The 143,084-nt window shown below is 39.9% G+C and overlaps 8 protein-coding genes across 17 annotated transcripts in view; 5 read left to right on the plus strand and 3 right to left on the minus strand.

Moving 5' to 3' along the window:
* Positions 1-1,512: 1,512 nt before the first annotated feature.
* CENPH (centromere protein H) lies at positions 1,513-18,607 on the plus strand. The gene is made up of 9 exons (XM_081090222.1): positions 1,513-1,701; positions 3,980-4,035; positions 5,256-5,304; positions 5,642-5,716; positions 6,915-6,971; positions 9,959-10,022; positions 10,358-10,409; positions 11,992-12,155; positions 17,702-18,607. The coding sequence occupies exons 1-9, from the start codon at positions 1,625-1,627 to the stop codon at positions 17,792-17,794; spliced, it is 687 nt and encodes a 228-aa protein (XP_080946348.1). The 5' UTR covers positions 1,513-1,624; the 3' UTR covers positions 17,795-18,607.
* A 1,868-nt stretch (positions 18,608-20,475) lies between these two features.
* On the plus strand, positions 20,476-29,517 carry KGD4 (alpha-ketoglutarate dehydrogenase subunit 4). Its single transcript, XM_081090339.1, has 4 exons — positions 20,476-20,570; positions 26,190-26,253; positions 27,852-28,039; positions 28,560-29,517. The coding sequence occupies exons 1-4, from the start codon at positions 20,532-20,534 to the stop codon at positions 28,575-28,577; spliced, it is 309 nt and encodes a 102-aa protein (XP_080946465.1). The 5' UTR covers positions 20,476-20,531; the 3' UTR covers positions 28,578-29,517.
* Positions 29,518-32,496: 2,979 nt separating this feature from the next.
* CDK7 (cyclin dependent kinase 7) lies at positions 32,497-55,227 on the plus strand. 5 transcript variants are annotated; one of them, XM_081090025.1, is made up of 12 exons: positions 32,497-32,675; positions 32,998-33,057; positions 35,941-35,974; positions 37,120-37,187; positions 40,200-40,268; positions 42,257-42,367; positions 43,717-43,835; positions 46,363-46,462; positions 48,304-48,390; positions 51,646-51,795; positions 53,916-54,063; positions 54,858-55,227. In XM_081090025.1, the coding sequence occupies exons 1-12, from the start codon at positions 32,610-32,612 to the stop codon at positions 54,884-54,886; spliced, it is 1,041 nt and encodes a 346-aa protein (XP_080946151.1). In that variant the 5' UTR covers positions 32,497-32,609; the 3' UTR covers positions 54,887-55,227. The 5 variants fall into 5 exon arrangements, with proteins under 5 accessions (XP_080946151.1, XP_080946153.1, XP_080946150.1 ...); XM_081090027.1 differs by lacking the exon at positions 51,646-51,795 and having other exon boundaries at positions 32,504-32,675; XM_081090024.1 differs by lacking the exon at positions 54,858-55,227 and having other exon boundaries at positions 32,504-32,675; positions 53,916-54,242.
* A 1,794-nt stretch (positions 55,228-57,021) lies between these two features.
* Positions 57,022-85,267, minus strand: CCDC125 (coiled-coil domain containing 125). The gene is made up of 12 exons (XM_081090021.1): positions 85,246-85,267; positions 77,123-77,462; positions 73,249-73,307; positions 71,928-72,014; positions 70,818-70,895; positions 69,845-69,930; positions 68,720-68,802; positions 65,144-65,259; positions 64,273-64,380; positions 62,349-62,523; positions 59,216-59,346; positions 57,022-58,113 (listed from the first exon to the last, which is right to left on the minus strand). Exons 2-12 carry the CDS (start codon positions 77,421-77,423, stop codon positions 57,805-57,807), a joined length of 1,533 nt encoding a protein of 510 aa, XP_080946147.1. The 5' UTR covers positions 77,424-77,462; positions 85,246-85,267; the 3' UTR covers positions 57,022-57,804.
* Positions 85,268-90,632: 5,365 nt separating this feature from the next.
* AK6 (adenylate kinase 6) lies at positions 90,633-106,403 on the minus strand. 3 transcript variants are annotated; one of them, XM_081090035.1, is made up of 5 exons: positions 106,141-106,403; positions 103,845-103,937; positions 94,470-94,528; positions 94,216-94,361; positions 90,633-92,284 (listed from the first exon to the last, which is right to left on the minus strand). In XM_081090035.1, exons 1-5 carry the CDS (start codon positions 106,217-106,219, stop codon positions 92,092-92,094), a joined length of 570 nt encoding a protein of 189 aa, XP_080946161.1. In that variant the 5' UTR covers positions 106,220-106,403; the 3' UTR covers positions 90,633-92,091. The 3 variants fall into 3 exon arrangements, with proteins under 3 accessions (XP_080946161.1, XP_080946160.1, XP_080946162.1); XM_081090034.1 differs by having other exon boundaries at positions 106,087-106,305; XM_081090036.1 differs by lacking the exon at positions 106,141-106,403 and adding an exon at positions 105,661-105,753.
* On the minus strand, positions 101,796-106,111 carry TAF9 (TATA-box binding protein associated factor 9). Of its 2 annotated transcripts, none has more exons than XM_081090033.1 (3): positions 106,087-106,111; positions 103,845-103,937; positions 101,796-102,829 (listed from the first exon to the last, which is right to left on the minus strand). In XM_081090033.1, the coding sequence occupies exon 3, from the start codon at positions 102,810-102,812 to the stop codon at positions 102,018-102,020; it is 795 nt and encodes a 264-aa protein (XP_080946159.1). In that variant the 5' UTR covers positions 102,813-102,829; positions 103,845-103,937; positions 106,087-106,111; the 3' UTR covers positions 101,796-102,017. The 2 variants fall into 2 exon arrangements, with proteins under 2 accessions (XP_080946159.1, XP_080946158.1); XM_081090032.1 differs by lacking the exon at positions 106,087-106,111 and adding an exon at positions 105,981-106,013.
* A 55-nt stretch (positions 106,404-106,458) lies between the features above and the next one.
* Positions 106,459-136,010, plus strand: RAD17 (RAD17 checkpoint clamp loader component). Of its 3 annotated transcripts, none has more exons than XM_081090018.1 (17): positions 106,459-106,565; positions 108,477-108,580; positions 110,106-110,360; positions 111,073-111,156; positions 112,630-112,786; positions 117,609-117,745; positions 118,222-118,274; positions 118,359-118,484; positions 118,578-118,647; positions 120,300-120,411; positions 122,889-123,074; positions 125,053-125,138; positions 125,270-125,416; positions 127,220-127,369; positions 129,966-130,086; positions 133,328-133,385; positions 135,223-136,010. In XM_081090018.1, the coding sequence occupies exons 2-17, from the start codon at positions 108,539-108,541 to the stop codon at positions 135,491-135,493; spliced, it is 2,055 nt and encodes a 684-aa protein (XP_080946144.1). In that variant the 5' UTR covers positions 106,459-106,565; positions 108,477-108,538; the 3' UTR covers positions 135,494-136,010. The 3 variants fall into 3 exon arrangements, with proteins under 3 accessions (XP_080946144.1, XP_080946142.1, XP_080946143.1); XM_081090016.1 differs by having other exon boundaries at positions 106,460-106,569; XM_081090017.1 differs by lacking the exon at positions 106,459-106,565 and adding an exon at positions 113,037-113,084 and having other exon boundaries at positions 107,331-108,580.
* Positions 136,011-136,310: 300 nt separating this feature from the next.
* The window catches only part of MARVELD2 (MARVEL domain containing 2), a 15,668-nt gene continuing 8,894 nt past the window's right edge, over positions 136,311-143,084 (plus strand). The window contains exons 1-3 of the mRNA XM_081090019.1: positions 136,311-136,368; positions 139,601-140,764; positions 143,081-143,084. The exon at positions 143,081-143,084 is cut by the window's right edge and continues 32 nt beyond it. Coding sequence (XP_080946145.1) covers positions 139,616-140,764; positions 143,081-143,084 — 1,153 coding nt within the window. The 5' untranslated portion in view covers positions 136,311-136,368; positions 139,601-139,615. The remainder of the gene's footprint in view (positions 136,369-139,600; positions 140,765-143,080) is intronic.

Here is a 143,084-nt window from a genome sequence, read left to right on the forward strand (position 1 = left end):
GATGATAGTTAAATAATTATATTATCCCTTTTAAATATGTTGGATATTCTCTAAAGCAGCGGTCACCAACCTTTCGGACCTCACGGACCACCCTGGAAAGAATAGCTCCCGCCCTAGCCGGTTTGGCTCAGTGGATGGAGCGTTGGCCTGAGGACTGAAGGTCCCAGGTTCGATTCGGATCAAGGGCATATGCCCAGGGTTGCAGGCTCCCTCCCCAGTGGGGGCGAGATGTGCAGGAGGCAGCCCATCAATGATTTTCATCATTGATGTTACTATCTCTCTCACTTCCTCTCTGAAATAAGATAAAAAAAAGAATAGCTGCCCGCCCACACCTTCACTTTTTGTTCTGGATTTCTTTTTTAAGTTACTGTTAAGATCCACTATTGCAGTGGTTCTCAAAGTGTTGTTCCCAACCGGCAATATCAGTATCACCTGGAACTTTTTAGAAATGCAACTCATTAATTTAGACACCTCACAATGCTTAACCAGCCCTTCCATGATTCTGATGAATGCTCAGATTGGAGAACTGTATTGTCTTTGTCCCTAATTTGGCCAGTGGACACCTGATAGGCAACTGCTTAAAAGGATGAGATTGATTTTGGAAGACAACCCCCGGTAAAGTGGAAAAAACGCACAATAGGATCACTTTTGTGTAAAAAGGGGAAGCAAAATGCTAGGAGTTTGGGGGTAGGAGTGGGGAGCTAACATTTATGTCCCACAGTGCCTTTTGAATCTTTTACCAGGACTTGCATTTGATAATGGAGAGGAAGGAAGGGGAGCTATGCGATCAAGTATAACTCGGGAAAGTAGCGACAGAAGGGAGTGCTCCTCCCTCGAGCTGTTGGCCTTGTGCTGCAAGGGTAGTGTCTCTTACGCCACCGTCCATAACGAAAAAACAGCTCCATCGGGCATTTATACGTCCTGCGTTTCCTCCATTTCCCGCTCTCTGCCGAACTAAGAAAGCTCAATTGTAACCCGCCAAGTCAACAAGCTGACACTTGGGGGCCCCCAACTCTGTTAGGAGTGCGAATTGTGCTGACAGCGGAGTTTCACGCGGGAAGTCTGGGCTTCAAGAACTGCACTGCCTCGCAGGGAGCCGTGGGTGGCCATGAACTCGGGCCATCCGTTTCTCAGCCAGACGAGGGGTCTGGACCTTATCCGTTCAGATCAAAGTCTTCGTAACCCCCTAATGTTTCTCTTTCCCAGCGACCAGGCACACCCGCTCTCCAGGGCCAGGGGTAGAAAGGGACCCCACGTCCCAGCGCCGAGGCTGAATGAGCGTTTCTGTCGGGGTCTTACCCTCCGGGCCGCGATTCCCAACGCGCCGGGGTCCCAAATGCTACAGCCCCGCCTCTGGCCCGGCCCTCGGGAGAGCGGACAAGTAAAGTTCCGGAACTTTTTGTACTAGTGGTTGGTGTCGATTTCAAACTAGTGGTAGAGCCTGGATGAAAGGAACAGCGGCAACTGCGGTCGCCAAAGGACGAGCCGGAAGCGGCGGGCCTTAGGGAGGAAGGGGCGGGACGAGACGCGCCGGCGCTGCGTCCCCTTCCGGGCGTCAGTTTGGTGGCGGGAAACGGGGCCTCTTCAGACGGCGTCTGCGGGGAAGGTGTTCGCGCGAGCCGGGATGGAGCCGCAGCCCGAGGAGCCAGGCGCCGCCGAGCCCGCGGGCCCCGCGGAGGACCCCATACCGCTGCTGCTCAGGTTGTTCCCGCTGGCCCGCTGGGCCGGGCCGGGCCGGACCGGTGCCGGCGCACCGAGAGCTCCGCCTTCCGCGCTCAATGGCCAGAATATTTCAAATTCAGGCTTGGTCCCTGGTGGGCTGCGTGACAGCGTCGTTAGATTAAGCCCCGTAAACCCTGCTCTTCGTCTTGGAAAAGGAGCGGAAAGAAATGACACCTCCGATCGCGGTTGCTAAAGGGGTTCAGTGAGAAGTCGGCCCGAGAGCCCTCGAAGCTGTCATTCCCCTCCCTTTCTCATCCCCTCACCCTGGGTGCCCCGGTTTTCAGAGGGCTGTGGGGTGCGCCCAAGCCCTGAGCTGCTGGACGTGGGTTGTCCCGCCCCTTTATAGCTATGAGCCTTTCGATCCACAAGCTTCATTTGTATTTTCTGCCAACAGGGTGACGTTTTTAATATACTTTAACATTGATCGTTTAACGTTTTTTAAAAAAAAATGTTTTTATTGATTTTTAGAGAGGAAGTGAGAAGGAGAGAGAGATAAAAAACATTGATGTGAGAGAGAAAAACATCCGTTGGTTGCCTCCCGCAGGCACCTCTACCCGGTACCCGGGATCCAACCTGCAACCTGGGTCTGTGCCCCGACCGCACCCCAACCAGCGGCCTTCCGCGAAGTTCGGCCAGTTGAGCCGCGCAGGCCACGCCACCAGGGTGATGTGTAAACCTTTCCACTACGCCGTCATTAGGGGAAGATGTGATGAGAAGGGACATCAGTCCTCTAAACTAGTGGGCAGACCACAGCCACGTCCACCTTGCTGCCTGTTTTTGTGTGACAACCCTCAAGCTAAGAATAGTTTTTATGTCTTTAAGGGTTGAGGGAGAAATTACAAGAAGAATATTTAATAACATGAAAATTAAATGGGATTCAAATTTTATTGCCCCAACTTAAGTAAAGTATTTATTGAAATATAGCTTTCCTGCTACAAGGGCTGAGTAGAGTACTTACAACAGAGACCAGATGGCTTACGAAGCCTGAAATACTTGCTCCTTGGTCCTTTACAAAAGAAGGTGGCAGACTCTTCTAAATTATAACAAGCGGGTTTTTAAAAATAAGCACTGTGACTTTTTCAGGTTCACCGCTGCTTTGAAAGGCTTTGGCTAATAAAGCTCACTTTAAAAATTCCTTCCTACTTGCCATGTAAAATGCTAAAACATTAAAGACATAAGAGCTTTCCCATCTCAGCTAAAAAGGAACGATCCTTTCAGTGTGTCTTAGAAACGCCAGCCTGATTAACATCTAATAAACTGCTCTTTTCATTTGGAATTTTGAAACAAGGTACTGTGCATGGAGATTTAGGAAGTTGTCTAATGTTTCTTAGCTTCTTTGTGATTCAAAGACAAAGCAACAGTTTCAGATTTATGAAACTACTATGAAGTGTCAAACGTCTTGTAAGTACAACTTAATAGCTAATTCCCATTTACCCATAGCTTTTCTACTTACTTTATGTATGATTTTGAATTAGGTAGAATCCAGATAAGAAACTTTGAATTACTTACCTGTCCAAAGATTAGTATTCCTGTTATTTTTCTGGATCTCCCGAGCATGTTACAATCTGGTTGTAACTCATTAGTGTTTGTGATTTCCCCGTTTTGATCTAGTTCTTAGTGTAGCAGTACTCATTAACACTCACTTCACTGTGGCCCATTAAGAATAAATTAAGCGCAGCCAGTTTGGCTCAATGGATTAGATTCCCATCAAGGGCACATACCTCGGTTGCAGACTCCATTTCTGCCCTGGTTGGGGATGTGGGGGAGGCAACCAATCGGTGTCTCTTTCACATTGATGTTTCTCTCTCTCTCTCTCTCCCCCTCCCTTCCACTCTCTCTAAAAATCAATGGAAACATATTCTCAGATAAGGATTAACCAAAAATATGAATTAAAAAAAAATAAAGAATACAAATGATGCATTCTAGAATTGTACACCTGAAACCTATATAATTTTATTAACCAATGTCACCCCAATAAATTTAATAAAGTGAAAAAAATTTAAATATCAAATTTTTAACTTTTCCTCAAGGTGCTGTTTTCCACTGTATTCCATTTTGTTGTTTTTCTCTGAGGCCCTAAAGTTCTGTATGCCATTTTAAATAAAATGAGGCCAAACTAGAAGACTTTAATGCTGAGTTTATTTATATTTATTTTGTTGCATTAACTCCCCAAAAATGAGTTGCTTTATCATACAGTAATGAGTAGAACCTCAATAAATATATGATTTTCTCTCTCTTTTTTTTTATCTGTTTTCAGGCTGAGGGCACAGACAAAACAACAACTCTTGGAATATAAATCAATGGTTGATGCAAGTAAGTATTTGCATTTTCAGATAAGGTTTTGTTAGTTTGATGATGAGCACTACTCTAGTGAAAATAAACTTTACAAAAAATTATTTACTTGGGGAATAGGAGTGACATAATAATGCTATACTATACCATGTAAGAAGGCAAAAAGCAGCTTGCCTTGCCCATCGGAATTAGTTAGGGATTCGGGAAATAGATATTAAACAATTAAATAACAATGCACAAGGCAGTTAAGTTCTGTTGATCAGGGAATTGAGAAATCCCGGTGGGCTTAAGGAATCGTAGAATTTGCTATACCATCAACAACCTGAAGATTGAACTAGCAGATCAGATAATTATGAAGCAAGTGCTCTGAGACCTATACTTTGTTTTTTGTTGCTTTTTATTGAGACCTACACTTTGAAAAGCACTGGATAATTGGGATTTTTTTTAAATAAGTGTTTATTGATTTGAGAGCTAGAGAGAAACATCGATTGGTTGCCTGAAACCTGAGCATGTGCCCTGACCAGGAATGGAACAGGTGACCTCTCCATGCATGGGACAGTGCTCAACCAATTGAGCAACACTGGCCAGGGCTAAATTGATAGAATTTTAACTGGGATTTTATTAGTATCTTTAGATCAATATGGGGGAAATTGCTACATTAGCAATATTGATTCTCCCAATACATGTACATGGTATATCTTTCCATTAAAATATTTGGTATTGTTCAGTGTAGAGGTCATACACATATTTTGTTAAATTGATTCTTAAGTATTTCATGTTTTTTAATATAATTGTCCATGATATTTTAAAATTTTAATTTGTACAAACATACAGTTAATTTTTTAATATTGCTCTTGTTCATTTTTTACTCCCTTTTATTTTCTATAATTCTAACGTTGTTCTGTCCAATATGGTAGGCACCTGCTCTGTGACTGCTGAACACTTGTAATGTGTTTAGTCCTCATTGAGAAGGGCTATAAATGTAAAATAAGCACAGAAGAAAAGCTTGTGAGATATTTCATTAGTAATTTTAAAATGACTGCATGTTGAAATGATACTATTTTGCATCTATTCGGTTAAGTAAGGTATATTAAAATTATTTTTATTTGTTTCTTTACTTTTGTAATGTAGAAACTAGAAAATAAAAATTACATACTTGGTTTGTATTTGTGGCTTACATTATATTTCTGGACAGCACTGTTCTAAAATGTTACTAACTTCAAAAAATTATTTATTTGTAGATGAAGAAAAAACTCCAGAAGAAATCATTCCAGAAAAGCAGATTGAAACGTAACTTTATTTGTGGTTTTTACTAATATTTAACAATAATATCTATCTTCTAACTTTGCTCCCCCCCCTCTTTTTCCCCCAAGTAATTTGTCATGCATGTATTGAGAATTTGTTGACACAGGATGTAATCCTATTAGCACTTTGGCATTCCCCCTTAACAAGATATTTATCAGTATTTCAAGAGTTTACCAAATCTGTAAGTGTATTGGTGTGGCGAGTCTATAGAATACTTTTTTTAGATAGAGGCATTTTACTTTTTTCAAAGGTTTTAACATTTATTCCAATAATGACTTTTATTGATATTGCTGAAATTCGTTTGTTTATGCTTCTTTGATAGTAAAATTGAAGACCTGGAAAATGAAATCGAAGAGGTGAAAATTGCTTTTGAAATGAAAAAGCTTGCATTGGACAGGTAATTTTTACATTTAGGGTATAAGCATTGTGAACTGAATGCAAAATGGCTCAAGGTGGAGAAAATAATTTACTTTAAATGAGCAAAATGATGATTAGATAATGGTCACACAAATTTTGATCCTTGAGAGACGTTACATCATTCATTAGTATCTTCATTTGAAGAAGTTACATAATAGAGGGTTAATAAGGAAATATCAATCAAGGCAATAGAAAGGTGAGGTTAAATCCCATTCAGTGTTGAAAGGATTACATGGATTTGATTATTCCAGTAACTGTCCATTGAGTAAAAGAATTGTCATCAAGTTTAAAGAAAGTATATTTTTAATTATAAGTTTTGCATCTATATATAAAATTATTCAACAAATACGTGAGTGCTTGTTATGTCCTAAGCTTTACACTAGGTGTTGGTATACCATTGTTAGTAAAATAAACATAGTTTCTTACAGATTTTGTGATCTGACTAATCTCAATTAAGTGAATGACTTTTAAAATTACTATCTTATATTTCTGGCCTTCTCAGATGAATTTCTTTATATGTTTAATTGAAAAGTAGTTAAAGCACTTTTAATTGTTTCTAACAGTGAGCTTTTCCCCTCCTCTCATATGCTGGCTTGTTATATAGATCATATTTTTTAACTAAGGTGACTTCAGAGGTATTAAGAGATCTCCTTTTAGTGAACTGAATTTTCTTGTGTGTGACAGAAGGGAAGGGCTCTAATATTGCTGAGCTGATTGCCTTTTTATTTTTACTTAATTATTAGCTGTTTGAATTTGAAGGTGATTTATGGAGCTTGTTGGTATGTAGGCATATGTCAAGTTCACAGTTCAGTGTGGCCTTGTATTCCCTAACTCTCCATCTCAGGCCCTGTTGCTCTCTGTAGTGCCTTAATGCTGTGTTGCTTCCTCCTGGCACCAAGGTGGATGGCTTCGGGAACAAAGCTCAGGCTGGATTACTCAGCCCCTCAGCCTGTCAATGCACAACCACATGCAACAGTCCCATCCGTCTCAGTGTTACTTCATATTTCTGTGATTTATTTACCAAGTATTTCCCATACAATACTGTTTTAAATCTACTTATGTTTTATATTATATTTAAACAGAAATCAATCTTTAACTTGTCACATTTTAAAATTTTCTTTTCAGTGTACCATAAATGTTACCTATGTTTTGTAATGCAAGCTTTTCCTCTCTCATAGGATGCAACTTTCAAGGGCACTGAGAAAAAACCTGGAGGAGAGTAACATTCAGACTAGGTACTTATTTTTTTCCCTGCATTTGGTAAGGATGGGAATAAGAAGGGGTATCTGCATATTGACTTTTGTTTCTTGATTATTTAAAATTGATTTTAGAGAGAAAGGAAGGGAGAGGGGGGAGAGAGAGAGAAATACTGATTGGTTGCCTCCCATATGCAACCTGACCTGGAATCAAACACTCGACCTTTCAGTCTGTAGGTCAATGCTCCAACCAACTGAACCACACCAGCCAGGGCTCATGATTTTTTTTAAAATTAACTATCACTGCCAACCACTTTTATCTGGGGAATAGGAAAAGTGATGGAATTTTTGTGGACTTTCCTCACTCAGCATTACAACAGCTTTTATAGTCCTGCTGACATCTTGTTCATAATGCAATGCTAAGAAGCAATTTAGGTTTTAACCAGATTATTTTGAAGGAAGGTTTGAAAGTTAATTTTGTGCACTGTTTACTGAAAATCAGGAACAATGCTATTTCATTTAATCCAACAACACCCCAATGATAGATAGAAAGTATACTCTTTATTTTTCATTGGCAGACATGAGCTTGTATATATAAATTTGCCAAGGAATATAACGTAAATACTCTGGCAGTCGCCGAAACCAGTTTGGCTCAGTGGATAGAGCGTTGGCCTGCGGACTGAAGGGTCCCAGGTTCGATTCCGGTCAAGGGCATGTACCTGGGTTGCGGGCATATCCCCGGTGGGAGATGTGCAGGAGGCAGCTGATCGATGTTTCTCTCTCATCGATGTTTCTAACTCTCTATCTCTCTTCCTTCCTCTCTGTAAAAAATCAATAAAATATATTTAAAAAAAAAAAGACTCTGGCAGTCAAGGTCCTCTATAATCTGGTTCTAAATATCTTGCCTTAGGAGCCTTACCTGTGATCTTATCTCCCAAAGATCTAAAAATTTTTTATGTAAAATCCCCTCCCATGAGAGTAGAAAAATACTGAGATGGATCTGGGTACTTCTCCTATCTTAGTTCAGACTCATACACATTCTCCTCATATTCCATTTAAATCCAGGGTTACATAAATCCTAAAATCTGAATTTGAGCTCATCAACTATTGCTCCCCATAAATGAGCTTAAAACATTCCTTGGGTGTGAAGAGAGCAGAGCACCTGAAGAATGGGTCCTCTGTGTATAACACATCCAAAAGCAACTTGTGCTTACTCCTCACTGGTGGCAGGATGCTATGACCTTCCTGTGACATTACACCCTATATATTGCGGACGGATCACAAGGATTCTCGTGTTTTCATATTACACAGTGTTTTAGAAAGTATCATACTTTAAAAAGACATTAACTTGTAAGAACATGTAATAAATAACTTCAAAATGCAATGGGTATTTTATTTTAAGGCGTGCCTTTAACATTTATGTAAAACATTTTTTGTACTCGTTCAAATAGAAACTTATTTGGCCACTGGGTAAAGTTAGCAATAAAACTACTGGCCCGCAATGTGTTAAAAAAAAATTCTTGAGTTAAAGGAGGCACAGGACAGATTCATCATAAACTTTAAAATCAAGCATAGCTATAACCAGTAGAAAATCTTCCACATCTCTGTAAACATTCCTTTTTCAGCCTCCGCACTGCACTTTCACAGTGATCACACTGCTGGTCCCATCGCAAACCTACTGACTCTGAATCTAAAATCCAAGGTGTGGGGGTGGGTGGGAGTTGGTGGGGAGAGCAGCTGGCAGTCTACATTTAACAAGCCTCTCAAGGGGTTGTGGCACTTTGAAGTAAAACTGTTTTTCACACCTTTGGCTCTAGCCATTCCAAACTACTTGACTTAAATTACTTCTTGTCCTTTAAGATTCATATCCCTTGCTTCACTCTGCGCAATTCTTACAGTGGTTCACATCCATTACTGGTTGTCGTGAAACCGTACTACGGTTGTACATTTATTTTTCTCCCGCACCAGGTTCTTTCCTCTTTGAAAACAGGTATTGTGTTTTATTCTGTTTTACATTCCTGGAGCCTGGCACAGCTCTTGGTATGTTGTAAGCACTCAGAAATATTCATTGAAGAAATGGGGATAAAAAGCAGCTGATTCAGTGAACTATTTTGTATGATACTGTAGTGGTGGAGTCATGTCATTATACATTTGTCAAACCCATAAAATGTACAGCATTCCCTTCCACTCTCTCTGTAAAAATCAATGGAAAAAAATAGTCTTAGGTGGGGATTAACAAAAAGTGAAATAAAGTTGTGTGTGTGTGTTTTTTTTTTTTTTTTAAATATATTTTATTGATTTTTTACAGAGAAGAAGGGAGAGAGATAGAGAGTCAGAAACACTGATGAGAGAGAAACATCGATCAGCTGCCTCCTGCACATCTCCCACTGGGGATGTGCCCGCAACCCAGGTACATGCCCTTGACCGGAATCGAACCTGGGACCTTTCAGTCCGCAGGCCGACGCTCTATCCACTGAGCCAAACCGGTTTCGGCGTTGTGTGTGTTTTTTTTACAAAAAGCAACTTATGAGCAAGTTTTTGGAATTTTTTTCTCCCTAAAAATGACATTTTTAGAAATGTTCTTACGTGCTTCAATTTGATATTTTTTATTGTCTGTGACCAAACTTTTTTCTAGGAAAATGCATCTCTACTTTAAAATTTTTTAAAAAATTTTTTATTGATTTTAGAGAGTAAAGAAAGGGGAAGAGAAATAGAAACATCAATGATGAGAGAGAATCTTTGATCAGCTGCCTCCTGCAAATCCCCCATTGGGGATCAAGCCCGCAACCTGGGCATGTGCCCTTGGCCAGAATCGAACCTGGCACCCTTCAGTCTGTAGGCCGACGCTCTATCCACTGAGCCAGACCAGCTAGGGCTGCATCTCAACTTTTAAACAAAAATTTAATTTACATCAAGTGATGACTTTCTACGAAATGTATTAATAAAAGTAAATATGTACTACTTGATTCCTTCATTAATGAGATTTATTTTAACTAAGGTTAATCTATTTTTTTATTCCTTTTCAGTGAGCTCATGGACAACATGAAACACATATTAAAGCTAAATAAAATAATAATGAAATTACAGCAGGTAACTTTAGGCTGCTAATGCATTCTCATGATTTCAGTAACACTTTCTTGCTGGTAACTGTATTATGTATGATTAAATAGAATTGCTCAAAGGGACTGGTATAGTTGAAATTCACTGTCCTTAAGTTTTCTCTCTCTTTTTATAACTCTATTATTTTTCACTAATATTGCTAAGTGTTTATAATTTAAGTTACTGTCTCGTCTCTTGATGTGTGGAAATGAAGGAATTAATAACTGGAGTTTTAGAAAACATGAACTAAGATAAAATTCAGTGATGTAAGTATTACAGGTTTGTTCTTAGGTAATGTCTCTTAATTTTTTTATTTCTATTAACAGGAATCTTGGGATTTGGAGGAAAAACTGCTCAATGTTAAAAAGAAGAGATTTGGTATGTAGAACAGTTTTGGTGGTTTGTTTGTTTTTTGTATAACACATTTTTACTTACTATGGAGATTGATGAGGCCACATCTCTCAGCTACTTAGACATTTCTTAATAATTTTAAATTTTCCTAAAATTTTAGATGTGGCAATTTTTAAAATATACATATTTTTATTGATTTCAGAGAGAAAGGGAGAGAGAGAGAGAGAGATAGAAACATCAGTGAATGGAACCTGGGACCCTTCGGTCCACAGGCCGACGCTCTATCCACTGAACCAAATCGCCTAGGGCTAGATGTGGCAATTTTAAAAGTATTACATAAAATGTATTTTGCTTGATATATTTTTGTTGTTTAGAACATTAAATCATGAAATTAATAAATTCTCGGGGGGGGGGATCAAATGATACAGAAAAGTATCATGGGAAAGGCATGGCCTCCTTCATGTGTGACCACAGTTAGACATATTTATACGTCATTTTCAAATGGTCGATTAATACATATGGCTCTTTAACTTTTTAACATTAGATGGCTTTTTGCATTAAAATTACTGAAATATTTCAAAAGTAGTACACATTCTCTGTAGAAAATTTGGAAACAGAAAGTATACATAGGAAAAGTTAACTTTATTTTACCATCAAGAAATAATCAGTCTTCAGTGCTTATTTTTTTAGAAAAATTGGTATCACTTTATTCTGTGTTGTACAATGCTTTTTTTCATTTAACAGTGTAGGCATGATTCATTATTTTTAAATATACATATTTGCCTGATTATAAGTAATGCCAGGGTCAGAAATAGTCTTGGTCATCAGTTCTAATTATCCTTTGGATGCCTAATATTTTCCATTGCATTCCAGCCTACTTTTGATACATTAATGTCAAGTTTCCGCGGCATGCCATTTATGTTTTCAAATAGTTTAATTCTTAGAACATACCAGGAACTACAAAAATGGTTGGTGAAGGGAACCTTACTTTTCATTGAAAATTTTTCTTGGTGATATGTCATTTTGAAAATGAAGGAGGAAAACTATTTGCTTACATATATATATATCTCCTGCCTATTTGGGTACCCAGAGTAGCTCCTCTTTGACACAATGTCACTTCAAACACTTGTCAACAGCTATTATCATACATACAAACCTCGAACATTTGCATTGCTAAATATAAAATTAAAATATTGGTATTTTATACCAGGGAAGTCATATTCAGATCAAAATAGACTGCAACCTAAAATGCTCCTTATGCCGAAACCGGTTTGGCTCAGTGGATAGAGCGTCGGCCTACGGACTGAAGGGTCCCAGGTTCGATTCCGGTCAAGGGCATGTACCTTGGTTGCAGGCACATCCCCCGTAGGGGGTGTGCAGGAGGCAGCATATCGATATTTCTCTCTCATCGATGTTTCTAACTCTCTATCCCTCTCCTTTCTTCTCTGTAAAAAATCAATAAAATATATTTTAAAAAAATAAAAATAAAAATAAAATAAAATGCTCCTTATTAAAAAAATTTTCTTTATTGAAATAACCATAATTTTTAAAGATTCTCGTTTGTAGGAGTTGTCATATATAGTATATTGTTTTATTTTTAACCTCACAGAATTAAAACGAGCTTCAGAAAGTAAATTTTTAGAAATACAGACTGAAAAGAACAAAGAGAAAGATGCTTTGGCCAGTATGGAAAATTCAGACAAGATAAAGACCTTACAACAAAAGCTACAGAAGGAGATACAAATTACTACAGTTATTCAACATGTCGTCCAGGTAAAGTGTATATAAACTAGGAAGGGAGGTAAAGAACTTTAAAAAAAAAAAAATGATTGATTCTGTTACTTTCAGACTTACTTGCAGTTAGTCTTTGATCTTGACAAAATAATTCCGTACTGCCCTGGCTGGTGTTGCTCAATGGATAGACATCTGCCCGTGCACCGAAGGATCTCAGGCTGATTCCTGGTCAAGGGCTCATACCTGGGTTGCATGCACATCTTTGTCTGTCTCTCTCTCTCTCTCTCTCTCTCTCTCTCCCTCTCTCTCTTTTCCCCACCCTCCCTCCTTTCCAAACTCTCTCTAAACAATAAAGTAAAATCAATGGAAAAAATATCCTCACAGTAGAATTAACAAAACAAAAAAATTCTGTACTGAAAATTAGTCTGTTTACATATATCTGGAATCCATGTATATTTAATGTTTAAGGCTTTGCTTTTTCATTATGGCAATTTAAATGGAATGACTTTTAGCAGCTCTGTGGAGGCAGAATGATATAATGATGGCGAGCACTAGACTGCAAGTTGGGGATTGGGGGAAAATATGGATGGGCTGATGGGAATCTAGAGTTAAGATCCTGACTGCTACTGAATAGTTGCTGACCTTGAACAAATGACTAACTTCTAAGCATCAGTTCCTTGTTTAGAAAGAGTGGTTGTGAAAACTAAACACATTCATGTTAATAAATGTAGGTACTTGTTATCATGTCAAGTTTTAAATCGTAAGTGTCCTATTTCTTTATTCTGGAGGGGTTTTTTAAACTACTTTTTGAATTATAAAATGTCTCTGGAACTGCTGAAATACGTAAATTACCAGTTTTGAATTATGAAGATGCATAGTTTAAACTATTATATGTGAAACAAGTGCATATTATGTGTAAAGCATGTCCTTGTAGAAAATGAGGTTTTAATGTCTCACCATAAGAAATTCTTCCCCAGTTTTTTTTGTTTGTTTGTTTGTTTTTTTTGGTTAACCCTCACCAGAGGCTATTTTTCCATTGATTTTTAGAGAGAATGGAAGGGATGGGGAGAGACAGAGAGACACACCGATTGGTTGCCTCCCACGCACACCTTGATCAGGGCCAGGGATTGAGCCTGCAACCAAGGTACATGCCCTTGACCGGAATTGAACTCGGGGCCCTTCAGTCCACAGGCTAACATTCTACCCACTGAACCAAACCTGCTAGGGTTCTTCCCCAGGTCTTACACCTACTTTTTAGTTGCAGTGGATGATTCTATTAGAAATAATCAAATCCCTTAGGCCAGTGGTCGGCAAACCGCGGCTCGCGAGCCACATGCGGCTCTTTGGCCCCTTGAGTGTGGCTCTTCCACAAAATACTGACTTCTGCGCATGGGCCACGAAGTTTCGATCACACTGTACATGCACGCCCGGACGTGGTATTTTGTAGAAAAGCCACACTCAAGGGGCCAAAGAGCCGCATGTGGCTCGAGAGCCGCAGTTTGCCGACCACTGCCTTAGGCTAACCTCAAGTAGAAGATTGCACAAGTAAAGAATCATTTTCATTTTCTTTGGCACATATTCCTTCCTACTGCTTTGCTACTTCCGTTATTCTGCATTTCTTAATTTTTATATTCTCAAAATTGTTGTTAATCTTGGTTTAATGAATTCATTGCAATGTTTAATACAACATAGATTTGACTAACTTGGGAGCTCTCTTTGTTCCAAAAGGAAGATCAGCCTTTGGGGGTTGTCATATTTGAAAGCTTACTTCCATCTGCCTTAGTAAATTTGACTGAATTTATATACACAAGCTCTTTTATTCATTTGTAGCAAGAATTTGCCTTATATAGTCCAAAGTTTTATATATTTTTTATATGTAATAATATACCACTTATTCTTTATTTTTTTAATATATTTTATTGATTTTTTACAGAGAGGAAGGGAGAGGGATAGAGAGTCAGAAACATCTATGAGAGAGAAACACTGATCAGCTGCCTCCTGCACACTCCCCACTGGGGATGTGCCCACAACCAAGGTACATGCCCTTGACCGGAATCGAACCCGGAACCCTTGAGTCCGCAGGCCAACGCTCTATCCACTGAGCCAAACCGGTTAGGGCTACCACTTATTCTTTAAAATTGATTTTAACAATATTTCAATTAGTAACTCAGTATCATTGAGCTATGGGTTTTCAAAGAATAATGACCAGAATTTTCATTAATTATGACCTTAATCATTCCTCCATTGTCTACCACAAGAAAATGTTCTTCACCTTTTTCAGGGTCTTGAAACTTTGCAAGAACTAAGAACTAAGCTCTTCTTGTACCTCTTTTTAAAAATACGACATATTACTTAGGCTTAAATTGTTGTTTGTCCTAGAACAGTGGTTCTCAACCTTGGCTGCACATTAGAATCACCTGGGAATCTTGTTAAAATCCTGATTTCTGGGCCTCATCCTCTGGAAATCTGTTTCTTTGTTATGGGGTGGGGCCACAACATTAGTAACAAAGAAACAGAATTTCTGGAGGATGAGGCCCAGAAAGATAACAGCTGTTACCTTTTCCCCATAATGTAGGCTGCCATTGCAAGTATCTTTTTTTTTTTTAATTAACTCTTTATTGTTCAGATTATTACATTTGTTCCTCTTTTTTCCCCCCATAACTCCCCTCCTCCCAGTTCCCGCCCCACTATCCGCCCTCACTCCCCACCCACTGTCCTCATCCATAGGTGCACGATTTTTGTCCAGTCTCTTCCCGCATCTCCCACACCCTTCCCCCGCAAGAATAGTCAGTCCATTCCCTTTCTATGTCCCTGATTCTATTATAATCACCAGTTCATTCTGTTCATCAGATTATTTATTCACTTGATTCTTAGATTCACTTGTTGATAGATGCATATTTGTTGTTCATAATTTGTATCTTTACCTTTTTCTTCCTCTTCCTCTTCTTAAAGGATACCTTTCAGCATTTCATATAATCCTGGTTTGGTGGTGATGAACTCCTTCAGCTTTTCCTTATCTGTGAAGCTCTTTATCTGACCTTCAATTCTGAATGATAGCTTTGCTGGATAAAGTAATCTTGGTTGTAGGTTCTTGGTATTCATCACTTTGAATATTTCTTGCCACTCCCTTCTGGCCTGCAAAGTTTCTGTTGAGAAATCAGCTGACAGTCGTATGGGTATTCCCTTGTAGGTAACTGAGTTTCTTTCTCTTGCTGTTTTTAAGATTCTCTCTTTATCTTTTGCTCTTGGCATTTTAATTATGATGTGTCTTGGTGTGGTCCTCTTTGGATTCCTTTTGTTTGGGGTTCTCCGAGCTTCTTGGACCTGTAAGTCCATTTCTTTCACCAGGTGGGGGAAGTTTTCTGTCATTATTTCTTCAAATAGGTTTTCAATATCTTGCTCTCTCTCATCTTCTGGCACCCCTATAATTCTGATGTTGGTACGCCTGAAGCTGTCCCAGAGGCTCCTTACACTATCCTCGCATTTTTGGATTCTTTTTTCATTTTGCTTTTCCGGTTGGGTGTTTTTTGCTTCCTTGCATTTCAAATCATTGACTTGATTCTTGCGCTCCTCTGGTCTGCTGTCGGGAGTCTGTATAATATTCTTTATTTCAGTCAGTGTATACTTAATTTCTAGTTGGTTCCCCAATATAACATCGAGGGTCTCATTAGTTTTCTTGTAGATCTCATTAAGTTTATCGGCGGCTTCTAAACAGTTCTTGAAAGACCTTAAAAGTGTGGTTGTGAACTCTATATCTTCCATTGACAATTTTGTCCTGTTTCTTTGTCTCCGCATTTTATTATGCTTCCTTGATGCACCCCCTAGTGGTCTTTGTTTGCAGTCTTATAGTTAAATCTTGATTGTTGTAGCTAATACCAGGGAGGGTTTGACCTCCAGGCCAAGTGGCTATGAGAATCAGCTGTGTCAGCAGTGAGAGAACTTCTGTCCTCTAGGGAGGTGCTAATCTGGCGTTTGCCTGAGGCTATCCGGCAAATGCCTCTGTGCAGGGCTTGGGCGGGGTGGGTAGCACAGGATCAATAGGGTGGGCCGGAGAGAGCAGTGATGGCGGCTCTCAGTCCTGTCCCCAGGGGCTCTGCCTCTCTGAGTCCCAGCACCCGCTGCAAAGCTCGGAGAGAAAGCTGCACTCGCTCTGACCGAAGCCAGGCAGTCCCGCTTCTCCCGTTTGAGTCTGGGTCCCTAAAGACTCGCCTGTATCTGGAGCTCAGAGTCTGCGACTCCCTCCCGATTGAAAACGCCAACCACGCCCTCCACCGCCAGCCCGCTCCGCGCACTCCGCACCTCAGAATTTGACTTCAGCACTGCGCCTCCTCTGAGTGTCCGTATGCGTTTCTCTTTCCTCCTAGTTGTAGGACTTCCACTCAGCCAGCGTTTCAGTGGTTTTGGGTGATGTCCGTTCCGTCTTTTAGTTTCACTTTTGAAGTAGTTGTTCAAAGCAGCAAACTCCGGCGTTAACCTATGCCGCCATCTTGGTTCTCCTCTGCAAGTATCTTTAATATGTAAAACTACCCACAAAAATGGATAAAGCATAAAAATTGTTAGCATTGTAAATTCTCCTGGCATTATGGGAATCAAGGTTGAACCCTGCTGAAAGTGGAAATGAGGATACAAGAATGTATTACTTGCCCTGGGGGTGGCTCAGTTGGTTGGGCATGGTCCCATGCATGAAAAAGGTTGCTGGTTCGATTCCCAGGTAGGACACGTGCCTAGGTTTTGGCTTGACCCCTGGTAGGAGTCCTGCAGGAGGCAGCTGATCAATGTTCCACTCACACATCAGTGTTTCTCGCTTCCCACCTCTTGCTCTGAAGTAAAAAAAAAAATAAAAAAATCACAAAATTTATTACTAGTTTTTCTCATGATCAGAGAGTAAATTTTCATACCCAGTTTGGTAATTATGTAATAAGGTCAGTGAAAGAGGATTTTTTTAAAAGCTTGTTAAATTTTTAAAAATATTTTTTTATTGATTTCAGAAAGAGGAAGGGAGAGGAGAGTTAGAAACATCAATGATGAGAGAGAATCACTGATTGGCTCCCTCCTACACACCTCCACAGGGTTGGAGCCCGAAATCCAGGCATGTGCCATAATCGGGAATCGAACCCTGACTTCCTGGTTCATAGGTCATTCATGGGTCAGTGCTCAACCACTTAGCCATACCAGCTGGGCAAAGCTTGTTAAAATTTTAAAAGTACAAAGACTATCCTATATAATAAAGATGTAATATGCAAATGGTCATTACGCCATGAAGCATAACAGCCGACTGCATAAAGACTGCATCACAGATCAGCAGGAAGGTGGGGTGGTGGAGAGCTACAGGAGGGCAGCAGCGAGGGCGGGGCAGCAGGCGGAGAGCTACTGGCACATGGATTCGTGCGCAGGGCTACTAGTATATACATAGCCATAGACATAGACAGCAGTGTAGTGATGGCCAGAGGGAATGAGGAGGGCATGGGATGGGTGGAGGTGGGTAAACTGGGGAGAAATAGGGACATCTGTAACTGTCAACAATAAAAATAAAGTTAAAAAATGCTTAAAACTTTAATTAAAAAAAAAATTTTTTTGTATTACAGAACCTCATTTTGGGGAGTAAAGTCAATTGGGCAGAGGATTCTGCCTTAAAGGAAACTGTTCTGCAGCTTGAGAAGAATCTCACCATGATCTAATAAGAATTCTGTTTTGGCATTACTTGTTTCTGTCTTTGATGTCATTTAAATAGTAAATTTCAGGTGAAATGTGTTTTTTTCGGTGTTTTTATAACTATTATACACAGCTTTTTTTTTAAAGCTTAACACTATGATATGGAATCTATTGCTTTAAATATGATCATTAAAGTGACTGGCATCCTCGAAAAAAATCTGAAGATCTTAGCTTTGCAAAGGTCTGGAAAGACATCATCTAATCCAGCTTTCCGCTCAGTGTGGACATTTTTTCTACATCCCTAGAAGTCCCAACTCTCATTTGGAATACCTTCATGCATTTCTTTGTCAACCAAAATACTAGAAAAATTAGAAAAGTATATCCACATCTTTATTTTTATGACTGCCAGTTGTATTTTATTCAAATAATTCTTATTTTAGATTTATCTGGCTACAAACTTTTTTTTTATTGTGATATAATTGATACATAATGTTGTATAAGTTTAAGGTGTACAGAATGTTGAATTGACCATGGCTTTAGCTAACATCTCCATCGTGTCACATAATTATTTTTGGTGAAAACATTTAGGATCTAGTATCTTAGCAACCTTGAAATATATAATACAGTAGTGTTAACTATAATCACAGTGCTATGCATTATATATCCAAAACTTACTCAAATTCTACCTATAAATTTGTACCCTTTGACCAACATCTCAATTCCCCACTCCATCTACATCTTTAAAGAGACTTAAATGCACCTCAGCCTTGAAGAAAAACATATTTAGAAGAATTGTGACTTTTTTCTTTTGTATTTATCATGCATAACTTTTATAAATTAAAAAAACAAATTAAAAAAACACAAATTTTGCTTTTCAATTAAAAAACAAAACTGCCACTTTTTTTTTTTTTAAATATATTTTATTGATTTTTTACAGAGAGGAAGGGAGAGGGATAGAGAGTCAGAAACATTGATGAGAGAGATACATCAATCAGCTGCCTCCTGCACATCCCCCAGTGGGGATGTGCCCGCAACCCAGGTACATGCCCTTGACCGGAATCGAACCTGGGACCTTTCAGTCCGCAGGCCGACGCTCTATCCACTGAGCCAAACCGGTTTCGGCAAAACTGCCACTTTTTATTCATCCCATTCCATCTTTTGTAAATTCTAATTTGAGCTTTTATTAATTTGGAGCTGTTGATCATTTTTGTAGACAATGTAGTGTTTTCAGCATTCTTTAAAGGACTAAACAACTTGAGAAGATGCGCTGCAGGTGTAATAGCATTTGAAATCTGTTCTTTAGATCAATAAAAATGCAGAGATTTGCCTACATTTGTATACTAAACATTTCTTTGGAATATTTATAGTGTTACTTCATTTCTTTTGATAAATCATTTATTTGTAATTTTGTTCTTTTTGCCACAGCATATTCTTGGAAATTGTCAACATAAATTGTAAAACTATTTTTCTTCTAGAAAAACATTCTGGCTCAGCTGGTGTTGCTCAGGAGTTGAGCATGGGCCTATGAGTCAGGGCAGATGCCTGGGTTTCCACTGGATCCCTAGTAGGGGACGTGCAGGAGGCAGCTGATCAGTGATTCTCATCATTGATGTTTCTGTCTCCTTCTTTCTCTCTGAAATCAATAAACAAATTAAAAAAAAAAAAAAAAAAGACGACTCTGTCCCTATCCGGTTTGGCTCCTTGGATAAAGCGAAGGCCTGCGGACTGCATGGTCCCAGGTTCGATTTTGGTTATAGGCCGGATGGGAGGGAACTAAAAAAAAATAAACATTAACTGTAATACATATTTTAGTGTTGGTTTCCCAAAGCTCTTTTTTCCTCTTGAGTTTAGATGGCAGCTAGAGGAACCACACATTAAACCATATGCCCAGGTTACTGGCTCCATCCCCAGTAGGGGGTATGCAGGAGGCCATTCAATCAATGATTCTATCTCACCATTGATGTTTCTATCTCCCTCTTCCTCTCTGAAATCAATAAAAACACTTTTTAAAAAAACTTGTTTCTATCATTAAGAAAAAAAGCATTCTGTAAAACAGTGGTTCTCAACCTTGGCTGCACATTAGAATCACCTGGGAATCTTGTTAAAATCCTGATTTCTGGGCCTCATCCTCCAGAAATTCTGTTTCTTTGTTATGGGGTGGGGCCACAACGTTAGTAACATTTTTCAACTCTGAAGGTGTATTACTGTATTATTAACTTTGATATGAGAAGTGCTTTTCTCTTTGCATAAGTGTATTTCTTAAAATTGTGTCAGCCTGCCCTAGCTGGTGTGACTTAGTTGCTGTAAAATGTCTTCCTGACCCCAAAATACAGCATTAAATGAATCAGATGCACACTATATTAGTGATTCCCAAATGAGCAGATTATCAGTATCATCTGAAAAACTGCATTTTTCCTGGGATTCGATTATCCTGTGTGTTCCCTCTTAAACGCCAACTCAGAGAAATAATTGGATGAATAACTGGATTAAACTCTGTACTGAAATTAGAAACTGGCTTTCGGGGGCGGAAAGGGTCCTAGATCACTCACGGCTAACGATCAAAATAACCCCAACATGACAAACCCTCGTCTGCAAAACGAGGCGATGGGAAACACATGTGTTCCCGGAGGGACGAGGGAGGAGGGTCCCGCCCGCTCGCCCCGCCTCCGTGACGCCACATAAAGGGCCCGCCCCCGGCTGCCCGGGACTCCGGTTGTCGCCGCGGCTCGAGCGCCCCGGAAGCTGCCCCTTCTCGGGGTCGTGATGGGCAGCAAGATGGCGTCCGCTAGCAGGGTCGTGCAGGTAAAGCGGTTCGGGCGCCTTTCCGCACCGAGGGCGGTAGGGAGGGTGCTGACTACATCTAGGTAAGGCGCTGGCGAGGAAAGGCGGTGGCGGGGACTGGACGGGGCCGCGGCCGTGAGCGGGGCCAGCGGCGGCGCCCGGGGGGAAGGGGGGGTGAGGATTAGACCCGGAGCCCGTTGGATCGGGTGGCAAACCGGGGACCGGAGTTGAGGGTTCGAGCCAGACCGCGGGAACGTCGCAGCGCAGCACGTAGGCTCGCGGCTGCTTGGCGGCCGCTGCCCTGTCCTCCGCGAGGACCTCGTTGGCCCTCCCGGGAGCCTGGGGCTCGGCGGCCGCTGTCGCCCGGCCAATCGGCGTCTGGCATAGTCGGCGACGTCCCGGCTCAGCCAATCGCAGGGAGGCGGTAGCGGCGAGGGCAAGGAAGCCAGCCCTGCCCTGACCCGGTGTCCCTTCAAGGTCTTGGGAATGGGCCAGAGCTGGCGGCGCCCTTGACCCGGACTGGGTCCCCCCACCGACTCGAATGTCTGGTTATCGGCCGGATGGAGGGGATGAAGAAAAGAAACAAGATGAACCGTAATACGTGTTTTAGTGTTGGGTTCCCAAGCTGCTTTTTCTCTTGAGGTTAGATGGCAGCTGGAGGAACCACACATTAACGCACACGTTGGCTACTAACGCCTGGTAGCTTTTCTTCCAGCTGCGGTCTCAGCTTAAATAGGAGGGGTGACATTGGCCATAAAGGGACATAACCTCCACTGGTGGTTGGTGTACACGATCTTTTTCAGCTCTGAAAGTGTATTATTGTATTATTAACTTTGATATGAGAAGTGCTTTTCTCTTTGCATAAGTGTATTTCTTAAAATTGTGTCAGTCTGCCCTAGCTGGTGTGACTTAGTTGCACCAGAAGGTTGTGGGTTGGATTGTTCCATTCCTGGTCAGGTCACAGACTGGGTTGCTGCTGGTTTGATCCCCAGTGGGGAACCCTCAGGAGGTGTAACCCATCTCAATGGTTCTCTCAAATCTATGTTTCTCTCTCTCTCTCTCTCCCCTCCCCCTTTCTAAAATCAATAAGCGTGTCCTCAGGTGAAGATTTTTTTTTAAAGTGTCAGTCTGAAAGATAATCCCAGGTCCCAGTCTTTTAGTCCCATTGCAATGAATGAGCCTGTGGCAAGCTGGCCCGGCCATGGCATAATCAGCCCCAGGGCGCCTTATGTGCCATGCCAGCTCAGCCAGGTTCAGTGACCCTGAGAGGGGGCGGTAAAGGATGGAGAAAAGACAGACAAGGGAATAAAAGCTGGGTCTGGGTGGGACGCTGCTCCCAGATGGAGAGACAGCGCCACGGACTACAAGCCGTGTCTTTATTTTATAGCCAGATTCCATGAGGCAATGTAAGGGCGTGGTCAAGATGTTTACAACATTCTCATGGGTTTCAACCCTACTCAACTACATGCACCTGAACTCTATCAAGCCCACATCACTCAGGCACGTGGGGCCACGTGTTCGGACCATAGGTTCAAGCTTACAACTATAGCTGTTGGCTATAATTGTGCTGGGAGGGCTCTGCCCTCCACTCTGGGACTTGCACGTGGCAATGAGAGGACTGTGCCCTCTCATTAGTACGAGGCTTGAGCCTGTCCAAACACTGTAGCCATTCTCCACAGAGCCTCATTTATTCATTTATTGGGTATTGAGCATTAACTAATTAAAGATTCTATTGGGATATGACAAACATCTGTCAAAGAACTCGTATCATAATATATATATCCCAGTTTTAAAATGGGGTAAAAAAATGATTCTGCACAAAAGAAGTTATCCAAATGAGCAATAAGCCTATGAAAAGATGCTCAATATCACTACTTGCCAGGAGAATACAAATGAAAACCAGGAAGTACTACTACACCCATCTAATGATTAAAATAGAAAAGACTGACAATACCAAGTGATGATGAGAATGTGAAGTACCAAAACCTTCATACATTGCTGTTAGGAATATAAAATGGTACAGCCACTTTGGGAAACTTGTCAATCTCTAATAGTTAAACACACCTACCCTTTGACCCAGCAATTCTATTCCTAGGTTTATACCCAAGAGAAATGATTGCATATACCCAAAAAGTGACTCATATAAAAATGTCTAGCCCTAACCAGTTTGGCTCAGTGGATAGAGCCTCAGCCTGTGGACTGAAAGGTCCCAGATTCGATTCCGGTCAAGGGCATGTACCTTGGTTGTGGGCACATCCCCAGTAGGGAGTGCGCAGGAGGCAGCTGGTCGATGTTTCTCTCTCATCAATGTTTCTAACTCTCTATCCCTCTCCCTTCCTCTCTGTAAAAAATCCATAAAATATGTTTAAAAAAATAAAAATGTCCATAGCTACGTTATCCATAACAACCCCCAAACCAGAAACAATCAAACGTCCATTAGCAGGATAAACAAATTGTGGTAGGTGTGTTAAAATGCAACAATATACAGTAATAGTAAAGAACTAAATACTGATACATGAAAAAAAAGATACTTTGAGGTATACAATAAGGAATGGTTTGTCTCCTAACAGAGTTGCAAAGACTTTGACTCAGATATTCATAATACAAAGCAGTACATGCTAGTATTATTCACAGTCCAGGGGGCCCCCCCAGGGGTGTTCACCTGCCGGCTTAGGCCCACTCCCCTTCTGGCAGCTCCTGCATTGAGCATCTGCCCCCTGGTGGTCAGTGCGTGTCATAGCGACCAGTTCCACTGTTCGGTTGATTTGCATATTAGGGTTTTATTATATAGGATGCATTCCTATAGCAGTGAATGAACATCTGCTTCCTTACAACCTTCCCAACAGTCTTGTGTTATCCAACTTGTATATTAAAATCTAATTGATGGCTCTAGCTAGTTTGGCTCAATGGATAGAGTGTCAGCCTGCAGAAAGGGCATGTACCTTGGTTGCAGGCTCCTCCCAATTGATGTGTTTCACATCAATGTTTCTTCTGACTTTCCCTCTCTCTTCCGCTTTCCCTAAAAATCAATGGAAAAATATCCTCGGGTGAGGATTAAAAAACAAAAAATCTAATTGATGAAAAATATTACCATGTACTTTTAACTTTGTCTTATTATACATGAGGCTAACCATCTTTTCATATGGTTAAGAGCTATTTTCATTTCTTTACTTGTGAAGACTTCTTACCCATTTTGCTATGCTTACAAGTTCTTTATATAATGGCTATTAACCTTTGGTCTGTTATGAAATTTTTTAACTAGTTGGTATTTTTAAATTTGGATTTTTTTCTTGATGTGTTAAAGATCTTTTATTTTCTTTTTAGTGCAGTCCAAATTATCAAATTTTTTCCCTTGTAGCGGGAGGGGTGATAACATAAGACTGACTGTATTACTGTTGAAGTTGTGTAATGTGTTTATCAGGGCTTATTACCCTACTCTCTCTACTTTTATGTATTTTTAGTTATTTTTTTAAATATGTTTTTATTGATTTCATAGAGAGGAAGGGAGCGGGAGACAGAGTTAGAAACATCAATGGTGAGAATTACCAATTGACTGCCTCCTGCACAGCTCCCACTAGGGATTGAGCCCACAACCCAGGCATGTGCCCTGACCAGGACTTGAACCGTGACCTCCTGGTTCATAGGTCCATGCTCAATCACTGAGCTACATCAGCCTGGCTATGTATTTTTTTTAGAAAGGGGGAACCCAAATAGTGTGGGAATTTAGCCTATAAGGGCATATTACGTTATCGTTTTAAGTATTCAAAAGCAATGTTGAAATGAATTCTTTCTCTCTGATGTACCTCAGAGGTGGGTAAAAATAGGTTTACAGTCGTGAGTATGGAAAATACAATTTAGCCCTGACCGGTTTGGCTCAGTGGATAGAGCATCGGCCTGCGGACTGAAGGGTCTCAGGTTCGATTCCAGTCAAGGGCATGTACCTTCTTTGCGGGCACATCCCCAGTGGGGGGTGTGCAGGAGGCAGCTGGTCGATGTTTCTCTCTCATTGATGTTTCTAGCTCTCTATCCCTCTCCCTTCCTCTCTGTAAAAAATCAATAAAATATTTTAAATAAAAAAAAAAAAAAAAGAAAATACAATTTATTCTTGTATGTATTTATCAGGTATTTGTATTATAACTGTAAACCTACTTTTGCTCACCCCTGTATTGTTGAGTGTGTGTCTATATCAGGGGTGGGCAAACTTTTTGACTCGAGGGCCACAATGGGTTCTTAAACTGGACCGGAGGGCCGGAACAAAAGCATGGATGGAGTGTTTGTGTGAACTAATATAAATTCAAAGTAAACATCATTACATAAAAGGGAACGGTCTTTTATTTTTTTAGTTTTATTCATTTCAAACGGGCCGGATCCGGCCCGCGGGCCGTAGTTTGCCCACGGCTGGTCTATATACTTACATGCCTATATACTTAGGCCTACCATACAGATAGTCTATTCACTCACTTGGCATATGTTTCTGGAGCACTTATTATGTTCTGTATCAGGCACCGCTGCAGAAGTGCTTAATTCTCTGACTCTGCCTTTCCAGGAGCTCAGCTCTCCTGTACATCATTGGCTCATTTATCTGTCTGCTGCACAGTATTTTTTTTTAATATATTTTATTGATTTTTTACAGAGAGGAAGGGAGATAGTTAGAAACATCGATGAGAGAGAAACATCAATCAGCTGCCTCCTGCACATCTCCCACTGGGGATGTGCCGCAACCCAGGTATATGCCCTTGACCAGAATCGAACCCGGGACCCTTCAGTCAGCAGGCTGACGCTCTATCCACTGAGCCAAACCGGTTTCGGCTGCTGCACAGTATTCTTAAGATGTTCAGGATACCATGGAAACACAAAGTAGAAATATCAGATTTTGGAATCAGGGGAAGTTTCTTAGAGCAGAGTGATATTTGAGCTGTTTTAAAAGATAAGCAGTCAGATGAAAGGGGAGGTATGGAAATGGGTGGGATTGGGCAGAGATTGAATGGGGATGGAAATGGCATGATGAATTAGGGCAATGAAAAGTATGTATTTCTATAGGTATAGGAAAAAGACTAAAAGGATTATCAAATGTTTAAACCTGTTTTATGTGGCTTTGGGGATTATAGTTTTCCTCTTAGCGCTTTTCTGCATTTTTTCCAAATTTTTTACACAAAACACGTTACTTTTTTACTCAGAAAAAGTATCTTTTTAATTACCTAATTTTCAATATGCTTTTTGTCCTATTCTAAACTGCTAGATAGTAACAGAGTAGGGGAACAACACTCAATACAAGTCAGGAAACTTCCAATTCTTACCAATCAACAGGGTGATATATAAGTCACACAACATAAAATCAATGTCATCTTTTTCATAGGGTTGTCTTTGAGGTCAGTTGGGAGTACAGTAAAATGTCTTGTGATGTATAAAGTACAAAGTTATTATGAATAGCAGATAAGATAAACAAGTTAATAATTCATAGACCAGCTTTCCTGGTTGGGGAATAGTAAAATAGTAAAATTTAAAATTGCTGTCAAATACTAAGGTATTTTATTTTAATGAAGGTATCTATGTGGTTCAGTAGATTTTCTTATATATATATATATATTTAATGAGTTTATTTTAGTGTTTCATCTTTTTTATGCATTTTTTTTCCTTTAGGTAGTCAAGCCACATACTCCATTAATAAGGTTCCCTAACAGAAGAGACAATCCTAAACTAGATGGTAAGTTGTACTTTAGATTTTTAAAATTTTCATTTATTGACTTCAAAGGGAGGATGGGGGAGGGGGAGAGAGGAGGAGGAAAAAAAACATTGATTCTGTTGTTCCACTTATTTATGTATTCATTGGTTGATTCTTGTATGGGCCCTGACTGGGATCGACCTTTAGCACTCTAACCAACTGAGCTACCTGACCAAGGCATTTATTTTTGCAAAGGTGTACATGTATACTTATACATGAATATCCTATTATAGGCAATATTTTTCATTTTAAAATTAGGTAGATTCGGTAACTTAGATGAAAATGGTACATAACCCCCTGGCTGGTTTTGCTCAGTGGATATAGCATCAGCCTGCAGACTGAAGGGTCCCAGGTTTGATTCTGGTTAAGGGCATATGCCCAGGTTGTGGGCTCCCAAGTAGGGGGCATGCAGGAGACAGCTAATCAATGATTCTCTCATCATTGATATTTCTCTCTCTCCCTCTCCTTTCCTCTCTGAAATCAGTAAAAATATATTTAAAAAAAAAAGTGGTATGTACCTTAGGTTGCATGCAAGTAGAAATTAACTTATTCCATTTAAAAAGGTAATGACTCAATAGAAGTCTCTGAATTTTTAATGATATTGAGTTTATACAGGGGAATTTTTGTTCTACCTTTTTTTTCCTTCTATCCTTTAATCTCCCACACTTACACTTGCATATATTGTGAGGAATAATAACCATTTCCATATTTCTCTCCCAGCTAACCTTTTCTTTCATTGACTCATTTATCCATTCAATCAGTAAATGTTTCTTTGATTGCTATAAACCTTAGTAATCATAACATAACTAAAGATTCTGAACAAGTCCTGTTTTTTTCTGACCCCTCCTTTTTACCCGATCCTCTGTCTCTGTCTTTATTATAAGCTATTTGATCCTTAATTCAGGGAGGATTTTAACAAATTTTACACAGGTGTTTTTAACTTACTGTAACTCTTTTTTAAAAAAAATATATTTTATTGATTTTTCACAGAGAGGAAGGGAGAGGGATAGAGAGTTAGAAACATCAGTGAGAGAGAAACATCGATCAGCTGCCTCCTGCACACCCCCAACTGGTGATGTGACCGCAACCAAGGCACATGCCCTTGACCAGAATCGAACCTGGGACCTTTCAGTCTGCAGGCTGACGCTCTATCCACTGAGCCAAACCAGTTAGGGCTATTGTAACTCTTGAATTAAGATATAGGTAATGAAAAGTATTGAGAAAACTAATCTCATCTATAGTTACCAAAATTCTTTTTCCCCATTGTAAGATATTACCTGTAAATTCCACCATATGACAAAACTTAAGTAATGTAGGTTATCTATATGGTTTGAATTCCACTACCTAGAAATTTCATTATTTTATAAATTTGTTCAATTTAGTAACTCACTCATTTAATATTACCTCCTTTTTTAAGAACTTTATGAAATTATATATAGCTACCCAACTAAGTTACTCTAATACCTCTCAGAATTATAATACTTATTTCAAGAATGACTAGATTATTCAATAATGGAGAACACAACATAGTATTTTAAGACACCTGAACAATTTCTCTAATTACATTTTTTAAATTTCAGTATCAGAAGCTGTGAGATCAACAGGAGTACCATCTCACTCTTCTTCAATTTCACAGCATTCTAAGGGAAGTAAATCGTCAGATTGGCTGATGCATCAGGGTCCACCAGACACTGCAGAAATAATAAAAACATTACCTCAGAAATACAGAAGGAAACCTGTGTCTCAAGAAGAAGTCGAATATATCCAAGTATGTTGTTGGTCTTTATCACAATATTATGCAAAACACCTTAACGTTTTTGGCTTTTGGAATTTCATATGCTGATTTACATGCCTTTCCCATTGTCTTGTCATGGTGTGTCCATAATTAAGATACAGATGGTCTGATAGGCCAGGACTAAGAAATAAACCATGTCCAAACCCTCAGTTTACATGCATGAAGAAATATATGTGCAGAAGTATGATGTGTAGAAGCAGTCAACATAAGCACATTAGAAAAAAGCTCATTAGGGTTCTCAATTTTTTAGATTGTAAAGAGCTTCTGAGACCCCGAAATTTGAGGACCACTGATCTGGATCAACCTGAATCCCTTCCAGATCTGAAATTATTTATAACATTTCTATGAGTGCCATAAAGCAATGAGAAAACCTGAAATTGTTTTAAAAAACTAAAGATCATTTACTTAAAATAGTGTAAATTTGTATAGTGGCCATGAAAACATTTTTTCTGTAAATTTGACACCTAATCTTGTTTTATTTTTTCTTTTTCAGCGTGGAGGTCCTGAATAATCACTGACACTATGGCTGCTGTTTGTTATCAAACAAAAGAATAATCTTTACAATAAAGGACTTCCAAAATTACTAATGAGAAATTATACATTAAACAACTTTAACAAATATTCTGTAAAAAAAGAAAGAAAGAAATATAGAAAACTTAGATAGACACTGTATTTCTTAATTTATGTATCTTGGCAGCTTTTCCACAAGCTTACCTAATTGTTTATTTACTTTATACTTATTAAAGTACACATTTAAAAATGTTAGTCTATTAATTTACTCTTATTATCAAGTATTACCAGTGTTTAACTATTAAAAGCACACAATGTCTAATAAACCATCATAGATTTCCCATAATTTCACTTTTCTTTTGGTTTCTGTTTAGACATTAGTTTATCAGGCAGAATTGCTTTTTGGAAGTGATTTTCCTGAAATTGGATGAGGATAGGTGAAATAATGACTCCATTATTTGTTAATTCTCTTAGCATTTTTTTTATTCACAAAGTTACTGGAGTATAACCGGCTTAGTAAGCACATCCTACACTAAATAAAAATAGAGCCAAGGTATATCCAGTGACCTTTGGGTATTAAGACTAGGGAGTTAGCACAAAAGATTAATAGTAAGCTATTTTCAGAAAGAAAGAAAAAGCCAGTATAAAATCAGAGATCAAAATATAGCAGAGGTATAATGTTTGAGTAAAAATTGCTAATTCTTATTTTTTATGGGGTGTTAAGAAAATCTTGTTCTTTGGTTCACTGTTTGGATTGTGATAATGTATGCAATTGTGCTAATCATTAACTTTCTCAAACTTAATGTCTGAAAGCTTCATTAAGTCAACGTAAATATTTACTTTGTTAAGCAATTTATGAGACTTTAAAGGGTCTTCCTGTGCCAAGGATATATTATTGTGAAAGTAAAGCCTCACAAAGCTAAATAAATTCTCTTCCGTACCGTTAATGATTTCTAGAATATGCTTTCAAGAAGTCATCTCTAATAGAAAAGGTAGCTTGTAAGCAATAGATGAGTAGAATTGTTGAGTATTGCCCAGTTGCCTATGGGTTCATCTGCTTTTGTTGTTGTTGTTGTTGTTGTACTTACTATTCTAGAGTTGATCTGCTTCTCTTGCAAATTCTGTGTTGTGGTCTAGTGAAAATGTTGCCCAACTCAAATTTGAGGCTGGGGTTTGGTGCTAACAATACACTACTTTGGTGACTCAAAAAATACAAAATTCATGGTTTTTTGGTGTGTTATTTACATTTATTTGGAAGATTTTTCTTTAAAACTACCACTGTTTTTCCACACCCCCCCCCAACCTTTTTTTTAATATATTTTATTGACTTTTTTTTTTTACAGAGAGGAAGGGAGAGGGATAGAGAGTTAGAAACATCGATGAGAGAGAAACATCGATCACCTGCCTCCTGCACACCTCCCACTGGGGATGTGCTCGTAACCAAGGTACATGCCCTTGACCAGAATTGAACCTGGGACCCCTGAGTCCGCAGGCTGACACTTTATCCACTGAGCCAAACCGGTTAGGGCCTTAACTTTTTTTTTTTTCCCAGTGAAAGGAAGCCCAGGGCAAATTTTTTTACTTTCAGAAACAGTGGGTTCAGGTAATAGAGTGGCTTGAGTAATACTGTGGGCCTAATACTGGATCTGTCTGAGGGCCACCTTTAGGTTTTCCTTTCCAGTACTATCTATTACTTTGTAACAAGTCACCCCAAAACTTAGTGGCTAAAAGCAACAATAATCACTTAATAGCTTATGTTCTCTCTGGGTCAGGAATTCCTGAGCAGGTTGGCTGGGCAGTTCTGCCCAGTCAGTGTCACTCATGAGGGTGCAAGCTGAATGAAGCTGGCTGTTGACAGGACTCAGTTCCTCTCTACAAGGCTGCCTGAGCAAACTCATGGCATGTTGGCTGACTTCCCACACAGTAAATCATCCAAGCATACAGACAGAAGTATTAATGCCTTTTATGACCTAAATTCAGAAGTTACATTTTCTGCCATATTCTGCTGGTCACACATAACAGCCTGTTTCATTGTGGGAGGAATCTACTCAGTTCATTAATATTAGAAGGCAAGAATCATTGGGGCCATCTTGGAAGACGGCTACTACCAATGTGTGAAAGTGCATTTATGCCGTAGCACACTCAAGCCTCACGGGGCTACCATCAAATTTAGCTCACTACTTAGCTTATTTTTACTAAAAGTGAGGTTAGTTGTTACAGTGATGTCTTTAAAAAGGAACTTTGGCCTAAGTCATGTCACACCATTAGGTATGACTTGCCACAAGTAAAAAATTAAGAATTAAGTGATAAGGATGGTGTGTTTTCTGCAATGTATGAGAAGTTTGCCTATGAACATACCAGAGCTCAATAAAGACCCAAGTAGTGAAAAGAGCTGGGAGGTGACCAACAATAGTTACGTAATGGTTAACATAAATAGAGCACTATCAGACACTTTTCTAAGGGTTTTTAGAGTGAAATTACTTAAGCCTTGCTGCAACCCAATGATGAGGTCCGATTATGGAGGAGGAAACTAGGGACAGAAAGGTTAAATCATCTGCCCAAGTTATTTATCTATTGATTGAATATTTGGCCTAGGAGTCAATGTGGGCAGTTTAGACCCACAGCAAGGACTCAATCTTTACACTATATTATATTTACGAAATTATGAGCCTTGGTATTCTGCTGCCTTTGGCAACGTAACTGAAAAACCAGGATTCTCAAGTCTTACAAACATCAAATGCCCCAGTTCAAAACCTTAGAATTATGCTTTCCTTACTCCCTCACCCAACACATCCAGTTTGTCAGCAAATCCTTCTGGCTAGAAAAACTGGTACCATCTAATAAGCCATCTGCATTACCACAGTAATTCCTTACCTGGCCTTGCTTTTCCTTGCCACCTCCCCCACACCAAGTTTGGTCTCTCACAACAGCCAGAGTGGACCTTTGGAAACATGGTCGGATCATATCATTTGTCTGCTCAAAACTGATGTTTGTCTTGTCCCACCATATTTAAAACTGAAAAGCCTAATACCTCTCTCTCTTTTCCCTGCTCTATTATCTCTATATCACTTACAACTATATATCATAGTATTTTAAAAATCGTAACATATTTTACTTGGTTGGTAACTACTCCCATTTGAAGGCAAGAATCTTTGTCTTTTTTCTGGCTCATTTCTCAGTCTACAACAGAGCCTAGCATATTCAATAAATATTCATTGAATAAATGAATTAATATGTATAATTTGTTAATTTGTGAAAACTCATGAGGAAATTGGGTATTGATCACAGCTAACACTTAATTGAGCATTTACTATGTCTAACTCTAACCTTTCTGCATGTCTCATTTAATCCTCACAACCACCTGTGATGTAGTCTATTATTTCCACTTCACGGAGTAGAACACTGATGACCATAAGTCTGTTCCACAGCACAAAATCCTTCAGTTGACTTGGATTTTGTTTCCCTGCGTGTGCTTCTTCATAAAAGCACTGGACTAATAAGAACGCCTCTTGACCTGCCCTGAAGAAGTGGGCAGGGGTCTAAGTAACCCGAGACTGCGGGGCCAGGCGTCCATAGCAACCATAGCGCCAGAACACCCGCGACCTAGAACGAGAAAGGGAGATGAGGGAGAAGGCCGAGCCTGCCGCACGCACACACACCTATTAAATTCCGGACTCAGAACCGTGGCAGAACGCTGACCCGCCGCGGTAGTTAAGAAAATAATACAAGTTAAAACGATAACAAGGTGACACGCGTGGGCACCACCCTGAAACACCCGGCTTCCGGCACCCACAGGCCAGCACGTGAGAGGGCGGGGAGCTGCGCAGAACAGCCCAGGAGCCCAGCTTCGCGCAGCTTCATTGGGGCCGAACTTACTTGGCAGGGCCACGCCCATCCCGGAAGTGGGGGCGGGGCTAACATCGCGTCGGAGCCTGGTGAGCGGAAGTGGCTGTTGGAGGCTTTAAAGTAGCTTTAAATTCCCTCTGTCCGGGAAGCTCTCCCTTTACGGCTGGCGCCGGGCTTCGCGTGACGGATGGCTGTGGACGTGAAGTCGCGAGCAAAGCGCTATGAGAAGCTGGACTTCCTCGGGGAGGGACAGGTGAGGCTCTCGGCGTTCGGGGCATCCCGCGGGCAGAGCGCCGGGTCGCCCCACGTCTTCCCCGGTGTTCGCGTGCCCTCCGAGGCCGGCCTGGCCGCTGGCCTGGCTGCCGGCCGCCGCTGCCCCCCTGCCCACCCGGAGCGGCCCTCTCCCTTCTCGGCCACAGACAGGAACGCGGCGTGGGCTGCCCCCCACGCTTCCAGCCGCCGGGAGTCCGCTCCTGGGACCCTTGATTCTTGGCTTCCCAAAACCTAAAGTAAAAAGGCAGACACAAACAAACAACCTTCCCACGCGCTTGGGTTATTTTTGCTTTTCTCTCTAGTTTGCCACGGTTTACAAGGCCAGAGACAAGAACACCAACCAAATTGTCGCCATCAAGAAGGTGAGTTGCCGTTTGTTTCCCTTGGGTCTCTGGGGAGACGGGGTATGTGTGAGTTGGGGGCTGGCCGTTTTGCTAGTCTAGGCCTTGCTCCGCGGATGAGGAGTTAAGGCATTGTCAGAAGAAGCAGAATTTGTTCGTGTCTTGTGTTCCAAGAGGGAACTCGGGTTGAACTGGTTTCTAGTGATTTCTAGAGAGAAGAAGGGGGAGGGAGGGAGAGAACCATCAGAGAGAGACACCTGGGTGGGCTGCCTCCTGCACGCCCCCTACCGGGGACGGCGCCCGCCACCCGCTCCTGTCCCACGGGTGACCGTCCGTGCACCGGGGGAAGCCCCATCCAAGAGCCACACCGGCCAGGGCTGAACTAGGTTTTTGTGCCGTTAATTGACATGGACATGAAAGGGAAGCTGGATGCTGGCTTTTTAAACTCACAAGTTGGCAAAGGGGATAATAACTGCCAATCTGCTAGGTCTCCGAACTAACCATTTAATGTCATTGTCTCCCTGGATCGCTATTTCCGCCTCACCTGCCTCCACACTGTGTATCGTATCTATTTTCTGTGGACAGATTTACCCTAAAAGACTTTCACCGACATTAACAACATGGACGTGCATGTGTTTTTAAAACTGGTTTTATTTTTTTATTTATTTATTTTTAATATATTTTATTGATTTTTTACAGAGAGGAAGGGAGAGAGAGAGTTAGAAACATCGATGAGAGAGAAACATCGATCAGCTGCCTCCTGCACATCTCCCACTGGGGATATGCCCGCAACCCAGGTACATGCCCTTGACCGGAATCGAACCTGGGACCTTTCAGTCCTCAGGCCGACGCTCTATCCACTGAGCCAAACCGGTTTCGGCTAAAACTGGTTTTAGTATCTCTCTTATTTGCATCCACTCAATAAATTTAGGTTCTATTCAGCTAGCTTTCTATACACCAGGCGCTTTCACCAACGTTTTTCATTAAACCCTCAGAATAGCCTTGTGAAGTACGTAAAGTAAGCGTCTTTATTTCACACTTGAGGTTCTTGAGGCTGAGAGCCATGAGGTGGCTTGCCAGGATGGTGTGGGTAGTAATGGCTAAAGCGAGGCGTTAGGTCCAGGTGCCCTGCTGCGGGTGGATTCTCTTTCCCATGCCCCTGAAATCGGCACCCCTCTCAAGGAGAGGCTGTTTTTCTCGCTGCTCAAGACCTGCCGATGCGGTAAGTGCCCTCCACCTTACCTTTTCTGACGTCTCTCATCTTGTTTTCCAGCTAATGTTCTATAATCCAGCACCAGCGACTCCTCTGTAAAACCCTCCACTGTCCTGATCCTTTCTAAAGTTATCTTTTCTATTCTCCTGTTTTTCTATACTCAAGCCACGCTGCCTTTCTATTCCTTGAACACATGAAATTTATTCCAGCCCCAGGATTGTTGCATTTGCTCTGCCTTCTGGCTAATATATTTTTCTTCTGAAACTTGGCATGGCTGATTACTTATCACTTAGATCACACTCAAATGTTTCTTCGCCTAGAGGCCTTTGCTGGTCACTGTAGCTAAAACAGGCGTGCCTCCCTCCTCCCCGGGTCTTCTTTACCATATTTCTCTGTTATCTTCATAGCATTTATCAAAACCTGAAATGCTTTTATCTCTGAGTTTATTGTCTATTTACTTTCATTCAAATCACACTTAGACACTATGGTTGGTACATTTGTAGACACTCATTAAAAATGTATTCACTTCTTTCAACAACAAAGATAAATTTTAAAATATGTATTCACTTAACTGACTGATACAATCTCTTCAAACTATTGGCATATTGAGTTCTATAGTTGTCTGAAAGTCCAAGTGGGGTTTTTTGTTTGCTACTGTTAACATAAATTAGGGTAAAATCCATCCTGTTTCTCTGGGATAGACTTTTACCCCTTCAAGGTGACTCAGTGAAACCAAGGGTCCTAATATGTATGCCAGCACTCGATTCAATTTCTTTACAGAATGCCCTATAAGCTTAGCCCTTTTCCTTACTAGTCATTCTGAAGCAGCCAGAAACGATGGTCATACCTTGATTAAGGGTTACAAGGTATGTGTTTCTGTTACCGTAAGCTGAAGATCATATCTTGACCTAAATTGTTTTAGCTCCTGAGACCTAAGGTGGAATAACCCCCTGGCTACCTTTCCGTGAAACTAGATAGAGGGATGCCAGAGCAGACCTCAGAGCTCTCCTCAAGACCTGAAGAAATTATGTATTAACCCTTACCTCCCCTCCAACCAGTCAGCTCCCAACACCAGCCTTAACTCCTAACCCATGGTGTCCTATCATGCCCTATATAATCTGTAACCTACATGCCATCAGGGAGTTTGGGCTTTTAAGTATTAGCTTCCCTTTCTCTTGGGTGGTGCCATTCATAATAGAATAGTCTTTCTCCACTGCTGTTCTTTAAAAAAAAAAAATGTTTTTATTGATTTAAGGGAGAGGGAGAGAGTGAGAAACATCAATGTGAGATAGAAACTTCAATTGGCTGCCTCCCAGGCATGTGCCCTGACTGTAAATTGAACCAGTGATCTTTCAGTGCATGGGACAAAGCTCAACCAACTGAGTGAGCCACACGGGCCAGGGCTTGAGTGGCTTTGAATATGTACTTCAAAAACTTAAAGGACAAAAAAAAAACAAAAAACTTAAAGGACAAGGAATAGTAGGTACTTGATTCTTATATTACTTTTGCCTTTCTGATTAATGATTATACACTTCTTTCTTGATTACTAATACTAAATACATATGAGTTAAATGTTTTTGCTGTAGCTGAGTTTTTTAAGTATGCATGTGTGTGTATTACTTACACACACACATTCATTAAGTCTAAATAACTTAACATATTTTTAATGTGTTCTTTTTTTCCTCTACCAGATCAAACTTGGACATAGATCAGAAGCTAAAGATGGTAAGTTATTTCATTTAATTTGACAGAACAGAAAAGGTTTTTATTCCCACTGAGGAATGAGCAAAGTATTAATTAGAGTTAACAATGGTCTGGGTAGAGTCATTGCAGGGTCCCAGGAGAGTAAAGGTAGAATCAGGATAGAGACAGGATATTTGTGACTTCCACCATTTGAGTGTAGAGAAGCACATTCAAGTCACTTCAGAAAATGGAAGGCAGCAAGGTTATTAGTGGCTTATCTGGTGGTTGTCTTCATTACTGTTTCAGGTATTGTTACAAGCCATTGTTTCTTCATTTTTCTGAGCTTCTAATTACTTTGAAAATTCAGGGTATACCTTCATGGAAGTACACAAAGCTCACTATGGAACTCTTCATCCCCCTTCCAAAGCCTTGTTTTCTAGAATGCTAATTTTGAGGTCTAGCCTTTGCATTGGGAAAGACACTATCTTATCACTAGTTTGCTATTAGCATAAAAAATCTGCTGCTAATATTCATAGGGCAAGAGAAGGGAGCTGTAATTTAGCGTCTATATGCTACACCCTTAGGTGTGTTGTTATTCCAGCACTGATATGCCACAGGTAAAATGAATATTTTTTTCACCATTTATCATGGTCTATGTAAGCTATTTTAAAAATAAAGCAATATCGCCCGGTTGGTGTTGCTCAGTGGATTGAGCATGGACCATGGACCAAAAGGTCCCAGGTTCGATTACTGGTCAGGGAACATGCCTGAATTGCTGGCTCCATTCCCAGCAGGGGCTGTGCAGGACACAGCCATTCAGTGTGTTTCTCTCATGGATGTTTCTATTTCTCCCTCTTCCTCTCTATCTAAACATCAATAAAAACATATTTAAAAATAAATAAAGCAATATAAGCCCCGGCCGGTTTAGCTCAGTTGGTTGAGCATCATCATCTCGTGCACCAAAACGTTGCTGGTTTGATTCCTGGTCTGGACACATGCCCAGGTTATAGGCTTGGTCCCTGGTAGGGGTTGTATAGGAGGCAGCCAGTCCGTGTTCTCTCTCACATTGATGTGTCTCTTTTCTCTCCCTTCCTCTCTCTAAAAATCATTTAAAATATTTTAAAAAATAAAAGCAATATAAAGTTTTGAGAATTATTTTTCACTTTTTATTTTGTGTTTTTATATAGGTATAAATAGAACAGCCTTAAGAGAAATAAAATTACTACAGGAGCTAAGTCATCCAAATATAATTGGTGTAAGTATGATCTAAATTGTTTCTGGTATGTTGACAAAATGAATTGTTCTAAGCAAGCTTTGCAGAGAAGCTTAAAAGTTTATCAGGCTAGTATTTCCTATCCTAATTGTTCCTCTAGGCCCCGTCTTTTAAAACTATGCAACAGATGAAATAAATTAAATTTAGGCATACAGGCTAATTTTGTCAAATCATTTTGAAGCCTAGAGAGCTCTAGTGTGTCTAAGACCCTGAGCACAACTCTGTGCCATACTTTAGAGCAGTGGTTCTCAACCTTGGCTGCACATTAGAATCACCTGGGAATCTTTTTTTAAATCCTGATTTCTGGGACTCATCCTCCAGAAATTCTGTTTCTTTGTTACTAATGTTGTGGCCCCACCCCATAACAAAGAAACAGAATTTCTCGAGGATGAGGTCCAGAAATCAGAATTTTAAAAAGATTCCCAGGTGATTCTAATGTGCAGCCAAGGTTGAGAACCACTGTGATTGATGCTACTGTGGTTTATAGGATTTTTTTAGGTAGGAATTTTTCTGAATTGGAGACTGAGGTGAGTTTTTCATCACTTCATTTCTTAATTATAACTCCCAAATTTTGGGGGGAGAGATTAAGTATTTAGTAACTTTTAAAAAAAATAATAGAGTTGGAGAAACTAAGATGGCGGCATAGATAAACACCGGGAAATAGTCGCCTCCCACAACAATTGAGAAATATCCCAAAGGACGGAGCAAACATCGTCCAGAACAACAGGAAGGCTGGCTGAGTGTAATTTCTACAACTAGAAGAAAAGAAAAGCACGCTGAGAGCCAGAGGAGCTGCGGAGGCTGAGTGCAGAGGTACGGCGGCGGCTCGCGCGCGCGGGAAGGGGGTGGCACCTGAGGACGCGGCTGTCTTTTTGAATCACAAGCTCCCGACTGCTCTGAACTCCGGTTCTGGGAAGTCTCTGGGGACCCAGGACTCATACGGGGAGAGGCTGCTCTGTCAGGCGGCAGCGGGCGAACTTGAGGGCGGATTTCCCTCAGAGGTGCTTGCAGCCGTTACCGGGACACTGAGACACTCGACTCCGGGAGCGGAGAATCAGCCATTGCTTCTTTCTCCGCCCTTTTGACTCCCTGAGACCCCGCCCCACCCAGGCTGCAGCAGAGGCTTTTGCATGTGAATGTACCTAACCACAGCCCAGCCAAGCAGACCCGGAACTTCCAAGAGAAGGCCCAAGGCCCCGCAGCGGCTTGCATTGCTTCACAGCTGAGCCTCTTCGTGGCGGCTCCGGCTGTGTGGCCTCAGGCAGGGGCTGAATTAGCACCTCCTTAGATCCAGGAGCCACTGTACCCAGTGGTCAGAGGGGGACCATTCTCCCACTTCAGACACAGCTGCTTCCCACAGCCAATTGGCCTGGAGGTCAATTCCTCCCAGTGATCCTACAACAACCAAGGCACCAAGAGTGCACCAAGAGTGTCCACCACAGGTAACTGGGGAGGCTGAGCCACTGGGCCCTACAGGACACCTGGCGCGCAGGGCCACTCTATCAACACAGGGAAGCAGCCAAAATGCGGAGACAAAGAAACAGGTCACAATTGGCAGAAACGGAGGAGGGCAGACGACTGGATATAGAGTTCAAGGCCACGTTTATAAGGTTTGTCAAGAATTTTATGGAAACCGCCGATAAATTTAATGAATCCCTCAAGGAGTATAGTGAGACCATGGAGGACATGAAAAAGGACCAACTAGAAATTAAGCATACACTGACTGAAATAAAGAATAATTTACAGAGATCCAACAGCAGACAAGAGGATCCCAAGAATCAAGTCAAAGATTTGAAATACAAAGAAACAAAAAATACCCAACCGAAAAAGAAAAAAGAAAAGAGATTCAAAAAATATGAAGCTAGTGTAAGGAACCTCTGGGACAACTTCAAGCGTACCAACATCAGAATTATAGGGGTACCAGAAGGAGAGAGAGGGCAAGATATTGAAAACCTTTTTGAAGAAATAATGACAGAAAACTTCCCCCACCTGGTGAAAGAAATGGACTTACAAGTCCAGGAAGCGCAGAGAACCCCAAACAAAAGGAATCCAAAGAGGACCACACCAAGACACATCATAATTAAAATGCCAAGAGCAAAAGATAAAGAGAGAATCTTAAAAGCAGCAAGAGAAAGACAGTCAGTTACCTACAAGGGAGTACCCATCCGACTGTCAGCTGATTTCTCAACAGAAACCATGCAGGCCAGAAGAGAGTGGCAAGAAATATTCAAAGAGATGAATAGCAAGAACCTGCAACCAAGATTACTTTATCCAGCAAAGCTATCATTCAGAATGGAAGGTCAGATAAAGAAAAGATAAGAAAAAGCTAAAGGAGTTCACGGATAAGAAAAAGCTAAAGGAGTTCATCTCCACCAAACCAGCATTATATGAAATGCTGAAAGGTATTCTTTAAGAAGAGGAAGAAGAAAAAGGAACTCTTACCATTTGCCACAGCATGGATGGAACTGGAGAGCGGATAAATACCACAAGATCTCACTTATTTGTGGAATATAATGAACAACATAAACTGATGAACAAGGACTGATCCAGAGACGGAGAGGCTTTGATTGGACTGTCGGGCCTTGGAGGGAAGGTAGGGGAGGGTGGGGGCAAGGGGGAAGGATCAACCAAAGGACTTATATGCAAGCATATAGGCCTAACCAATGGACACGGACAACGGGGGGGGTGAGGGGATGAGCGGGGGGACGGGGGGGGGAGGAGGGGGGTAGAGGGTACACATATGTAATATCTTAATCAATAAAAAAATATTAAAAAAAAATAATAGAGTTAAATATTTTTGTGCCTCAAAGTACAAATTCCTAGCAAACAAAAACAAAATAAATGTCAAATTTATTAAAATTACTTAAACTTTACAGGGAATTATCAACTGTCCAAATGCTTCTTTAAATTTTTAAAAATTACTTAGTTGGTGTAATACTGTCAAGTATTTCGTAGAGAATCACATTTTTATGTTTTTGAAATTTTGCTTTGCAGCTCCTTGATGCGTTTGGACATAAATCTAATATTAGCCTTGTCTTTGATTTTATGGAAACTGATCTAGAGGTAAGGTGAAGATTCCTAGAGGAATTTCTTTTCTCTGTTTATCAAGAAAGAACCTAAATGTTTATTCCACTTATGAAGACATTGATAATCAAAAGAATGCTTAACTTTGAAATCTGAATATACTCTCAAATCTAGGATCTTCTGATCCATTTAGCCATATTCCCAGTATTTAGTACAGAGATTTGGATTTCATTAGCATTGGTCTACCAAGTTACCCTTTACCTTATTGACATTATTTTTAGAGAAATTAATGTTAGACCTTTGAAAACTCAGAGCTTCTTTTTTATATTTTTGTAGAATATCAATCAAGTTTCTTTTTGAGAAAAATAAGATTGTATGCTTTTCATTAATATTAATTGAATCTCAAAAACTGACAATCCAAGGATATGGAACACCTGGAATTCTTGTGCTGGAGAGAATGCAAAATGGTATAGCTACTTTGAAAAATAGTTTTGCAGTTTCTTATACAGTAAAATAGTTCATTTAAGCAATACTACTGCTAGGTATTTACCCAAGAGAAATAAAGAAACCAACTGGTACATAGATATTTAGCTTTTCATAATTGCCCAAAGTGGAAACAACCCACATATCTTCCATTCAGTGAATATATAAACCAGGTTGGCAAACTGCGGCTTGCGAGCCACATGTGGCTCTTTGGCCCCTTGAGTGTGGCCATGAAGTTCCAATCGCACTGTACGTGCACGCCCACATGTGGTATTTTGTGGAAGAGCCACACTCAAGGGGCCGCAGTTTGCCTACCACTGATATAAACTATGGTATATCCATACAATGGAATACTATTTGGGAATAAAAAGAAATGAACTAATATATGCAACAGGTTAGACATCTCAAATACATTATATAAATGAAAGAAGCCAGGTTCAAAAGGCTATATGTTATATTATTCCATTTATCTGATGTTCTGAGAAAGGGAAAACTAAAGGAACAAATCAGATCAGTGGTTGCTGGGATTGGAAGTACAATGAAAGACTGAGTACAGAGGGGACTGAGGGACTTTTGGGGGATTATAGAACTGTATCTTGATTATGCTGTGGTTACACAACTGGGTGTGTTCATTAAAACTCATGAAACTATGCTCTAGAAAGAGTACATTTTACCTGAATTTGATTTTTTTTAAAAGAAAATGGGCATTTTTTTAGCTTATGTAACTGGTAAGTCTAGGAATAAACTAGTTTTAGGCACAGTTCACAAATAATGCCATCAGAAGTCAGTCTTGCACTTTAACTCTTTTCTTCTCTGTTGTCTTCATTCATGGGCATAATTTCTCAGTATAGTGGCTCAGATACTTCCAGGCTTATCTTTATTGTTGAAAGTATTAAACCTCTTTGATTATTTTTTTTCCCCCCATTGGCCCCCTCCACTCTGCACCCACCTCTCCCAGGCCTTCACACTATGGTCTGTATCTATGGGTTATGCATATAAATTCCCCAGTTAATCTCTCCCCACCCCCCCCCCCCCCACCCTCCATTGCCTCTTTGTTCTTTTTAATTCTAGCACAAGTACTTGGTCTGGTTGATTGGCTTGACTTGAATCACATGTCCATCCCTGAACAATCTCTGGACAGCAGTGGTGATTAACTATGCTTGGGTCATGAGCCTACTTCTAGAGGCCACGGATGGTGGTCAGTGCATTTTTAACCATGTAGACTGAGGTGGGAACAGGTGGCTTCCCAAAAGAATTCTAAATGCTATTACCCGAAGGGGCTATACATCCTGGGGTAAGTGGGGGGGGGGGGGGGGGAGGGGGGGGAGCAATAGGAGACAAAGCACTGCTTTCTTTCCAAACCAAAGCTACTTCCCCTAACCACGTGACTGGAAATTCTGACCATCCTTCCTAAGGAGAGTTAGGCAGCCTTTCTTGAGATTCTCCTGTATAAATAAATTCATTTTATGTCTGTAAATGATTTTATATGATGGCATTTATTTGTGAGAATAAAGTTACCTGTATATTGTATACCTGTTTTACAGGTTATAATAAAGGATAATAGTCTTGTCCTAACACCATCGCACATCAAAGCCTACATGTTGATGACTCTTCAAGGGTTAGAATATTTACATCAACATTGGATTCTACATAGGGTAAGGTTTTTAACCAAGTGTAATAACTTCTTTATGTTAAGTTTTATTTAACTAGTTTGTTACATAAATGATCTGAACATGTAAATTGTTAAAGAGGTAGCTGGACTATTTTATCCTTCTCTCTTAGTGTGTTCCCTCCAGTTGTTCCACCAGGTGGTGCTGTGAGGACTGTAAATTACTATGTGAAATTTAGAAATGGAAGAGTCCTTAATATTTTTTAAAAATTAAGAATTAAAAAAAAATATTAAATTGCTGAGTGACCTGACTATGGTTATATATTATTTTTCAAGATCAGTAGCTGATAACTGACAGTGTTAGAACCTAGATCTTTTGGCCTTAAGTCCAATGTTCAGTGTTCTTTGTGCTATGCTATTGTTAGTGTGTATATGCCCGGGGGTGGGTGGGGGTGGGTGGGGGCGGGGGCACAGTGAGAATCTGGATTAATTATACAATGCTAATATGCCTTTAGGAAAATAATATTTCTAGTAGTCTAAAGTTCTATGAAGTAATGAAATAAAATTTCTGAAATGGTCGAGTCATTGTTCCAAAAGAACAAGACTGATAATTTAGGTAGGGAAGTGTTCTTAGGCACACTATTTAGGTGAATAGTTAAGAATATATAGTTTATGCCCTAACCGGTTTGGCTCAGTGGACAGAGCGTAGGCCTGGGGACTGAAAGGTCCCATGTTCGATTCCGGTCAAGGGCATGTACCTTGGTTGCGGGCACATCCCCAGTAGGAGGTGTGCGGGAGGCAGCTGATCAATGTTTCTCTCTAATCGATGTTTCTAACTCTCTCTCCCTCTCCCTTCCTCTCTGTAAAAAATCAATAAAATATATATTTTTAAAAAGAATATATAGTTTATGGTTGGTAACTCTCATATCTTAAAACTTGGAATCCCTAATAGGTTATTGCTAGTGTCTTTTTAATACAGATCTTGAGACTGTTTCTCATCCTTTCTAAATGTATAATGTTTTTATTTATTAAAATTCATATATATTACTGTTATTGAATTAATGGCAGCAACCATTTATTGAGTGCTTACTATTAGCCAGTCATTACGCTAGGCTCTTTACAGAAAATATTAAATATAATCCTCACAGCAACCCTGTAAAGTGGGCAAATTGAAGTTCAGTGAAATTAGGTTCCTTGATCCATGGTCTCAGTAGGTAATATGACTAATCTTGTTTTGCTTTGATAGGATTTTACATCAATGAAAAATATTGATTGTTGTTTAATTTGGGGTGTTACCCTATTTTTGCTAAGTTTTAAGTTGAGCCAACTAAATGCGTTGTTATGGTAGTCTCCCCCATCCTGCTTACATGTTTGTTTAAAACTTCCATAATATAGGATCTGAAACCAAACAACTTGTTGCTAGATGAAAATGGAGTTCTAAAGCTGGCAGATTTTGGCCTGGCCAAATCATTTGGGAGCCCTAATAGAGCTTATACACATCAGGTTGTAACCAGGTAAGGATCCCTTAAATAATTGAAATTTATATTGTGCAGGATATTAACCACAAGTGAGCATCATTTGGCTTCTCTTGGCATCATTGTTGGTGTTTTGTTGAAAATACAGCTGTTTTTATGTTATGTATATCTTACCACAGTGAAAAAAATGCAGCCCTTCATTCAAATAAGAGTTGAATTAAGTCAGTCCTCAAACATTTATCTAGTAATTTTTCAATATATATAATTGTTTTTTAATTTATTGATTTTTAGAGGGGGGAGAGAAACATTGATTTGTTGTTCCACTTAGTTATCCATTCATTGGTTGCTTCATGTATGTGCCCTGACCAGAACTTGCAACCTTGGTGTATGGGGACAACACTAACCAACTGAGCTACCTGACTAGGGCTAGTAACATTTTTCTTTTGTTTTGCTTTGTTAATCCTCACTGGAGGATAATTTTTTACATTGCTTTTCAGAGAGTGGAAGGGGGTGGGGGGTAAAGAGAGAAACAAAAATCAATGTGAGAAACATACACACTGGTTGCCTCCTGCATGCACTCCGCTGGGGGTAAGGGGGTAAGCGAACCCACAACCCAGGTACAGGCTCTTGATGGAATCAAACCCAACACTCCAACCTCTGAGATACACCTGCCAGGACAGGCTAGTAACTTTTGAAATTAATTTATACTTCTTTTACATTTCAGTTAGGTAGTTTTGGAACTTTAGTGGCTATTTTACATAATCACCTGATTTGGAGGGAGGGCCTATGTTTACTTTATTGGTTAGTCCTGATTACATATTTTATATCATTCAGTGTGAGTGAAAAGTCTCTAAACAAAACAGTGCATTGATATTTGGATTTTTCATGTTATTATACTTGTATTTTATGTTTTTACTTTTTGTGAATAAAAATTAAAAATCACATTAAGTAGATGAAGACAGTAGATTTTATAATTCTTATCTGGGTGGCATTTGTTAATTTCCAAGACTTTTTTAAAAAATATATTTTTACTGATTTCAGAGAGGGAGAGGGAGTGAGAGAGAAAAGCATCAATGATGAGAGAGAAGCATCATTGATCTGCTGCCTCCTACATGCCCCCTATTGGGGATCTAACCGTACCCAGGGGATGTGCCCTGACCGGGAATTGAACCATGACCTCCTAGTTCATAGGTTGATGCTCAATCACTGAACCACCCTGGCCATGCCCAAGATTGATTTTTTTAAGGATCTGAGAAGATCTTCATTTTCTTTATCTGTTTCTTTAAATTACTTTGTCACCTTCTTCCAAATCTCATTGTCAATCACCTAAACCCTGAGTAAGATGTAAAGAGATATAAATAGTTATTCATGTAATTGCTGTAAAGATTAAGACCATCGCCCTAACCGGTTTGGCTGAGTGGATAGAGTGTCGGCCTGCGGACTCAAGGGTCCCAGGTTCGATTCCGGTCAAGGGCATGTACCTTGGTTGCGGGCACATCCCCAGTGGGGAGTGTGCAGGAGGCAGCTGATCGATGTTTCTCTCTCTGTCATCGATGTTTCTAACTATCCCTCTCCCTTCCTCTCTGTGAAAAACCAATAAAATATATATATTTAAAAAAAAAAAAAGATTAAGACCGTCATTCAGGAACTTAGGCAAATAGGGACCCACATACAAGAGCACTGTACACAGTGTTTTTCATTTACTAATTTATCATATTTTCTCTTCATGCAAATCAAATGCTACTAATGGGTGAGGTAAAATGAGGACTGAGAATTGACAGATCAGTGATGTGGCTATCATTGTTAACCTTGACAAGAGCCATTTTAGTGGAGTGATAGGATGAAAGCCTGATTGAAATGAATTTGAGAGAGTAAGAGAAGAGGAATTGCAGACAGTAAGAGCAGACAACTCTTCAGACTACCAGAGAATGAAGGAGTAGCTGTTAGGGGAAATAGGATCTAAAGAAGTTTTTGTTATTGATTTCAGGGAGAGGAAGGGAGAGGGAGAGAGAGAAACATTAGAGATGGGAGAGAATCATTGATCGGCTGCCTCCTGCACACCCCACACTGGAACCAGAAACTCAGGCATGTACCCTGACCAGGAATCGAACCGTGATTCATGGGTTGACCCTCAACCACTGATCCACACTGGCCAGGCTGTTTCTTTGGTTTTTAGTTTATCTTTTAAAGCCAAAGAAACAATGGTATGTTTGTACATTGATGGTAATAGTTTAGTAAAGAACAAAAAGTTGATGTAGGAGAAAGAACAGAGAGAGTTACAGAAGCAGTACCCTTGAAAATAGGCAAGAAAGCATGGTACCTAGTGCCCAGGTTGCCAGATTGGCTTTGAAAACAGTCAAGGATAGCCCTGGCTAATGTGGTTCTCTCTCATTCATACCTCCCCCTTCGCCTCCCCCTCTCCTCAAGGATAGTTACAGATGGGAAGGCAGATTGAGTAATACAAATGACTGTAGGTGAGTCTGTAGAAAAAAAAGTGAATTTCATTAGTAGGATAATGTTTTGCTGAGTTTTCTCTAAAATGACAATGTTTCTTTTTGTTTTTCAGGTGGTATCGGGCCCCTGAGTTACTATTTGGTGCTAGAATGTATGGTGTAGGTGTGGACATGTGGGCTGTTGGCTGTATATTAGCAGAGTTGCTTCTAAGGGTAAGTCTTGAGTTGCTGTACACACTTCAACATTTTATAAGTATTTGTTTTTATTATTTTATTATTAGAGATAATTTCCAGAGAGTAGCACCATCCTTACAACAAAAAGCCAATAAACCAGTTAAAACACCTAATACAACCTTTTTATTAATGCTAATGTGTGATGAGAGCCCTTCCCATTTAGGATAATAAAGGTTTTATTATTGATCATTCCTATGTTCTGAAATAGAACTGTAATAAAACCCTCATTGGATTGTAACATGGTAATGTCTCTGTAGTAACTAAATGTGTCAGGATGAACTTTTGTATTCCTGGGACTTTGGGGTTGTTTAAATGTATGCTTTAAAGGCTATGTAATACCAACCACTGCAGCTACAACTCTGTGTTACTAACTTAAACCTTGTGTGAAAGGATCATTTTAGTTCTCTTCAAGCAAAGCAGACATGGTGATCCTATACCATTTCTCTGAGTGAGACCACTCTGGGGATGGAGCCCACAACCTGGGCATTTGCCCAGACCAGGAATCAAACCATGACCTCCTGGTTCATAGGTTGATGCTCAACCACTGAACCACACTGGTTGGGCAGTGTTTCATTTTTTTTTTTTAATATATTTTATTGATTTTTTACAGAGAGGAAGGGAGAGGGAGAGAGAGTTAGAAACATCGATGAGAGAGAAACATTGATCAGCTGCCTCCTGCACACGTCCCACTGGGGATGTGCCCACAACCCAGGTACATGCCCCTGACCGGAATCGAACCCGGGACCTTTCAGTCCGCAGGCCGACGCTCTATCCACTGAGCCAAACCGGTTTCGGCAATGTTTCATATTTTAAGCTGTCCCTTTGCTCGTTGAAAATATCATCAATGGAAATGCTTTCCATACTGTTCTAGATCTGTGGTGAGATCTGTAGTTCAAACAGATAATAATTGAAAACAGAATAGTTACATAATATTGTTATATTGTATACTAGAGGCCCCGTGCATGAAATTTGTGCATGGGTAGGGTCCCTAGGCCTGGCCAGTGATCAGGGCCTGCCTTCCCCAGCTGCCAGCTACCGGCCGGAGCCTTCCTTCATTCCGCGCCACCCCCTGGTGGTCAGCGCACATCATAGCTAGTGATCAAACTCACGATCAACCTCCCAAAGGGACACTTTGCATATTAGCCTTTTATATAGAGAGAAGATAATTATAAATGACATATTTTTAATTACATAATTACATATAATGTTACACTGTTTTGTATAATATTGATAATTATATAATATTGAAAGCAGAATAGTTAATTCAAAGATTTTCTATTATAAGCATTCAACCCTTTTTAAAGTTTTGTTTTTCTTTTATTTAAATTTTATAAAAGTAGGTTTAAAAAGCTACTTAAACTAGAAAAAAGAGGAGCAATAAGTGTTCTGAACTTCCTCTGTTATTGTTAAATGAGAAGAAATAATAGACATATTTATACCAGTGATAACCATTTATTTGTGGAGTGATACTTACCTGGCAGGGCAAGGCTTATCCATTTCACCCCTGTGGTTTCCCCAAATGTGGAATAATTTGCATAATTTAACTTAAATTATTTAATTTAAGTTAAATTATTAACTGCATAATTTGTGGTATGGGGCACTGCATTTATGGGAAAAAATAAAAGATTTGTGGAATGAATAAAATGGGAAATATGGTGCTGTTTACTGTGTTAACAATGGCAGGACCTTATGCCACATCCAGTATACTTCAGAGTACATTTTAATTTTTGTTACAATTTCATTTTATTAAATGTATAATTTTATTTGCATAATGACTATTATAAAACACCTTGGAATATCTGCCTCTCACTTTCTTTCAGGTTCCATTTTTGCCCGGAGATTCAGACCTTGACCAACTAACAAGAATATTTGAAACATTGGGCACACCAACTGAGGAACAGTGGCCTGTAAGCATTCATACATTTTCTTTAAAATTTGGTTAGGATTATGTATAGTGCTGTCATGTAAATATTCCTTAAAGAAACATATTCATTGTCTTTTACTCTACTGGTGATTAATTTAGTAATTTAAATTGCTAAATTTTATATGTACAGTTCAGTAAAATATCCTCACTTGTTTATTCGTAAATTAAAATTATAGACTTTTTTATTTTCCTTATTATAGCCCCATCTCCTGGGAAATAAGTACTAGAAAAGAGTAATTTTAATTAGACTGCTACCTTTTGCAATGAAATTAACTGAAGCTGGATTTAGGTCTAAGGAGTTTCTTTTCTGCTATTATTTCCTCAACTCTCTAATTAAAAGTTTGCTATGTGTTCAAATTATAAGACATGCCCTAATAGTTATCATTTATTGATATAATTTATTTATAGCTGTGATCCTTTTTGAGTTAGCTTTTTAAAATTTATCTTTATTGGTGAAAGTAATACTTTCAATACTTTGAGGTAGTTTTTGTATGAGGTGTGAGACTTAGGTCAGGGTCAGTTTTTAACTCTTAAAATCAGATAGCATGATTCCTCTCAATTTTAGTTCCTTTGGCTCCTATATAAATTTTAGAATAATCTATATATGTAAAAGGCTAAGTGTCCATCTGTCCAACCGGTCGCTATGATGCGCACTGACTACCAGGGGGCAGAAGCTCAGTGCAGGAGCTGCCCCCTGGTGGACAGTGCGCTCCCACAGGGGGAGCGCCACTCAGCCAGAAGCCAGGCTCACAACTGGTGAGCACAGCGGCAGTGTCGGGAACTTCTCCTGCCTCCACAGCAGTGCTAAGGAGCAGCGAGCAGGCAGGCGGTAAGGAGCGAGGGTCTCCCGGACTGCGAAAGGGATATCCGCCGAGGCGTCCCGGACTGTGAGAGGCCGGGCTGTGGGACCCTTCTCCCCTTCCCCCTCCTCCCCCCGCCCCGCCACAGTGCACAGATTTTGTGCACCAGGCCTCTAGTCTATAAATATAAAAGCCTAAGCAACTGAACAACTGGTCACTGTGACGCATACTGACCACCAGAGGGCAGACACTCAATGCAGCAGCTGCTCCCTGGCGGTCAGTGTGCTACAACAGCCAACCTCACACAGCCCCGATCAGCCCCAATTGCTGACCAGGCCATGGGACCCCACCCGTGCACAAATTCATGCACTGGGCCTCTAGTTTAGAAATAAATGGCACCACAGACCTGGCGCTGACAAACCAACACTTGGCTTTCTCCAAGTGGGACACAGGCCCAGCCACCACCCTGGAGTGACACCCCACCAAATCGCAACCAACGCTGCCAAGACCCCATGGTGCAAAATGTGGCCCACAGCCCAGCGCAGCCCAGTCTGAAAACGATGGCTGTTGGCGCCGGATTATGACATTACATAGCAATGCCCGGCTTCCTCTCCCTAGTGACTAGCATCCTTGGAGTTTCTTCAGCCCAGGGACCAAACTTGCTTTATAGCCAGGTGCAAACATTTTACAGTTTAACCAATTGTTTATGAAGCGTTTTCCTGTGCCTCATCTCATTTGATCGTCACATAAGTCCTGGAGTAGGTAGATAGGAGACTTAATAGATTCCTATTTTCTTTTCATTAGCAAGATGCAAATAGCAATATTAAAATATTTCTTCTAATTAATTTCCTTTCAATGTGCATGAATCCATGCACCAGGACACTAGTCTTATATACTAACTAGAGGCCCGGTGCACAAAAATTTGTGCACTCGGGGGGGGGTGGGGGCTGGGGGTTCCCTCAGCCCAGCTTGTGCCTTCTCGCAGTCTGGGACCCCTCAGGGGATTACCACCTGATGGCTTAAGCCTGCTCCCCGGGGGGATTGGGCCTAAGATGGCAATCAGACATCCCTCTGGCAGCCCGGGAGCCCTCGGGGGATGTCCAGTTGCCAGCGGGGAGCAGGCCTAAACTGCAGTCGGACATCCTTAGCGTTGCTGAGGAGGCGGGAGAGGCTCCCACCACCACCGCTGTACTGGCAGCCATCAGCCTGGCTTGTGGCTGAGCAGAGCTCCTCCCATGTGAGAGCACCCTGACCACCAGAGGGCAGCTCCTGCATTGAGAGTCTGCCCCCTGGTGGTCAGTGTGTGTGTCATAGTGACCAGTAATTCCCAGTCTTTCTGCTATTAGGGTCAGTTTGCATATTACCCTTTTACTATATAGGATAGAGGCCTGGTGCACGGGTTGGGGCCGGCTGGTTTGCCCTGAAGGGTGTCCCGGATCAGGGTGGGGGTCCCCACTGGGGTGCCTGGCCAGTCTGGGTGAGGGGCTGAGGGCTGTTTTCAGGCTGGCGGGTGACTGAAGCTCCCAACCTCTTTTTTTTTTTCTTTTTTTTTTAATTCTGGGATTTATTTACCTTCTATGGCTGTCACTGGAGCTGAGAGCCGGCTTTAGCTCTGAGGCTCGGCTCCAGCTCTGAGACCTCGGCTGCTGAAAGCAGTTATCTGGGTTTGTTTTGGTTCTATAATTGTAACACTGTTGCGGTCCTGCTCGCTCCAGCTCTGAGGGCTGAAAGCAGGTCTCTGGAGCTTGTTTAACTTCTATAATTGCAACATAGTTGCTTAGTGTGCAAGCTCAGAGGCCGGCAGTGGCAGGCGGGGAACGTTGGCTTCCTCCATCACTTGAGCAAGCAAGCTTCCTGTTCGCTTCAGCTGCCTGGCTGCCGGCCGCCATCTTGGTTGGCAGTTAATTTGCATATCTCGCTGATTAGCCAATGGGAAAGGTAGCGAAGTTATGGTTAATTACCATGTTTCTCTATTATTAGATAGGATTTTGCCAGAATGTTGGTAAGAATTGCATTAAACGTATATATAAATTAGAGGAGGATTAACATCTTTATGATGATGAATCTTCCATTCCATGAACATGATAGGTCTCACCATTTATTTAGAGCTTTGATCTACTTCATCAGTGTTGTGTAGCTTTCTATATAGTTCTTCATGTGCTTTGTTAGATTTTTACCTAAGTATTTCAGTGTTCTTTTTGAGTGATTCTAAATGGCATTTTTTAAATCTCATTGCTTGTATATAGAAATACAGTTGATTTCTGTATATTTATTTTATATTGTGCAACTTTGCTCTACTCAGTTATTCTAGGAGTTTTTAAATGTATTTCTTGGGATTTTCTACATAGATTATATCATGCATGACAGTTTTATTTCTTCATTTGAGGTCTATATGCCTTTTAATCCTTTAAATTTGAATTATAAAAATATTTTTACAGGACATGTGTAGTCTTCCAGATTTTGTGACATTTAAGAGTTTCCCTGGAATCCCATTACAGCACATCTTCATTGCAGCAGGAGACGACTTGCTAGCTCTCATACAAGGCTTATTCTTATTTAATCCGTGTACTCGAATTACAGCCACACAGGTATTTTAGCATATCTTTCTTGTATTAGGAAATCTGAGGATCATCTTAACTGTAGCATTGATGAGATAAAAATAGAATTTCATAAGATTGTCTAACATTCTTTATTATACTGGAAAGATGTGTTTTTGTTTTAAGGAATAACACTTTATCTTCAAGCTACAAGCACTATTCAGATTGGTATTAAATTATGTATGTACAACTACAGGAGAGTTTATTTGGAACATAAATACATACCAATTTCATAATTAGTTGGCTTTCAAGTAGTCTTCCTAGAGAAGAAGAAATAACAAGGTTTGTATTTGTTAAGACACTGGTATATTTCTTTTTTAAAATGTATTTTTATTGATTTCAGCAAGAAAAGGGAGAGTGAGAGAAACATAGAAACATTAATGATGAGAGAGAATTACTGACCAGCTGCCTCTTGCAGGCCTCCTACCAAGTGATCAAGCCCGCAACCGGGGTATGTGCCCTGACCGGGAATTGGAACTGTGACTGCTGGTTCATAGGTTATGATCAACCAGTGAGCCACAACCAGCTGAGCAAGACACTAGTATATTTCAATTAGATGTTATGTATAATTTAAATGTTGTGCCAAGCCTAATGCCTAAAGCGTTTTCTTGTTTCCCTTAAAATACAGTCCAGATATGCACACTGGCCATTATTCAGTCAGAAAGTGATAATGGGGAGAAAATGGTATAGTTCAGTAAAACTGTACTTACAAGAGATTGGAAAATAGTCCAAATAGAACAAACACTGAAACTGACAGTTGTTTAAAGGAAATGAGAATCAAACTCACCCTAGCTATTTTGGCTCAGTGGATAAGAGTGTCGGCGTTACTGAAGGGTCCCAGGTTCAATTTCAGTCAAGAGCACATGCCTGGATTGTGGGCTTGATCCCATTGCAGTGGTTCTCAACCTTCTGGCCCTTTAAATACAGTTCCTCATGTTGTGACCCAACCATAAAATTATTTTCGTTGCTACTTCATAACTGTAATGTTGCTACTGTTACGAATTGTAATGTAAATATCTGATATGCAGGATGGTCTTAGGCGACCCCTGTGAAAGGGTCGTTCCACCACCAAAGGGGTCGTGACCCACAGGGTTGAGAACCGCTGCATTAGGGGGTGTGCAGGAGACAGCCAGTTGATGATTCTCTCACATCATTGATGTTTCTATCCCTCCCTCTCCCTTCCTCTCTGAAATCAATAAAAACATTTTTTTTTAAAAAAAGGAATGAGGCATTGATACATGCCACCACCCGAATGAACCTTGAAAACATTAAAAATAAATAAAAGAATCAAACTCAACAAAAATTTGAAAGACCAAGTATATCTGCTCTCTAGAAATGTTATCCAACACAAAAATATAAGAACTATAGATTTGAGAAAAGAAACAAAACACATTTTCCTTGTAAAAACAAGCACACAAACAGAAAGGGTAGAATCACAAATACTTAAAATCGGGGCAAGGATATGTAAAAGTGTAACAGTACAATGATTTGGCTTCATAAAGGAAGAGACTAATTAAAATGAAATGTCAAGTCTTCCGATCTAATGAAACTTGTTAATATACACTGTATCAAGGATACAAAGTGGACTTTTTTTTCACTTGTTTATTACAGATGACCACATCACTCTTTAGTGCATTTACTTCTATAAGCCCTCTCTTTTTATGTAAATGCTACATGAATACATACAAGTAACTCACTACTTTTTCACCCATACATATATGCATATTAACTCCATCATATGAAAATCCAGATCAGATCAAACTATCTAGAAAGTTGTTTTCATTAATAGTAAAACTGCATAGAGAGCTGAATTACATAATATCTTATTAAGGATATTTCATATTTAGTATAGACTGTGTAATTGTGGAAAATTAAAAGGTAGTGTCTTTCTTACAGTAATAGAATTATCAGTCTGTCTTGGGCTCCTAGATGTTTGTTTGTTTATAATAATTTGCTTTTCTAAATACTTGACATTAATTTCATTTTTTGAAAGCAGGGGGCTTCACATAGCACTTTTAATATTCCCAACAATTTTAAGGTTAGGTTTCTTTAAACACAATCCAGATAGTAACTTAAAAGTTTACTTTCTTTGCTATCTGTTCTTTTAAAAGGCATTGAAAACTAAGTATTTCAGTAATCGGCCAGGGCCAACACCTGGATGTCAACTGCCTAGACCAAACTGTCCAGTGGAAACTTTAAAGGAGCAGGCTAATCCATCTCTGGCAACGAAACGGAAGAGAACAGAAGCCTTGGAACAAGGTAAAACTATCAATTTTATAAGAAATGCAGTGAATACGGATAGAATGTGGTGTTTTTAGCTGCATTTGCAAAAATTCTTTTGAGAATATTTACAACATGCTCTTTAAAAGGGCAAGAACACTTTTTAAAAAAATATATTGATTTTTTTACAGAGGAAGGGAGAGGGATAGAGAGTTAGAAACATCGATGAGAGAGAAACATCAATCAGTTGCTTCCTGCACACTCCCTACTGGGTAGTTGCCTGCAACCAAGGTACATGCTCTTGACCGTAATTAAACTTGGGACCCTTGAGTCCTCAGGCCAACGCTCTATCCCAGGGGTGGGCAAACTTTTTGACTCGAGGGCCACAATGCGTTCTTAAACTGGACCGGAGGGCTGGAACAAAAGCATGGATGGAGTGTTTGTGTGAACTAATATAAATTCAAAGTAAACATCATTACATAAAAGGGTACGGTCTTTTTTTTTTTTTTTTTTTTTTTTTTTTTAGTTTTATTCATTTCAAACGGGCCAGATCCGGCCCGCGGGCCGTAGTTTGCCCACGGCTGCTCTATCCCCTGAACCAAACCGGCTAGGGCGACAAGAATACTTTTGAGTGTACCTCAGAGTAACCAGAACTATCAATGTGTACCTTCTCTTCATGAATTCCTACTGGTACACTGTATGCTTAATGTTTAACAAATGCTATTGGAAAAATTAAAGCAAATAAAATAAATGTAATGGGAATGCAATGACTGCTTAAAATTGCCATTAACTTAAATGTGAACAACCTCTTTTTTTTTTTTTTTTTCACCTAGGAGGATTACCCAAGAAGCTAATTTTTTAGTTACAGATAACACTGGACAGTATTTCACTACTGAAAGAAATAGTCAAAACGGCAAATAATTTAAAAATAGTAAACATTAAGTAAATGCTATAGAATTGTAAATATTCTACACATGTAAAATATGTAAAACAATTATTTTTATTAAATGTATTTTAAAACAAACTTAATTTTGATTTTTCTGATTAGAGTGCAAAAATACGTTCAGTTCTCTGAAATGCATTAAGGAAATCTTAATAAAAATAATTTCCAGTTATTTTGATGATCTGGCTCCTATAACATCACAAAGTTGTAGTAATAGGAACAATATAGTAGTAAGTAGCAAATACTTTCATTAATATACTAAATAGGAAAAAAGAAAAATTATTACAGATAAAATTGAAGTCCCTTTAATAAGTCATTCTGTTCAGTTTCTTCCTTTTCACCTTACCTGAAGGAGAATGGCTAAGGAGATGAGTGTGTCCTCCCCTGATTTTATACTGCTATTTTATAAAATTGCATGTAGTAATAATACACAGCATTGTTTTGGGTCTCAACATTTTATGTGAGTGATACACCTCATCCTGCAAATTTTTTTACTCAAAACTTCTGAATTTATTCTATGTTAATATATATAAATCTAGTTTGGTTTAGCTGTCATATATCATACTAGAGGCTTGGTGCACAACATTCATGCACTGGGGGCGGGGGGGGTGTCCCTCAGCCCAGCCTGCACCCTCTCACAGTCCGGGAACCCTCGGGGGATCCTTAGCACTGCTGCAGAGGTGGAAGAGGATCCTGCCACTACCTCTGCACTCACTAGCCATGAGCCCAGCTTCTGGCTGAGCAGTGTTCCCCCTTTGGGAGCACACTGACCACCATTGGGGCAGCTCCTGTGTGAGTGTCTGCCCCTGGTGGTCAATGCGCATCATAGCAACCGGCCATTTTGCCATTCAGTCGATTTGCATATTACTCTTTTATTATATAGGAGGATTATATCTGATATGTGTACAATACTACTTACATATGCTCTACTTATGGACTGTTTTTATTTTGCTGCATAAAAATTGCCATAAATATAGCAGCTTAAATTAACAAAAATTTATTAGCTCACAGTTGTGAGCTAATACAGGTATCAGTGGGACTGGGTGCTTATCTGAAGCTCTAGGGAAGAATCTGTTTCCAAGTTCATTTAGTTCATGCTGCTTTAATGCACATGCCATCTTTCCTTCCCAGCTGTCAGCCAGGGGCCTCTCTCAGTTTCTCAAGGCAGTGCACATGCCTTGTCATATGGTACTTTCCATCTACAAGCCAGCAACAGTGCTTCAGGTTATCTGTCTTCCTCATCAGCTGCTAAGAAATCTCTGCTCCTTAAAAAAAAGGGGGGGGGGGTTGGGGGAGCCGCTCACCTAATCAGGTTATTCATATATTAAGGTCAACTCACTTGGATTTTAAATACATATTAAAAATCTCTTCATGGCAGTTTTCTACACTGTCCCTAGATGGGAATCATGAGAAGGGTCGTCTTTAGAATTCTACCACATGGATATTTAGGTTATTTTCAGTTTTTCACAATTATTTTAAAAGTAGAACATTTATATGCATATGTATTTTTATATTTTTATTTTGAAATTTCATAGAGGAAGGGAGAGGTAGAGAGAGAGAGAGAAACATCAGTGATGAGAGAGAATCATTGGCTGCCTCCTGCACACCTCTTACTGGGGATCAAGCCTGCAACTGGTGCATGTGCCCTTGATCAGAATCAAACCCGGGACCCTTCAATCCCCAGGCTGATGCTCTATCCACTAAGCCAAACCAGCTAGGGCTCCTTAACCTTTCATTTTATATGAAACTCTTACATATATTAGGTCTGTGTATGGTCTTTATCCTATTCCATTGACCTGCTGATTTAAGTAATGTAGCTTTATATTATTATCAGGATACTATATCTTAATATCTGATAACAATAATTCTTCATCATTCTTTTTTTCAAAGTTTACTTGCCAGGTTTTCAGCTTTTATTATTATTTACTAATGCCAATTAAATACTCTCCTTTTAACACAACTATAAATGATTTATATTGTTACCTTATACTCTATTGTTACCTATTTAAGTAGTATTCAGTGAAGCCATGTATCTTTTCACTAGAGATCATAATGAGATAAATTTTATTATAATTGCTGGTAATGTAATACATTTCCTTTGACATAATTGTGATGCTACTAATATAGCAACATTCCCAAAAGTTATTAAAGATTATTACTATATAATATGTATAGAAATAGAAAATTAAGTGGCCTAAAATTTAGCATCAAAACCAAGAAGTTAATTCAGACTGGTCTGAATACCAGAATTCTGGTAGATTTGGCTATAGAATGTCATTACATCAACAAAAAAAACTAGGAAGGTTACTAGCTGTGACTTTGAATATACTTCTGCCAAAGTTCCACCATAAAAACTTTTAATTGAGATTAAGGAAATTTTATAAAAATGTTATGTGGCAAATGAAAAATCCTGAAAACACACACAAATAAAACATGATAAATGTATTTCAAAAATTAACATTCCATCACTCCTAGGCATTGTTATTATTTCTTAGAGCATTAATTTACATTATATTCTTGCTTGAGCCGGTCAAAGATCCCCATAGTCATTCTAAATAGTTAAATAATTTTTTGCTTTTCTCAAAATAATATTTGTTTTTAAGAAGTTGGCAAATAATGAAGATTTTATAAAATATAGTAATATAATTTATAAATATGTCATCACAGAATACTAATAAATTTCTTATAGAAAACATTTGAGTATTTAAGCTGCCTCCTAAAATTTAGAAATACCCGGAAAACATACAATTTCTGAAGATGTGGCAATGTTTACACAATCCTTTTTCAAAGTCTCTTGACATAAACAGTTCTCGGTTCTAATTTCAACTGGTTTATCTTCAAAAGATGATATTTCGTGGCAAAGAATGAGATCTTTTCAGAGTTCTTCTATAGTTTTGACCTGTATGAAGGTGCTGGATTGAACAAACACAGCCCACAGAATTAAAAATGTGAACACTTGAATGTATAGGATCATGCAAAACAGAGAATTCTGAAGTTTTCTGCTTGGGGTGTTTTAACAGAAAATTGTCATTCATGGGATTTTTTTCTTTATTCTCTCTTGAGCCTATGTCTTTGTCTTCCAGTGCCCGAGCAAGCATGTAGCTAACTTTTCTCTGATGAGCCAAAGCTTCTTCTTTATCATTCAGCTGCATGCACAGGAATTAAACATGTGCCAGTTAGTCAACAAGTAACAGTATAGAACTATAGTCAGAAACATTTTTCAAAATGTTCAAGCTGGCCCTAGCCAGTTTGGCTCAGTGGATAGAGTGTCGGCCTACGGACTGAAGAGTCCCGCATTCGATTCTGGTCAAGGGCACATGCCTGGGTTTCAGGCTCAATTCCCAGTAAGGAGGTGTGCAGGAGGCAGCCAATCAATGATTCTCCCTCTCCCTCTCTGAAATCAATAAAAATATATTTTTAAAAAAAATTGCCAAACTGTTTTAAACAATGTTCAATCTGTGAAGTCAGTCAATATGAATAAATTAATTAGGTGTCCACTCATTCCCAAGCTTCATGCTACAAGTTATGGAGGATATTTTTTCAAGGAAGAAGAGAAAACTATTCTTTTTTTTAAAATATATTTTATTGATCTTTTACAGAGAGGAAGGGAGAGGGATAGAGTTTGAAACATCGATCAGCTGCCTCTTGCACACTACCTACTGAGGACGTGCCCGCAACCAAGATTCATGCCCTTGACCAGAATCGAACCTGGGACCCTTCAGTCCACAGGCCAAGTCTCTATCCACTGAGCCAAACCAGCCAGGGCGAGAAACTATTCTTTCTGCTGAAAATTTTAAGTCATCTGAAGGGAGGAGGAAATACATATACAAGTGTATATATACATGTAAAATCAACAGGTACTTATCTCTGTAAAAGAAGGGGAAGTTAAATATAAAATTGTTTTTATATTTATATGCAAATAACACTCCTATAGGTAAGCATGTTCGTATAATGTGGGTCTCTTAATTTGGTCATCTGTGAGATGGGGATAACAGGACTGGTTTCAAGCATGTGGCAGTGATTAGAGGATCTCTGAGGAAGTGGATGGATAAGTACAAGGTCTTGTCATAAACTATTTCAGTGCAGATGACAGATGCCTGGAGTTAATTATGGGGAGCCCTCTTTTTTCAGAGGTGGAGCTTAAGTGGGAAGAGCATGCAGAGAGTTTAAGGAGATGAAGGGGCATAAAAGTTAAGTGTAGAGTGGAAGAGTTGAATTAATAAGCAAAAAGAAAGCAACGATACTAACCAAATCTATTAGCATCTTAAAGACTTCTTGAGGGTTATCCTGGTCTTCAGTCTTCTTAGAACTGTTTTCTGCAGGGAGCATACCCAACAGTTTCTGCCCTAGGGTCTTCTTAGTCCTTTGTGATAGTGATCCTAAAATTGAACATGAAAATTCAGCTGAGACATAAAAAGACACTTACGGATGTAGTGCTTCCAGGAAAAGAGGTACGTTGACCCAAGGCTAATTCACTCCTCGGTCAGGAGGTTGTTCTCCTCAGGAGACCGCTAACACAGGTGAGTCAGGTAGCACAGTGGAGGGGGAAACGCACAGGCTTTAGTGCCAAGATAGTAAATGCAAGGAGAGGGCCACAGTGAGAATCCAGAGCAACACACTGCCATTCGTTGCATCACCGCTCCTCAGCTGGCTACAATGGCTGCCCCCGGGAGAGAGTGCAGCCCATGCTACCAGATCATCTAAGTTCTCCAGAGGAGCCAGCAATCCAGATTTGTATGTGATATCTACCAATTTTAAATGTCAGGCACTTACCCACATTATTTGAGAACACCATGCAGACCCCACAAAACATCTATAGGCCAGTGGCCTCTGAACCGTATGAACTCTGCTTTAGAACCAGAAAGACCTGGACTTGAATCTTCACTTAGCCACTTACTGACTGCATGACCGTGGACAAGTTCTGAGCTTCATTTCCTCACCTCTAGAATAGGAATAGTGCCTGTGCCTCAAGGTTGCTGTGGTATTAAATAATAGAGCATCCGCTGCTGGAGGAGAGCGGACAGTGAGCATTTAATTGGTACAGAGTTTCTGTTTGGGAAGATGAAAAAGTTCTGGAGATGGATGGTGGTGATGGTTACACAACAATGTGAATATGCGTAATGTTGCTTAAAAATGGCTAAGGTGGTAATTGTTTTACCACCAAAACAAAAAAACTCATAGTTGTGAAAGCATCTAGCCCAGGTACTGACAATGTTGAAAAATCCACAACCTGAAATATGTGCACTAATGTTCTTCATCCATAGAAAGAATGCAATTTATAGTACAAGGTACAAAATTAATAGATTCATACAGAGAAAATGTCAAGATTGCTTTTGGAATGCTTTGCAAATGGTCTCCTGGGAAACCGAGAGCAGATAAACCACAGTGACTGGAGCTCACACCTGATCTCTTCTGTGAGCAACTGTGGCAAAGTGGAAACACCAGACCAGCTGCCCCTCTCACAGCTTCAATGAGAGGATGAACCTGTCTCTACATTCAGCCTAAAAAGGACCTGTGCTTGTAAACTCTCTCAGGACTTGTCTCAGGAAGAAAAGTTGATGCCTTCAGTGTTAACCACACAAAAGAAAATGACCTATAATAATCATCCTATACCTGCTCAGATTATTGGAATATATACTAGTAAAATTAGAATCTTGTCACTAAGAAACACAGAATTACTGAAACTTGTAAGGACTTGTAACATCTTTTCAGAGATGAATCAATTATTTAAATTCTGCTTCTAAATCTCTCAGTGCCTTAAGGGAAAGCAAAGACTCGGAGCTACACCTATCAAACAATCTATGGAAAAGTTCCTAAGGTTTATTACTAGCTAAGAAAGGCAGGAATTCTGGAATATAAAATGAGTCCAGCCCTAGCCGGTTTGGCTCAGTGGATAGAGTGTGAGCCTGTGGAGAGAAGAGTCCCGGTTTCGATTACTGTCAAGAACACGTATCTCAGTTGCAGGTTCCTCCCTAGCCGTGGCTCTGGTCAGGCAGGGCATGTGCAGGAGGCAACCAATTGATGTGTTTCTCTCACATCGGTATTTTCCATCTCTTCCACTCTCTAAAAATCAATGGAAAAAAATATCCTTGGGTGAGGATTAAAAAATAAATAAATAAATAAAATGAGTCCAGCCCAGTCGGTGTGGCTCAGTGGTTGAGTATCAACCTATGAACCAGGAGGTCACAGTTCAATTCCTGGTGGTGGGCTTGATCCTCAGTAGGGGGCGTGCAGGAGACAGCCAATCAATGATTCATCATTCATGTTTCTCTCCATCTCTTCTCTGAAATCAATAAAAATATGTTTTAATATAATAATAAATAAAATGAGTCCAGCCCTAGCCGGCGTGGCTCAGTGGATAGAGCGTCAGCCTGTGGACTGAAGGGTCCCAGGTCCGATCCCAGCCAAGGGCACATGCCTGGGTTGCAAGCTGGATCCCCAGTAGGGGGTGTGCAGGAGGCAGCCAATCAATGATTCTCATCATTGATGTTTCTATCTCTCCTTCTCCCTTCCTCTCTTCATGAAATCAATAAAGAAATATATTAAAAATAATAATAATAAAATGAGTCCATACTCAAGTGCTGAAATGAGTACAAATCTACCTCTTAAAAACCCAGCTTGGTCTACATAGCACTACCCTTATGGCCAATATCCATACATAGTAGCGGGCCTTGTATGCAAGTGACAGAATGTGACAAGCTTTCATAAGATTACTTTTTAATCATGTCTGCCCCTCCTTTTCCTATTTCGCCCATCACTCTTCTCCCTACAGTGCTGCCCTCAAAGAGTATTCCTTTGAAATGTTGCAGGGTGGCTCCTATCAAGGGCATCGCAGAGAGAAGAGATGCCTGAGGATGATCGCCCACACAGCTGTTGTCCATGGTAGAAATATTCTTAATGTTTCCCACTGATTCCTAAAAGGCTAAACACATGGACTATGTCTTATTTCCCTGGCAAAATCACCCACCTTGAGTTGGACATGGAAATTTTTGTCAAGGAATTACAGAAAACAACCATATAAATATTGATTTTGTACTTCCTATAAAGTACTGTTGAGGACTTCACCATTATATTTGCTTAATGGCCTCTATAAGTCTCATGTCACAAAAACTTTTAGGAGTTAATTTCAGGACAATGTGGAATGCCATTAGAAGAGTACCAACAATTATCCTGTTATTTTATGGCTTTGTTAATCCCAATAGCTCTACATATGTAACATCCAGTGATCCCTTTCTTCCCATAGATACTAAAATTTTAAATCACAACTGTATGCAAAATTTTAATTATATTATCAATTGTATTAAATATGCTTAATCAACTTTGATTATAACCAAAAACTTCCGAAATTATGCCTAATTTTGTCATTATAGTTCATATTTACCATCCTCTTTAAGGTGCTTCGAATTTATCCACTTTGTTTCTTTTTTACACATTTTATCCATTTGTGTCAATCTTAGTGCCTGGTCATTTTTCCTCATTAATTGTTGCTCAAATGCAATTCTGAATGCATCTGCCATTATGTAAGCTTCTTCTTTTCTCTTCTGCAAAAGTTCCAGCTGGTTTTGAAAGAAAGTTTGAAAGGTGTCAGAGGCAAAACCAGAATAATTCTTGCCTGAATGCTGAGTCAGATTAGCTAATGCAATCTCCCTGCCTAGCATGGGACTACTCTGTCCTTGGTCTATTTCATCTGCTTTAATTAGTATGTGCCCATTCTCATTGGCAGGAGCTGCCCACTCTGAACTGGATTACCAGAGATTCCCCTTGTGGTGCCTGTCAGTTCTCTTGGACTTCATTATCGTTGACAGGCCCTGTGTGTGTTTTGCCCCAGTAGGGAGAAGGGAGACTGCCAAAGCCTGCATTTCAGTACTCCGGTGGGCCATTCCAGACAATACCACTGAAAATGACTTTGAATATCATCTTTCAGACACCTATAGTTGACCCTTACTCTGATCTATGTAATCATATGCTTCTCCTAATGAATTTTTAATATTTAGCTGTTAGCTTTTCCATATAGTCTGAAGACTTTAAATTTCATACCTTCAGTAAAGGTAAAATATTTTTAAAATTATGGCCCATGCTAAAATGACAGCTACCATTTGATTAAATGCTGAGCACGTGCTAAATATATGTCTACTTCCTCTATTTCTTACAACAACCCTCCAAACTAGTTATTACCTTTGTCTAACATATGTGTCCAGAGCCAGAGCTAGACAGTGATGGACCTAAGATCAAAGCTAGGTTTGGTAGCACAAAGGCTGAACCTCACTGCTCTTCTAATAAGCTTCATGTTGATCTCATTAATCAGTGATGCAGATCCTAGCAATTTTAAGTAGAAGTGCACCTTTCCCTCCAATCCTATATAATAAAAGGGTAATATGCAAATTGACCCTAACAGCAGAATGACCAGGAACGACCGGTCGCTATGATGCGCACTGACCACCAGGGGGCAGATGCTCAACACGCTCAACACAGGAGCTGCTCCCTGGTGGTCAGTGCACTTCCACAGAGGCAGAAGAGGCTCCTGCCACTGCTGCTGCGCTGGACAGCCTCTCTTGCCTCTGTGGCAGTGCTAAGGACAGGGGTCCTCAAACTACGGCCCGCAGGCCACATGCAAATACAAATATTATATTTGTTCCCATTTTGTTTTTTTACTTCAAAATAAGATATGTGCAGTGTGCATAGGAATTTGTTCATAGTTTTTTTTTAAACTATAGTCCGGCCCTCCAACAGTCTAAGGGACAGTGAACTGGCCCCCTGTTTAAAAAGTTTGAGGACCCCTGGCTAGGGATATCCAACTAACAGCTTAGGACCACTCCCCACGGGGAACGGGCCTAAGTCATTAGTCGGACATCCCCCGAGGGCTCCCGGGCTGCCAGAGGGATGTCTGACTGCCAGCTTAGGCCCAATCCCTGGGGAGCAGGCCTAAGCCAGCAGGTGGACATCCCCCAAGGGGTCCCATACTGGGAGAGGGTGCAGGCCAGGCTGAGGGACCCCCCCCCATCCGAGTGCACAAATTTTCATGCACCAGGCCTCTAGTATACAGTATAAACAAAAGAAATAGAATTTAGGAAGTATTAACTACAGTCTTAGGCAAACAACTTTATGTGGCTACAGTATCATGCCAAATACTATTTGTATTCTGGAACCATATCCAGTTTATAAGTTAATGCTATTTTATAAAACTAAGCATAGGATCCATCACCAATGACTAGTAAAATGAAGCTAATAATTGAAAATACTTCCATTTATTCTACTATTAATAGAGAAACAAAACCAAGGCTTTTACTGTTCTAATAATACGATACCTCTTGTTTGAGCTGAAGAATCCTTTTCTGAGCAGATGCCGCCATTTTGGCACAGGAACAGGGGCTCCCTCCAGGGCCATGACAAAGACAGGCTCCAAGGACCGCAAGCTTTAAATCCAAAAGCACTACCCTGTTTCTAAGTGTCACACTGCTTAGCTGGACACAAATGCAGGGGCACACCCACACATACCCACACACATTTCTAGTCAAGCATTTTATTCAAAGAAATTGGGGGGAAAAACAGAAGAAAAATGAGACCAGCATTTCAGCATCCAAGAGAAGGTTAATTACATGCAAACGAGGAAAGAATGTTGGTACTTGGGACAAAAACATAATGGAATTCTACCTTCCTTCTTTTCACTCCCCACCGTCACCTTTAACCTAGCACCAGTTTCCTATAATTCTGAATCTTTGGCAGGAACTTGACCTAGTGAAGTCAATATTAACATCCACAATGTGGACTTCCTGTGACTGGACTTGGCCCTGCTGCCCAGCATTCATTACTGCCTGCTCCTGTCAGGGAGAGTCGCATACTCAAAAATGAATGCATTTTAATGTCAATGAGAAAAGCAATCATCTGTCCACGCCTTAAAAAAAAAAATCTATGATTATATAACGTGAGGCCCTACTAACATAGCTTCTGCTAAAACTGTAAAACTAAGGAATAAAAGGAAGTAAATGGCTAACATATTCCTTAATCTCCAAGAATGACATGCATGAAGGGTGTGGGACCAGCAAGACAAGAGCTGAACGAGACAAACCCATGGGCCTCAAATTGTAAGTATGGTGCTGTCCTGGAATGTGTAACAGATGGTGACGATGGGAAGTAGAAAATTTCCATCCTCCTAAGCTTTCATACCTGCTTACCTACCTCAAGACCTGAAAACGCTGTAAAGTCACTTTTAGCATCGCACATGTTTTCCTGAACCATCTTCTGCTGTTTGATTTCAAGCATAGCAAGGGCTTCCAAATACTGTTGATTCAAGCCTAGGAAGGGCCATACAAGAAAGTGTTAGTTATGAGGGCGAACTCTGGTCTCACCTAATCTTGTTACATCAACGTCTATACTCATTCCTTACAAGCAATGCATATACAACAGGCATTGCCCACAAAATTTGGCCCCATCCAGAAAATCTGATAGAATAGTGGGTATGGATGGAGTGAGAGAATACATGTGTAACACTAGGTAAAATGTTATTACTTCTAAGTGGAAGTATCTTAACTTTGCAACCTAAGTCTAGTCTTCATTTACTCAGAAAATTTGTAGCATTTTCAAAGAGAAAATATACAAAGGCAAGTTAGAGACGTTGTAGATAGTGAGATAACCAGATAGTGAGATAACCAGAGATAATCATATTTGTTTTTTGTCAAATGTACCAGCAATCCGCCCTAGCTGGTTTGGCTCAGTGAATAGAGCATCAGCCTGCAGACTGAAGGGTCCCGGGTTCAATTCTGGTCAAGGGCACATGCCCAAGTTGTGGGCTCGATCCCCAGTAGGGGGTGGACAGGAGGTCCACTTCGGCCTGTGGACCAAAGTTGATCAGATCAACTTTGATAAAATAAAATGATGTGGAACAATGCATACAATCAGCCCTCCATATCCATGGATTCCCAACTATGGATTGAAAACAGTATTTCCATCTGAGGTTGGTTAAATAACCAGATGCAAAATCCAGGGAAAAGGAGGGTCAACTGTATGTTTATTGAAAAAATTGGTGTATAAGTGGACCCACGCAGTTCAAACCCGTGTTGTTCAAGAGTCGGTGTATATGTGTGCACTTCCCCCCACCACACATCCCTTATATAATGAGCTACCTTACGACAAAAATTAATGAAAGAATATTAAAGTATGTGTTTTTTAAAAAATATATATTTTATTGATTTTTTACAGAGAGGAAGAGAGAGGGAGAGGAATAGATTTAGAAACATCGATGAAAGAGAAACATCGATTCAGCTGCCTCCTGCACACCCCCCACTGGGGATGTGCCCGCAACCCAGGTACATGCCCTTGACCGGAATCGAACCTGGGATCCTTCAGTCCGCAGGCCGATGCTCTATCAACTGAGCCAAACCGGTTAGGGCAATATTAAAGTGTTTTAAGAATATTAAGGTGGTACCAACTTTTTATAAAATTCTAAGAGAAGATATTGATTCTCCCTTCTGAACAGAAACTATTTTAATGTGGTGGCTTGAAGGGGACAAAAATAAGTTCTGAATCGGGTCATGGCCTGAGAGAGGCACTTTTCCTAGTATAGTTGCGTGAGTTGTGGCGATGCCCTGGATGAGAACACACACATGGTGCTTCTCTGTACCAGTGATTTGAGCAGAGATTTCTCCTGTGTTAAGTTAGTACTCCAGACAGAAGCTGCTCATGACAACCCCTCCCCATCCTCCCTCCCACTCCACCCTGCAACAAGAGGGGGGAAGTTACCGTTTTCTGCTCTCCAGTAACTAGCAGAAATGTTCTAAATGATTTGAAATCCTCTTGTGAAAATTCTTAATAAAAAAATCTGATGGAGTTTGGATCACTGGTATGTTTTCTTTTAAATATATTTTATTGATTTCAGAGAGGAAAGGAGAGGGAGAGAGAGATAGGAACATCAATGATGAGAGAATCATTGATTGGTTGCCTCCTGCATGCCTCCTACTGGGGATCGAACCCGCAATGCAACCCAGGCATGTGCCCCCGACTGGAATCGAACCTGGGACCATTCAGTCCACAAGCCGACACTCTATCCACTGAGACAAACCAGCATGGGCTCCATACCATTTTATATGGGGGATTTGAGCATACAAGTATTTGGTCTCCCTTATAGTGGGTTCTGGAACCAATCCCCCACAAATATAGATGGATGACTTAATTTTCAGGGAGTCAAAAGTTATATGTGAATTTTTGACTGCACGGAGGTTGATGCCCCAACCTCCCCCCGTGTTGTTTAAAGATTTTTAAAAATATATATTTTTCTTGATATCAGAGAGGAAGGGAGAGGGAGAGAGACAGAAACATCAATAATGAGAGAGAATCCTTGATTGTCTGCCTCCTGCACACCCCCCACTGGGGATCGAGCCCACAACCCAGGCATGTGCCCTTGACCAGAATCGAACCTGGGACCCTTGAGTCCACAGGCCAATGCTCTATCCACTGAGCCAAAGTGGCTAGGGCCACCCTTCTGTGTTGTTAAGGGTCAACTGCAAATGTAAAAAATTTCTAATTCTTAGTGAGTCAAATATCATCTTGAAAAATTAAGGATGACCGTATTAGTGATAAAGTCACAGAAGACACTTATGAAAGAAACTAATGTTAAATAACTATTTACAAACTTTCCCTACTAGTGTCCCAAGAGAACCTACACCTACTCAGGTTCCTCAAACATCAGGTGCTCTACCATTTATTTTACAGGGAGTATAAAAGCTAAATGATAAAGGAGAAATAGGAGAAATTTGTAATAGGTTTGAGGTTTTATTTTAGAATGATGGAAATGTTATGGAGCTAGATGGTTCCACTTTTTAAAATTATTTATTATGCCCTGACCAGTTTTGCTCAGTGGATAGCATGTCGGCCTGTGGACTGAAGGGTCCCAGGTTCGATTCCAGTCAAGGGCATGTACCTGGGTTGCGGGCAGGGCAAGAAATCAATGTTTCTCTCTCATCGATGTTTCTAGCTCTCTATCCCTCTCCCTTCCTCTCTGTAAAAAATCAATAAAATATATTTTTAAAAAAATTATTTATTATTATGTATTGGTTTGGGGTGTATGCTTAGTGGTTAGACAATCATATACTGTACAGAGTGTCCCCTGATAATTCTAGTTCCCCAACTGGCACCATTCATAGTTATCACAATATTATTGACTTTCCTATGACTTACTTACCTGTGAGTATTTTGTAATTAGCAATTGAATTGTTCACTTTTATTTATTTTATTTTTTTTATCACCATTTATCCCCCATACACCCTCTCCCACCTCCACCCATCCCCTCCCTCTGAGAATTGTTCACTTTTTTTTTTTTTTTTTTTTGGTAATGTGTTTTTATTGATTTCAGAGAAGAAGGGAGAGGGAGAGAGAGATAGAAACATCAATGATGACAGGGAATCATTGATTGGCTGCCTCCTACTCGCCCCCTGTAGGGGATGAGCCCACAACCTGGGCATGTGCCCTTGGCCATGAATTTTTTACATTTGCAGTTGACCCTTAACAACACAGAGGGTTGGCCCTAGGGCAAGAATTGTTCACTTTTAAATGGTAATTTTGTTACATGACTTTTACCTAAAACATTTTTAAAATTAAAAACACCTAAATGATGCATTTCTTCTATTATTCTTAGAATATATTACTTCTAAATAGTAGCACTTCATCTCTATTGATATGTATGTTATTAACATAGGACACTATATAAAATGAATCTTTTAACATAATATTTTAAAAGAATCATCAAAATACCACTCTTACTTGCATTTTCAGACTTCAGCATTTTAATTTCTTCTGTTTTTAGTTTCAAAGTCTCTTTGAGGACTGCATTTTCACAGTTTAGCCTGGGAAAAAAGTAACCACCAAATAACTAAAATGTTAACACTTTGTACTTATATCAGAATGTTTTCATCCCTTAGAGCACAAAAAATAAATATAATTTTTCCTACTTCAAAAGTCTTGAATTTAGATGTTACAAAATAAAGACAGTTTAAAGGAGTGTGGAAATGTTTTGTACATACTCTAAACCCTTCAGTACAGCTCAGAAAAAATCAGAACCAGAAATAGCTCTAAGGCAACCATTTTGAATATTCATTCTCTTTACTGAAGTTTTAATTCAGTTTAATAAACATATCCTTGGGTGAGGATTAAAAAATTAAAATTAAATTCACACTAATGAAAGAGTTGATCAAAAGATTTTGTTTGAAAAAATAGTGTCAATGCTAAAATAACTTGGGAAACAATGACTCTTACATTGTTTTTAAAAATACAGTTTAGCCCTAGCTAGTTTGGCTCAGTGGATAGAGCGTCGGCCTGTGGACCAAAGTATCCTGGGTTCAATTCCGGTCAAGGGCACGTACCTAACTTGCAGGCTCCTCCCCAGCCTGGGCCCTGGTTAGGGCTCATGCAGGAGGCAACCAATCGATGTGTTTCTCTCACACTGGTGTTTCTCTCTGTCTTCCCTCTCTCTCCCACTTTCCCTAAAAATGAATAGAAAAATATCTTCAAGTGAAGAATAACAAAAAAAAAAGTAAAAAAATTAAAATACAGTTTAGCCTGGCCAGTATGGCTCTGTTGAGATTAGTCCCATGTACCAAGAGGTCACTGGTCCGATTCCTAGTCAGGGCACACACCCAAGTTTCAGGCGGGATCCCCAGTAGGGGCTGTGCAGAAGGCAGCCAATTGAGGTTTCTTCCTCTCTCTCTAAAATCAATAAAAACATAACAAATAATAAAAATACAGTTTATACTATTTTTTAAACAAGAAAATTAAAACTAACAGAAAGACATGGAGTTAGCTCAAGGAAGAAGAAGGCCTAAGCTACATTTGAATTACAAACATTTTAAAGATTCACAAAGAAAAACTATAGATTAGTAATATACAAACCTGTCATATTTTTGGGTCCAAGTTTCCTCTATATTTTTTATTCTATTCTGATCAAATTCTATTTTCCACTGCAAGGAATTTATTTCCTATAGAAAGAAAATAGCATTTCAGGACATTGTGACTAGCTGAACTAAATAATATAATCATTTCACAGAAATAGGTTCAAGAGGAAAAAAACTAAGTATTGCTCAAAAAGAGTAAGACATTTGTAAACACACATAACATACCTCTTTAGCACTCAAAAGAGCTTTGCCAAAGCTTACTTACTATAGGAGAAATTTAAAATTGTTTAGGTTAACAATTTGCTGGTCCAAACCTAGATTTCTCATCATTCCCCCCGAACCCCCTAACCCCATGGTCGGCAAACTGCGGCTCTTTGGCCCCTTGAGTGTGGCTCTTCCTAAGCCTTAGGAGTACCCTAATTAAGTTAATAACAATGTACCTACCTATATAGTTTAAGTTTAAAAAATTTGGCTCTCAAAAAAAATTTCAATCGTTGTACTGTTGATATTTGGCTCTGTTGACTAATGAGTTTGCCGACCACTGCCCTAACCCATGCAGACTCCACAAGCAAAATACACTCCTGGAAGTCTGCACCCAGGGCCGTTTCATCAAGGGAGAGTACTACCAGCACAGGAACAGGACCTTCGAGGGTGATTCCTAACTACTGTTTTAGTGAAGATCAGGTGGCCAGACAAAGACAGGCTCCGGAAGCAGATAAAGAAAAGAAGAAAAATAGGAAGTGTCAACTTGGCAGGCCTCCTAATACCTTAAAATGAGGAAATAAAAGAAACGGTCTTTGCCCATTTGACAATCTGGATTATAAGCTCCAAAGGGGAAGGAACCGTATGAAGTGAAGCACACCTAGCAGAGGGTGTGCACAAACAACATATCCATTGATCAGGTGACCTTTAAGGAAATTCTGTTTGAGCGCTTGTTGGATTAACTACATCTTTGCTAAAAATGCAAATACCTTCTCCAAGGATCTCTTTTCGTCCACAGTTTTTTGAAATATTGCCTGGGTATGACTTGTGGCTTTGCCAAATATTGCCTAAGAACAATAAAAATCATATCAGTACAAAAAAATTTCTAATCACTCCTATAGGCATGATGAAGTTAACATTTTTATTTTATTTTTTTAATATATTTTATTGGTTTTTTACAGAGAGGAAGGGAGAAGGATAGAGAGTCAGAAACATCGATGAGAGAAAAACATCGATCAGCTGCCTCCTCCACACCCCCTACTGGGGATGTGCCCGCAACCAAGGTACATGCCTTTGACTGGAATCGAACCTGGGACCCTTCAGTCCACAGGCTGACGTTCTATCCACTGAGCCTAACCGGTTAGGGCTAACATTTTTATTTTAAGACAACAGAAAAGTAATTTGAGATGATAATTTCCACAGAGACCACCTTTTGTGGAGTGTTTGATAGTTCAGAAGTCAGAAGATCTTGGTTTGGGTCTTCCCCAATGAATGTGAGCATGCACGAAAGGATTTGCACACAGACTTGTACACAGACATTCAAAACGTCCAAAGAATGGAAACTCAAATGTCCATCAACTGGTGAACGGATAAAAAAAATAAACAAAATGTGCCAAACCTGTATAATGGAATATTATTTGGCAATAAAAAGGAAGAAAGTGCTGACACAGGCTATACGATGCTTGAACTTTGAAAACATGCTACCTAAAGGAGTCAGGTGCAAAAGAATCCAGGCACATATTATATGATTCTATTGATAGGAAATAGAAAAGACAAATCTATAAGACTGAAGGTAGATTATGGATGGGAATGGGAAGTGACTCCTAATGTGTATGTAGTTCCTTTTTGGGGTGTTGAAAATGTTCTAAAATTAGATTGTGGTGATGGTTGTACAACTTCAGTTTAGTAAAAATGAACTGTGTGCTTACGAGTGAATTTTATAGCATGTAAATTATACCTCAATAAAACTGTTAAAAAAATCTAGTCCTCAAAAAGAAACTCAATTATCTTAAGCACTGCTACTTTTGTTTTAAAAGCTAAAACCATACAACTTAGTACTGAAATGTGAAAGTGATGGAAGTTTAAAAAAAACTTCTTACCATGCTTTGAAGAATTTTCAGTGCTGCCTCTTTACCTTCCAGTTGTCTTTGAGAGGCCTCCAGTTCCGTTTTTAAATTTTCTACCTCCTGAGGAGAGAAATAAAATGAGTCTTCTTATCGGCAATCCCAAATGATCAATTTGATAGTCTACATTTAAGTTCCATATTCAGTTTGACTGAATGCACTCTGACCTTATAAATGAGGTTGGAAATTCCTATGGGCTCTACAAGTGGACCAGACAGACAAAAATTGAGAGCCTCACTATCAGGTGCCATTTGTAACTCAAAACCCAAATCTTTTGCTTTTACGCATCTAGGCCACACAGCTAAGAATTTGAAAGAAAAAAGAATTCCTTAGACCACATAAAAGAAACACGAGTATTCACAAAGCAACAGTAGTTATTATGGGTTGAATTGTGTCCCCCCAAAAGAAATGTTCAAGTTCTAACTCCTGATAGTGTGACTGTGACCTTATTTGGAAATAGTCTTTGCAGATGTAATCAAGTTAAAATGAGGTCAGGTTGGATTAGGGTAAACCCCAATGACTGGTGTCCTTATAAAACAAGAAAAATCTGGACACTGACACACAGGGGACAAGCCAAATGACGACAGAGGCGGAAACTAGAGTGATGCTGCCGCGAGCCAAGGAATGCCAGGAGCAAGCATTGTCGGGAAGCTAGGAAGAGGGACAGGATTCCCCTCCAGACCTCTCAGAGGGAATATGCACCCACACACACACCTTGATTTTGGATTTCTGGCCTCCGGAGCTGAGAGAATAAATCTGTTGTTTTAGGCCCAGAGCGTGTGGCACGTTGTTTCAGCAGCCGCAGGAAACAGTACAGCGGCTTTCACAGGAGTCACAAACACATGAAGACAGGCTTCCTGCTTCCCACAGGAAAGGCACCCTACCCCCCAGGAACCCCTACTCCCAGCAGGAGGAGCCACCTCCTCGGCCACCTGGCAAACTTTCTGGTCTTTTGACTTCAAAGAGGTTAAAGTAAGTCAGGTTATTTCAAGCCAGAAAAGACAGATGGAAAGAAGTGGTAACTATTTTCTCCAGAAGATTCGAGAAGTAGTCGTGGCGGAGGGATGGGGGGGGTGGGGGTGGGGGGGAGAACTGGAGGGCATATTTACATAAAGAGCCTTTTTGAGAGATGAGGAGGATAAGAAACTGAGGAGCCAGCTCGTAGTTTCACCACATGGCTCCTTCACAATATCTGGAAAGCCAACATTTGCCTTCCACACAATTTTAGGATTCCTTAAACAAAATATCTACCAGTGGGCCTTTATTCCCATGAGAATTTTTATGTTAGAGTACCCACCTCTAATGTTTCATCAAGACGTTGCTTTAACTCTACATTTGGCAATTCCGAATTAGAATCTATTAGAAAAAAAACCACATTTGCTTTAACTAGTAATATAAGGACATTTGTTTACAAATTATCAAATATAGATTTCCCCTAAATTGCAAAGAGAATTGTAATAAACCAAAAAATGATAAAAATAGGTAGCTTAAAATATTTCACAAATGAAGAGATACATAAAGGGTGTCCCAAAATTCACACAAGAAGTAATTTTGATAGAAAACACAGGTTTATAATTAAAAATTGTAAATTTTTTGATTCATAAAGTATACAGTATAGGGTTATGTATGGAATGGCATATCGGATAAATGGCCTCCATGGCTTTGCTGGCACATACGCACTCTTTTGTTGAAATTTTCCATGATTGTTTTGCATAAATGTGGCTGAATTTCGATGAGGCTCATTTTCATCTTTTTTTTTTTTTAATATATTTTATTGATTTTTTTACAGAGAGAAAGGGAGAGAGATAGAGAGTTAGAAACATCGATGAGAGAGAAACATCGATCAGCTGCCTCCTGCACACCCCCCACCGGGGATGTGCCTGCAACCCAGGTACATGCCCTTGACCGGAATCGAACCTGGGACCTTTCAGTCCGCAGGCCGACGCTCTATCCACTGAGCCAAACCGGTTTCAGCTCATTTTCATCTTGATGGCTTGGTTAACCAACAAAATTGTCACATCAGAAAATCCACGAGTGATTGTTGAGAAACAAATGCATCCACAACATGTCACTGTTTGGTGCGGATTTTGGGCTGGAAGCATCATTGGACCATTCTTCTTCGAGAATGCGGCTGCTCAGGCAATAACAAAAGAGTGCATATGTGCCACATAACCCTATACTGTATACTTTATGAATCAATAAAAAATTTACAATTTTTAATTATAATCCTGTGTTTTCTATCAAAATTACTTCTTGCGTGAATTTTGGGACACCCTTTACTTTGAATAAAAAGACTTTTAAGAAGGACTCTAAAATAAAACTGTTGTTGCCTTAGCTGGTTTGGCTCAGTGGATAGAGCATCGGCCTGCACACTGAAGAGTCCTGGGTTCGATTCCAGTCAAGGGAACATGCCTGTGTTACAAGCCCAACCCCCAGTAGGAGGCGTGCAGGAGGCAGCCAATCAATGATTCTATCTCATCATCGATGTTTCTATCTCTCTCTCCCTCTCCCTTCTTCTCTGAAATCAATAAAAATATATTTTTAAAAAACTGCTGTTAATAATTGGGTCAGTTACTACATATCACTACTATACAAACACAGTACAAAAACACATGAATGTTGGTGAGTGAACGAAATAAGTTTTGGTGTTGGCTTAAATTTGATCAATGTAGTGATATGAATACCTAAGAAATAACCTGAATTTAATTTCTTTCCAACAAGAATGACTAGCAGTCTCCTGTAACTTCAATTATTCTCTCCTTATGTGATCAACTGAGACATAACACTGAGCTTTCCAGGAGCTTCATTTTCATTGCGGTCTCACTGGCAACAGGAAAACGTTAAAGTGGCAAGTTACAAGTGGGAGGAAAAGAAGAAAAAGGAGCCAAAACCGGTTTGGCTCAGTGGATAGAGCGTCGGCCTGCGGACTGAAGGGTCCCAGGTTCGATTCCGGTCAGGGGCATGTACCTGGGTTGCGGGCGCATCCCCAGTGGGAGATGTGCTGGAGGCAACTGATTGATGTTTCTCTCTCATCGATGTTTCTGACTCTCTATCTCTCTCCCTTCCTCTCTGTAAAAAATCAATAAAAAAAATATATTTTAAAAAAAAAAAAAGAAGAAAAAGGAGAAGAAAATTAGAAAGAATATTTAGAGGAATATTAAAATTTTCTCAAAACAATTTTTTCCTTTGCTATTCTGAATTTTCATCAATATGACAGTATCCAAGATAAAACCTACTTCATGTTTTTACTCTGATGATACAAAGTTTTAAAGGAGGGACAAAAGTAACATTGGATGGACAATGACAAGTTCTGTTTTATTAATACTTGTGGTAGGCAGAACAATGGCCCCCAACAATGCCCACATCCTAATCCCCATAACCTGTGAACACATAGCAAAAAGGACTTTGCAGATGGGATGTACTTGGAGATGGAAGAGTACCATGGGTTACCCAGGTGGGTCCAATGTCCTCACAGGGTCCTTATCAATGAAAGAGGAAGGCAGGAGAGTCAGTGTCAGACTCTCACCAGCCGCTGCTGGCTTTGAAGATGGAGCAAGGGGACCATGGCCAAGAAATGCAGGCGGCCTAGAAGCTGGGAAAGGCCAGGGAACGGCTTCTCCCCTAGAGCTTCCAGAAGGAAGGCAGCCCTGCCGATGGCTTGATTTTAGCCCACTGAGACCTGCTTGGGACTTCTGACCTACAGAACTGTAAGATAATAAATGTCTTTTGTTTTAAACCATTAAATTTCTGGTAATTTGGAAACAACCTATTAGGAAACTCACACAACATTCTTACCTAAGATCAGATCAACTTTGATAAAAGATAAAAGCCCATAACCCAACAAAACAAGAGCTCATACTATTGCTATTGCATCTCGTTTCTATCCCAGTGGTTTCCCCATGTTTTTACAAAGCATCATATTCAGTTTTCAACATCTTGCTTGCAAAACAGTATGCATTCCTATGCATGATAAGAAATTGGGAGAAAAATATATAAATAATCCCATCCTAATTTCAAGAAGGATTTTGCGGGATAGGGATAGATCCCCAGCTACAACATGTTGTTTGTAAATCTAAAATCATTTTCTTGTTACTTTTGTGTTGTTCTAACGTGTGTGTGTTCCACTTTGGTGGGGAAGTTTTACGATGTGGATTACAAAAGATACAGTCACAAAAGCTGTGCCCCGGCGCAGGCACAGGCCTCATGCTTGGGTTCCCAAACGCTGTGCAGTTGTACCATTCTATCACAGTATGATCTGCATTTTATTCTTTCCTTAATGTACAGCATAATTTATTTTTAGTTATAATAAGTGAAGATTAATTTTTTGTGTTTTAAAAATATGTTTTTATTTATTTCAGGGAGAGGGAGAGAGAGATAGAAACATCAATGATGAGAGAGGATCACTGATCAGCTGACTCCTGCACACCCCCTACTGGGGCCTGGGACCACAACCCAGGCATGTGCCCTGACAGGGAATGGAACCATGATCTCCTGGTTCATGGGTCAACAATGCTCAACCACTGAGCCACATCAGCTGGGCAAGATTAATTTTGTTTTTCTAATTTTTGAGAATTTCATGACATCCCTAAAATACGCAGAAACTTGTGTGTTCTGCTGGTAATACTCCTCCCCAGATAAGCACTGGGCTTGCCTGCTCAAATGTCACCTCCTTAGCAGGCCTCCCCTGACCTTTGCCTAAAATAGCAGTGTCCCAGCCCCTCCAATCACTCACTATCCCTTCACTTACCACTGCCTGATGTTATACAGCTGCTGATTTGTAGGTTTATTCTGTCTCCTAGACTACAATTAGGGCCCTGGACAATTTTGTTCAATGATGTTATTCCCAGAGCTTAGAACTGTCCCAGGCACCTCATAGGTACCCAATAAATATTTGTTGAATAAGAAAAAAATAAAAGGGAATACATGAAGTCTACCACTATATCACACACAAAAAAAGCAAGGTAGGTAATTATTCACTGATATAACTAACATGTGTGTATTAATGCAGAATAACTAGTGTACTTCGCAATTTGAACAATTCTTGGAAATAGAAACATCAATTACTTTTGAACCATCACCAATCTCAAGAGGTGAATAGAGAAACATCTCTAAAACGCACTCTGGTGACCACTGTCCTGTGTGGGGAGGGAGGCGGGGACACGCATTCTTACCAGTGCTACTGTGTCGTCTGTGATGGGGGGTCCTGGGCCCTTCACGGTATGTGTCTTGAGGCCTGGGACGCCGACAAACAGCACCACTTCTTTCTTCCCCCTTCCTGGGAGACAGGGGAGGGCTACAGTTCGTCTCATCTGATCTTCTTCTAGATGTGACCAAGTGTGAAGCCGGCACTTCATAAATACCGCCCGGCCTTCTCCCGAGGCCGTACCCTAAGTCGCCTTCTGCCATGTCATCGTCCTCCGCCTCCCAGGTCTGCGCCCCGGCCTCAGTCGGTGGCCTCAACGCCCTGCTCATCAGCCAGGCGCCGCGGTTACCATAGGAAAACCGGCTTACCTGCAGGTAGGAAGAACAGTAGTTAAAACACCGTCAGGGTAAGAGAGTTGGGTTTTCAGGGAGCACCAGCACACAAACGCAATCCAGTTCAACATGTAAGGACTTACTGGTGAGGAAAATTCCCACTTCTTATTTCAAAGAAGCAGCGAATGGGGAGGAAGCAGGAAAGGCAGTTACTGAATAACCTGCTGATCAGGATAAAGCAGATGGGTCTTTGCCAAGGAAACAGAGATACAAGCTTAAAAGGAAAGGTTCTGTTTTCACCAGCCTAAGAGCTACATAAAATTCAGACAAGTCTCTGAAAAAAAAACACGAGCCTTGCAATGAACGACCAAGAGCGTCCTGCCTCTGTCCCCTCGCCGCCCTTTATTCAGTTCAGGTGCCCAGGGCTCTTCGGTTCCTCCGACAGCCCCTGTGCAGACACTATTAGCAAAGGTTTTGTATGTGGGACAGTCCTAGGTGGGAGGGGGGAAGGTGCCCCACCTCCCTCTCAAATCAGATTGCCTCCGTTCAAAACCTATGTCGCAATGCAACCAGCGCAAACCGCAAAGCCTTTCCAGTGGCGCAGGGCCTGATGCCCATCTCTGCCCGCCCTCAGCCGAGGCTGACTGCCCTGGCCTGCGGTGCTGTGGACCATGCCAAGTACTCCTGCCCCAGAGCTTTGAGCTCACCTTGCCTCAGGGAATGAATGCTCTTCCCCCAGAGAGTTGACAGCGGATTCCGCACCTCCTGTGGGTCCTTCCTTCAGTCTTCCCCTCTCAGTGGGGCCTTTCCTGGCACCCCGTCTAAAACTGCAGCCTTCTCCCTGTCCCACTTAGCTGCTTTATCTTTCTCCTTGGCACTATGACCTTCTAACATACCATATTATATTCATTTTCCACTCACGCCTCTGAAAAAGGAAAGGTAGCCCAGCAGAGGGAACCAGGTGAAGCGGAGGGTGGCTCCAGCTGCCTAGGATGCCTGTCAAGAGCTAGGGCACCCTTCAGATTTCCCCTACCAGAGCCCAGACCTGCTGTGGGTGGCCCTGAGAGAAATGTGAGCCCGGCTGGCGTGGCTCAGTGGTTGAGCGTCGACCTATGAACCTGGAGGTCACAGGTTCGATTCCTAGTCAGGGCATATGTCCGGGTTTGGGGCTCGATTCCCAGTATGAAGCGTGCAGGAGGCAGCCGATCAGTGATTCTCTCTCATCATTGATGTTTCTATCTCTCTCTCCCTTCTTGTCTGAAAAAAACCTCAATAAAAACATTCAAAAAAAAAAAAAAAAGAAGAAGGAAATGTGAGCTCCACAAGGGCAGAAGTGTTCCTTTGTTTGGATCACCACTAATTCATTCCCAGTGCCTAAAACTGAGACATAACCAGTGCTGAAGAAATCCTGTTTAATAAAAGAATAGCCCAGCTGGAGTGGCTCAGTTGGTTGAGCATTAACCTGTGCACTGAAAGGTTGCCAGTTCGATTCCCGGTCAGGGCACATACCTGGGTTTTAGGTTCGATCACTGGTGGGGCACATACAGAAGGCAACCGATCGATGTTTCTCTCACATCAATGTTTCTCTCTCTCCCTCCCTCCTCTTCCCCTCTTTAAGCATGTCCTTAGGTGAGGATTAACACACACACACACACACACACACACACACACAATAACAGCAAAAAGAATAAAGCAAAGAAAGACTATGCAAACAAATCAACTTGCCTCTAGGGTAGAAAAACAAAACAATCACCTCAGCAAGGCTGCACACTGGATAGCATGGGGCTAACTGCCTGCCCTTCTTCCTAGAAGAAAACGTCTGCAGGTAAAAATGCCCTACATGGAAATCATCCCTGAGCCTTCAGGTCTGAAGACCATCGTAGGCACCTACCTGGTGACAGTGGCCTACCTGGTGGCTGGAGAGCACCTGAAATGCTCAGCCCAGTACAGAATACAGTTAAGAGGGGCTTTCATCACCAGATGTTACAAAACAGCTGCTCTGCTGTAGTTATTTAGAAATATTTCATCCTTTTCACAAGACTCATTAAAAAAACAACCACCCACATCTGACATATTTTTCTAAATATCCTGCTGTTTAAGTAATTGCTTACCAGGACTTTCAAAAATAAATCTCATACGTGCAGTCTTTCAAAAATGGTTACATCTTATTTTTTACTGATCTCTCTCTCTTATTCTTCCACTATTAAAACCGTACATGGATGCCAACTAGATCTGATCACCTATGAAGGGTTTTCTGTTGTTTTTAGGGTCAAAGTACCATATATTTTCAATGTGTAAAAGCAAAGGCCCTTAAGCCCTAGCCAGTGTGGCTCAGTTGGTTGGAGCATCATCCCCTACACAAAAAGGTGGTGGGTTTGATTCCTAGTCAGGGCACAGACCTAGGTTGTGGGCTTGATCCCTGGTCAGGAGGCAACTGATCAATGTTTCTCTCTCTCTAAGAAAAAAAAAAGGTCCTTAGAAGATTTGAGGTAATCTACACTAATAAAAGAGAAAGATGCAAATTGACCATACCTTTGCAACACCCAACCGGCCAATCAGGAGTGAGTATGCAAATTAACCCAACAAAGCTGGTGGGTTAATTTGCATATGCAGGCGCCGAGCGGCCGGGGACATTTCCCACCACCCCAGCCGCTCTGGGCCTCTGGGCAGCGTGGGAAGGCGGAAAGGCGGCTCCAGCCAGAGTGAAGGCGGTGCCAGCAGCCAGGGGAAGGAAGACCCATTCTTGCATGAATCTTCATGCATCAGGCCTCTAGTAAATCATAAAAGAAGATACAAAGACGGAAAGACACTCAACATCATTAGTCATTCAGGGAATTGTCGAATTAGACTACAGTGACATTCAATCACCTATTACTGCCAATTGCAAGTGTTGCCAAGATGTGGACATCCACATACACTATTGGTGGGAACATAAAATGGTACAGACACTGTGAAAAGTTTGGCAGTTTCTTTTCAACAGTGACCCAGCAATTGCATTCTTGTTATTTATCCAAGAGAAACAAAAACATTTGTTCATACAGAGATGTGTGTAAGAATGTTCAAAGCATTATTCAAATTAGTCCCAACCTGGAAACAACCCAAATGTCCATCAACAGGAAAACAGACAAGTTACAGTACATCCGTACAATACAATATATTCAGCAATAAATAATAAATTTCTGGTATATGTAACAACATGGTGAATGTTACAGACATTTATACTAACTGAAGAACCACATACTGTATGAAATCCTAGCAAAACTAACGTTCATAACAGACCATAGGTCAACAGTTGCCTAGGGTGGGAAGGTGAACTTCAAAGGGCATGAGAGAACTTTTTTGGATGATGGAAAAGTCTTATATCTTGACTAGAACGATGGTTGTCAAAATGAATCCAACTATATACTTTTTTAAAAAATATATTTTATTGATTTTTTTACAGAGAGGAAGGGAGAGGGATAGAAAGTTAGAAACATCAATCAGCTGCCTCCTGCACACTCCCTACTGGGGATGTGCCCGCAACCAAGGTACATGCCCTTGACCGGAATTGAACCTGGGACCCTTGAGTCCGCAGGCTGATGCTCTATCCACTGAGCCAAACCGGTTAGGGCAGAATCCAACTATATACTTAACGATGGTGCATTTTCATATATGCAAATTTTACCTCAATAATATGATAGTCACAGAAAAAAAATAAGGGAATTTAACTGGATTAGAGGACAAGATGAGAAGTATGTTAATCAATTGTGCCCTCCTATATAAGAAAATAATTAAAATGGATGCCTTAAATCAGCAACAATTTTTAATAACATAATAATAGCGAGCTAGTACGTATTGCTTGCTTTCTGTGTTCTAGACACTATGTTAAGTGCTTTACTTAGATTATTCTATTTATTCTTTACAAACACTGTAAGACAACACTGTTATTAATAAGTACAGTTAAATTGAAGCGCACACAGGTAAAGTAACACAGCTAACAAGAGCCGGAGCCAGATTCTGAATCCAGATCCCTGATGTCAGAGACACTGTTACACTCTTAGCCACTGCTTTGTATCATTTGTAGAATTTCAATGAGATTAACATCAGAGTAAATCAAGTTTCTATTACTACATCTAACAGAACTGAAAGTAAAAGCTTAAATAGCTAGTTTTAGCAACACTCAACAGTCTATTAGGTCCATTTTTATTTTTATTTTTTAAAATATATTTTTATTGATTTCAGAGAGGAAGGGAGAGGGAGAGAGAGATAGAAACATCAATGATGAGAAAGAATCATTTACTGGCTGCCTCCTGCATGCCCCCTACCTGGAATCAAGCCCAAAACCCTGGGCATGTGCCCTAACGTGACCTCTTGGTTCATAGGTCGATGCTCCACCGCTAAGCCACACTGGCCAGGCAGACCCATTTTCCCCAAAAAACTTTAATAAAATCATCTTGGTTCCTTTACAAATTTACTTCCTAAATAAGTAAGTTCTATTTTTATTTGTCAGGGTAGATGGGAAGTTATTTGTTACCTAAGAGGCTGTGTTTTACCTCTAGTGCAGCAGATTCCTGTTTATAACCTCACATCTCTCTGTTAAGGAAGGTGTGGTCAGGGTTAGGCAGCCAGCAGTGAAGAAAACGGAATTGGTCAACACAAAGGAAAAATGCAATAAGGGGAAAGAATATGCAACCACAGGATTAGCTAAGAATATTTTTTAATGCACCCCCTATATTCAGGCATCATGAAAACATCTTCCTGCTATTAAGAATTTAACATAATAGTAAGCTTTCACATGGTCCAATACCCTACTGTTTTTTAAAATGTAATTCAGGAACTGTTGGCTGTGGACCCTCCCACTTTTTATATACTAATAGTAAAATTAATGTGGAATGCAATCAAATTAAACTTGACTTTTGGAACATATTACTAACATTCCATTTGACTAGTTTTAAATGCACTCAATGTTGACAACCAGGGAGGCAGTAGATGGGCAACAGAGAAGGCCTGGCCTCAGGAGTTCTGGGTTCAAATTTCACTCCACTAATGCTATTCTGTGATCCTGGGCAAATCATTTAACTTCTTGGAGCCTGTCTTCAAATTTCCAAAATGGGTTTAAGCATAATTACTTTTTAGAGAGTTATGCTTAGTTCCATAAACCCTATATCTGGGCACCACTGACATATTTGAAATCAATGTTTAATGAATTAGAATTTGAGTATTAGCTTTTCATTTGTCAAATGAAGGAATTGGACACGATTTTTTTTGTTTTTTAAAGCCCTAAAATCCCAGTTCTGTATCAGCATTTTCCACAGTGCCCCATGGAACCCTAGTTCTATGAACTGTGAGGTGTTGCTAAGAATGAAAGAGCCCTTCTGGTTTTATTACGAGCTGTATTTTTTAAAAATATATTTTATTGATTTTTTTACAGAGAGGAAGGGAGAGGGATAGAGAGTTAGAAACATCGATCAGCTGCCTCCTGCACACCCCCTACTGGGGATGTGCCCACAACCAAGGTACATGCCCTTGACCGGAATCGAACCTGGAACCTTTCAGTCCGCAGGCCGACACTCTATCCACTGAGCCAAACCAGTTAGGGCGTACGAGCTGTATTTTACTATGCCAGCCTAGGCACAGGTGCCCAGCCTCAAATTATACAGGCAGTGGCAGCCAGAACTTAGGAACATCTCTCTGGCTCCTTGTTCTGTGGTCTGGTCACTTGGGAAAGGCCACAGAATGAACAGATTGCAGACTGAGCAATCGTCCTACTTCTGCACTAAAACAACTCTCTGAGAAGAGACCAGTGACTTCTTAATCACTAAATCCAAGACCTAGTCTCGCTCCTCAGCCACCTCCACTTCTGCAGAAGCTGTGTCTACTGACTTAACGCCCAGGCCCCTGCTCCCACAGGAATCCTGGGAGGAGGAAGAGGGGAGGATGGGGGGAGGGGGGAGCCAAGAAACCCCCACGCCCCCACGCCCCCACCCCCACTCTCTCTTATCTGCCCCCTCAGGCTCCTTTCCTCTTCCTTTCCCTTCTGTATATGTTTGGCTTCCATTCTTAAGGACACATCTCCAGCAGGATATCCTGGCAGCAATTCAAACGCAGCTGGTTTAAAAACAAATTCATTCCCCTCCCCAGTTCCCGCAGTGTCTCCTCCTGCATCCTCTATTTCTGCAAATGCGGCGACCATGCTCTAAAACACCCAGGTCCAAAACTCTGTTTTGTTTTGTTTTTCTCTTCTCTTTGGTACCTTCAGTTGTCAGGTTCTCTAGATCCACAATCTCCCAATGCCTTGTCCTTCTCTGCACCTGAACTTCACAGGCCTGGATGAATTTCTTATGACTTCTCCTGGACTAAACCAATAATTCCCTAACTGAGCTACTCCACACACTGTGACGAAGCACAGATCGAGTGATGCCTGTCCATTCATGGCTCCCATGGCCTAAATTATAAAAGTGTCGCTCTATTGCCCGGCCAGTGTGGCTCAGTGGTTGAGTGTCACGATTGATTCCCTGTCAGAGCACATACCTGGGTTGCGGGCTCGATCCCTAATGTGGAACGTGCAGGAGGCAGCTGATCAGTGATTCTCTCTCACCACTGATGTTTCTATCTCCTTCTCCCTTCCTCTCTGAAATCAATAAAAATATATACATTTTTTAAAGTATTGCCCTGTTTGCTACAAGAGTCCTGTTTTCACTTCCTGTTTCCACTGTGCGTACTCCCTGGGCATGCTCTGTGCTCCCATATGAGAGGGCCTACATCTGCTCCAAGGTAGCCTCAGCCTGGTACCTTCAGTTCTCTGCTGGGGCCAGTTTCCACCCCAGGGATGCTTTCCCCGCCTCCCTTCAGCCAGGCCCTCTAGACTACCCTGGGCCAGATGTGATTTCTCCTACCTCTAAGCCCTTCTAGCTCTGTACTAAACCTTTTAATAGTCCTTTCTTCTTTCTTCTTCTTTTTTTTTTTTACAGTCCTTACTTCTTCCCTAATGTTTTTACTAAACACACCCCTAGTGCAGGGAGTACTGTATATGTGTCTCATTTGCTTGTGCAGAACAAGCGTTCCAAAGATATCTGACAGATTTAAAACAGAAAACAGATTCCTCCTGGAAAACTGGACTAGGAGCACCCACGCCCAGCAGCCTAACAACTCTGGCCTCAGCAAACAAGCTGGTCAAACACACAATTCCTGTCAGGCCTGGCAGAGAGCAATGAACCGGATCCCCGCCCCAACAATGGCCTGTCGCACAGCACCGTCCGACTTTGTTCTGTAACTTTTCCTGTTAAAACAATTTTAGATTTACAGTAAATTGCAAATATAATACAGAGAACTCCTGTGTATCCTTTGCCTAGATTCCTCTAATGTTAACATTAGGGTACATTTATCAAAATTAAGAAGTGAACATGAACTAAAACCACAGACTTTATTAGAATCTCCCCAGTTTTTCTTCTGATGTCTTTTTTCTGTTCCGGGATGCGATCCGGGATACTTACTGCACTTAGTGCGCTGTCAGTGTTAAGGCTCAAAATTAATAGAAAAAATAAAGAGAGAAGGGAGAGAGGCAGAAGCAGTCTTTCAAACCTATTCTTTATATTTTCGATGTCGGACAGGCCATTAAAACAGCATTAGCGGGAAAGCAGCCAACCAGCCAGCTCGCCCACAACCCGCCGAGTTTCCACCGATGTGCGCCGACCCGGGTCCTCCCCACGCGCGGTTCCCACCTGCGGGCTCTGCCCCGCCCCGGGCCCCGCCTTCCGCGAGGGAGGGTTTGGGACCCCGGACCCAGCCCGGCGACTGGGACCCCCCGCCCCCAGGACCGCGCCCCGCGCCCCGCGCTCACCCGGCGCTGAGCCTCCACGTCGCGCGCCGCCCCTCCGGCCACGTGACGGCGGGAGGCGCCGCCTGGGCATCACCTGCGGGGCTCCGAGCGCGCGGGGCCAGCTGGCTCCAGCTCCAAAGCCGCACTTTCCCCGCTCGGGCAACCGAGGTCTAAATAATAGCCCGGGACCTGGACAAACAGGACAGGGCCGAGCGTGCGCGTCAATGAAGGTCACGTTAGACCATTCAGAACCCTGTGTCTGGGGGTCCCCTCCTGGAAGGACGGAGCGGAGCGGAGCTGAGCTGCACTTCTGCGGTGGAGACGGCCTTGAAACGCAAGCTTTCGGTCCTGGGAAGTGGTGAGGGCATCGCAGGGCCAAGGCCTGGCGGAGGGAAGGAGCTAGACTCGCAGGGGTGGGCAAACTTTTTGACTCGAGGGCCACAATGGGTTCTTAAACTGGACGGGAGGGCCGGGACAAAAGCATGGATGGAGTGTTTGTGTGAACTAATATAAATTCAAAGTAAACATCATTACATAAAAGGGTACGGTCTTTTTTTTTTTAGTTTTATTCATTTCAAACGGGCCGGATCCGGCCCACGGACCGCAGTTTGCCCACAGCTGATAGAGGGAGTGGCCTTGAGGGTCCGGAGAGCGGCTACTCTGGACGACCTATTCCTGTGGGTTTCCTGAAACGGACCCCGCCTCCGCCCAATCTCACCAAAACGTGTTGGGTCATTGCCTTGGTGAAATTATTTTGGTATTATTTCCTAATACCCACTGTTGATGTAAAATGTGACCAAACCTATAAAGAATTTTTATGAGTTTATTTGAGCCAAACTGACAATTGTCCAGAAGCAAAATCTCAACTGGATTGAGAAAATGCTCCAGAGAATGGGGGCTTTTGCAGCTTAGTTTAGACATTCGAATACAAGGAGGACACCTGAGGAGGGTTACATGAAATCCATTGGTGATAGATTAAGGGGGCAGGAGAAAGCAGATTGGGGAAATCCCTGGGATTGGATAAAAAGGCAAAATGGAGAAACATCTGGTTGATTTACATTGGTGGGTACAGGAGAGTTAATAGTTAACATTTACAGCACATACAGATGGAACGTGGGAGAACAAGCGGGGAGGGGTTCTGTGCTCTCTTCTCTGGTGCAGCTGTTGTGCCCTGAGGGGTCTGGAGGAAGCGATTAGGCTGACCTTCCAAGGTATGTTTTCTTAGATGCAAAAAGATAATACTCAGACTCACAGAGGTAAAGATTGATCTTTGTCAAGGAAGCTACGGACCTAGGACGTGACTGTCCCCCATGACTTGCTTTTAGTTAGGAATTTTTGTGTTCAGAACATCCTATATGGTTACTTTCAGTCTCTGAGTTTTTAAGGCCCACCATGCAAACTTCCCCTGAGATTGTCAGGTTTAGGAGGTAGCCCCTTTTTTGCCCACACCAACATCCATGAAATATCTGAAGGGGCTTTGTAGTCGCTGGATTTAAAGATTACTTTGGTTTGGAAATAAACTAATAAACCCTTTCCTCTCAGTAGCCAACTTCTTTTTAGTAGTGTTTCTCTTCTCTAGATCCAGTCCACATTTTCCTTACCCAGCTGCTTTTCGAAAGCAAACATACCTAGATATATGGAAAACTTGACAGAACCGAGGCTCTAAAATTTCTCCTGATAATAGGACAAGATCAATGCTATGTGCTTATTAGATGCTTAGGGATTTAAAATTATCATAGAAGAGTAATATATTTATAACTGTAAAGTCAGTTGCATACTATCTCATTTAGGATGATAAACATATTCAATTGCTTTGCAAACCAAAAATAATTTTTCTTCAATTAAAACTTTTTTAAAAACACATTTTGAAATTTCAACCTATTTTATTGATTAAAATAAATTTTTTTTAGAGCATGAGGAAAGGAAAGGGAGAGAGAGAAAAAAAAATCAATGTGAGAGAGAAACATTGATTGGTTGCCTCCTGCAGGCACCCCCACTGGGGATCAAACCCAAAACCTGGGCATGTGCCTTGACAAGGAATCAAATCAGCAACCTTTTGGTGCATAGGATGAAACTAAACCAACTGAGACACACTGGCCAGGGCTCAATTAATACTTTATTATAGCAAATCTTGAAGTGAGGTACTATAAATCTTTTAACTTTTTAAACATTTATTCTTTTTCAGCATTGCTTATCTATTCTCATTCCTATAGATTTCCATATAAATTTTCAAATCAGCTTATCAACTTTTATTTTATGCTGGGATTTTTATTGGGATTGAATGTATAGAACTAGAGGCCTGGTGCATGAAATTTGTGCACCAAGGGGGGGGGGATGCCCCTCAGCCCAGCCTGTACCCTCTCCAGTCTGGGACCCCTTGGACATCCCTCTCACAATCCGGGACTGCTGGCTCCTAATCGCTCGCCTGCCTGTCTGCCTGATTGCCCCCAACTGCTTCTGTCTGACAGCCTGATCACCTCCTAACCACTCCCCTGCCAGCCTGATTAACACCTAACTGCTCCCCTGCTGGCCCAATTGCCCTCCCCTGCAAGCCTGGTCCCCCCCAACTGCCCTCCCCTGCCAGCCTGATGGCCCCCAACTGCCCTCCCCTGCCAGCCTGGTTGCCCCCAACTGCCCCCCCCCCCCCGCTGGCCTGATCTCGCCCCCAACTGCCCTCCCCTGCCAGCCTAATCTCACCCCCAATTGCCCTCCCCTGCCAGTCTGATCTGGCCCACCAATTGCCCTCCCCTGCAAGCCTGGTCCACCCCAACTACCTTCCTCTGCCGGCCAATTTGGTTCTAATTGGTCAGTTTCTATGCCAGTCAGTGTCAAAAGCTCCGCCTCCTAGGCAGCCATTGGCTCCTCACAGTTGACCAGATTTGGTTCTGATTGGTCGGTTTCTATGCCAGTCAGCATCTCTGGGCCTATCAACGGGCCTGATCATAAAGGCGGGGCTGATCAGTAGCCCTGGTGGAGGCCTGGAAAGAAATGGAGGCAAGGCTGCTGACCAGGCCCGCAGCTAAAGAGAGAGGCAAGTGCTGATCAACAGCTGCCACAGAGGCTATGGATCAGACCTTGCTTCTCTCTTCAAGCCTCTCTCTGGGCCTGATTTGTAGCCCCCTCAGCAGTCAGTGTTGGGTCACCATGCCTGTAGTCATAGCAGTGAGTGCTGGGTTCGTCACCACGGCAACCCAGCGCTGACTACAGGACTGACTTCCAGTTGGTCGAGCCTCCTGGTCCTTGTGGATGTGACAGACCCAGGGTATTTATATATTAGGATTTGGGGAAAACTGACATGTTAATATTGAATCTTGTAATTCATGAACCTGGTATATCCATCTAATTGAATCTTTCATTTGAATTTTCAGCATGCAGATATTGCACATATTTTATTAGACATATACCTCAGTACATCATGATTTTTGGTACTGTAAATAGTTTTAATTTTCAATTTTCACTACTGTATGGAAATGCAGTTGACTTTTGTGTATTGATCTAGTATTCTGTGACCTTGCCAACAGTAAATTATTAGTTCAAGTAGCTTTTGTGTGGATTCTGTTTGGAATTTCTACATAGGTAATCATGTTGACTGAGAATAGTTTATTTCTTTCAGCTCTGCGTGTCTTTTTCTTGTTTAATCCACTGGCTAGGACCTCCAGGATGACCAATATGCTTTTCTATTCACTAGTCTTGTTTCACAAATTATTTTTTAATCCCCTTCCATAAAAATTAACCCCTTAAACAATGAACCTCTGGATGGGTTTCAGGAGTCTGTAAATCTTTGAAAAATAAAAGCAACATTTTGTAGTAATATGTATATCTTTTTGGAGGAAGTGTGTTTATAGCTTACATCAGACTGTCACTAGATTTATGTCATTAAAAGGGTTAGGGAACTAAATTTCAAGTAAAAGCCTTGGTATATATAAAGAATTTTCATATTGTTTCTCACATATACAGCTATTAAAATTATTAAAAAGTGATTTTTTTTTTTACCTTGCCCTCTTCCCACTCCATAGGAAAGAATAAACAGTTCTCAGCAGTTTTGACCCCTATCACTTTTGTGTTAAAAACAAATTTAAATGTTAGTAAGGATTGGTGATAGGACATGCTTAGAATGCCGAAGAAATATAGCTGAAGTAAGGCCAAACCCCTATCTCAAAGCACACAAAAATATACCAAGAAGGGTATAAGGGAAAGAAATAATTGGTTATGCATATCCCAAAGCTTATTATCTGAAAGCACTCTTGGGAAACTGAATAAATTATATTAAGAAGTCTGATTAACAGAATTATAAAATGATTAAAAATTTGGCAAACTTATCTTTTTTATTTCATTATTTTATTTATTGATTTGAGAGAGAGAAACATTGATTTGTTGTTCTACTTATTTATGCATTTATTGGTTGGCTCTTGTACGTGCCCTGACTGGAGACTGAACCTGAAACCTTCGTGTATTGGGACCATGCTCTAACCAACTGAGCCACCCGGCCAGGCCCACACACTTATTTCTTAAATTTGATTTAAATCATCCCTTTTAAACAAAAAGTTTACAAATAGGTTTGACTAAAACTAGAGACAAACAGTAAATGACGTTATTTTTAAGACAATTATAAGGTGTTAAAGCATTGTCACTAGTTTCACATGAAATCTAGGCTGAGTTGGTGAGCATATTAATATTTATAAAATTCATAAAATATGTGTAGCTCTGTATTAGACTCCAGTATCTCCCATCTGTTTAAGGGAAATCTCATTTATTATTATGAGTCAATACTAGTTAATGAGCAATCACTTGATTAGCAAGAGAATTTAATGAATCCTATTAGTGAAAAGATAATAGACTTCTCAAAACAGCATAGTCTTCTCAAAACAGCCGTTCATGCCCACCAACTGGTGTGGCTCAGTGGTTGAGCACATGAAAAGAGGCTCAACATCATTAGTCTTTAGGGAAATGTAAATCAAAACAAAACAAAATATGATAATATATCCACAGGATGGCTATTATGAGCAGTAGCAACTGTTGGCAAGGATGTGGAGAAATTAGATACCTAATACATGGATAGTGGGAATGTAAAATAATGCAACCACTTCTGAAAAATTTGGTATTTGCTCAAAAAATTAAACTCAGTTGCAATTTAGCCCAGCAATTTCCTTCCTAGAAATATATCCAAGAGAATTAAAAACATATATCCACATAAAACTTGTACACAAATATTCATAGCATAATTCACAATACCCAAAGTAGATACAACCCAAAGTAACTGATGGAATGGATAAACAAAATGTGGTATAGCCACACAGTGGAATATTATTCCACATAACAAGAAATAGAGTACTGATACAGGCTACACTACAGATGACCTTGAATACATTATGCTAAGAAGCCAGATGCAAATGCCACATATTGAATTGATTACATTTATATGAAATGTCCAGAATATGCAAATCCATGTAGACAAAGATTAGTGATAGCAAGGAGCTGGGAGAAGGGAAGAACGGGAAGTGAGTGCTAACAGGTATGGTACTTATTTTTGATGGGGTAATGAAAATGTTACAGAATTAGATAGTTGTACAGTCTTGTCAATATGACAAAAACTAGTGGATTATACTCTTTAAAATGGTCAATTTTCTGGTATGTGAATCATACCTTAATTTATTTTTTAAATATATTTTTTATTGGTTTCAGAAAGGGAGAGGGAAACATCAATGATGAGAGAGGATCATTGACTGGCTGCCTCCTGCACACTCTCCACTAGGGATTGAGCCCAAAGAAACCAGGGCATGTGCCCTGACCAGGAATCAAGCCATGACCTTCTGGTACATAGGTTGCCACTCAACCACTGAGCCACACCAGCCGGGCAATATTTTAAAAAAGGATACGGAGGTATGTAGATTCTAAGATTGTATAATCTCCAAAATATATTAAATGAAAAAAATAGGGAACATGGTATGCTACCACATGTTTAAAATAATGTGTACACACACTGTGCAGGCATTAAATATCTGAAGAGAAACATACGTAACATTATGTCCCAAAGGGAGGTGATGTGGGATGGGTGAAGAACAGGGATGGCCTAGAAGAGAAACTACCTTTTCAGTATTCTTTGTACCTTTTGCATTTTATAGAGTACTAGAGGCCCAGTGCACAAATTCATGCATATTGAAAGGAAATTAATTAGAAGAAATATTTTAGAGGCCAGGGAGGGACTGCAGGAGGTTGGCTCCAGGGCATGTCTGGCCCATCTTGCCCACTCCCGATCAGCCAGACCCCAGCAGCAAGCTAACCTACCAGTCGGAGCATCTGCCCCCTGGTGGTCAGTGCATGTCATAGTGACTGGTTGAGCGGTTGACCGATGGGTTGGACACTTAGCATATTAGGCTTTTATATATATAGATAAGTATGTCCACCCCTCCTTTCCTTAAAAGGGAATACATAAAAAATGGAAACTCTGGTGCTTTATATTTAGATTTTATTTTACAAGATCATGTTCATTTTCTTTTTTAATAAACTTAAAAGATATCCTCCCACACATTTGGTCAGGTTTATTTATACTTTAGCAATTGAAGCATTAAACAATGACAGTTTTTATTCTCAATCTTTAATGCGTTAAGTGCCCAGTCAGTCACCAGTGACTGACACTATACTTTCCATATGGAAAGCAAAACAGGCTGGGCACTTAACATGTTAATAAAGTTATATTCATTATACTTTTTTATGGAAAAAAACACACCCAAATATAAACCTTTATACTATCCACCTACTAGTCCTGCAGCACAATTTTAATAAAAAAGGTTTGCTAATAAATGCATAATTTATATGATGTGGGCAGAGAAATATTAAGAGTGATTATAAAGTGGCCAGTCTTGTAAGTCAAGAGCTATGATCTTTGACCCATTGCTCAATCCACTTCAATATCTCATTGATATTATTCTCTAGATCTTCTGGTTTATTGCTGGGCAGCTGATGCACTATGTCTTCGCTGTAGGATGCTAATGCTTCTTCATAAAGAATTTGAAAAATTTCACACTGAACATTATCTTTTAGTTTCTTCTCATTATAACCCCTAGAAAGCAGAGAGAAGATAAGCAAACAAATGGCATTAATTGGAGTTTTAGGAACATACCAGAAACTGGACACTTTGGAATACATGAAACATCATGCAAAAATACTTCTTGTAGTCTCCTTACCTATAGAAAATAGCCTGGCACCTATAATGAGGGACTTCTTTGACAGGAGTATTAAACTAAAGACCAATGTTTAGGTTTGTCTGAAATTTATTTCCCCCTGACTTTATGTCAATCACTTAGCAAAAATATCTATCTCAAGCCAGATTCTGAGCTATGAGATAAATAAGAAGTCTATAGATATGGTCCTAGATTTTAAACAGAATTAGAGGAGTTAAGATGTAGACAGATGAAACAAATAGATGGCATATAATAAAATGAAATGCATATGATTGAAATACTATATACTAATTTGGGTACTTGATCACACAGATGTATTTCTACTTTACAAATTCCAAAGACATGGAAAAAATAAACAAGTAATCTTTAGGCAGTATATAACTTAGCGAATCAATTAGCTAGTGAAAATTATAAAGAAAATTCAAACTTGAATTAGTTAAATCTTGTAACAATAAAAATTAAATGAAACTACTTAAAAGATGATTAATTTTATGAAAAGATGCCTTTTTTGTGTGTAGGGGGTGACGAGCATTTTTGAAAATTGGTTGTAGTGCCCTAGTCAGTTTGGCTCAGTGGATAGAGCATCGCCCTGCGGACTGAAGGATCCCAGGTTCGATTCAGGTCAAGGGCACATGCCCAGGTTGCAGGCTCGATCCCCAGTAGGGGGCGTGCAGGAGGCAGCCAATTAATGATTCTCTCTCATCATTGATGTCTCTCTCTCTACCTCTCCCCTGTCTGAAATCTATAAAATATATTTTTAAAAAAATAAGAAAATTGGTTGTAGTAATGGATGCACATCTCTGTAATGTATTAAAACCCATTGAATTGTACACTTCAAATGGGTAAAGTGTATGGTATGTGAATTTATCTCAATAGAGCTGTCTTTTTTAAAAACAGTAATTTAACTTTTTCAAAGGCTAAAAACAAAAAGACTAGCTCTCATAGTTTTTTCATGCCTTAATCTTTGGCTGTTTATAAAAAACAGTAAATTATTTTATTGATGGGGGAGAGAGAAAGAGAGAAAGGGAAACATTGATTTGTTGTTCCACTTATTTATGCATTCATTGGTTAATTCTTTTATGTGCTCTGATCAAACCTGCAACCTTGGTGTATTGGGAAGATGCTCTAATCAACTGAGCTACATTTGAAATTTAAAAAAAGAAGACAGTGGGAAAATGTTTTCCTCAAAAATGGTTCTGTTTTTTGTTTTGTTTTTTTGTTATTCTGGATTGTAACTCTCTCTTGGAGGACTAAGTCAAATATGTATATTTTTAAAATATATTTTTATTGATTTCAGAGAGGAAGGGAGAGGGATAGACAGACAGAAACGTCAATGATGAGAATCATTGATTGGCTGCCTCCTACACCCCTCCAACGGGACGGAGCCTGCAACCTGGGCATGTGCCCTGACCAGGAATCAGACCATGACCTCCTGGTTCATAGATTGCCACTCAAACAATGAGCCACATCAGCCAGGCCTCAAATATAATAATTTGGGTAATGTTCATTTAATAGCAAAGAATACGTTATTGGCTTGGCTGTTTTCCTAGCAAGGTTTTGCATTATGGAAAAAGCATATTAAAAAAGGTTGCTACATAGTACATTTCACTTATATCAAACTATTAGTTGAGGTATTCACTCAGTTACACAAATGCCTGTATTATACATGCATTTGTATGTATTTTTGTAAGCATCTTTTTCTCTTACATTAAGAATGTTGGTAGAGACCAAATAATTACATTGGCCAATTTCTGAATCTGAATAGAAGTTTATATTATACTTTAAGAATTCAATGTATCCCCTTTCTTACCTTGTTTCAAGTCTTTCGTACAATATGCTGTTATCTGTTTTCAGCACAAAAACTATATGAAACCAGCGTTCAGGGAAGAAATCACAACCATGGTAATCAATAATAACTCCACCTTCACTCATTTGGTTTTCTAATTCATCAACTACCTATAAGAGAGGTGGGGGGGGGGGGAAGGGTGAGTGCTTAAAAAAACTGATGTCAACTTTCCAATTAAAATTTGTTAATGTGTATTTTATTTTAAAATTCATACTTACTCTATCTTCATCTAAAATAGGACAGTCATACTCTTCATCATAGCCATCATATAACTGTTCTGAAAGAGATTTGCATTGGCTTGTTAAAGTAGTATTTTCTAAGTAACTTTCAGTAATATTCAATTAATTCTAGACTTTAGGAAGGGAAATATATCATCACTCTTTTAGAGACAATGAAGGACACTAAGACAATAGATGTCACATGGATACTGTGAAAATACTAATAAATTAGAATTTTGTGCAGTGGTTCTCAACCTTCTGGCCCTTTAAATACAATTCCTCATGTTGTGACCCAACCATAAAATTATTTTCGTTGCTACTTCATAACTGTAATGTTGCTACTGTTATGAATTGTAATATAAATATCTGATATGCAGGATGGTCTTAGGCGACCCCTGTGAAAGGGTCGTTCGACCGCCAAAGGGGTCTCAACCCACAGGTTGAGAACCGCTGGTCTAGAGGGAAACTTGGATGGCCACAAATCTGAAACTGTTTGTTATCAAAATTGACACCAACTAAAGAATTAATAATAGCTATTTCTAAATTTGTAGGGCTATCAGAAGAGAACAGTATTCATTTTGGTGACCTACATATTGGTAGGAAGAGAGGACACAGGTATACAATCTCACACACATTAACACAAAATTAAGTTCCAAACTTATTTGGCCAAGAATATGAAACTTTTTTAAAAACAGGTTCTCAAATTCAGAAATGAATCGTGTTGTCACTGAGGTCACACCTTCATAGTTTGGGGAAAGAGAGCCAGTATCCAGATGCTCCTGAACAATATCTTTACTTCTAGATTTCCAATATCCCCAAAAGTCAAGGGTTAAATGTCTTATTTCAGAAGGCTAAACAAGAATGATGGGCAGTCTAAATAAGGCTGATTTAAATCTGACGTAAGAACATTCCAGGGAGCACTTGAGATCTTGCTTTCCAGCATGTCATCAGCTTGGTTCAAATAAACTCATTAAAAAAAAAGATTCCAACAAATCAAAGCTGGCTTTCAAAGTGAGTCTTACTTCAGCAGGTGAGACATACCAATTGCACCTTCATTTGAATCTCTAGGAGGTATGTAATAAAGCAGGCTAAGAACATCCTTTTAGCCAGCTATGTCTAAGGGCATGCTACAGTCTTCCCACTTCTTCCCCTTTAATATTTTGGCATGGGTTGAAATAGGTTAAAATGAGCTTAAGTTCTGAAGCGAGTCAGTGGAAGGCCAGAGGCAGTGGTAACTCTGTCTTGCCTGGAGGGTATGTGGACTGAGGAGACAGGAGCGGCCCACCTTTCCAGCACCCTAATGTGGCCTCTGCCTCCTTGGGCAGAAACTCTGTAAGCCTAAAAAATTAAACTGTCTTGGTGTAGGTAACAGTGGTTAATAATTTAGCAAACAACCTATATCTCTATTCCATTAAAATAGGTGGATTGAAGAGCTAAAATGACTAATTAAAACATGTTAGCCCTGGCTGGTTTGCTCAATAGACAGAGCATTGGCCTGCGGACTGCAGGGTCCCAGATTTGATTCCAGGTCAAGGCACATGCCTGGGTTGCGGGCCCGATCCCCATAAGGGGGTGTGCAGGAGGCAGCCTATTGATGCCTCTCTCATCATTGATGTTTCTATCTCTCTCCCTTCCTCTCTGAAATCAATAAAGATAAATTTTTTAAAAAAGTTAAATCTCTGTTAATGAAAAATAGTATAACAGAAAAAATGAGTGATAGAAATATTTTGTAGGATCAAGTACTGAAATATGAGTTATACAAAGACTTTAAAAATCCAGATAAAAATAAGTAGCTTAACAAAGAATAAGAAGAATAAGAATTCACACAGGATGGAGAATAAAAATACATGAAAAAAATGTTGGACTTTCCCAGCTATTAAAGGGGTATAAATTAAAATGACCCTTCATATGCCTGTTGTTCTATACGTACATTTATAGTAAATCAACTCTAGAAATGTATTTTTAAAATAACTTTTTTAAAAAATATATTTTATTGATTTTTTACAGAGAGGGAGGGAGAGGGATAGAGAGTTAGAAACACTGATTAGCTGCCTCCTGCACACCCCCCACTGAGGACGCGTCCGCAACCAAGGTACATGCCCTTGACCGGAATCGAACCTGAGACCTGTCAGTCCGCAGGCCGATGCTCTATCTACTGAGCCAAACCGGTCATGGCTAAAATAACTTTAAAAAGAAAAACATACCCATTTGGATTTCCTCGACCATTTAATTTCTAATCAGAAAAAGATTGTAGGTGATAAAGTGATTTAAAATGTTCAACAACAAAAAAGTTCCAATAGTTAAATCTTGATACACTAACTTGATGAAATGCTATGCAATTAAATAAAGTTCAAGAAATAAGTATAAGGTAGTTAAAAGTACTATGTAGTAAGACTAAGTAGCAATATGATAAATGCCTATAAGTGGTAAAACATAAAAAGCAGAATTCATTGTTATCTGAAACAGGGACAAAGATTGAAAGAAAAACAAAAGATGGAAATAAATTAGTAGAACTGGGAGTTTTTCTGCGTATTATTTTTATAATACTGTATTTTTTTACATGTCACAAAATATAAGAATAGCTATAGCTGACCTGTACTGTGTGGGAGTCTGGAGTAGGCTGAGGTTCCTTCATATTTTAAATCCTTGACTCTTTTAAAATTATTTTTATTTTTAATCCTCACCAAAGGAAATGTTTGTGTGTGTGTGTGTGTTTATATTTTAATGATTTTTTTACAGAGAGGAAGGGAGAGGGATAGTTAGAAACATTGATGAGAGAGAAACATTAATCAGCTGCCTCCTGCACACCCCAGGTACATGCCCTTGACCGGAATCAAACCTGGGACCTTTCAGTCCGCAGGCCGACGCTCTATCCACTGAGCCAAACCCTATGTTTTTTTTTTTATTACTGATTTTAGAGAGAGGAAAAGAGAGAAACATCATTGTGAGAAACATTGATCCGTTGCCTCCTATATGTGCCCCAATGGGGAATCAAACTCAAAACCAGGGTGCCCTGACTGGGAGTTGGCTGAACCCATCACCTTTTGGTGTACAGTACAATGCTCCAACAAAGCCCACTGGCCAGGATTAAATCCTTGACTATTAAAAGACTAGTGAAATATTTTAAACTATATGCTGTCTCAAATAAAGACAACTATTGCAACATTAACTTTTAGAATTAATGTCTATACAGCAATACTGAAATGCAGGATTTGCTAAATCATGTAATATACTGTACTTGAATAAAATAGTGTAATACAAGCTTTCAAGAATTCATTTCAAAACCCATTTATCAAACACAATATGCCAGTGACTTAGGGGTAATGAGAATAGTGAAAAGAACCAGAAAAACAAACAGTCCTTCCCTCATAGAGTTTATAATAAAATGAAAAGTAACCTGAAAATTATAATACATAATACACATATATTTAAATTTTTATTGTTTAAAGGATTATGTATGTCCCCTTTTTCCCTCCATTGACCTCTTCTAGCCTGCCCCCCACCCCCTGCCCCAGGTCTTCACCACCCTATTGTCTGTGTCCATGGGTTATGCATATATGCATACAAGTTCTTTGGTTGTTCTCTTCCCAGCCTCCCACCCATACCCGCTATATATATATTTTTAATATTTTTTATTTTTAATATTTTTTATTGATTTCAGAGAGGAATGGAGAGGAAATCATTGATCCTCTGCCTCCTGCACTCACACTCCTCCCCCATCACTGGGGATATAGCCCACTGGGCATGTGCCCTGACAGGGAATTGAACCATGACCTCCTAGTTCTTAGGTCTACTCTCAACCACTGAGCCACACATACCCGGGATTTTTCACATAATCAAGATTTAAAGGTCAAATGGACCTGTGTAGTGTGTGCATGTGTTTGTATGTGTGTGGGATAGGAATCAGGAGTGAGCAAGTGGAGTCAGGGATAACTCCTGCATGTGCTTTTTAAACACTAAGTCAGAGATGTCTGGGAACTATCCAGATGGTACATTTCAGTGTTAATTATAAACTTAAGAGTCATCATTAAAAGGGCATGACTATTCCTGAGTGAGATTACTAGAAGGAGGGGCAGAACTACAAGATGGCTGCAGTGAAATCACCAGGGAAAGAGGTATATGGTGGCAGGGAGAGGATCAGGTGCCAAGATTGACAGAGAACAGTGCTGGAGAGGCCAATGAAGTTAGTTTCAAAGGCTTCCAGTGGAAGGAAAACGTGGGATACGTAAGAGGTCAGAGGGAGGATGACAAACTTCTGGAAAGGGCAAGACAGCAAATACCGCAGGCTTTGTGAGCGAATCTTTAGCTAGTGGTTCCTATAAACACAAGTTTGCCACCACTAGATTCTAAGTGTTGAGGGCCCAGCTATGTTTTACAATCTCTAATTGGTGAACCCAACGTCAATATAATATTACTTTGTCTGGACCTACGAACATCCTGGAGTTAGTAACAGAGGCTTCAGACTGATAAACTGGTGGCAGGAAAATGAAGGATGCTGGTAAATGTAATTAAGTGATTGCACATGAGAAATCAAGGAGAAATCTGAGCGACTGGAAGAACAGGGATAAGAAAACCATTCTTAGTCACACAATAGTTTTATTTACCTTAATTTCCCAACTAATTTTTCCTGCCAGGATTCTAAATGGCATAAAGATGGTCTCTTACAGTTAACCCTTGAACAATGCCGAGATTAGGAGGACCAACCTTCCACAAAGTACAAAATCCATGTATAACTAGCCAGGCCTCCACATAAACGGAATCCCAGAGTTGAATTGCACACGTCAATTGAAAAATCTTCATATAAGGGGACCCGTGCAATTCAAACCCATGTCGTTGAAGGTCAACTATAATAGAGCAATTCAACATGATGGTTAGGAAGGTAATAAACACCAATTTAGACAGTTGTTTAAAACAAGTTTTTTTTCTTTAGTCTTATTTATAGCAGAGCTTCTCAACCTCAAATACTATTGACATTTTGAACTTGGCAATTCTTTGTAGGGGTGGAAGATGTGAACTGTGGGATGTTCAGCAGAATCACTGTCCTCTACTCATTAGATGTCAATTAGCAACTCCCTCAACCCCAGTTCCCTGAAGGGCAAAATCACCCCTAGCTGAGAACCACGGCTTTATAGATGATTGCGTTGTTTTCCTTAAAATATATTATCATTTGAGAAATATGAGGAGGCTAGGTATCTCAGAATATTTTCTAGTAAGATACAGCCCCACTGATGTGAATCAGTGGATTGAGCGTCATCCCATGTACCAAGAGGTTCAATTCCTGGTCAGGGCACATGCCTGGGGTTGTGGGCTCGATTCCCAGTAGGGGCGTGTAGGAGGCAGCTGATTAATGTTTCTCTTCATCAATACTTCTATCTCTCCTTCTCTAAAAATCAATAAAAACATTAAAAAAAAGATTCTTAGATATATTTAAATGGCATGAGGAAAAAAATCTGGTACATTATGAGAACTTTACAAAGTGCCTCATTCAACACCATATCAAGTCAGACAAGAAATCCTTTACCTTGGCATTATGAGGGTGAACACACTTTTCCTTTAAGCTCAAATTCCATCTCATCAATAAAAATACTAAGAGAATGGTTGAGACTATATGGGGTGGGGAACACATAAGGCCTACGAAATTATTTGATCTGGCCCTGCCAAGGCATTAAGGGTAAGTTAATGAAATGTTATTTTTAAAAATATATTTTTATTGATTTCAGAGAGGAAGGGAAAGGGAGAAATAGAAACATCAGTGATGAGAATCATTGATTGGCTAGCAGGCTTATATTTAAGTTGATAATTTTGTACAGCCTGCGAATGATGTTATAAATATCCAAATGGCCCTTGGCAGAAGAAAGGTTCCCCACCCTTGCTATACACCATTAGGTGGATACACAACTGGCTAAAATGATGTGAATACAAGTAGGAGATGATACAATGGTCCACTGTTACTATTCCTTGCAATGCCATTCATGATCGATTATACAGTAACTTCATTAAGTTTAGAAATGTTAAACTGAGGTGAGATCAAACTGGGTGACTGAAAATGACTACAGTATATGACTCTGAAATCACTTGTCAAAAACTGTAAAGTTAAACAGGCAAAGAAACAAAACTAGATTTCATATAGGTGTAAAATGGAAACTTAAAGCTAGATACAATAGCAAAATAATGACCTAAGTTTTACTAACTTAAATGCCAGACCTGGATTAAAAATATGAGCATGGCCCTATCCGGTTTGGCTCAGTGGATACAGTGTCAGCCTGCGGACTGAAGGGTCCTGGGTTCAATTTTGGTTGTCTATGCCCAGGTGTGGGTTTGATCCCTGGTAGGGGGCATGAATGAAGCAGCCAATCAATGATTCTCTCTCATCATTGATGTTTCTATCTCTTTCACACTTCCTTCCTCTCTGAAATAAAAAAATATATTTTTAAAAATATCCTATATAATAAAAGCATAGTATGCAAATTGTCCCCTCAACCGGGAGTTCTTCTGGGAGTTCGACCAGGGGGCAGGACTGGCAGGGAGAAGGGAGGAAGGTCCTGATGGCGACAGGTGGCCAGGGGAAGGGAGGGAGTACCTGGCCATCAGCCGCCAGCCACTAGGGACCCTACCCGTGCATGAATTTCGTGCACTGGGCCTCTAGTATATATGAGCATGGTAGCCCTGGCCAGTGTGGCTCAGTTGGTTGAAGCATTGGTCTGTATGCTGAAGGGCTGTGGATTCAATTCCCAGTCAAGGCACATACCCAGGTTGCAGGTTTGATCCCGGGTCCGGAGACATGTGAGAGGAAGCTGATCAATGTTTCCTTCTCATATCGCTGTTTCTCTCTCCCTTTAAAATCAATAAAAGCATGTCCTTGGATGAGGATTAAAATAAATATATATATGCGCATGATAGTGACTTATATCAAACTATGGTAAGCAAGAATGAACTGACCTGCAAAAGGGATAATGGAAAAAAAAATTAAACTGGAGAGATACTGGGAGATACACCAGGGTCCTTAAATATAACCAAAGGGATAGAAAAATAGGACCTACGAAGAATTTGGGCAATTGAGGAAGATAAATCCAAACAGATGAGGATTCACTATGAATAAAAATCCTGACCAAGTGTTCTCTCCAAAAAGGAAACATGGCCATACTTCTGTAATTTGAGAGAATGGCCCATAAAAGTGACTTATACACAAGAGATCATACAATGACTTAAACATCTGAAGCCACTAGAGATCACACACTATTGGTAATAGACTGCAACAATTGAAGTTGTTACAACTATTATTCCTGTTTGTGATAATGAAAAATGTAATTGCCAAAGTACCAACAATCAAATTAATGAATGACAACTTTATTTCTTAAAGGCTGATGAAAAACCATTGTGATTTCTAATAAAGAAAATACAACATCTCAATTAAAAACTATGATAACTATATTTACTCATTAAATACTAAGTTTTCTCAAACACAACTTGAAAACATCTGGCATGCATGTTTAATCTCAGTACAGTGGATTCAAGATCAAGTATACATTTACATGCATCAAGGCTAAATTACAAATTATCATAGTCGTCATCATCATCATCGTCATCATCATCATCTTCACGTTTTCTTTTCAATGCATTTGTTGATTCATTGGCAGCATTTTGTGATGACACCATGTTAGTGGTAATAAGAATGTTTTTGGACCCAATTAATGATGGATTAATCAGAACATTCTGAACTGATGATGTTGCAGGAATTGATGCTTTTACAGCTGGGGACTGTGAAGTGGGCATCTGTACTGTAAATCTTTGCCCTGTGAGGGACATTGAAGTCCCTACTTTAGTTGAAACTGACATGGTTTGTGGGGTTGGTGTACCAAGTGTGGGAGTACTTGGTCTACTAGTAACTGAACCAACACTTAACCGTGGAACTGTTATTCTTCCCGCAGAAGTAGAAGCCTTTTTTTGTAAAGATTTAAGTCTATAGTTTGGAGCAGTCAAGCAATATCTATCAGGTGGCAATCTAGGACCTGAATATGGCTTGATCAGTGGCAATGGGGTTTGATTTCTTTGCCTTGCAATATCTAATAAAAAATCTCTCGGGGGAGGAGAGGTAAAAGACTGGTCAGCACGACACTGGATTGCCAATCGCACATCATCTGCATCAACAGTAGCTTTCTTAGCATGGCTTGAATAAATTTTTGCATCATCTAGAATTGTGGTCACATATCGGAAGGCAAACTCCAACATCTGATTTATAACTCTTGGCTCATATTCTGTAATCCCCATATCCTTCAGGATTTGTGCCATCATCTGTGCATCTTTCGGCATGCTCTTGGGAGAAGCCATCTTGCCAGAGTCCATGATATCCGGTGATCAGACTTTAGATCATTTGAAAAAAATATGTACATTAGATCAAACCTGAAATAGTTACTTTAAGTAGCAACTGTCAGGAACTTAAAAAATTTAAAATGTCATATGTTTAAAAATATATATTTTAAAGATATATGTTAAATCTTTTTAATTTTAATGAGGCATACTTAAAGTTCCCTTTACTTGAATTTGAGTTTCTACCTGTACTAATCATTACAGAATATAAAAAGTTAAAGACAGAATAACAAAGTGACAAATATTGAAGGGAAACTGGGTAAAATAAGTAAAAACATGTATCATTTTAGCGTATGTACAGTTTCATGCAGACAAGCAACTATCAAATTACTCTAAGCAAATACCATAGGACAGTCATGTCCTACTGCCTGAGTTCGGAATAATCTTTTCTTCCAGTGAGATCAATATAATCACTGTCTCCACAGATATGCTTAGCACCACCCCAACCTTTATGTGTTCACCCATCTCAAAACATTCTCCCTCGGCCCTGGACAGTGGCTCAGTTGTTGAGCATCAACCTAGAAACCAGGAGATCACGGTTCCATTCCCAGTCAGGCACATGGGGCCGGGTTGTGGGCTTGATCCCCAGCTGGGGATGTGCACGAGGCAGCTGATCAATGATTCTCTCATCATTGACATTTCTCTCTCTCTCTCCCTCTCACTTCCTCTCTGAAATCAATTTTAAAAATATATTAAAAACAAACCAAAAACATTCTTCCTCTTCCTTACATTCAGATTCTACCTATCCTAAGTCCAATCAATCTCTTCATGACCTTCCCAATTATTATTATCTATAAGAACTGCCAGGAAATTGTGGGGGAGGCAATGTAACAGTCAAAGTAACCGAGACACAGCTTTAGACACTTAATAATCATTTCAATTTTAAAAAGAATATCAATTCCTTAATAGCTATCTTTCTCTGCTTTTTGTCTGTTCTCACAGAACAGTACTAATACTCTATTATTTCTCTCTTTTTAAAAACAAATTTAACACCAAAATGTCCCTTACCTTCTCGAGCTAAATCACCCACATTAACGTATTTCAGTCCCGATCTTGCGGCAAGTTCTTTGCCTAGTGTGGTTTTCCCAACCCCTGGTGTACCTGTAAGACAGCCACAGAAAACATTGCTCATGAAACTCTTGCTAGACTTTCCCACCTATCTGCCCTCTTAACATTCTGAACAACTGAGGCCCTGGCCAGGCAGCTCAGTTGGTTCGAGTGTTATGCCCAGAGTTCGGGGTCCCCAATAATCCATCACCAGGGAGCCTCCTCCGATGCAAAAGCAACGAGTCTTCATTGATCAATTCTAGAATTGGCTCCCAGCCTCTATCCGGCGCAGCGGTGAGGCGAGAGCGCGTGTCCCAGGAGAACAAAGGTTATATAGGGCTAGCTATTTGGGGTGGGCTTTAGGGGTGGCGTGAGTTACAGAGATTGGTCAGGGTTTTACAGCATAAGGGTCAGGAAGTGACCATCACATTCTGAAGGTTGGAGCCGTCCTCCACTATAGCCTTATTAGGACCTTAGCTACATTTCTGGAGCTTCATTGGTCCACTCAGGTGGGTGGTTGGGAGAGTTAGGACAATACCAGCATTCTTGTGGTCACTCTCGGGGGTGGGGGGGGGCGGCTTGGGCTGAGGGCCCAGCCTTGCAAGACAAGATAGAGGAGAGGGAGAAGAGCATGTCTCTGCCTCGTCCTTGAAGAGGGAGGAGGGTGCATTTCTGCTTAGTTCTGCTTAGTTCTTTCAAGTTCCGTTCTGTCCCTTCACGAGCACCGTCCCACATGCCAAGGTTTGGGGTCCATCTCCGGTCAGGGTGCATACAAGAATCAACCAATGAATGCCTAAGCAAGCGGAACAATGAATCGATATTTTTCTCTCTCAATTAAAAAAAAAAAATTCTTACAATGGACATGAAAAGTTTCGTAATTAGCCATCCTATGTGAGTCACACACACAAGGCCTGCTGGAGGGCAGAACCTCACCCGGTTTATCTGATTTTATCAGAAATGGGGGCTTGGTCCACTCTTGACACCAATTCACAGAAGGCCCGCCACCACCATGGGAATTTCCAGACTAAAACCCAACTAAGTTAATATCTATTGTGTTTCAAGGTAAATAATCAAAGGCATAATTTTCAGCTGTTCAGGTTTAATGCCACTGAAACAACAACACAATCATGATAATCCGAGACAGCACGGATAAACCAAGTCTCTCTACACAAGACAACATTTACCTCAAGTCCACCAGAAGACACCAAGCTCGAACCCTGCACTCGCCATGTTTGCAATAAAACGCGCACATTCAGGTTTCTGACAATATGGCTTACTATTAAAAGGACCAGAACCAAACAATTCGGATGTACAATTTTCTCCTTACAGAATCTTACAGGCTAAACATTAATTTGTTTAGTCTCAGAAACAGACCAGAATTGTGGGTGGCCAACAAGGTTGTTTTGTTAAACGATAAGAACTTGATGGCTTTCTCACGGCAAAGAGCGCCTCGATTTTGCCATCTACACCGTTCGATTTTCCCGTGAATGCCCTGCCATGCTAGTAACCGCTACAATTTCATAAACGGGTCCCGAGCTGAAGCCGTCCCGCGGCGGTTTGGAGCCCCCACAGACAACAGGGGGCGCCCCCTGAGGGCGTGGACCCCAAGGCCCGGAAGGGACCCTACGGGGACCGGACCGCATCCCCCTACGAGGAACGACCAGGTCTATTCGGTAGATATCTGTTCTTAAAAGAAAAAAAAGGGGGAATTAAGATGTTAACTCCGCAGACATATACAGCAAATTAATCACCTACGCCACAAACACCGGGCTCTCACCGGAAGCTGCCTCTCCGATACAAAGGGAACATGAAAGACCGCCCAGGAAGGCCCAAGGACTAGGCATCCACCGCCAACAGAGCCACCAACACGACCTCGCTACAAGCCAAAGGCAATCCAGGAAAATAAGAATATCAGCATCCATTTCACACACGAACACCAGATCCAGAAAAACAGGCAGCTTGCCAGGAAGGGGAGCTGGTGGGTTTACCTCGCCCCACCTCACCGAGCAGCCTGGGGCCACCAGAAGTGAGGCTCCCCGCCCCCCGCCCCGCAAGGTCGCGAGGGCCCGACCACTGCCACCCCAGACGGCCCTCGACCTGCGTGGAAACGGCACACTGAGCGCTCCCCCGTCGGCCGCCCCGAGCCCCAGGCGCCCGGCGTCGCCGGCCCCGCCGGCCAGCCCCTCCCCGCGCGCGGCCTGACCCGTGAGCAGAATGTTCGGAAGCAACATGGTCCTCAACGCGAAGGCTCTCGAACCTCGGCACGAGGGCCCTAAGCACAACAGGGAGGAGCCGGAAGGGGCGGCGGCGGCCAGCGCCCGTGGCCCCGGAGTCATTGCGACCCTGCGCGGCGCTGGTGACCCATCTCCGCCGTCCAGTCACCGACCATGGGTTACTTGGCCCTTTATGACACGCTGTCATCGCAGGGTTCGCGGCAGGGAAATAGGGGGAGAACCGTGATTTGAGTCAGGCAGTGCTCTGGCCGCCTAAGGCTCTCCCTCCTCTGGGCCCCCGCCCTTCGGGCTGTGTCGCGGAAGCGCCGACCGGTCCGGAAGGCCCCGGGAGGCGGGGCCTCAGAGGGACTCGGCGCTGAGCCCTGGTAGGGCCGGGAGGCTGCCCTTCCACCTGGAGTAGAGCCTGCGCTCCTCGCTTCTCTCCGCCCACGAGGGCATGCAGCTCCCGGCAAGTAAGGCCGCCGCGGCTGCGGCTGCGGTGTGTGTATGTCCTAGGGACGCGCGTCCATCTCTGCCTTCACGCCTTCCCGGGTTCTCATCGCTTCCCCTCCGGACCTGCCCATCCCACTGGGAGATCAGAGGGGTGGGGGTGCGGACCGCTGGCCCGGAGCCGGGGCGCGCGAGCCCGTGTCGGCGCTCCGCCGGGAGCAGCCGGACGTTGCGCGGCCGTCCGAGCTGCTTACCCCCGTGCAGTAGGTAGGGTGGCGGTGGGGCTGCTAGAAACATTCTCCAAGGTCTCCGCTCGCTCTGACGTCTCATTTCAGGAGCGTGGCATCATCAGGGACAGTTACCTGCTTTGGAAAGGGGGTGATTGTCAGTCTTGTTTTCAAAGAACAACTAGCGCCCTGACCGCGGCTACAGTCTGCGCCTTTTATCGCGACCTGCCAACTATACCAGTCTTTGCTCAAATAGGTGTTTTCCCCCCACCTATGCACCTCTTTCAAACTCCAAAGCAAAAACCTCTGTAATCGTGAATGATCTGTATGTGTATGTGTGCGGTTTGTTTTCTTGTGTGTGGAAGTATTCACACATAATGTGTGCCTTCAGCTATAAAAGAGTCCAATATACCTTCCAATTTATAAGTTTATAGACCTTAAAAAAAACTTTCCTTCTGGCTAACTAAAAATTGGTGGGTTTACTAGTTTGTATAAGTAGTGAAGAATTCTGAAAGGCCGAAAACAGTGCTGCCAAAAAATTTCCTAATGTGTTCAAATAAGTAATACAATTACAGGAAAAATTTACAGTTACATTTAAAGTCTGTCTAAAGCAGTGGTTCTCAACCTTCCTAATGCCGCGACCCTTTTAATACAGTTCCTCATGTTGTGGTGACCCCCAACCATAAAATTATTTTCGTTGCTACTTCATAATTGTAATTTTGCTACTGTTATGAATCTTAATGTAAATATCTGATATGCAGGATGTATTTTCATTGTTACAAATTGAACATAATTAAAGCATAGTGATTAATCACAAAAACAATATGTAATTATATATGTGTTTTCCGATGGTCTTAGGCGACCCCTCCAAAGGGGTCGCGACCCACAGGTTGGCGACCCACAGGTTGAGAACCACTGGTCTAAAGTGAAAAATTTGAATTCGTTGTATTTTTTTTTAAATTTTGGTAGTAAAAAGCTGCAACTGTAATTTAAAATGAGGGAAATTTTCATTTTTTGTATAAAAACTGCACAAATAAAATTGCCTAGTTTTTCTTAATGACAAAAGGTCTGTACACACATACATGATTTTTCTGTTTACTTTAATTATTGAGTTCATATGAAATACTTTTTTTGGTGTTTTTTTTTAGAAAGAGAAAGGGAGAAAAACATCGACTTGTTTCACTTATTTATGCATTGATTCTTTTAAAAAAATGTTTTTATTGATTTCAGAGAGGAAGGGAGAGGGAGCTACAGAAACATCAATGATGCGAAAGAATCATAGATTGCTGCCTTCTGCACACTCCCTACTGGGGCTCCATCTCCAAACCAGGGCATGTGCCTGGTAGGGAATCCAGGTTCTTAGGTCAAGGTTCAACCAGTGAGCCACACCGGTAGGGCCATTGATTGATTCCTGTATGTGCCCTGAAGGGGATGGAACCCACAACCGTGGCATATGGTGACAACTGAGCTACCTGGCCAGGATGAAATATTTTCCACGTATAACACCATAAATAGATTATTTGGCACAGGTTATAGTCATTAAAATTAAATTTTATTTGAGCATTTTGATACTTGCTTCACCTGTGTTTATACTGTGTTCTCTTTCACTGGTCTTGAGCTTTAACTTTAATATCCTGTTGATTATATCTTATATATTACCTTTCTTACAGTTTGTCTTAATTGATAAATTTTCCCCCCCCCAGGTGAATTATACTTCAGTGTACTACCGGTTGTACACTACGGATGGGAACTATCAAAGTTTATAATGTCAAAAACTTTTCTTAGACAAAAAGTATCTTCCACAAAGGTATGCTACACTGAAATGGTCATGTAATAATTGCCCAAATATAATTACATTTTTTGTACATGTTCTCAGTGATTTATTACTGTATCAATGTGATGGTGCTCAGTATCTGTTGTAATTAGTGATCTAAAAAGTCTAATAAGTTGTGAAACAACTGGACACTGAAAGTACAACCTTAATTTTGAAGAAAAAAAATAATCCCAGTCACAAAGAAAAGGCTAACCATTCTAGAATGAGAGAACAGTAGAAGAAAATAAACATATGAGTTGTAGTTGATGTTACAGTTTAACAACAGGCCCTGCCTCTTAGAAATCATATGGTTCGGTGAGCTAGTTCTCAGCAGAGTTAGAAGGTAGAGTAGATGAAGGTCAGACAATATGATACTCATATGCAGAATAGCTATTTTCCTAGTGTTTGGTCTGATTTATCTTTTTAAAAAAATATATTTTTATTCATTTCAGAAAGGGGGAGAGAGAGAGAAACATCAATGGTGAGAATCATTGATCAGCTGCCTCCTGCATGCCCCCTCCTGGGGATCGAGCCGCAACCAGGGCATGTGCCCTGACCAGGAATTCAGCCATGACCTCCTGGCTCATAGGTCACTGCTCAACCACTGAGCCACACAGGCCACGCCTGATTTATCTTTGATCTTAAATAAATTATGTTACTTGGTCTTTTCTCCTTCTCTTTTCTTGAGTAAATGGGAGTCCACATTTATGTAAGAAATAAAACTATAAAATGTATAACTAACATGTAGATCAGAATTGCTATCAAAAGAATTACTATACTAATAAGAGATATTTTTTTAATGTACTCTGGACTATAAAAAGAAAGTGGCCAAAATTGAAGTAATAGTGACAGTCTTTTGAAGATGAGGAAAGGAATCAAGTAGTTATGACTGAAAATTTTCTCAGAGGTTTTCATTTCTTTATCCATTATTGATCATATTCCTAAAACTCTCCCTTTAAAGAGTAAATATATTCATGTCATAATTATAAATTATTTATAGTATCAGGACTCTTAGATTATTATCTTCACCATGTCTTGAAGATAATAGGGATTATTTTGATGTATGAAATGTTATGTGTTAACCTGGTTAAGGAAGAAGTATTATTCTTCTCACTTTGTACATGGTTAAAGTAATATTTCATTTCTCTGTTTTGTTTTGCTTCTTTTTGATAGGTAATTTAAATATTTAGGTTTCAGCCCTACAAATGAGTTTTAAAAGAATCAGCCTACTCTTTATCCTGGGAAGATTACATTAATAAAAAATTATGTTTGTATTCTGTATTCCTTTATATAGTATTCATCATTACCATGGTCAAGTAGACAAGTTATGCATTTGCACTTATTGTAAAGTACAAAAATAACAAATATATATGGAATCAGTTTTATTTAAAGAGCTAACTTGTGAGCTTTTTAAAAAAATGTTACAAATACACAATTTTATTTTTTTACAGAGCAGTTCAATTATAGGGAATAGATGCTAAAAATGTAATAGTATTTACATGATTTCTTTTCTCTTCAGGTAACAGATTGGGTAGATCCATCATTTGATGATTTTTCAGAGAATAGAAGCATCTCTAATACTGCCACATCATTAAGTGTGAATAACTCAAGTCATAGAAGAAAAAACGTGCCTTCCACATTAGAAAGCAGCAGATTTCCAACTAGAAAAAGAGGAACATTGTCTTCCTCAGAACAGATATATGGCCTAGAAAATTCAAAAGAAAGTCTGTCTGAAAATGAACCATGGGTGGATAAATACAAACCAGAAACTCAGGTACTAAATAGCATGCAAACATAATTTTATTTCAGGAAGGAAAGGGATGTGCATTTTCAGATTATTACTCATAAAGTCTAAATGAATTAGAAAAAAATAATGATTTCCAGGTTTTTTAGATATCCCAAGGCTCAGTATTTTGTCAAATTATTCTTTTTTTTTTTTTAAGATATTTTATTGGTTTTTTACAGAGAGGAAGGGAGAGAGATAGAGAGTTAGAAACATCAATGAGAGAGAAACATCGATCAGCTGCCTCCTGCACATCTCCCACTGGGGATGTGCCCGCAACCCAGGTATATGTCCTTGACCGGAATCGAACCTGGGACCCTTCAGTCCGCAGGCCGACGCTCTATCCACTGAGCCAAACCAGTTTCGGCTCAAATTATTCTGAAGTTGTACCATTGGTAATTTGTCTTAGATTAGATTTAACCCCAACATAGAATTTATCGGATTTTTGTTGTTATTTATTCCCTTCCCAAAATGTATTATAGAATTTTTAAAAATTGTATAACTCCAACCTTCCCCAAATTTTTATATAATGGTATCAGTTAAGATCAGAATTTTTTATAATGATAGAAAAATTAAGTGTAGTCAACCTTTTTTGCTATATCATGTTAGTTGTGTGCTACTTTTAAAATGTTTAGATTAATCTGTGCTAATGTACCAAAAGTCCTTGAGTTAAAATGTTTTATTTGAAACTTGACATTTTTAGCATGAACTTGCTGTACACAAAAAGAAAATTGAAGAAGTTGAAACATGGTTAAAAGCTGAAGTCTTAGAAAGGCAATCAAAACAGGTAATTAAATAAAAAATATATTTTAAGTATTTAACACTAAATGTTTCTCTGTCTTATAGGTGGCTTTAAGAAGTTAAACTTTTATGATTTATTCAAATAAATCCAGATCACTAGCTATAGAAAGCTTTCTGACCTTACTACTTCTGGCCTCACTAAAAGATTCTGAGATTGACTTTTCCCCTGTACTTATACCTCTTTTCCCCTCTTATGTCCTGGCATCAACATAAAGCACAGTAAACCAATTCAGGTGCTAGTATATTTAGCACATAAGATATTCTCACACTGAAGCAAGCAGGCAAATTACATATTAGTTTTGGTACTAAATATAGCCTAAAACAGTCATTATTCATTTATACTGATGTTTTTTGTTTCACTTCCTAATACCACAAATACTCTCAGCCCCCAAGCTAGAATATTCTTTCTCTCTTTGTAAGCTTTTCTAATCTGGAAATTCCTCAAACATAAAAATAGAATGGTACATTAATACATGGATTCGAAGTTTTGTAAGAATACTTTATAAGTTGTGTTATTTTATATTGCATCATATCAGAAAATATGTCTGGTTCTGTGGTGTGTTTTTTTGTCTATTGATTTTATTTTATTTTAATATTTTATTGACTTTTAGAGAGAGGAAGAAGGATAGAAAGAGAGAAACATCAATGAGAGAGAAACATCATGATCAGCTGCCTCTTGCATGCCCCCCACTGGGTATTAAACCTGCAACCCGAGCATGTGCCCTGACCAAGGTTGATGCTCAACCACTGAGCCACTCTGGCCGGGCTGTTTGTGTAATTTTAACACTATACCACAGATTTAGATACGAAAGCCAAATAGAAAAGACCATGATTTAAAAGAGGACCTGTTTCCATTGGAGGCAACTTGAAACATTAACTGCTTCATCTCAAAGTTGAAATTAAAGGAAATGATTTTTTAAATCAGATTTACCGTATGAGGGAATATTCCTGGGACCTATTATCTCTAGTCTTTCTTTAGAGTCCTATCTTCTAAATATGTTTCTTAGTATACATTTCTTTAAAAATCTGATGTACAAACTGAGGTCTTCTCATTAGAATATTTAGTATTTGTGTAATATTAAAGTATATAATCCAAGGAGTTCTGTATTAAGATTGAATTTTATAAGTTTATGTAACCTCTAAAAATGTTTGTTTCAGATGTTACCTCCTTAATTTAGTTGAAGTTTAGTTGTTTTAATTTGGCTACTAAAGTAGTCCTTGGGAGGGGCATAAATGCAAAAAGTGAAGCATTACCAGAAGCTACACTTAAAGTCCAGGAAATAAATTTATCTTATTTTATCTAAAGCTGGTTTATTGCAGCTAGCATTATTGTGAAATATAGTCTGCTTATACTAGATAGTCAGTAAATACTTACAGAATTAATTAATATTTAGAAAGAAAATTCAAACATTCTAGCATTTCAGTGAATCTGATTCTTTATGTTTGTGTTTGGTTTTAGGGTGGATCTATTTTATTAATAACAGGGCCTCCTGGGTGTGGAAAAACAACAACTATAAAAATACTTTCAAAGGAGCTTGGTATTCAAGTACAAGAGTGGATTAATCCAGTTTTATCAGACTTCTTAAAAGATGACTTCAAGGAGATATTTAATTATGGTAAGGTTTGCTGTGAAGGTAATGGAAGTACTGGGAAAAGTCTGTGCTAAACAGACATTTGAAACAAACTTCCTAACAGTATATATCCTTAAGATTCCTAAGATCCTTTTCGGTACATGTTTTTGAGAACAAGGTGTATATTGCCTCTCCTAGATTGGCATCTAACCACTACCAACTGCTTTACAAAGTCAGAATAGCAATCAAATGAAACTATATGAGTGCATTTTCTCCCATACTTCCCCATTTACAGAGAGAAGTATTCTCAAGAGAAGGAAAGGAATGGCGTCTCCACTAGAGGGTAGGATTCCTTTTTACGTATTTCCTTTTATATATTGTTAAGAGGAAGGAGGAGGGAGAGAGAGACGAACATTAGTGATGAGAGAGAATCATTGATCGGCTGGCTCCTGCACACCCCACACTCAGGGGATTGTGCCCAAAACCCCAGCATGTGCCCTGGCTTGGAATCCAACTGTGACCTCTTTCTTGGTTGAGGGCTCAGTACCCAGTAGGGGGCATGCAGGAGGCAGCTGATCAATGATTCTCTCTCAACATTGATGTTTTTATCTCCCTCTCCCTTCCTCTCTGAAATCAATAAAAATATACATATTTTTAAAAAGATGTATTAAAAGAACTTGTCTCCAAACAAGAGGAGAGAACTTAAATCATACCTGTGAGAATCAAATCAAAGCATAAGTCAAAGATTATCTTTGGAATTGGGAAGGAGGCCTTAAGACAAACATCCAAAAATAATGATACCAATTTAAAGATGTGCTACATAATAAATTTACATGTATGTTTAGATACTCCAGCACAATCATTTTTAACGTTCATAGTTTTTCTTATTGTTACTATAACTAAACTAGGAGTAGCGAAATCTCCTAGGCCAGTGGTCGGCAAACTGTGGCTTGCGAGCCACATGTGGCTCTTTGGCCCCTTGAGTGTGGCTCTTCCACAAAATACCAACTTCTGCGCATGGGCCACGAAGTTTCAATTGCACCGTATGTGCACGCCCGCACGTGGTATCATGATGACTCTTGTCTTTTTTCTTTCTCTTTTTAATACATATATTTTATTGGTTTTTTACAGAGAGGAAGGGAGAGAGATAGTCAGAAACATCGATGAGAGAGAAACATCGATCAGCTGCCTCCTGCACATCTCCCACTGGGGATGTGCCCGCAACCCAGGTACATGCCCTTGACCAGAATCGAACCCGGGACCTCCCAGTCCGCAGGCCGACGCTCTATCCACTGAGCCAAACCGGCTTCAGCAACTCTTGTCTTTTGAAATGAGTATTACATCTTAAATTTGAACAGTTTTGCCTAATTAGAAAACAGTCTACAGCCATAACCAGTTTGGCTCAGTGGATAGAGCGTTGGCCCGCGGACTGAAAGGTCCCAGGTTTGATTCCGGTCAAGGGCATGTACCTTGGTTGCAGGCACATCCCCAGTGGGAGGTGTGCAGGAGGCAGCTGATCAATGTTTCTCTCTCATCGTTTCTAACTCTCTATCTCTCTCTCCCTTCCTCTCCGTAAAAAAATCAATAAAATATATTGGAAAAAAAAAAAAGAAAGAAAGAAAACAGTCTACAGACAGTCCTTGGGTTACGTCAGACCTGACATACATCGTTTCATGGTTACATCGCCGTCTCCCATTATTTATTAAAAAAATGTTCCAGCCGAACCGGTTTGGCTCAGTGGATAGAGCGTCGGTCTGCGGACTCAAGGGTCCTGTGTTCGATTCTGGTCAAGGGCATGTACCTTGGTTGCAGGCACGTCCCCACTGCGGGGGGCGTGCAGGAGGCAGCTGATCGATCTCTCTCATCGATGTTTCTGACTTTCTATCCCTCTCCCTTCTTCTCTGTAAAAAATCAATAAAATATATTAAAAAAAAATGTTCCATCATTTCGACGTATATACATATGTGCGTTATGTTTTTCATTATTTACCACAAGTAAAAGTCAGGAATTGTTAACTTTCTTTTAAATTTTTTTTACTGTTTCACTTCATTACTGTTGTGTATGTGCTTCATGTGAGTGATGTAAGTGCTTATGTAGGTGGGTTCCAACTTAGGGCGAAAATTGTGTTAAGTCGCACCGTAGGAATGGATCTCCAACGGTAACCCGAGGACCCACTGTATAGTATTGTGAGCTGTTCTTGCATATGTAAAGTACTCATTAACGTCTCTATACTAATAAAAGGGAAAGATGCAAATTGATCGTCTCTCCACGATGCCCACAAGCCATGCCCACCACCTAATCGGGAGTGAGTATGCAAAATAACCTGACAAAGATGGTGGGTTAATTTGCATACGCAGGTGTCAGGCGCCCTCCTAGCCACGCCTGCGGGCTCCCGGGACCTTCGCCAGCAGAGAGCAGAGCAGGAGAGTGGGAGGTTTGGAGGACTTGGCAGAGCAGGAGGCCACTGGACATAGAGCACAGCGAGAGAGAGGGCGGCTTGGAAGGTGTGGCTCCCTCTGTCACCCCAGCTTCCTCATCACAACTGTGGAAACTGACAGCAGGGAGGAGGAAGTCCCACCCCCACAGAATCAGCCAGAATCATTCGTTGGTCAGACAGTTTTCAGTGGCCTGACAGCCAGGACTCTCATTCACCTGCATCTCAGACCGTGACAATAGAGAAGTGGGACTATGTCTAAAGAACAACTGTTGATACAACATAGCTCTGCGGCCAAAAGATGCTGGCGTTATCGACAGAAAATGTCTGAAGAGCAGCGTGCGTCTGATCTTGAAAGAAGGTGGTGCCTGCGAGGAATGTATCTGAAGACCAGCTATTGGAAAAACATCACTCTGATGCCAAAAAACACCAGCGTCATCAACAGAAAATGTCTAAAGACCAACGTACCTTTGAAGTTGAAAGAAGGCAGTGGCTTGGACAAAATATATCTAGAGAGCAGTCATCAACAAGTTCTACCAGTACTGGTAGGAATTGCCTTCTCAGCAAAAATGGAGTACATGAGGATGCAATTCTTGAACACAGTTGTGGTGGAATGACTGTTGGATGTGAATTTTGCCTATCACTAAATTTCTCTGATGAAAAACCATCCAATGGGAAATTTACTCAGTGTTGTAGCAAAGGGAAAGTCTGTCAAAATGATATACATTTTCCAAATTACCCAGCATATTTAAAAAGATTAATGACAAATGAAGATTCTGACAGTAAAGATTTCATGGAAAATATTCGTTCCATAAATAATTCTTTTGCTTTTGCTTCCATGGGTGCAAATATTGCGTCGCCATCAGGATATGGGCCATACTGTTTTAGAATACACGGGCAAGTTTATCACCATACTGGAATTTTACATCCTTCGGATGGTGTTTCTCAGAAGTTTGCTCAACTCTATACTTTGGATACAGCTGAAGCTACAAGTAAAAGATTAACAATGCCAGAAAACCAGGGTGCTCAGAAAGATTCATGATCAACATCAACAACCTCATGCATGAAGTAAATGAATTAACAAAATCGTACAAGATGCTACATGAGGTAGAAAAGGAAGCCCAATCTGAAGCAGCAGCAAAATGTATTGCTCCCACAGAAGTAACAGTGGCAATTAAATATGATCATAACAGTGACCCAGGTGGATATAATTCTCCCCGTGTAACCGAGGTTGCTGTCATACTCAGAGACGAAGATGGAGAACCTCCTTTTGAAAGGGACTTGCTCATTCATTGTAAACCAGAGCCCAGTAATCTAAATGCCACTAAAACGAAACAAATCAATGTCCTGTTTCCTATATTAGATGCAATGACATATCCTATTCTTTTTCCACATGGTAAACAAGGCTGGGGAACAGATATTGCATTAAAACTCAGAGACAACAGTGTAATTGACAATAATACTAGACAAAATGTAAGGGCACGAGTTAGTATTATGGATTTCATCTCTCTGTGCGGGACATTCAATCCTATTTTAAATACAGAAAAATTAACTCAACAGTTTATCGTGGATTCATATTCAAAAATGGAGGCCAATTGGATAAATTTCATCAAAGCAAACCAATCTAAGTTGAGAGTTGAAAAATATAGTGGCTTGATGGATTATCTCAAATCTAGATCTGAAAATGACAATGTGCCGATTGGTAAAATGATAATACTTCCATCATCTTTTTTTTTTTAAATATGTTTTATTAAACTTTCTTATAGAGAGGAAGGAAGAGGGATAGTGAGTTAGAAACATCGATGAGAGAGAAACATCAATCAGCTGCCTCCTGCACACTCCCTAACAGGTATGTGCCTGCAACCAAGGTACATGCCCTTGACCGGAATTGAACCTGGGACCCTTGAGTCCACAGGCCGACGCTCTATCCACTGAGCCAAACCGGTTAGGGCCTTCCATCATCTTTTGAGGGTAGTCCCAGAAATATGCAGCAGTGATATCAGGATGCTATGGCAATTGTAACGAATTATGGCAAGCCTGATTTATTCATAACCATGACATGCAACCCCAAATGGGCAGATATTGCAAACAATTTACAAAGCTGGCAAAAAGTTGAAAACAGACCTGACTTGGTAGCCAGAGTTTTTAATATTAAACTGAATGCTCTTTTAAATGATATCTGTAAATTCCATTTATTTGGCAAAGTAATAGCTAAAATTCATGTCATTGAATTTCAGAAACACGGACTGCCTCACGCTCACATATTATTGATATTAGATAGTCCAAATTACGTTCCTCTAATTAATTCCCTTTCAATGTGCATGAATTTCGTGCACCTGGCCACTAGTATGTATATATTATGTACATATGTGTAATATTGATGTATATATATAAATTGTTGAAAATAAAAGGGTTAAATATGTTTCCTTTCAGAATCAAGCTTCCATATATTTCCCTACCAGTCTCAGATAACAGTTTTTAAGGAGTTTCTACTAAGAGCAACAAAATATAACAAACTACAAATGCTTGGAGATGATCTAAGAACTGATAAGAAGATAATTCTGGTTGAAGTAAGTACAACTTTTGAAATCTGCAGTACCTGTAGAGTAAACAGTTGCAAGCAAATCTTCTGTGATAATGACATTTACTCTTCATAGTATTAATAGTGGTAAAATATAACATAAGGGCTTGATAATAGAAACTTAAAAACCTACTTAGTGAACTTGAATAGAGTAGCTATAGGTGAATGGACTTTAAAAATTTAATGGCTTAAGTGTAGAAAAGCAAAATTAATATTTGGAAATGATGTCTTTGTGAAAATACTATAACTAGTAGTGACCCTAAGAAATTTAATGTGAAAATTGGGTTTCCCATTGGCAGACATTACTGTTGAGGATATCAGCTATTTCATATTCTCTTTCTATAAAAGTTCTGGCTACAATATGTTGAATAGACAGCATTGTTTCCTGTCTTGGTAAATATAAATCTGAACATAAATTTACATGGGAATAAAACTGAACAAGTATTTATTGTGTAATTTCAATAGGATTTACCTAACCAGTTTTATCGAGATTCTCATACTTTACATGAAGTTCTAAGGTGAGTTTCAGTGAAGTTTTCTAAAATTCCAAATTAAATGGTAAGTGGCTTAAATTTCAACATTGCTATATTTTGTTATTTTAGGAAATATGTACAGATTGGTCGATGTCCTCTAATATTTATAATCTCTGACAGTCTCAGTGGAGATAATAATCAAAGGTTACTGTTTCCCAAAGAAATTCAAGAAGAGTGTGCTATCTCAAACATTAGGTAAGAATTAAAGTTCTGTTTAAAATGTTCACATACACATTGTATTTTAAATTAATCATTTAACCATTTTCTTGTTGTATAAAACTTTGACAGTTTCAACCCTGTGGCACCAACAATTATGATGAAATTTCTTAATCGGATAGTGTCAATAGAAGCTAAGAAGGTAAGTTTAAGAAATGATTAATTTGATTCTAACATTCTAATTATACAAAACCAAACTTAAGTTATATAATGTAAACTTGAGTAGTTGGAGACACATATTTTTATAATTAACAATTTTATTACATTTATAAGGCATGTCATTTTGGAAAATATAGGAAATATTGATTTAAAAGCTCCTTAACGTTTTTATTTTGAAACTTAGCTTTCTCTTTCACATTAGGTCAGTTTTCCTTTGTTTTAGTGTTCTAAATTGTGTCTTTAATCAAGAAACTGTTAACTGGCATCTAGGTACATTAGTCATCAACAGTACAACTGTACTTTTAGCTGTTGTCACTTTTTATTATTGTGGTAAAAAACATAATAAAATTTACCATCACAAATATTTTTTTCCAGCTTTATTGAGATATAATTGATATAACATCACATAAGTTTAAGAAGTAGAATGTGTTGATTTGATACATTTATGTATTGCAGAATGTTTACCACCATAGCATTACCTAACACCTCCATCACATCATGTAATTACCATTTCTTTTTTGTGGTGAGAACATTTAAAATCTACTCTCAGCAATTTTCAAATATATAATATAGTATTATAACTATGCCACTGTAACCATTTTTAAGAATATAGTTGAATAGTGTTAGGCATATTAACATGGTTGTAAAGCATCTGTCACTTTTAATGCATCATTTTTTTCTATCTTTCAAATCATGGTGATGTTAAATTGATGGAACTTCTAGCAGCATGGTTCTAGATCTTACATGAAACATAATTTATTTATTTATTTTTGCACTGCTGGGATCACAGGAATTGAAGGAAATCTCCAAGGAAGGGGTTGTTTTGAATATTAAAATAATGTATGTGTGTAGAGCACTTAACTGAATAAATAACTTTTCATAATGAAATATTAGAAACAAACTGAGTCCAACAATAATGAAGCAGTTACACAGTTGAGCTATTATGTCATTAATTAGTGTTTTGAGAATATTTAGTGACATGGGACAATACAATTAAATGCCAAGTTAAAAATAACAAGATATAAACTTATATGATAATGCTAACAGTAGAAATACCTTCAGCCCTTTATATGTGTCAGTCACTATGCAAAGTGTTTACATACGTATCTTATTAAACCTCGTCATAACCATATAAAATTGGTACATTATTTCTATTTTACAGGTAAGGAAACTGAGCTTTGGGGCAAATAATTTGCATAATATCCCACAACTGTTAAGTATCAGACAGGTTTGAAATTTGTTCTGACTCCAACTTACTGTGCTAAAACAAAACAAGCAATTGTCAGTCACAACAAAATGTACACATATATATAAACGTACACATACCAGAAAATAGTACATACAAATGTTAAATGTGATTAGTTCTGTATGGTTGGATTACTTATGATTTTTTTAAATTTTTTTTTTTTAAAAAAATCTACATTCTTTACTATGAGCATACTACAAATTATAGTTTTAAGTATTTTATCAAACATTAAGAAATAATAAAAATAATCAATATACTACTTTATCACCTTAATTCAAATTTGAAAGATTCTAATGTACTTCCATTAATTTATAAAAAGAGGGAGTTTTTGGTTGTGTGTTTTATTTTATTTAGGAAACCATTTAAGATTTTTAATTTTCTCATTTCAGAATGGCGGAAATATTACCGTCCCTGATAAAACTTCTCTAGAGTTGCTCTGTCAAGGATGCTCTGGTGATATCAGAAGTGCAATCAACAGCCTCCAGTTTTCTTCTTCAAAAGGTAACTATGGAAAATATATTCTTACAGCATTATATAGGTGACTGCTCTCTCGTAGTTGTTCATAAAGTGAAATTAGACTAAACATATTTTAACTTGTAATTGATGTATACCTATTTCCACTTACTATTTTTTTATTGAGACGATGTCATAATATGTGTATACATGCATGCACAGACCCCTATGAATATGTCATCATATGTATCTGTACATCTGAGACAAAACCTAATTTATTTATGTGGTTTGTGACTTTACCTTTGAAAATTAATTTGACTTCCTGGGTGAAAACCTTGGCTCTGCCACTTAGCAGTGACAATCTTACAGGTGACTAAATCTTTCTGTGCCTCTTATTTTCTCACCTTTTATATCAAAAACTCTGGAGTTCTGTGAAGAGTAAGCAAAGTAATACTTGTATTTATTCCAGTGCTTGATACATAATAAGGGCTCAATAAATGGCCAGCTGTTAATGAATTTAATAATATTGTGCTCATGTAGGTTTAGTTTTGAACTTCTTTCATAATAATATATATATGATGTGTTTAACAAATTAGTTTCCCTTTACTGATATGTAAAAGGGGTGCACAGCCTTATGGTATTATAGAGATAGCCCCACTAATGGCAATGAGTTACATTTTTACTCCAGTAGTCATATTTCACTGAGCACAGTCTTTATCAGAAAACACTGAACAAATGTTGATGCTTAACATTCAGAAATGACCTTAAAAAATTAAAAGCCATCTTTGGAGCTCTCAAAATCCACCTGAAGTACTAATTTCTACCCATAAGTGTAACATGTTCATCTGGTTTACAACTTTGTTTTTCAGAATAACTGTAGAGAAATAAAACAGACAGCCTGACACAACTGAAAACAGAATTCTGCTTTCTGTAGAAACTTAAAAGTAAATGGTCTTTAGGTTCACTACTGGAATTATGTGTTAGAAAGACTGAAGTGGGCCACTTTGGGATCCTAACTATCATTTTTAACATTATTGCTCTGAGCTCTGAAATTGTAAAGGGAAGAAAATTAATTTTTTTAGTAGATCAGGAACTGTATTAGCAATTATATGTTTTTTTTTATTTAATTCTCAGATCAGCCTAATGAAAGAAACAGTATTAGTAGTATTCAAACCCATATCTTGTGTTCTTTCTGCTATCCTAGGCTGCTTTTCTTAAATGATATATTTTGAATTTTAAACAATAGAATTATCAATGAAATTTGAACACAAACATATTCAAAATTGGAGACTGCCCACATCAGTAGAGGTAATAAAGAATAGTTATCAAGCATGGATTGCAGAACCAGGCTGCCTGGATTCAAATCATTTACTAAATGATAACCTTGAGCCAGTTCTTTACACCTCATTTCTTCCATCTGTATAATAGTAGTTCTTTTCCTAATAGTAGTTCTTTTCCTAATAGTAGTTCTTTCCTGATAAGGTTTTTATGAGGATTAAATTAGTTAATACATATTATGTACCAAGAATAGTACCTTGCACAAAACACTGAGAAATCGAGGTGATATGGGTATGACTATATTAAAGAACTAGAGGCCCGGTGCACAAAAATTCGTGAACTAGGGGGCTCCCTCAGCCCAGCCTGCACCCTCTCGCAGTCTGGGAGCCCTCAGGGAATATCCAACTGACAGCTTAGGGCAGCAGTTCTCAACCTGTGGGTCGCGACCCCTTTGGCGGTTGAACGACCCTTTCACAGGGGTTGCCTAAGACCATCCTGCATATCAGATATTTACATTACGATTCATAACAGTAGCAACATTACAGTTATGAAGTAGCAATGAAAATAATTTTATGGTTGGGTCACAACATGAGGAACTGTATTTAAAGGGCCAGAAGGTTGAGAACCACTGGCTTAGGGGAAGCGGGCCTAAGCCACAGTCTGGCTTTCCTCTGCGGGAGGCAACCCTGGCAGGCCTATCTGGGAATGGTGCTGGGTGGCCCTGCCCCGAATTGCCCTGCTGCTGATGCCGCCCGTGGCCTCCCTCTGCGGGAGGCGACCAGGTGGGCGATCAGGGGATGGCACCAGCCCCCATCGCCCTGGTGCTGCTGGTTGCCGCTGCCCGTGCCCCCCATCCCATCGCTGTCCCCTCCCTCTGCCCGCTGGCATGCGCCTTGGCTGGCCTGGTGACACCTGCTTGCCGGTTTCCCCCTCCCCCCACTGACCCGTTGTTCTGCCGTTCAGTCAATTTGCATATTACACTTTTATTATATAGGATGTGTCATCTGTGTATCTGAAAATTTGAAATGTGTCATGAAATACTTTAGATGACATTTAATCTGTTTTAATAGTTTAGTAACTCAAAGAGGACTCTGACTCATCAGTTCAGGTATTTTATAATTATTGTTTATTAGAAAAATATTTCTTAATTAGAATACTTAGTATAACTGTATCTGAAGTGTTCTCAATTTTAGCTTTCATATTTTATTTTTATTTTAAATATTGTCACTTGGGTGTATCTTATTTAGGAAGAAACAATTTATGCCCAAGGAAAAAAGGAATGTCTTCATTAAAATCAGATGCTGTGCTGTCAAAATCAAGACGAAGAAAAAAATCTGATAAGGTTTTTGAAAATCAGGAGGTCCAAGCTATTGGTGGAAAAGATGTTTCTCTCTTTCTCTTCAGAGCTCTGGGGAAAATACTATATTGCAAAAGTAAGAAAACTTACACATTTTTAAAAGTTTGTTAGGTATTATTCTTACAACTGAAGTAAAATACCAAAAAATTTTAAATGTCATGTGTTTGGTTCTTTTATAACAAAGAACTAGGACTAGATCAGATGCTGTTTGGCAAGGCCTATGCAGGAAAATGTATTTATCCAGATAGAGTATTTTTGGAATATGAGTGGGATTAAACACAAAAACGAAGTACTCCAGGCCATATTAATGTCCGTAAGTCTTTAAAATTACAGTTTACTGAAAGTAAGACATCAGTCCATCTAGACATTTAGTGGCAAGTGTTGGTTGCCCAAGTCCTCTTAGCACTGAACTCTAGCCACCAGGGCCCTAAGCAAATTGCTAGGTAGCTTCAGGTTTCTTTGGATTCTCTTACATTTCTCTGGTCCCTTCACTAGCAGTTTTGTCCCCAACCAGAAATGTTCTTCCTTTCCCTCTTCTTTTTTTTTTTTTTAATAATTATTTACCCTCTTTTGTCTTTAATGGCTGCTTCTCAGCCTCTTTACCCCCATTACCCATCTCTAATTGTCTCTTCTTTCAATAAAATCCCAAATTCCTATTCTTTTATGTGGAAAATATCAGTTTTCAGTCTATGATCCTAAAGGAAGAAAATTAAGATTTTTTTAAATGTTTATATTGATTTTAAATATATGTATTTTATATTGATTTCAGAGAGGAAGAGCGAGGGAGGGAGAGAGAGAGAGATAGAAACATCAGTGATGAGAATCATTGATTGGCTGCCTCCTGCACGCCCCCTACTGAGGATCAAGCCCGTAACCTGGTCATTGTGCCCTGACCAAGAATCAAACTGTGACCTTCTGGTTCATAGGTCACCGTTCAAGCACTGAGCCATTCTAACTGGGCTGTATTGATTTTAGAGAGAGGGGGAGGGACAGAACAGAGACAGAGAAAACACCTATCAGCCACCTCTTGCATGCCTCCCACCAGGGATCGAGCCCGCAATCTGGACCTATGCCGTGACAGGGAATCGAACCAGTGACCTCTTGGTGCATGGGATGATGCTCAACCAATAGCCACACCAGCCAGTGGAGATTTCTTCTTTTTTATTTTTTTAAATCTATCTGGTGCAATTTTTATAAAACATTTACACAGATTTTTAAAAGAAAAATCATTGCTATAGTTTAGAATAGTTTTATATAACAAAAAATAGTTCATGATGAACAATAAAAAAGTCTTATGTGTACAGTATCCTCAACATTCTCTCAGTTTTCCAAATCTCTTGTAAAATAGCTGCAAATAACCGTGAATTGTAAAATGTTGCAAATAATTCACTGAAACCTCATGCTATCACTCCCGTTACTATTTGAGACTGTTTTCCGGTTGCCAAAAACCCTGTTGTTTCAAACTACTGTTTTTTTATCTTCCTATAAAACTTTGTGAATGCCTCTTACGCCTGCTTTCTATCAATCGTTCTTATCAAAAATTGGTATTTCTAAATGGAAACCTCCGTGCCACCTGAGGAAAATGAAACAGGCATCACTTAGGTGGAAATGAAGACACTCTGTCTCTGGCTCCTCTGGCCTCTGGAGCCTAGTGGCCATTCACTGATTCTTTTCCTTCCACCCTTTTCCTCCTTGACACTCTTTTATAACCTTCTGTATTAGGGAATGGGGTTTCTTCTTCTGTCATGCAGAGAGTATCATCTGCCAAATAGTAAATAAGCTGTAAAGGCCTCTATATTGAGATGAGAATAAAAAGAAGAAAGCAACTCAGAGCTGGAAAGGTGAAATGTGGAGTGCTTTAATTCTAGAAATGCCATAATCTAGATATCAGAATTCTACATTTTCTTAATAGCGAGGCAACTCATAAGCTTCCAGTTATTTTTAACAGTTCAATTAGTATTTTTGCAATTATGTACCTAAAGTGTTGAAAACTTTAAAATAAGATGTGCTATATAATTATAAAGATTTTTTTTTAATCTGGAAATTTTTTATAGGAGCATCTGTAACTGAAGTAGACTCCCCTCGATTGCCCTCCCATTTATCAGAGTATGAACGGGATACATTACTTGTTCATCCTGAGGTAAAGTGTAAAATCTTTAGTAACACTAAGTACTACTTACAAGACATATATTATTTACATTTGTGGGCATATATATTTGACCACTGCCTTTTTACCAAAATTATGTACGTGTGCTTTTTTTTATATTATAGGAAGTGGTAGAAATGTCACACATGCCAGGAGAGTTATTTAATTTATATCTTCACCAAAACTACGTAGATTTCTTCATGGAAGTAGATGATCTTGTGAGAGCCAGTGAGTTTCTGAGTTTTGCAGATATCATCAGTGGTGACTGGAATGTAAGACCATTTGACTTAAATGTTTTTGTTTTTTATTATTTCCTCAGAATTGAGAAAAAAAATTTTACTCTTAATTATTTGACATGACTTATATAACTTAATAGCTATGAGAAAATTAATTCATCCAACTCAGTGTTTGTAATGAAGCTTCAGCAGTTAACTTGATTTTCCCGATGATAAAATAACACTTAATTTTTTTCTAAAGTTGTTTTCTGGTTACAAAATTAATATATAGAAATTTTGACCATTGAAAAGTGGATAGAAAGAAAATAACTACTTTCTATACTTTCTGCTAGTTTTTTAATGGTTTCCTTTTTATAAATTGAAATTATTCACTATAAAATTTGTACTTTTTTCTTAACTTTTTAAAAACATATATTTTTATTGATTTCAGAGAGGAAGGGAGAGGGAGAGAAGACAGAAACATCAATGATGAGAAAGAACAATTGATTGGCTGCCCCCTGTATGCATGCCCCACATTGGGGATCGAACCTGCAACCTGGTTAACACTGTTTTTTGGTGTTTTGTTTTTGTTGTTTTTTTAATGTATAGGGCGTAATGTCACAGGAAGGCCATAGCATCCTGCCACCCGTGAGGAGTAAGCCCAGGTTGCTGTTGGATGTGTTATACACAGAGAAGCCATTCTTCAGGCGCTCTGCTCTCTCCACACCCAATTTTTGGGTTTTTTTTAAAATACATTTTTATTGATTTCAGAGAAGAAGGGAGGAGAGAGAGATAGGAACATCAATGATGAGAGAGAATCATTGATCGGAGGCTGGGCCCACAACCCAGGCATGTGCCCCTGGTCAGAATCAAACCCAGGACCCTTTAGTCTGCAGGCCGACTCTATCCACTGTGCCAAACCGACCAGGGCAACACTGTTTTGATATGTTAATATTTCTCTGTGTTTTAAATGTTGAAATAGCATTAATAATTAAAACTAGGAAAGCCGAAACCGGTTTGGCTCACTGGATAGAGCGTCGGCCTGCGGACTGAAAGGTCCCAGGTTCGATTCCGGTCAAGGGCATGTACCTGGGTTGCGGGCACATCCCCCGTAGGAGATGTGCAGGAGGCAGCTGATCGATGTTTCTCTCTCATCGATGTTTCTAACTCTCTATCTCTCTCCCTTCCTCTCTGTAAAAAATCAATAAAATATATTTAAAAAAAAAACAAAAAAAAAACTAGGAAAGATAAAATAAAAATATTTTTATATAGTGTATCATATTTAGAGTTTCATTATTCAGCAATTGTATTTGCTTAATTTTTTATACTTTTTTATTTTGAAATTTTCCAATCTATAGACAAATGGAAAGAATAGTACAATGAGTATCTGTGTACCTTTAACTGTTGCTTACCAGTTTTTCACATTTTGCTACATTTGCTTAATCTCTCTGTATTTACAGACTTATTTTAGCTGAATAATTGGAAAGTAATTGTAAACATCATGACACTTAATACTTAAGCATCCATAATAACATAACTCTGTTACAAAAAAGCATAATAGCCTCCCACCTTAGAAAATTAACATACTGTCCTTATTTTGATTTCCCCAGTTGTCTGAAAAATGTATTTAAAGTCATTTTTCCCATTCTCATCCAAGATCCAATCAGAGTTTACACATAGCATTTGAGTGTTATTTCTTAGTTGGATTTGTCTTAAATAATCTTGTAGCATATTATTTTTAGGCCTGCAGTGATGTTGAAAAAGGCTAAATATGGTTAGTCCTTTTTTGGTGTCAGAAATACCATTAGTACTATTTTATAAATCTCATATTTTCTTTCTTTCACATCCTTTCTTTTTTAGACCCGCTCTTTACTCAGGGAATATAGTACGTCAATAGCTACAAGAGGTGTGATACATTCCAACAAAGCCCGAGGATTTGCTCATTGCCAAGGAGGAGGATCAAGTTTTCGGCCATTGCACAAACCCCAGTGGTTTTTAATAAATAAAAAGGTAAAAAAAAAAGGAATTGTACACTTTCCATAGGTGAACTTTATGGCATGTGAATTACATGTCAATAAAGTTTTTGTTTGTGTTTTTTTTTTTGGTGGAGTTGATTCTCACCAGAGGATATTTTTTCCATTGCTTTTCAGAGTGGGAAGGATGGAGGGGGCAGGGGACATCAATGTGAGAGAAACATCAACTGGTTGCCTCCTGCGTGCGCCCCGATGCAAGGCAGGGAGTGAACATGTAACCCAAAGTATATGCTGTTAACTGGAAATTGAACCCGCAACCTGTTGGTGCATGGGTTGACACTCACACAACCGAGCCACACTGGCAAGGGCAAGTTGGGTTTCATGTTGTTTTAAAAAAGAAAAATAATATTTCATTCTTAGTAAGAAATAGTTGCTAGGCCCACAATTTTCATTAAACTATGACACAACATAAAAAAAACAAAAACAAAAAACAATTTTCTTAAGTGCTTAGTCATTTTTTTAGGGAAAAATCACTCAATTTGAAAGTCCGTACCTATTTTGTAAGTTGACTTATTGGAATCAAAGTATAATTATAATTATATTTTAGCGTTAATTGAAAATAAATCCTGGCTTTGCCTCTAACCACCTAGATAAATTATTTCACCTAACAACTAATAAGTATGTATACTTAGTTTACCCAGCTATAAAAGAAGAGGATTGAATTAAAGGTCAAAAAACATGTGGCCCACAAGTTGAATGTAACTCGCATAGATATTTTCAGTGAATCACCCATCTTTAAAAATTAGTATAATAATTAAAATTTGGACATGGATTTCTGGCTTCAAAATTTCTAGAATCTCCTGGGGGGAAAGAAAGAAAAAGTAAGGCAACACTGGCCCATTTTTAAAAATACATTTTTATTGATTTTTTAGAGAGAGGAAGGGAGAGGGATAATGAGAGAGAAACATTGATTGCATGTGCCATGACCAGGAATTGAACCAGGGACCTCTTAAATCATGAGTCGATGCTCAACCACTGACCCACACCAACCTTTTAAAATATATTTTTATTGATTTGAGAGAGGGTGAGAGAAAAAGAAACATCAGTTATGAGAGAATCATTCATTGGTTGCCGCCTGCACGCCCCACACTGGGGATCGAGCCCACAACTCGGGCACGTGCCCTGACTGGGGATCAAACCCAGAACCTCCTGGCTCATGGATTGATGCTCAATCACTGAGCCACGCCGAACCCACACTGGCTCATATGTTTACATGGCAGCAATCTGCTGAAACTAAATAGAATCTGTCCCTTGAAAATGGGAGTGGTAGGTACTACTGTCCCCAGCTGGTCCACTGCTTTGATTTATATTACGTGCATCTGAACCTGTGACCCCTGGACTAGGTCATCTCTAAGATGTCTTCCAGTTCTAAAATCATAGCTAAATATGAGCCTATAATTCATAGTCTAAGAAATTTCAACAGATTTCTTTGAAGAACTTTGACTTTTAAGCAATTTATAATCCCTTATTGACTTGCTTTGCTATTATAGCACATACTAATTTTGCATTATAGTTACATATGAATTATCTTTCCAAGACTGTAAGCTCCTTGAAAGCAAGATTGTGCTTCTTTCCTTATCAGCCTAACATTGCACCTGTGTTACCTGAAGAAAGTAAGTTCTGCCCTGGCAGGGTAGCTCAGTTGATTAGAGCATGGCCCCATACACCAAAAAGTCGCGGGTTCAATTCCCAGTCAGATCACATGCAGGGGGCAACCAATTAATGTTTCTCACATCAATGTTTCTCTCTCTCCCTCTTTCCTCTTTCTCTAAAATCAACCACAAACATCTCCTTGGGTAAGTATTTAAAAAAAAAAAAATGAAACAATGTCCTCGCATAATTTTGTGATGTATGTATGCTCATAAACTATTCTTTTTTAAAAAATATATTTTTATTGAGAGGTAGGGAGAGGAAGAAAGAGATAAAAACATCAGTTATGAGGGAAAATCATTGATCGGCTGCTTCCTACTGGGGATCAAGCCCGCAATCCGGGCATGTGCCCTGACCAGGAATCAAACCATGACCTTCTGATACATAGGTTGACGCTCAACCACCGAGCCAGGCCAACCGGGCTATAAACAGTTCTTTTGATTTTTAAGTGTTTTTTTCATTCTACCTAAAGTATTTTTTTTAATCACTATTGCTTTCTTTTAAATGTATGTTTATTGATTTCAGAAAGAAAGGGAGAGGAAGAGAGAGGTAGAAACATCAATGATGAGAAAGAATCATTGATCAGCTGCCTACTGGGGATCAAGCCTGCAACCCAGACATGTGCCTGACTTGAGAATCTAACCTTGACCTCCTGGTTCATAGGTTAACACTCAACCACTGAACCATACTTGTCGGGCATAAATAATTTTTATTACTGTTATGTCAAATGTGAAATTGTTGTGTTGGTAAAATACTGTACTAGATAATGCTAGAATCATTTTAAACAACTCATTAGATAAACTGTTAAAAGTATATTTGTAGTATATAAGCCTACATACTTTTGTGATATAACAAAGTTAGTATGTCTAGGAATAGTTTTTTCTTTTTTTCCTTTCAGCTTTTTTTTTTTTTTTTTCATACAGTATCGGGAAAATTGCCTGGCAGCAAAAGCACTTTTTTCTGACTTCTGCTTACCAGCTTTATGCCTCCAAACTCAGCTGTTGCCATATCTTGCTTTGCTAACCATTCCAATGAGAAATCAAGGTAATAACATGGGTTTTTATTTTCCCCAAGAAGTAGTGTTTTATAACATTATCATTTTGTAGGTTAACTCATCCTGTATAATAAAAGGCTAATATGTAAATAGACTGAATGGCAGAACTTCCGGTCATTATGATGTGCACTGACCACCTGGGGGCAGACGCTCCAACGAGTAGGTTAACTTGCTGCTGGGGTCCGGCTGATCGGGACTGGGCGAGACACCGGGCGAGACAGGCCAGACAAGCCCTGGAGCCCTTCCATGGTCCCTCCCCAACCCCAGTCATGCACCAGTGGGGTCTCTTGGCCTGGCCTGTGCCCTCTCACAATCCAGGAGGACCCCTTGGGGGATGTCAGAGAGCCGGTTTTGGCCCAATCCCTGCAGGCCAGACCAAGGGACCCCACCAGTGCACGAATTCATGCACCAGGCCTCTAGTTGCTATATAATTCTGAGACTAAGTGTTTCCCCTTTATTTATTTTTTAATTATTTTTATTTTTAAATCTTTATTGTTGAGAATATTACAGATTCCCCCCCTACTTTCCCCATTGCCCTCCTCCACTCAGATCCCACCCCAATCCAGGCCTTCACTACCCTATTGTCTGTGTCCATGGGTTATGCATATATGCATATAAGTTCTTTGGTTAATCTCTACCCACCCACTCACCACTGCCTTCCCTCTGAGACTTTTTTTCTTAAATTTTTAATTGAATTAATTGGGGGTGATATTGGTTAATTAAATTATATGGGTTTCAGTTGTACAATTCTATAATACATCATCTGTATATTGTATTGTGTGTTCACCACCCCAAGTCAAGTCTCTTTCCATCACCATTCATCTTCACTGTGCCCTTGTCTACATCCCCCCTCCCTCTGCTTATTTAACATGGTTTCCTTTTGTTCTTTGAACATATTTGTAATGGCTCTTTGAAGTTTTTTCTATTAAATTTAATTCTGGGCCCTCTCAGTTTCTATTGCTTACCCGTTTTCCTGTATATGGGTCATACTTTCTTGTTTCTTTGCATAGTCTCAATGTTTTGTTAAATATTGGACTTTGACATTTTAGGTAATACATTATAGCAAGTTCTGGATACTGGTTTCCCTCCATTTTCTGGGCTTGTTTTTATTGTTGTTGCTTATTTATTTGTTTACCGACTTGGCTAAACTATTTTAATGAATCTTCTCAAAGAGCTCAGCCTTGGGCATGCCCACAGTCTCCTTGTGATGACAGTGGTTTTAGCAGGGCTCACTTTGATTTTATTCCTCTTTGCTTTATTTATTGGTTAAACTGCCTTGTATGGCATCAAACCAACCTATTACCCTCTACTAATTACTAGCTGATTGGTTTATCAGTTTCAACAGTGCCAGGGACATAAATTATCCCAGTCTGATAGAATTAAATTGGGCAGGTGTAGACTTTGAGGTATGGTATCTCGTGGTTTGTTCTGACCCCAAGAGGGCTCTTCTTTCTTTCAGATGAAGTAGCTGGCTTATGTTTAACTTGTTGCTCTTAATTAAGAGGAGGCATTTATTTTAAGATGTCCCTTAAGTTTGAGCTTCCCCACACTCTTTTAAATATATTTTATTGATTTTTTACAGAGAGGAAGGGAGAGAGATAGAGAGTTAGAAACATCGATGAGAGAGAAACATCGATCAGCTGCCTCCTGCACACCTCCCACTGGGGATATGCCCGCAACCAAGGTACATGCCCTTGACCGGAATCGAACCCGGGACCCTTCAGTCCGCAGGCCGACGCTCTATCCACTGAGCCAAACCGGTTTCGGCCCCACACTCTTTTAAATAAAGCCAGTTCCTTTGAGTAGAGCTTCAGAGTTCTCACTTCATATGGAATGCCATTTCCCCCTGGGCAAAACCCCTGACCACTATTCTGGTGGGTGTTCAACTGGAGGTAGTCTCTCATTGTCTTGGCTTAGCTTATCCAGGTTTGGACCCTCTGCCCTACGAATGGGCTGGGGCAAGGGCCATTGCAGTTTGAGGAGGAGGGAGTATTCACCTGCTTGCCATCCTGTGGATGGGGGCTGAGTGGAGAAAGGGAGCCCCAAACTCTTAGCTGACCACACTCAGCAGGAGGGAGCCCTATGTTCCTGGCTGCACCCAGCTGGAGTGAAGTCTCCCTAAAGCTGAGGAAGAGAGGAAGCAGGTCTTAGTTCAAATGCTGCAGACTCTTGTAGTTTTCTGTTTTGTTGGCCACACCAGAACCACATAATTAGAGGGTTGGTGCTTTTTTTTTTTTCCCAGACAAGAAGGGAGAGGGAGAGAGAAATAGAAACATCAATGATGAGAGAGAATCATTAATCAGCTGCCTCCTGCACACCCCACACTGTGGATTGAACTCGCAACCCGGGCATGTGCCCTGACCGGGAATCGAACTGTGACTTCCTGGTTCATAGGTTGACTCTCAACCACTGAGCTACGCCGGCTGGGCAGATTTTCTTGAGTAAATGTTTCCTCCTAACAAAATTTACCATCTTAAACCATTTTTAAGTATACAGTTCAGTAGTGTTAAGCATATTCACCTTACTGGGCAGCCAATCTCCAGAATTTGTCATCTTGCAAAATTGAAACTATACACATTAAACACTAACTTACCCCCACCCTGCCAATACCACGTATCTTCTATCTATGAATTTAACTATTCTAGATACCTCACATAAGTGAAATCATACAATTTTTTTGTGGTTGGTTGATTTCATTTAGCAAGGTTCATTCATAACATAAATCAGAATTTTCTTTTTAAGGCTGAAGACTAGTAATAACTGTATATATATACCACATTTTGTTTACCCATTCATCTGGACATGTAAGTTGCTTCTGCCCTTTGGCTATTGTGAATAGTGCTGCAATAAACAAGGGTATACAAATAACTTTTAAAAGATCCTACTTTTAGTTCTTTGGATGTATACCCAGAAGTGGAATTGTGAGATCATATAGTAATGCTATTTTTTAATTTTTTGAGGAACTGCCTTACCATTTTTCACATCAGCTACACCATTTTATACTCCCAGCAGCAGTGCAAAAGGATTCCAATTTCTCTACATTCTTGCCAAACCTTTTTGTGTTCGTTTTTTTTAATAATAGACATCTCATGGGGTATAAAATGGTATCTCATGGTTTTGACTTACATTCTCCTAAGGATTAATGACTTTGAGAATCTTTTCCTATGTTTATTGGCCATTTATATATCTTTGGAAATGTCTATTTAAAGCTTTTTAAAATCTCTGTTTCAGCTCAGATTTCTTTTATCCAAGATATTGGAAGGCTTCCTCTGAATCGACACTTTGGAAGGTAAGCTGATGATTTTAATTTTCAAAGAACTGCTCCTGAAATGTCCACTGAATATGATATCTATTTTTCCAGTATACAATCCATAATGTTATCTGTAAAATCCAAGAAATACATTTTGGGCCCAGTGATTAAAGACCATGATTGCATTGTAGGCCCATCATTTTATTACATATAAAAATGTATTTTCACCAGCTTACAGTGGAATATCAGACTAAATAGAATCATGGAATCACAAAGGCAGAGAATCTTTAAAATCATCTAGTTGAACAAATTTTGCATATCTGGAAACACCTTTTCAGCTTTCCTATCAAGAGATTTTCTTGCCTATATTTGAAGCCTGCAATGACCAAGCACTATCTTTTATTTACTTATCATAGAAAATCCAAACATTTGAGAAAATACAGATTCTTAGAGTGATAAACCTATATCTGTACCGTTCATTTTATTGCAAAACTGTTTCTGCACTAATATCAGTGATTAACACAATATTTATAGTTCATTTCTTCTTAGCTTATTTGTAAGGTCAGATTATACACTCAGGCATTTATTTATTCATTTTAATCCTCACCAGAGGATATGTTTTATTGATTTTAGAGAGACAGGAAGGGAGAGGGAGAGGGATAGAGAGAGAGAGAGAGACAGACAGACAGACAGGCGGACAGACGGACAGACAGAGGGAGAAAGAGAAACATCAATCTGTTGCCTCCCATACAACCCCATCTGTAGATTGAACCCTTAACCTTTTGGTATATGGGAAGACACTCCTAACCAACTGAGCCACTCAGCCAGGGCTACACTCAGGCATTTAAAAAGATTTAAAAAGAGTTAATCACTGTTATTGGTTCAAGTACTTTATCTGACTTTGTCAGTGCTACTTATTACAATGACTAGTACTATTATCTTTCATTTATGATGACCACATTTAACATTATCTTTGATTCACATTGATAATGTTAAATATTAATATTTAGCTTAATATTTTAATAGCTGCAAAATTTCCTATAATTCACCTGCACCTTATTTTTGTACCCTTAGCTTACTTCCTACTTTTATCACAGCCTTTCTTATAGTTAAATCATCATGCACATCAAATACTATTTACAGAGGATGAAATGAAATAGCTGAATCATCGAATATACATCTTTCTGTTTGCTCTATATTGCCAGATTGGTTCCAAGAACATGTTGACAATTTTATGCCCTTTTACAGTGTTCTTTTCTCCTAACTCTTGCCACCACTGGGTCTTATTATTTTAAAAGGTCTTTGCCAGTTTAAAAGATGAGAAAAATAGTTTGTTTTTTAAGGGAGGGACAGAAAAAGAGAGATTGATTTGTTGTTCCACTTACTTATGCATTCATTGGCTGCCTCTTGTATGTGCTCTGACCAGGGATCAAAGCCGAAACATTGGCGTATTGGGATGACGCTCTAACCAACCGAGCTACGGGGTCAGGACTAAAAACTTAATATTTTCATTTCCATTTTTAAAATTATAAATCAGGTTGAACACTTTAGTTACCATTGGTACTTTTTTTCTGTAAGTTGTTCCATGTTTTATGCCCATTTTCTCTTCTATTTATCTTTTATTAGTTTGTAATAACTCTTTAGTAAAGAGATTATTCAACTCGTTTGTATTGTAAGTTGTAATGGTTTATTCACAATGTCATTTACCTTGTACTTTTGTTTATATTGTTAAATAAACTAAAGGGCCTGACTAAATAGTGAATAGAATGAAGGTAAATGAAAGCATCGGGAGATGGTTTCATAATCTTCATACTCATGTGTAATTTAAAGGAATCTCCTTTGGTTATTATTAATGCCTGCATCATCAATCTGGTAGATTAAAAATGGAAGCACTGACCGACAGGGAGCATGGACTGATGGACCCAGGAAGTGGAGATGAAGCCCAGTTTATCGGAGGACAAGCTTCAGAGGAAGCTGTGGAACAATCTACTCAAACCCGGGAACCTGAAACCTGCTCTCTGCCTTTGAGTCAGAATAGTGGGAATGAACTGCCTGCCAGCCAGCCTCAGCCCTTTTCAGCCCAGGGAGACATGGAAGAAGACGACGACGACATGAGAATAGAAGACTATGAGAGCGATGGGACATAGAAACCAGCCCACCAGTCACATTGCTACCTGACAGATTCACATTCGTTTTAGTCAGTGGTACTTGAACAGAGATATAATATATACTTCAAGTGAATTACAGTGTAAGTCTTCACTCTTGTAGTATTTCAGCACAAGAAACTGACTCTTCTCTCAAAGTAAATAGGAAAGCCTTCAAATATATCTTTTTTTCTCTAGTATTTATTTAATCTTGTGAGTGGTATTGGGAGAAGAGGCCAGTGTGTATGAAGTGTGTTTGAACATTATGCCAAGTATCTCAAAATGTGAAGGAATAATTCAGAATACAAAAAGTTTATGGGGTTGTAAATATGAATTATAAAACAGCTTAGTATGCAGTTATGAGTGTAAATAAACTTTGTGCCTTAATTACAGTTTCTCTATGGTCTCTTAACTTCTTGGATACCTTTTTAATATTTTGTACAATGGAATATTTTGGATACTTTTTGGAAAGTATTACATAATTTATATCAAAATTAAAGTGTTTAATGTCTTTCTGTTTCTCCTGTCTTAATATCTCCTAACGTGTACTGTCTGCGGTGTATCACTGGGCATAGGATATGAAACTCCTGCATCCAGAGTCGAACTTTTTTAAAAAATAGGGAAGACTGGCTGCCTTGCGCTGAGAACTCTCCGGAGGGTTAGTCACCCCTCACTACCTGCTGGGTCCTTACCTTTGCTTTGAGGTGCGACCGGGGGTGGGGGGGGGGGGGGTGGGGGACGGGCACCGACCGGCTAGGGCTCCTAGCGGGGCCCCAACAAAGCCGGGCGGGGCAAGGCTTGGCTCGGCCCCGCCCCGAGAGCCGGATCCCGGTTTCAGTCCTGCGGGCAGGGAGCGCGCTCTTCCGGCTGCCGCGCAGGTGAGGAGGGTCCGGGGGGGCCCACGTGACCGGGACGCGGGCGGGCGGACGGGCGGGCGGGGCCGGCGCCTCCCGGCAGGTGCGTGAATGGAGTGGGGGGGTCCTGGACCCCTCAGAGCTTCCTGGGCCCGCGGCGCTCGACTCCCGGCCCCGCCTTAACCCGCGGCCGAGCCCGGTAAGAGGCAGCGGGACACGGGTCCGGAGGGCCCGCCCGCCCGTCTCATTCAGGGACAGGTGCGCGGCCGGGCTCCGTCCTTCCGGGCGCGGGGAGCCTACTTACCGGAGGCGGGCATGGCAGAGCCGGCTGAGTTCCGGTCACTCTGCGGGGGACGCTCCCAGCACTGAGCGTGCATTTCCACTCCGAGACGCGAAGACGGAGCGCGCGCGCGGTTGGGCAGAGCAGGGGACGGAGCGAGGTGGGTGGGACCCGACGCCCAGCGGCGAGCACGGGAGCCGTCCGAGCGGAGAGGTTGGGTGGCCCGTGGCACGCACTCGCGGGTGAATTAAAACCCTCAGGGCCTTTCCCAGCCCCCGGAGCCCAAAACACCCTAAATCTGCCCCTTCCTCGGGCCCAGCAGAACGTTAAAGCCCGCCGCAGCTGCGGCTCTGCTCGTGTAGAGGTAACCAAGCTCGTTCCTGGGACGCTTTGCCGGGGGACCGCATCTCCTGCCTCTGCGATGGCTTTCCCAGGTGTGCGTCCCGGGGGAATGCAGGCGGGGACGGGGCTTGAAGAAAACACAAGACCCACTGCCTCAGCGCGCAGGTCCAAGTGGACTCTCGACGAAACCCTGGACCCAGATAGTTAAGACCTGCCCAAGTACAGCTGAGCATCCCTTCTGACATCAGATATTTCGCTCTTATGCAATTCTTCAGATTTATACTTTTTTGCTTTTTATTTAAACATTGATAAAGTGGTCTAATTCAAATAAGCCACCTTTCTCAGGTGAAGATAAATCCATTACTTTTAGATTACAGTGAGCTGAATTAAGCAATGGAGTATCCTTTAAATGCATATACAGTGTAGGTATTGAGGGATATCATGTAAAACTTGCTAAAATTATTGTGCTTTTGCTTCTACTCTTAGGACAATGTACTTCAGAAGTGTAGTAGTGCTTTGTATTTCTAGAATTTAAACTTAGGTAAAGATAAAAAATAGAGACCACAAATGATTTTTATCACTTCCTGAGCTCCTGCTTTGCATTGGGCACCATGCTAGGACTATCATAGTTAATTCTTTAAAATTGGAGTGTCCCATTAGAAGACCCCCGAACTTAGACTTCTTTATCCCCACCCCCTTCTTGGGTTATCTATCTAGTCTGTGGCAGTACATGCCCTGCTGTACATAGACTGCACACTTGACATCTCCAGCTGGATTTCAAACTCCCCGAGGCTGCTTCTCCCCAAGGCTAAACTGGAGGGAAGAAGAAATGTTGCTTCAAAGTAAGGTATTGCCAGAGGGACTAAGGTAGGGGATATAGATGAAACAAGATTGGTCATAAATTGGTAATCATTGAAGATGGTTGAAGGGTACATTAGCGTTCATCATACTATTTCCATTTTTATTATGTTGGAAAATTTATATTTAAAAAGCTTAATTAAAAAATAATTTAATTTCCTGTATCTAGAATTTGACCTCTTCTTGCTATCTCTGTTGCTACCACTATGGCCTGCTGGGTTATTTCAGGGGCCTCCTAGCTAGTCTGCGTTTTCACCCTTGTCTCACTGGCCTCCATGCCTTAATAGTTAAACATGCCGGGCCCTCTAACAAGACATTTGCACGAGCTGCTCCATCTACCTGGAATGCTTTCCCTGGAATAGCTCCCTAGCTTCCTCCTTTATCTCCTTCATTTCTATATTCCGATATCTTGTTGCCTATGAAGACTTTCCTAGTCATTCTATTTAAACTTATAACACCTTGCCCATGGTGCACACCTTATCCCCTTTCTTAACTTTGTTCCTGAGCATTCAATCTATTTTATTTCCCTTGTCTACTATCATCTGTCTCACCGGAAGGCAAAGGTTTCGGTTGGCTTCCTTCACTGATACACTTTCAGCATGGTACACAGCACTGATACCCCTAGTACATAGCAGGTGTTCAGTAAATATTTGTTGAATGATCAATCTCCATTTTACAAAGTAAAATAAAGCAAGCCTTAGGAATTTCTAAATTGTTCAATATTATAAGGTGGGATTAGCCTTTTAAGTTTTGATGCCACACACACACACAAATAAATTTTAAAAAGTAAAGACAAAAAATAAATTTTGATGCTACCTCCATAGTGCCAAGTACAATGTCATGTGCCCAGTGAGTCTCCAAGTAAATATACATGTAAGCAACTTGAGGGAGAAATTCATGTGCTATAAACCTAGTTACATTAGCAAATGCTTTCATTCTTTTTGTATTTGTGTCCATGAAGGAAATCAACAGGTTTAGTAAAAGTACTTTTTCTGTGCCCTATTTTTTGGGTGTATTGAATATCCTGTAAGGTAACTTCTGAGTCTCTCCATGGCAATAGCAGTGGCATTTAGATAATTCTTCTGAAAAGACTGATATGCATGGTCATTGCTTGCTGCTCTGTGTTGTGCTTTCGGGGAATCTATACTTTTGGTAATATTTATTCTCTGAGAAATCAGTTTTTAAAATCTAGTATCAAGTATTAATATTTCGAAGTGGCAGAAGCAATGCCCCTAAACTGACTTTTCTGGCTTAAGAAAGAAAGGGGCTCTTCATTGCCTGTGTTTAACAGACTGCTTCTTGGGGCCATTCATTCCAAAGCAGATTTGAGTTAATGAAAATCAAGATTATGTACTGACTTATCATTTTTTTGTTTGCTCAAACTTAAATATTTAGATTTAGGTGTTTGAGGAAAGGACCCTACTTGGAAAGTGATAGCATCCTGTCTTGTTAAAATGTAGTCCTATTTTTGTTTTTTTAGATTTTGTTGTTTACAGAGCTCATACATAAGTTAGACTTATAAATGTTTCATTCAGGGCTAAGATTTAAGTTTTTGATTGCCTTTAAAATTGTATAGAATGATGATTATGTCCCTGGCTAACATAATTGTTATATATGTTTAAAATACACATATTTATGTTATTTAATATATCATAATAGACATGATCCTATCGGCTTCCTAAATGTGATCATTTGCTGCTGAGTAAATAAAATCAGCATTGAAATAATAAAAATAATAAAAAACTAAGCATAAGTGATATCTAATCTTGGCCACAGGTGTAGAAATCACAAATGTCTTCAAAGGATGGGAGATCCAGGAATCGAGACAGGCACTACAATGAGGTCCCGAGGGACTTGACCCGTGAAGATGGCACCATAAGAACCCTCCAGACTCTTCGTGACAGTGAGCTGGCTGTGAGCGCTGATCCTTTGCCACCACCCCCTCTCCCATTACAGCCACCATTTGGCCCTGACTTCTACTCAAGTGACACAGAGGAACCGGCCATAGCACCAGACCTCAAACCCGTAAGGCGCTTCGTCCCTGAGTCCTGGAAGCACTTCTTCAGAGGGAAGAAAAAGGACCCAGAATGGGATAAGTCGGTGTCAGACATCAGATACATCTCAGACGGAGTGGAGTGTTCGCCTCCATCCTCTCCAGGGAGACAAAACCACCACTCACGCCCCAACTCCGACAAAGATCCTTACGGAGGGTCAGAAGGAACCTTTAATTCCCGGAAAGAGGCTGAAGCGATGCTTCCCCAGGATCCCTATGGGTCTCTGGGCCGACACACACAAACGGCTCTAACATACAGTGAGAAGGTGGAGGCCTACAACCTGAGGTACTCCTACATGAAGTCGTGGCCTGGCCTGCTGAGAATCCTCGGGGTGGTGGAGCTGCTGCTGGGGGCGGGCGTCTTCGCCTGTGTCACAGCTTACATTCACAAGGACAGTGAGTGGTACAACATGTTTGGCTATTCCCCGCCCACGGCCATGGGAGGCTTTGGTGGCCTGGGCAGTGCGTATGGGGGCTACTACTACAGTGGCCCCAAAACTCCTTTTATACTCGTGGTTGCTGGATTAGCTTGGATCACCACCATTATTATTCTGGTTCTTGGCATGTCCATGTATTATCGGACCATTCTTTTGGACTCTAACTGGTGGCCCCTGACTGAGTTTGGAATTAACATTGTCTTGTTTATTTTGTATATGGCTGCAGCCATAGTCTATGTGAATGATATCAACCGAGGTGGACTCTGCTACTATCCAGTATTTAATACACCAATGAATGCAATGTTCTGTCGGGTAGAAGGAGGACAGACAGCAGCGATGGTCTTCCTGTTTGTCACCATGATTGTTTATCTCATCAGTGCTTTGGTTTGCCTCAAGTTATGGAGGCATGAGGCAGCTCGGAGACATAGGGAATACATGGAACAACAGGAGGTAAGGAATATCACAATCTTTCGTTTGTTTTTTTTCTGTTATTTACTCCCTTGTTAAATATGTATAGTTCTCAAAACAAGGATTTTATAGAAGCCTTTTTTTTTTAAATATATTTTATTGATTTTTTACAGAGAGGAAGGGAGAAGGATAGAGAGTTAGAAACATCGATGAGAGAGAAACATCGATCAGCTGCCTCCTACACACTCCCCACTGGGGATGTGCCCGCAACCAAGGTACATGCCCTTGACAGGAATCGAACCTGGGACCCTTGAGTCCACAGGCTGACGCTCTATCCACTGAGCCAAACCAGTCGGGGCAAGCCTTTTTTTTTTTTTTTTTTAATGATCTGAAGTTGAAAAGCTCCGTATCTGACATGGTAGGACTGGAATAGCCCACTCAGCAGTGTCACTGTTGTGTGGCATTGCAAGTAGACACCAGATGTGTAACATAATACAGAGCTTGTTGGCTGCATTATTGTGTCTCGCTGATGCTTAAGGGAAAACATAGATACTGAATTCCTGCAAAGAAGAATAACAACATGCTCAGGAAATAAAATGTCTCATTAAAGTAAATTAGAGAACGGTCTTGATTCTTCAGTATGGTAAGACAATAAAAAAATTATAATTTTTGTTAGAGGAGCAAGGTGCTCATTTAAATCTGTTACCATGAGTCCCAGTTTCTTCCAGTGAGTTAAAGTCAAGTAAGAAAATGGTGAACCACATATGCTTTGTTAGTATCTAGAAGCTAAGTTGTAATAAACATACTCTGAAAACTTACCCAGGTGTTTTGATGTTTCATCCTTATTTTAGGGAGATGAGTGTTCCAAAATTAGAGTGGGATCCATGTACTTTATTTCATTTCTAGGATTTAACTATTTAAATATATGGAAGAGAAGGAGGAGGAGAATTAATAATACCTACAGAATAAGATTGTATCAAAGCCTTATTTAAAATAATTTTATTTTGTTATGAGTATGTTCTACTAGCTTCAATATACCCTGAAATAAGCTAATGTCTTGCTTTCATCTTTTTCGTTTTGTTTTGTTTTGGTCTTCTAAGGAGTAGTGTGTAGTAGAATTTCCTATAACACAGAAAATGTCTTATTACTTTAACTTTTTTCTTTACTTTAAGTTAACTATATTTGCATCTTTTCTCGCTTTTCTAAAAATCTCCTAGATACATAATTTCACAGTGTACAGGGATGGGCAAAAGTAGGTTGTAATACAAATAAATAATACAATAATTAATAAATAATAAAAGAATAAACTGTTTCAAGTACTCACAACTGTACGCTTACTTTTGCCCACTCCTGTATATTGGGCAAAACTATAGATAGTAAAGTCCTGTCCTTAGTTACTGGATGAGCTATTTATTTACCCATTGACTTATATGGTTTGTTTTTATTCTGTTGCATGAATCTTATGCGTAACAACTACAAAAAACTTGACTAAGTTTATATCAAGAACCTTCTTCTTTTGTTTTAATTGGTAAAATTTTTATTTGGGAAAAATATATCCAGTACCTTATGTAATATGGAGAACCTCAGCATGTTTCAATGTGATCCACACTCTTTTGTCACAAAATATATTAATCTTACTAGAGCTTGACCTAGATTTAAGTTTTTTTCTAAAAGCTTATTTGGGCATTGTTAAGCATATTTCTTAAATTTACATCTGTGGATACAAAGTAAATAACTTGTATACAAAGCAAAGAATTTCAATCAGTTTGAAATCTGGATAGTGAAACATACATCCTCATAATTTTAGGGAAATTTAATAACAACAGAGTTCTTAATGTCATTTCAAAATTCTACATTAATAGTATCTGTAATTATCAACATAATTCTTTCATTTCCTGATAAAAACTTATTTCTGTCAGACTTTTCATAATGGCTGATTGGACTTGAATCACCTCTGATGTTACTGTAACTTCCTAAAAGGTAGAGAGCTGTAATGGCCTGTGGCTTTTTTCTGTTAACTTTATAATATAACTGTCTCAAACTCTTTAATTGTGCAAGGTAATGGGAGCCAAGAATAAAGAAAATCTCTAGGTGATTCAAAGCAGCTTACCTAAGTTTCTACCATCTCCATATTTCCAACTCTGCTCTTGGTTCCTGATTGACAAGGAATTACCCTTATCCCATCTCCTCTGGTTCTCCACTGGCCCGTCAACACGTGGCCAAAAGTAGGAGGAGCATCTGAAAAGTAGAGAACCAACCTCCGTAAAATTGAGATTGGGCTAAATGCAAATGGATGAAAATATTTGCAAAGTAACTTCACATGCCTTTGAAAAATCATGTTAACTCTTCTTGTTCCAGATAA

Source organism: Myotis nattereri (genome assembly GCF_964212035.1).
Source record: "Myotis nattereri genome assembly, chromosome: 4".
In the NCBI taxonomy this organism is placed as follows: Eukaryota; Metazoa; Chordata; class Mammalia; order Chiroptera; family Vespertilionidae; genus Myotis; species Myotis nattereri.

What these genes read in the sequence shown, in the direction of transcription:
- CENPH (XM_081090222.1), top strand. Translation starts at nt 1,625, where the DNA reads ATGGAGCCGCAGCCCGAGGAGCCAGGCGCCGCCGAGCCCGCGGGCCCC. An exon ending in TAATAATGAAATTACAGCAG is followed by an intron (nt 10,023 to 10,357) that starts GTAACTTTAGGC and finishes TTCTATTAACAG; the next exon opens with GAATCTTGGGATTTGGAGGA. An exon ending in TTATTCAACATGTCGTCCAG is followed by an intron (nt 12,156 to 17,701) that starts GTAAAGTGTATA and finishes TTTGTATTACAG; the next exon opens with AACCTCATTTTGGGGAGTAA.
- KGD4 (XM_081090339.1), top strand. Translation starts at nt 20,532, where the DNA reads ATGGGCAGCAAGATGGCGTCCGCTAGCAGGGTCGTGCAG. An exon ending in CCGCTAGCAGGGTCGTGCAG is followed by an intron (nt 20,571 to 26,189) that starts GTAAAGCGGTTC and finishes TTTTTCCTTTAG; the next exon opens with GTAGTCAAGCCACATACTCC. An exon ending in AGACAATCCTAAACTAGATG is followed by an intron (nt 26,254 to 27,851) that starts GTAAGTTGTACT and finishes TTTAAATTTCAG; the next exon opens with TATCAGAAGCTGTGAGATCA.
- CDK7 (XM_081090024.1), top strand. Translation starts at nt 32,610, where the DNA reads ATGGCTGTGGACGTGAAGTCGCGAGCAAAGCGCTATGAGAAGCTGGAC. An exon ending in TAGATCAGAAGCTAAAGATG is followed by an intron (nt 35,975 to 37,119) that starts GTAAGTTATTTC and finishes GTTTTTATATAG; the next exon opens with GTATAAATAGAACAGCCTTA. An exon ending in GTCATCCAAATATAATTGGT is followed by an intron (nt 37,188 to 40,199) that starts GTAAGTATGATC and finishes TTTGCTTTGCAG; the next exon opens with CTCCTTGATGCGTTTGGACA.
- CCDC125 (XM_081090021.1), bottom strand. Translation starts at nt 77,423, where the DNA reads ATGAGCAGGGCGTTGAGGCCACCGACTGAGGCCGGGGCGCAGACCTGG. An exon ending in TGGACCCAAAAATATGACAG is followed by an intron (nt 68,803 to 69,844) that starts GTTTGTATATTA and finishes CTTTTTTCCCAG; the next exon opens with GCTAAACTGTGAAAATGCAG. An exon ending in TTCTTCAGCTCAAACAAGAG is followed by an intron (nt 62,524 to 64,272) that starts GTATCGTATTAT and finishes TTTCAAAACCAG; the next exon opens with CTGGAACTTTTGCAGAAGAG.
- TAF9 (XM_081090033.1), bottom strand. Translation starts at nt 102,812, where the DNA reads ATGGACTCTGGCAAGATGGCTTCTCCCAAGAGCATGCCGAAAGATGCA.
- AK6 (XM_081090034.1), bottom strand. Translation starts at nt 106,219, where the DNA reads ATGACTCCGGGGCCACGGGCGCTGGCCGCCGCCGCCCCTTCCGGCTCC. An exon ending in TCCGAACATTCTGCTCACGG is followed by an intron (nt 103,938 to 106,086) that starts GTCAGGCCGCGC and finishes GCTGTCTTACAG; the next exon opens with GTACACCAGGGGTTGGGAAA. An exon ending in CTATTTTAGATGAAGATAGA is followed by an intron (nt 94,362 to 94,469) that starts GTAAGTATGAAT and finishes CCTCTCTTATAG; the next exon opens with GTAGTTGATGAATTAGAAAA.
- RAD17 (XM_081090016.1), top strand. An exon ending in ACTTTACATGAAGTTCTAAG is followed by an intron (nt 118,275 to 118,358) that starts GTGAGTTTCAGT and finishes TTGTTATTTTAG; the next exon opens with GAAATATGTACAGATTGGTC. An exon ending in TGTCAATAGAAGCTAAGAAG is followed by an intron (nt 118,648 to 120,299) that starts GTAAGTTTAAGA and finishes TTCTCATTTCAG; the next exon opens with AATGGCGGAAATATTACCGT.